The 136,160-nt window shown below is 30.9% G+C and overlaps 14 protein-coding genes across 18 annotated transcripts; 11 read left to right on the forward strand and 3 right to left on the reverse strand.

Moving 5' to 3' along the window:
- The first annotated feature begins 369 nt into the window (after positions 1–369).
- On the forward strand, positions 370–9,152 carry LOC129919609 (uncharacterized). The gene is made up of 5 exons (XM_056000553.1): positions 370–603; positions 7,595–7,797; positions 7,862–8,358; positions 8,423–8,789; positions 8,852–9,152. Exons 2-5 carry the CDS (start codon positions 7,605–7,607, stop codon positions 9,046–9,048), a joined length of 1,254 nt encoding a protein of 417 aa, XP_055856528.1. The 5' UTR covers positions 370–603; positions 7,595–7,604; the 3' UTR covers positions 9,049–9,152.
- A 5,386-nt stretch (positions 9,153–14,538) lies between these two features.
- Positions 14,539–23,254, forward strand: LOC129919605 (uncharacterized). 4 transcript variants are annotated; one of them, XM_056000547.1, is made up of 5 exons: positions 14,539–14,662; positions 21,710–21,954; positions 22,019–22,515; positions 22,586–22,952; positions 23,027–23,254. In XM_056000547.1, exons 2-5 carry the CDS (start codon positions 21,720–21,722, stop codon positions 23,221–23,223), a joined length of 1,296 nt encoding a protein of 431 aa, XP_055856522.1. In that variant the 5' UTR covers positions 14,539–14,662; positions 21,710–21,719; the 3' UTR covers positions 23,224–23,254. The 4 variants fall into 4 exon arrangements, with proteins under 4 accessions (XP_055856522.1, XP_055856523.1, XP_055856520.1 ...); XM_056000548.1 differs by lacking the exon at positions 14,539–14,662 and adding an exon at positions 15,409–15,609; XM_056000545.1 differs by lacking the exon at positions 14,539–14,662 and adding an exon at positions 15,410–15,589.
- A 5,568-nt stretch (positions 23,255–28,822) lies between these two features.
- Positions 28,823–30,387, forward strand: LOC129919610 (uncharacterized). Its single transcript, XM_056000554.1, has 4 exons — positions 28,823–29,024; positions 29,088–29,587; positions 29,649–30,018; positions 30,079–30,387. Exons 1-4 carry the CDS (start codon positions 28,850–28,852, stop codon positions 30,270–30,272), a joined length of 1,239 nt encoding a protein of 412 aa, XP_055856529.1. The 5' UTR covers positions 28,823–28,849; the 3' UTR covers positions 30,273–30,387.
- A 9,690-nt stretch (positions 30,388–40,077) lies between these two features.
- On the forward strand, positions 40,078–41,579 carry LOC129919607 (uncharacterized). Of its 2 annotated transcripts, none has more exons than XM_056000549.1 (4): positions 40,078–40,333; positions 40,387–40,880; positions 40,937–41,303; positions 41,360–41,579. In XM_056000549.1, exons 1-4 carry the CDS (start codon positions 40,093–40,095, stop codon positions 41,539–41,541), a joined length of 1,284 nt encoding a protein of 427 aa, XP_055856524.1. In that variant the 5' UTR covers positions 40,078–40,092; the 3' UTR covers positions 41,542–41,579. The 2 variants fall into 2 exon arrangements, with proteins under 2 accessions (XP_055856524.1, XP_055856526.1); XM_056000551.1 differs by having other exon boundaries at positions 40,390–40,880.
- A 7,582-nt stretch (positions 41,580–49,161) lies between these two features.
- LOC129919608 (uncharacterized) lies at positions 49,162–50,824 on the forward strand. Its single transcript, XM_056000552.1, has 4 exons — positions 49,162–49,503; positions 49,565–50,061; positions 50,121–50,484; positions 50,543–50,824. The coding sequence occupies exons 1-4, from the start codon at positions 49,290–49,292 to the stop codon at positions 50,719–50,721; spliced, it is 1,254 nt and encodes a 417-aa protein (XP_055856527.1). The 5' UTR covers positions 49,162–49,289; the 3' UTR covers positions 50,722–50,824.
- A 3,104-nt stretch (positions 50,825–53,928) lies between these two features.
- Positions 53,929–60,882, forward strand: LOC129918170 (uncharacterized). Its single transcript, XM_055998545.1, has 9 exons — positions 53,929–54,146; positions 54,203–54,705; positions 54,767–55,130; positions 55,188–55,378; positions 58,918–58,922; positions 59,340–59,560; positions 59,617–60,113; positions 60,188–60,551; positions 60,616–60,882. Exons 1-9 carry the CDS (start codon positions 53,930–53,932, stop codon positions 60,798–60,800), a joined length of 2,547 nt encoding a protein of 848 aa, XP_055854520.1. The 5' UTR covers position 53,929; the 3' UTR covers positions 60,801–60,882.
- A 5,313-nt stretch (positions 60,883–66,195) lies between these two features.
- LOC129919611 (uncharacterized) lies at positions 66,196–73,325 on the forward strand. Its single transcript, XM_056000555.1, has 4 exons — positions 66,196–66,642; positions 66,694–67,302; positions 67,369–67,585; positions 73,091–73,325. Exons 1-4 carry the CDS (start codon positions 66,415–66,417, stop codon positions 73,282–73,284), a joined length of 1,248 nt encoding a protein of 415 aa, XP_055856530.1. The 5' UTR covers positions 66,196–66,414; the 3' UTR covers positions 73,285–73,325.
- Positions 73,326–79,441: 6,116 nt separating this feature from the next.
- Positions 79,442–80,887, reverse strand: LOC129918566 (uncharacterized). Its single transcript, XM_055999177.1, has 2 exons — positions 79,780–80,887; positions 79,442–79,717 (listed from the first exon to the last, which is right to left on the reverse strand). The coding sequence occupies exons 1-2, from the start codon at positions 80,855–80,857 to the stop codon at positions 79,518–79,520; spliced, it is 1,278 nt and encodes a 425-aa protein (XP_055855152.1). The 5' UTR covers positions 80,858–80,887; the 3' UTR covers positions 79,442–79,517.
- Positions 80,888–88,447: 7,560 nt separating this feature from the next.
- Positions 88,448–89,989, forward strand: LOC129918494 (uncharacterized). Its single transcript, XM_055999081.1, has 2 exons — positions 88,448–89,555; positions 89,615–89,989. The coding sequence occupies exons 1-2, from the start codon at positions 88,481–88,483 to the stop codon at positions 89,809–89,811; spliced, it is 1,272 nt and encodes a 423-aa protein (XP_055855056.1). The 5' UTR covers positions 88,448–88,480; the 3' UTR covers positions 89,812–89,989.
- A 1,381-nt stretch (positions 89,990–91,370) lies between these two features.
- Positions 91,371–92,966, forward strand: LOC129918493 (uncharacterized). The gene is made up of 2 exons (XM_055999080.1): positions 91,371–92,530; positions 92,599–92,966. The coding sequence occupies exons 1-2, from the start codon at positions 91,453–91,455 to the stop codon at positions 92,793–92,795; spliced, it is 1,275 nt and encodes a 424-aa protein (XP_055855055.1). The 5' UTR covers positions 91,371–91,452; the 3' UTR covers positions 92,796–92,966.
- Positions 92,967–94,930: 1,964 nt separating this feature from the next.
- On the reverse strand, positions 94,931–96,365 carry LOC129918492 (uncharacterized). The gene is made up of 2 exons (XM_055999079.1): positions 95,217–96,365; positions 94,931–95,154 (listed from the first exon to the last, which is right to left on the reverse strand). The coding sequence occupies exons 1-2, from the start codon at positions 96,292–96,294 to the stop codon at positions 94,955–94,957; spliced, it is 1,278 nt and encodes a 425-aa protein (XP_055855054.1). The 5' UTR covers positions 96,295–96,365; the 3' UTR covers positions 94,931–94,954.
- Positions 96,366–104,092: 7,727 nt separating this feature from the next.
- On the forward strand, positions 104,093–105,630 carry LOC129918604 (uncharacterized). The gene is made up of 2 exons (XM_055999227.1): positions 104,093–105,246; positions 105,302–105,630. Exons 1-2 carry the CDS (start codon positions 104,169–104,171, stop codon positions 105,499–105,501), a joined length of 1,278 nt encoding a protein of 425 aa, XP_055855202.1. The 5' UTR covers positions 104,093–104,168; the 3' UTR covers positions 105,502–105,630.
- A 2,166-nt stretch (positions 105,631–107,796) lies between these two features.
- LOC129918171 (uncharacterized) lies at positions 107,797–108,892 on the reverse strand. Its single transcript, XM_055998546.1, has 2 exons — positions 108,055–108,892; positions 107,797–107,984 (listed from the first exon to the last, which is right to left on the reverse strand). Exons 1-2 carry the CDS (start codon positions 108,890–108,892, stop codon positions 107,797–107,799), a joined length of 1,026 nt encoding a protein of 341 aa, XP_055854521.1.
- Positions 108,893–113,533: 4,641 nt separating this feature from the next.
- Positions 113,534–120,548, forward strand: LOC129919095 (uncharacterized). The gene is made up of 5 exons (XM_055999928.1): positions 113,534–113,702; positions 113,767–113,908; positions 113,964–114,342; positions 114,397–114,588; positions 119,658–120,548. Exons 1-5 carry the CDS (start codon positions 113,637–113,639, stop codon positions 120,535–120,537), a joined length of 1,659 nt encoding a protein of 552 aa, XP_055855903.1. The 5' UTR covers positions 113,534–113,636; the 3' UTR covers positions 120,538–120,548.
- The last annotated feature ends 15,612 nt before the right edge of the window (positions 120,549–136,160 follow it).

Here is a 136,160-nt window from a genome sequence, read left to right on the forward strand (position 1 = left end):
AGTATTGATTTGAAGCTTTATTGATCGAGTCAATTGATGATAAATGTGATCACGGTTAGTAGAATTATGATGGATATAATTTTTTAAAATCATTGATCGGGGATTTCGTTTATAGATTTGCGGTATTTTGATGTTTATAATTTTTTTTTGAGTGATTTTTTTAAATAAAAATAAAGAATTAAAAATAATAAAAAAAAAACACGTATGGAAAAACATCTTACAAATTATTCAATGTTTTGTAAAGTTGTGTTACTTTTTATTTAAAATATTTTAATTCATTTTAATTCATATCGCGTTTAAATCGTTACATACAACAAATTCAAATTCAATGTCCATTTACTATAAATTTATCCTTCATTTTTTAATTCATTAACTGAAAAATAAATATACATAATCTAAATTTGTGGTCGGAAAGCTCAATATCTGCGGTTTTATTAACATAATTTTACCATGTAATCCGCGATCAAGTTTTAAATGAAAATAAAAACAAATAAGCAGTGGAATTAACCGTTTTGTATCGTTTAAACAAATTAAAAAAAAAAAAGTGATCTTAGATTGTAAAGAAATATTTCTTGAACATCTAAAGTTACGTTTATATAAACGGTATGTTTATCAGTGAGAATGTATCCCAAATAGGTCATTTAAATTCTTAAATTTAAATTGATATGATTAGTTCGTAAACAAAAATTATCAAAAAATTACAAAAACTGTACAGAATCATTCAAAACAAAATATTTTTAGGTAGTTTTAAACTCCAAACGATGAATGCCATAAAATTTCTTGTACAACAAAGAATTTTTCATTTTTTTTTTAAATAGTGGTATATTTAAATCTATAAATTTTTTATATGCCCATAAAAATGAAATGATACTCAGCACATACAAATTAAGTTTCAACAAAATCATTGGTTAGTTTTAAAAAAAAATTGAATATTAAAAAAAAAAAAAAAATTTATGAATGTTTTTTAAGTTTAACAACCAAAGAATTTTGTGCATGTCGGTTCGAAAAATAAAACAAATTTAGACAAAATTGTTAAGTAATCTTTGAAAATTTTGAAAAAAATTTAAAAAATTTATTCCTGGGCAAGAAAGTAATCCAATTTTTTTTTTTACAAAATCAATTTTTTGAAAGCAAGCCATTAAAAATTATTTTGAAACCTTATTTTTAAGTGTTGAGTACATATATTCTTTTTAATAATTGGAGTAATAAAAAAGGTTGAAATTAAACTACATATGCACATATTTGAATAGATTATTTTTGTATTTTTTAATCATTTTTGTTTTTGAATTCCTTACAAAATAACATTAAAAACATTTTTTTATGAATTTTTTTATAACAATCGGAAAAATTATTTCAAGAAATAGATAAATCGTTATTTCGTTTTCAAAAATCACTTTTTCGAAAACGTCATTAATTGTCAAAAATTGTTAATATATTAAGACATTGGGCAGGTTCAAAAACGTTAGGGACTAAATATTTAGGTAATTTCTCGGCCTCTGATTGGTCAACTGTCAAAAAAAATCCTTCCAATTTAGGTAATTTTATTGGAAAGCTGACTGAAAAAGTTAGGCAAGAAATTTTTCCCTAACAAATAAGGAAAGTTTTTTTTTGTCAACATGACAGCTGATTGTTTTTAATTAAAGAATTAGGGTAGCAGAATTTAATTTATTTGTGTAACGAGTAAAAAGTGCATTATCGGTTATAATTAATATTATTTATTTATTATTATTTGGTGTCTGCTGCATGCGATCTTTTAAATTCTCAAGTAAATTTCGAAATTTGACAATAATGGTGTATCCAAACAAATTCAGTCAATTTACTCAAATTTCCGTTCAGAAAATGACGTTACCTAAATATTTAGTAACTAATATTTCCGGAACGTGCCCATTGATATTTTAGAGCAAGTTTGAGCGAACCATTTTACTATTATTTTTTTTTTTTTTTCATCAAATAAATCAAATGTCATTTTACTAATACCCCAAAACACATAACCCAGACGTTAATAATTTCACGGTAATTTAATTTTTTTTCTTTAATAATACTTCAACAATTTTTAAAAGATTAAGGTTCAAAATCAATCCATTTGGTCGTTTAATTTTAAAACAGCTTTTTAATAGTACAGTGATGATTTTATTTAATGACAGAGAATGACTAAGCAAGACTTCACTGAATAGAAATTTTTAACGAGAGTTGAGTTTAAATTATCTGTTTCTATCTAATTGAAAATTCAGATCCGGATAATCAAAGTAATGATAGACTGCGAATATTGTAAAGGCAATAAGAATATTGTATTTATATTTTACCTGTTGTAGTAAAAATATTTCTAAAAGCAAATTTTTTGCCAAGTGTACTACTTTAACTGCATTAAATTAAATAAAAATTAGGTAGTTCAAATATTTTCTTTTTTTTTAATTTACTTTTTAAAGGAGTTTGAAAATTTTTTTTTAACTAAGTATACCAACCTATTCATAAAAAAATTGAACCAACCAGAAATTGAGAGTGAGAAAAGAGCCGTTTATAAACGGATGGATCTTTTTTTCCAAAAAATTATTTATAAAAAACTAGTTTTTTAAAAAAATAGCTCTAACGATTTTGAAAATTTTTTTTTTAAATCGCATCTAAATATACAGGGTGTCCCACAGTCACCGCCCCAAACGAAAACCATGGGTTCCTGAGGTCATTTTAAGTCGAAAAACTTAAGAGGTAATTTTCTCGTTTTCGTCCCGTTTTCGAGTTACCACGGTTTTTATGATTTTTGTTCTCTTTTCCCTTATGTGGCTTTATCTTTGCCAAACTACGTTTGATTTGAAAGTTTTTTTTTACAACCAATCAAGAATTTATTACAGTTTTAGTTTGTCTCAAAACTTTTTTTTCTGCGGACAACCGTTTTCCCACAATTTTGCATCGAACACAATTTTCTTCGTTTCTTAAGTTGTTTTTTACACTTTTATATCATTTAAGTCAAAAAAACACGTTAATGAGTATTGATTTTTTTTGCTTTTTATTAAAGCCCAGTTTGTTTTCATAAAAAAAATAAGTTTTATTTCATAAAGAAGGCTACTGAAAGTAATTAAAAAAAATAAACAAACTGAGTGAATTTAAAAAAAAAAATTATTTTTAAATAAAAATTAATTTAAAGGAACTAAAATATTTTTCTGAGCAATTGTGGTTAAGAAAAGAACAAATAGATAAAGCTCACAAAAAGTTTTAATTCATTTTAATTAATTTTGTATTTAAAAAATTTTTTTTTTTAATTCACTCAGTTTGTTTATTTTTTTTTAATTACTTTTAGTAGCCTTCTTTATGAAATAAAAAGTTTTTTATTTAAGAAAACAAACTGGGCTTTAATAAAAAGCACAAAAAATCAATACTCATTAACGTGTTTTTTTGACTTAAATGATATGAAAGTGTAAAAAACAACTAAAGAAACGAAGAAAATTGTGTTTGATGCAAAATTGTGGGAAATTGGTTGTGCGCAGAAAAAAAAGTTTTGAGACAAACTAAAACTGTAATAAATTCTTGATTGGTTGTAAAAAAAAATCTTTCAAATCAAACATAGTTTGGCAAACATAAGGCCAATTAAAGGACAAGAGATCAAAAATCATAAGAACCGTGGTAACTCGAAAACGGGACGAAAACGAGAAAATTACCTCATACGTTTTTCGACTTAAAATGACCTCAGGAATCCATGGTTTTCTTTTGGGGCGGTGACTGTGGGACACCCTGTATATCAATCAAAACTGCATACTTGTTTTGGAGGGCAATTTGATTTCAGATTTTATTTTATTTTTTTAAAAAACGAATTTCATTTTTTTTCCAAATTTCTATACAAAAGGTCTTGAAAATTTAAGCAACTTTAACTCTAAGAGCAAGTTCGTGCGACCCAGTGGTGCATTTTATTTTTTTGTTGTATTTTTTCAAAACTTTTTTAAAATAAAATGGAGCTGGGAACACACACAATAGGCAGTTCGCGCTCTTATCCACTGCGCAATCTTACCCCAAATGACTTCTAATTTCATTGTTTTTTTTTTTAAATTCTTCCTAAAGATTTAGGAACGTGCCCTGATGGAAAGTTATTTTAAAGCTGCTTATTCTTTTTAAATTTTTTTAATTTTGTTACCATTTTGAATAAATGGATATTACAAAATCACAACATTTTTTAAAAGCAGTAATTCGGAGTTTATTCGTTTTGTGAAATGCCAATTTGTAATTTTTACCGACTTCCAAAAAGGAGGAGGTATTCAATTCGCCTGTATTTTTCTTTTTTTTTTATGTTTGTTACCTCATAACTTTGGACTGAGTGAACCAATTTTGATAATTCTTTGTATTGGAAAGCTGGTGGCTGGAATGTGGTCCCATTTCAATTTCGTTCAGTTATATCCATAGGAACTATTAGATTATGTCATTTATGGCTAATCTTTTCAATATTGATCTCATTTTGTAAAACGTAATTGTTTTATCGAGATTTTTATTTCTGAATCATAAAAACGTGCAAACGATCAATAATTACAGTATGAATGAAGATATAATTTTTTTATTGGAAGTAAGTAGTTATCTCGGTATTTAAATATTAGTCTGAACCCTTGACTCGTATCACTCAATGATCTTTTATATACATATGTATTTTGTATATTTATACAGGGTGTCCCAAAAGTTAACGTCGAAACGAAAACGGTAGATAGGGTAGGTGGTGACAGTTATCAGAAAAATAATAAAAAAAAATCGCAGCCATATATTTTGTGAGTTATGGGCATTTGAAAAAAAGTCGAAAAAATGGTCACCCTGTGACGGTTTTTCATGTGCCGTGACTACAAATCTTAAGTTTTCTCATTTTTTTCTTTTGTTACGGAATTTTAACTCAGCTGCATTAGTTTTAAAGCAAAAATTACTTTTTTGCCCAACTAAGTACTAAGAAATTTTACATGGCTCTAATTCAATGAACCGTAGTGTAAAAAAATACACTACGATGTTTCGGCAAGTAACCTTAAAAGTTGGTGTGTTAAATTCTCTTTTCAAAAAGATATAACATTGTTGAGAATATTCCATAAATAACCGAGATAAAATTTTTTTTCTTAAGAAATCCGACTTTCTTATGAGGTAATTTTTCCATATTATTTAAGTTTTTGTATTCTGAAAGGTTCTGAAAGGGTACAAAACTTAAAAAATATGGACAAATATGAGTTAAAATTTTTGAATGCATTTGGTAGCAGGGTTATTCAAGGTTCCGTAACAAAAGAAAAAAATGAGAAAACTTAAGATTTGTAGTCACGGCACATGAAAAACCGTCACAGGGTGACCATTTTTTCGACTTTTTTTCAAATGTCCATAACTCACAAAATATATGGCTGCGATGTATTTTATTATTTTTCTGATAACTGTCACCACCTACCCTATCTACCGTTTTCGTTTCGACGCTAACTTTTGGGACACCCTGTATAGTTATATAGTGGTTTATTATTATCATTTATAAATAATAAACCACAAACAAAAATACATATAGGTAGTATTTTTGTTTATTGATTGAGTGAGTATTTTTTGCTCTGAATATAGATTATAATTTAATCTCAAGACTTCACAGATATCGAGAGATACAGCATCTGTGCGTCTGACGTTTAATTTAATTTTGAAGCTTTCTTGATTGAGTCCATTGATAAATAAGATCACGGTTAGTACCTAGAATAGTGGATTTAAATTAGATTCGACAAACGGAGGTTTTGTTTTGTTGGAGATATTGGACATTGTTTTGTTATTTTTGGTAATATTTTTTAAGGACGCCGCTACACGCTTATTAATTATTAAAATTCAAAGTCTACCTATTTAATGTAAATTTATTCCACACTTTATTATAATTAACCGACAAACTATTATTTAAAAATATAAGTTACCCAAATGTGGTCAGAGAGTTAAATAATATCTGTGGTTTTGTTAACATAATTCTGCCACCGAATTCACTATTATTGCTGTGTTCAATGAAAACAAATAGTAAAAGTTACGCGTTTTGTACCATTTAAACAAATTAATGAGAACTTAGATGGTTATAGAATATTGATTGAGCTTCTAGGGTTACCTTTAAAAAAAAAACAGATATCAATTAAAAATTGTTCTAAATAGCTCTTATTGTGATAAATACGAAAATTTCTTGTGTGTGAAATTTTTGAAAAAAATTGATACATTTTTACTAAAAATATTATCTAAACTTTGAATTTAAATGAATTTTTAAATTGAAAATTAGATGATAAGTGATAACAAATAAAATTAAAACAAACATCCCAGGGAGCAAAGGCCGGAGATATTTGAGAAGGGGAAGTGATATTTTGAAGGTTTTTAAATTTTTGAAACCCCTAGAGGTTTTTTGCTTAGGTAGTTTGAAACATTTAATTTTTTTTTATGTCATGAAAAAAATCAATTTTTCAGGGGCAGTTTTTTTTTTTGGTTCTCAATTTTGCGAAATAGTTTTTTTTTCGGAACCTGGTGGGTGGTCTAATTCTACCGAAAATTTGAAACTTGTTATGAGCTCGTTAAAACAAATGATTAAGTGGATTGGACTAAATTTCTACTTGAATCTATTTGTAGTTCAGTCAACAAAGTCAAAAATTCGCCTTCACCTAAAAAAAATTCATCAGTTTTGAAATTTAGCACACATACTTAGAGATGTCAGGAGATGACCGAATAAAAGTCCGCAGGAATTCAACGTAAGATCTAGCGGCATTTAAAAGAAACATGCAGTTTTTTTCTCAGTTTTTCACGTTTATCTTGAAAACCGTTTCCCGGATCCAAAAATTTTGTTTCACAAAAATGAAGCTTATTAAATTTTCAAAATTATAGCTATCATGCATTTTCTCGTATCCTTCACAGTTTATAAAATAAATCTAGTGCAAAAAAGGGAAACATGATTTTTGTTTTCATTTTTTCACGTTTATCTTGAAAGCTTTTTGTCGTAAAAAAAAAATAAGAAGATTGGTTTTATAATACAAATTCTATATACTACTGAAATCAGTGAAGCAGAAACAACACCAAAAAAAAAAACTTGTAGGTACATATACAAAATTTTAGTATTATAGAAACTAACTTGATATCTGAGAGCAGGGGTAAAATTACGGCACACGATTACGATCATACGTTAACGTTTTGACTATTGCTCTCTCTATTAAATCAGTAGAGACAAATAAGGACGCATAGCAACCATACGTTAACGAACGTATGCCGTAATTCGACCCCAGGTTTTTGCAACCCAGTTACATCTTATTTTTTTATCATTTTCTATAGTTCCAGGGTGTTATGATTATATATAAAAGTCATTTGTTACCTCAGGACTTACGAAAAACTATCCTTAGTAAGAAGGAGGATGATCTTCTTGCAATGTCAAAAAGACGTGATTAATAAAATTTTAATTTCAATTTTTCAAAATAAATTTTTGTCTACGGTCCTGACTCAAAAAAATAGTCAATGACTTGCAATTATTTTGTTTTTTTTTAACAAAGATACGGATAAGCAAATATGATTTTGTATATGATAGTCTTCATTTAGGACTTGATAAAATTCATTTGAGTTTATTTCTTACTGACATCAAGTTGGTTCTTATAGTTTCCAATAATTTTTCAACCATGGCACAAACAACAACAACAGAATCAACAAAAGTACTAACTTGGATAAATGCAGAGAATTTTCAAAGTGTTTTCGAGGAAAATGTTCCAGGATATAGAAAAACATTAAACTTTGAAGTTAAAGAAACTGGCGGTGGTGGAGAGAATTATGCATCGGTGATGATGAGAGTTAAAGCTAAATTGGAACTTCAAGGTTGTTTTAGATGATTTAAAAAATTTTGTTTTCACTTTTTAACATACAAAATTTGGTTTTACAGATGGCTCCACAAAAGACATTGCATTTATGATCAAAACAATTCCCGAAGGTGAACAAGGTGTTGCAGTTGTCCAAATGATGGGTTTATTTCCAAAAGAGACTTTAATGTATGGCAAGTATTTGCGGGAATTCGAAGAAACTTATCGATCTGTCGGCAAAGAAGTCACATTTGGTCCGAAATTTTACAAACTTAAGAACGATCCTGGTGCTGAGTATGTTCTTTTGGAAGACATTTCCCCAAAAGGATTTAAAAATGTGAAAAGACAAGATGGTCTCGATACGGACCATACCAAATCAGTTTTGAAAATTTTAGCGGAACTACATGCAGTTTCAGCTGTTCGATTTGAACAAAAAGGCAATTACGAAAATTCCCTCATGGTGAGTACTTTCAGGGAGGATTCTCGGGAAAGTCTTGAAACGATGTTGAAACCATTGATGAAGATTTTAGTAAACTGCTTTAGCAAACACGAAACGGGGATTAAATATTTGCCAAAACTGGTAATTATATATTTTTTTTTTTTTTTTTTTGAAAAATAAAAAATAACGAAAATCTGTTTTTTAGAAACCATTTTTTGACAAAATGGCAGAGAGATACATTGAGGACAGTAAACTTAATTTAGAAGATTTCAATGTTATTATTCATGGTGACTTATGGACGAATAACATTATGTTTCGACACAATGAAGAAGGCAAACGGGAAGAGACAATTCTAATTGATTATCAAATGAGTCGTTATTCAAGTCCTGTTTTAGATTTATTCTACTTTTTGTTGTCTTCACCGAGCTTAGACATTAAAGTGTCATGTTTTGATGAATTTATTCAATACTATCATGAAAATTTGGTAGAGAATCTTAAATTACTCAAGTATCCAAAGAAGATACCAACTTTGAAACAATTGAGAATGGATTTGATGAAATATAGTTTTTGGAGTAAGTTCATTAATTTTTTTGTCAAAATTGTATCTAAATAAATTATTTATTCTCTTCAAAAGGTATTGCAATAACAACTGGTGTTTTAACTGCTGTATTATTAGATCCAACTGAAAATGCTAGTATGAATAACTTTTTTGAGCAAAATGAAGAAGCTAAAGATTTTCAAACACAATTGTATGCCAATCCAAGATATATCAAGCATTTGGATGTTTTATTGCCATGGATGGACAAAATGGGATATTTAGATGATAATTAATAAGAGTGAACATGTGTACAAAAATTTGTATTTATTAAATTGAAGTTGGCAACATTGAAGTAGGCTTTTCTATAATACAATTTCATAATTAATTTAATCACGTTTACCTTTTGTTTCGTTTTTATGTATATTTCCATTTTGAAATAAATATTTTCTAAAGAGTACAAAAGTACGGCACAGTAGAAGAGTACAAATATTGTACTCTTCAAAATTCACTGTTATTGATGTGTTCTTGATGAATATATACGTACATACGAGTACGTACACAAAAGAGTGTAGAGCATCATGATTGTATTGAGTACCTTTGTATGTACATATAATCAGTACAGACGTTCGTCTAAGATTTTTCATATCAGAACATATTTGTCCATAGAATAAAGCACATATTATACCAAAATGCACTCAGTATAAGCTTTATGTACTCAGAATTGACTTTCATGTACCGATTTCAAGTTTTTATTTAATGAGTACCTACATGAATATGTACTTGTACTGAAATCAGTCCAGGATTGAAAATATCTAAGTGCTTTGAGCTATATTTGAATTCATTATTCTTTAGGCTAACCTGCTTTAGGAAAATTTTGTACAACAAATATATAATTTGAAACATTCTTTGCTCAAAATAGTTCCAACGAGGGGATATTGCAATCAGTACATATTATTTTCACTGCAAAACTCATTGCTTCTATGTTTTTAAATAATAAATGGGTTTTATGAAACACATTAAACCAAATTCAATCAGTACATATTTACTGACACTTTACAGTACACAGAAGTTTGTGGTTTATAGATAAAGTTTGTACTGAGTACAGAAAAAGTTTGTATTCAGAACCTAAAAATTGAGGTATCTAACCTGTATTGTGTACATAAAAATCTGCACTCAGTACATACAAAATTATACTCAGTCCATAAATGCTGTACTCAGTACATTAAAATCTTTATTGAGAACCTAAGAACCTGTATAAATAGGGTAAGGTACCCAGTGACCGACACCCTTAAGGGATAATTTGTGTTTGAAAATTCATAACTTTCCCTACACTGCTTCAATTTTAATTATTTAAATGGTTAATTAAACTATAAGAAATGGTTTTTCAGTATAATGAAAGCATAAATAATTTAGTAATTCCTTAAAAATATCAAAATTAAAAATGTGATACCTTACCGGTTTTTTAGTTACCGACACCATTATTTCAGTAGTGGACACCCGATTTTTTTTAGTAATGGACACCCATATCTAAGCTGCATTTACACTCTTGGTTTTATCGCCGGTGTGTAAGATGTCCGTTTTTGAATTAGAACCGAACAACAAGACGGTTTACTACTGACATTCTCTCGTTGTACGGTGTTAGTTCAAGAAGGAACATCGTACACCGGCGATAAAACTGAGAGTGTAAATGCAGCTAAGCATTGAACTGCATTTAATGCACTTTGCAGATCTTCGTCTTTGTTTTGCTTCTGTTTTGGCCTTTTTAAATAATAGCCTGAAATGTCGACGCCAACGAACACTCAAGTACTTGAAAATAACGGTTTAAACCTAGCTTACAGTTGAACGCATAACAAAACTTAATTTTCAATACCTGGAGTCGAATCACGGTAGGTAGGTAGGTACAGATAGCGTTCATACGTTAACAACCGTGTGCCGTGATTCGACCCCTGTTCTCTGTTCTACTTTAGGTGGGCTATTCTGGTTCTGTAAAAAGTTTGATGAAAATAGTTTTCATCGATTCTGATTCAGTGGAAACATGGAAATTAGAGTCAAAATTCACATGAAAATAATTTTCTCATCGAAATATTTTCTGTGAAAAGAACAATACGTACCTGCCATGATAACAAAAAAAAAAGGAGCTCGAGCCCACATAAAAAGATTAGCAGTCGAGCAATACAAACAACAGTTGTACATATATCAAGACACAAATTTTGATGGAAAAAGGAAATACATCCTTTTTTTTAACAAGAAAATTAAAAGTTGCCATAGAATACGTCAACGTTTTGACTATTGCCGTACCTATTTAATCAGTAGAAAAATGTAGGGACAGGTAGCTTAAAAGCAAAAATGGAATGATAAAATGAAAAGTCGAATGAAAACTCCGATGGTGAAAATTTTATTATTTAATTTTTCCACAGAACCAGAATAAGGACCCAGACAAAACGTTACATGCCTTAAAATTAAAACGAAAGATTTAGGAACACAAAGAAGGTTTGACCTCAAACTTGAAGGTGGAAGTTTTCTTTGTAAATTAAAAGCTAGTATGCGTGAACTTAATGGAAATAAAAATAGGCAAACAAGGGCTAAGTTTTTAGCGTGTGCATGAAAATGATTGTCAAACAATACTCACACCGTATGAATGGCATCGAATGAACCGTTTTCAGATGCCTTTCACACGTTTTTAAAGTAATTTTACATAATCGAAAGGAAACCCACTTTATAAACTTATTTAAAAGCGCTACGCGATGCTTTGAATCTTTGGTTTTTTTTTACACGGTGAACTATAAACTAGGCCTTAGGAGCCAACAAAAAGTGGTTTGAAAATAATTCCAGAAAAAGAACGGTGTCCATAACTAATATCATCAAACGTGTCTAATTGCGCCAGTTATGGACACCAGTGTCGGTCACTGAATTTCGTTGAACATTATATTCTAGTTATGAACACCCCACGTAAAATTAAATTATGTTATTATTTTTTTAATAACTTAAATTAAAATAGATCTACAAAGCAATTCTCTAACAAAATATTCAATTTTAATTTTTGTACAATATACAGATATATTGTTTAAACAATGATTTGTACCTAGTCTTTCTTAAGAATTTCTCAAGATTCATGCACTTCACAGAGGTTCGAAACTTGCCCCTTTTATTACAACAAAACCAATCACTACCAACTATGAAGTAAAGTGTTTTCTGATGGAATATACATGCCTGAACGCGTTAAAAATAGTTTTCGTACGCTACACCCTAACAAAACCTTAAGAAAACGAAAAAACTGTGCCAGGTGTCGGTAACTGGCAAGGGTGTCGGTCACTGGGTAGTTTACCCTACAAAAAAGTCTGTTATTTATAGTATATAAAAACCTGCACTCAGTGCACATAAAACTGTACTCAATGCATAAAAGTTTGTACTCAGTACATTATTATGATCTTAAAAATTTATAATAACACGGTGCGACACTGAAAATACACCCGAGAAATAACATAGTGTAGGCTGTTCGTATGGTCGAATAATGCATAAAAATATTTTTGTTATATTTTTGGAACCCTCCATTTTTTTTTTATTTACAAAAAACCATTTTTACAGACTTTACGATGTAATCTATCAATATTTCAGTCATTTTTCTAACAACTCTCAATATGTTATATGTTTTTGGAAAGAGGATTTCCAGACCTTTTGAATGATGTATATAAGTCTATTGTTTAAACAAATTAAGTGTAGGTTTTTATCCCACAAATCTTGAAAAAGTGATTTTGTTCCCAATTTTTTCAACTTTACCCAATTTTTTTTGCAAAATAAAACAAACAAAAAAATAAAGTAAGGTTATATTCTGAAAGAATATACATTTAGGCACAAATTGGCGTATTTTTTTTTTATTGAATTTGACCAAAACTGCGGAATCTATGCTATTTTTTCGTAAATAGAAAATTTGGTTTTTCATGATGTGAATTGCAAGGTGCACAATAGGGTGTTCATTATTTTAAAATAATAAGAATTTCTATGCTCCTAGGATCTTATATGGTTGGAAATAAACTAAAAAAAATATTTTCCAAGTTTCAAGTCTCTAACTTAATTCTAACCCGTACCGGTAAGCGGTTGAAGTTTCTTATGGGAATAACATGGGGTTTCTTGGACCTTGTTCGATCAATTATAAATTCCAGCCAAACCATTCGTTCAAAAAATTTAAAACTTTACAGACTCAAATCTAATAAGTGAAGCTATTATGTGAAAATTTTTCAGATTTTAAATTGTTATAATTTTAGAGATTTAGCTTGTTAAAAAAAGTCATTTTTTCAGACTTTTTCAAAAATCGCTTTTTACACGTTTAATGCCAAAAATTTAAAAAACATACATTTTTATTCACAAATAAGCATAGCATGTATACTTAAAATGCAAATTCAATTCATAGTTACATAAAAAATTAGTTTTGTATTCATTCTTCAAGTCACATCGATATTCAAAAAACGTGTTCCCGATTTAAGAAAAAGTACTGTAGTAAATAAATAAAAAAATAGTTAATTATATAACTTTGAATTGAATATAAATTTTAAATATACATACTACGCTTATTTGTGATTAAAAATGTATGTTTTTTAATTTTTTGACATTAAACGCGTAAAAAGCGATTTTGAAAAAGTCTGAAAAAAATGATTTTTTAACAAGCTAAATCTCTAAAATTATAACAATTTAAAATCTGAAAAATTTTCACATGATATCTACACTTATTTAATTTGAGTCTATAAAGTTTTAAATTTTTTGAACGAATGGTTTGGCTGGAATTTAAAATTGATCGAACAAGGTCCAAGAAACCCCATGTTATTCCCATAAGAAACTTCAACCGCTTACCGGTACGGGTTAGAATTAAGTTAGAGACTTGAAACTTGGAAAATATTTTTTTTAGTTTATTTCCAACCATATAAGATCCTAGGAGCATAGAAATTCTTATTATTTTAAAATAATGAACACCCTATTGTGCACCTTGCAATTCACATCATGAAAAACCAAATTTTCTATTTACGAAAAAATAGCATAGATTCCGCAGTTTTGGTCAAATTCAATAAAAAAAATACGCCAATTTGTGCCTAAATGTATATTCTTTCAGAATATAACCTTACTTTATTTTTTTGTTTGTTTTATTTTGCAAAAAAAATTGGGTAAAGTTGAAAAAATTGGGAAAAAAATCACTTTTTCAAGATTTGTGGGATAAAAACCTACACTTAATTTGTTTAAACAATAGACTTATATACATCATTCAAAAGGTCTGGAAATCCTCTTTCCAAAAACATATAACATATTGAGAGTTGTTAGAAAAATGACTGAAATATTGATAGATTACATCGTAAGGTCTGTAAAAATGGTTTTTTGTAAATAAAAAAAAAATGGAGGGTTCCAAAAATATAACAAAAATATTTTTATGCAATTTTCGACCATACGAACAGCCTACACTATGTTATTTCTCGGGTGTATTTTTTTTTTTTTATTTTGTAGCACAGTAATTTAAGTTTATTTTTTCCGTATACAAAACGTAGCCTTATAAGCACATTGCTGATAAATTAAACACTCCTAGACCTATTGATAAGATCTGAGCTGATGTCTTGTTGGTGTACTTGAATACAAAATCTACCGTACGTAAGTAAATAATTCAAATGTGAAATTCATATCGACTACTTGTTATTTGTAAACATTCCAAATATGGAAAAACTTAACAATTAATTTATTACTAAAAATGTTTCATACAAAATTATATATAAAAAAAAAACAGCAACTAGATAATTATCGCCTACAAGCTATTCCAAGAGAGATTAGATACTCATAATAATTAAATACTCCTTTAGTACCTCCTCTCATTTAAAATAATGATATGCCTGAGAAATAGTTAATACAGTAAAATCTCTCTAAAGGATCAATGTACGTTGAGTTGCTAATTAAAAAAATTATATTTTGGTCTAATATGGAGTTTTTGACCTTGTCGTTTCACTCAAATTGAATTTTTTTTAAGCCTGTATCGATTTGGGTTTCAAACAGGTTTGAAAAATTGGATTTTTCAAAAACGAATAGGTCAAAAACGCCATTTTCCATTAAATCATCATATTTTTTCGATATAATTATTCAGTGAAAACATGGAACAATTATAATTTTAACCGTCTAAAGGTTGATTTTCTAAACTTGTATAACTAGCCTGAAAAGCATTTGACATTTAGATAACGGTCATGGTTAAAAAATACATAAATGGAACAATATTTAATGTCAAGTAAATTTGTTAAAATATTAAAATTAAAGTCTAAAAATTTAAGAATGTATTTTGTAGGTTAATTGTGTTTTTAAAGTCAGTTTGTTCATCTGTGGCGTCATAACTTCTAAACTACTTGTCGTTATTTGAAAAATGAGGTATCGTCGGAAGCGCTTTTCCTTTCCGGTAGTTATAAATTATGTAATGTTATATAAAACTGATGATGTAGCCCTCTAGTGGTAAAAAAGAAGCTAATAATCATCAATCAAGAGCTTCTACTGTACTGGTAGGTACTACAAAACTATTTCAACTCATTCAATCTAATCATTTTTGTATGCGAAAAACGCGTCACAATATAGTTATACATTATTTAGTTTCGCTTTGTTTATCGTTAAAAAAAAAAAACATAAAACGTGCAACTATTCAATTGTAACAGTTAGAACGTTTCAATTTTGAGTCGGAAGTAGTCGTCTCGGTATTTAAACTTTATAGTCTAAGACCTTCGGAGAGTTCGCAACCTCCATTGATGATCTCTCAATAGTTCAAACATTTCAAGTTCTAAATAATAAACCGCAATACAAAATTTATAATTTATTAATTGATAGGTAACTGAGACATTTTATTTGTAAGCTATTGGCTAGCTTTCTAGATTATATTGTGTGTGTGTGTTTTGTTTCTTCCAACATTGTTTGTGTTTAGTATTATTTCGAAGCTTTCTTGATTGAGTCTAAAGTGGTCACGGTTAGTATAGTAAATAAAAAATCATATTATATGTAAATAAACCGAATTAGTGTGTCAAGTTTTCTGTTTTATGAATGAAAAAAAAAAACAACAAAAAATGTATTTTTGTACATATTATTATACATATCATTTTTTAAATGAATGACAAAATAAGCTTTTGTTATTTTTTTTAACTATACTAAACGCTTACACAAAACAAAATAACTATACGCCTCTAAGTCATGAGATGAAAAAATTCAAATTCAAATTGCATTCAATGTAATTTTATCTACATTTTGTAATTTGCAAACATTAATAAAAAAAAAAAAATGCAGTCACCAAGTTCACTACGAGTAGTTAAGAAATTATCTAATCAACAATAATAATTGTGTTCAATAAAAAAAAAAAAAAACAAACTAAACTTAACAAAGTTGGTATTGTTCTATTAAAATAATATTCATGTTAAGTTCTTTATACTATATGCGTAGTTTTGAAATTGAATCGTCAGTTGTAAGAACGGAATAAATCTATTTTTTCCGAAATTGACTTTTTGATGCAAATTTCATCTTTAGGCGTAGACACATCTTTCAAGTTGAAAAAAAAAAAAACAAATTATGTTGGGTGTCGAAGTTACAGGGGTTGAAAAATTTTATAACTTTGAAGAACAGAATAAATCCAGGATTTCAGACTATTGATAAGGTCTTAACCAGAGGCGGATTTACCAGAAGGCTGAGTAGGCTGGAGCCTAGGGCGGCAAATTTTAGGGGCGGCAAATTTGGGGACCGATCTGTTCACCTCATAGAAGTCAAAAAGATTTTTCCATGACGAATTTCTGATGTCTTGCAGATATAATTCTTTAAAAAAATTTTCCAATGACTTTTTTCTCCCGTTAGTCATTGCACATTCCATATTCTAGACTAAAACAGAATACTAAAATGACTTGCTCTGGGAGATACAATTTGTCTAAAATCAGAAATTTATTTGGCAGTCCTCTTCGCTCTTCGCACCTCTTTCCTATGACACGATAATTGTTTTACTTAAGACTTAATTAGATTAATTAAATAGAACAATTACACGCAAAAAACCATATTTTAACCTTCATGTTTTTTTTTAATAATCACGTTCCTTAGGAGTTTTCACGTGGAAATAAGAAGGACTAATGAAGCTATCATATGTACTCGTATATATTTGAAAAAGTTGATGTGATTTTACTTGGGAAACCCATGGTTGTACAAAAATACCAGCGATTTACCAAAGCTATCCGTGTTTTACTGGCGAAAATACAGCAAAGATTCGGGTGGAAACCGTGATTTTTAAAGAGGAATCTCGTGATTTTAATTGATTGATTGATACCGAAGATTTTGAAGATGATTTTAGCAAAAAAAAAAAAACACAATCGTACAGCATGTTATGTTTTCCAAAGTAATTCGGGATGTTTTCGTTTATCGGGGAAACCAGTGATTTTAATGACGAAACATTGTGATTTTACCCAAGATTTTCATAATGATAAGAACAAACCTGTGCACAGCTGTGGTTTAACCGAAGTGACTCTTGATTTTCGTGCAAACCATCATTTAATTGCGGAACTCAAACTCATTGAAATAAAATGCACGAAATAAACCACTTTTGTTATGGGGTTTTCGTTTGGTACAAAAATCAATTTATTTTTTTACTTAGATCTGTCAAAAAACTGATTTTTTCCACAGTACACATAAAAAGGTAATATATTCCCAACTGACATTGGTCGCCAAATTGTCAAAACATGACAATTTGGTGACCAATGTCAGACCGTAATTCTTAATTAATTGAAATAACCGACGAAAAACGCACAAAAACCGAAACACCACGCGCACCACTAATTTTTTAACAATTATTGATTATTTTCCAATTGGTTATTTTTCAATTTATAATTTTTTCAAATGACATTTTTTAATAAATTAAAACAAAACAAATTTCCTGTTTACTGCGATTGAAATATAAAAATTAAAGGCCGACCTGACAGATTGGTGCCTATTTTTGACAAACAAATTTTGACAACGTTCGGAAGATATTACCTTATTATGTGTACTGTGGATTTTTTCATTTTTTAATTTCGTTTGGCCGAAAAAATTGATTTATTTTTTGATCTTAGATCAATTTTACAGATCTGGATTTTTCGGTAGATTTACCCCTCTTTTACTAATACCACTCTGCACCATTGTTGACATCCATCAGTTTGACAAATTTTTTTTTTTTTTTTGTTGATAACACGGTGTTACAAAAATGAGGTTTTAAAATATACGCGGGCGGAGACCTATCAGGTTTTGTAGAGCTAGTCGCACTGAATACGAAACGGTATTTGAAAATCCCCTAACACCCCCAAAATCTGGAGTTACGGGCAAAAAACGGTTTTTTGGACCTTCACCCATTGAAAAAATTCTAGCTTCGACAATTTTTTACCCATTTTTGATTTTTTTACAGTTTCTGATAGAAGATAAATATACCTTTTTAACAATGTATAAAACATGTAACTCGGTTAAACCACTTAGAATTTATAAGATGTCAAAGTTCAAAAATTCAATTTTTTTTGTCATTTGCCGAACTTCGGCATCAATTTAAAGTATATGTTTTCAAAACAACATGCTATTTAAAAAATATATTCTAAAACTATATCTATTTCCCAATTGATCGAGGTATTTTTTATGAAAATCACTTCAAAATTGGCTTAGAAAAAAAAATTTTTCGATTTCAACCCAGATACAGAAATTCGAACTTTTAGGTATAGAACAAAAATGTTGTTTTGGCACGTAGTAGGATAAGTTGGGCGCCAGGATTTGGTGAAGGGTTTTTGTAGAGGAGCTCAATACAAACATTTTTTTCTTTGGGAGAAATTTTTTTTACTAAAATTCACAGTCTGGACAAAAGTAGTATAAAATGAGTTTTAAAAAATTTTTTTCCCCTATTTTTAACTTTGAAATCGATTATTTCAAAAACTATTGGTAATATTATATTGATTTAAAAATTAGAATCAAATGCACAATTTTGCCTTTTGGAAATGGTAGAAGATATACCCCCCTCCCAAAGAAAAAAATGTTTGTATTGAGCTCCTCTACAAAAACCCTTCACCAAATCCTGGCGCCCAACTTATCCTACTACGTGCCAAAACAACATTTTTGTTCTATACCTAAAAAATTGTCGAAGTTAGAATTTTTTCAATGGGTGAAGGTCCAAAAAACCGTTTTTTGCCCGTAACTCCAGATTTTGGGGGTGTTAGGGGATTTTCAAATACCGTTTCGTATTCAGTGCGACTAGCTCTACAAAACCTGATAGGTCTCCGCCCGCGTATATTTTGAGTGTTACACCGTGTAATAAATTTGTTTTGGTTTCAATACAGAATTAAAATTGTTTTGAATAGCAAATAAAAATCAATCTGAAAACGTATTCGTTTCAAAACGAAAAAAAAAAATCAATTTATAGATCAAAATATAAATTTACCAAACGAAAACCCCATTAGTTTACTTGAAGATTCTAAGAGCTGGCTCTATATAAGGGCCAAAATACTATTTAGTGCCTATAAAGTTATCCTTTTCGACAGTGAATTTTGAAAAAAAAAATTGACATTTTTATCAATATATTTTTATATATTATGACACAGAATGGTAATACTTGAATCCATTATAAAATAACATTTGCACCGATATGTTTGGAATGATATTTCTATATTTATGACACAGTTTAAACACAAAGTGGTCAAAACCAAACAACTGCGTTACATTACTGCAAATTTCAATTTTATCTGTAAAATCATATAATTAAGCTCTCTGATATTCCTATTTGAAACTTAGGAACAATGTAAGTCTCCTATGAAGTTAAATCACGAAAAATTAATTTCAATTAAATATTCTTAATAGTTTATTACCAAAAATCAGCTTTAAAACTTTAAATGCCACTGCGTTACCAAGATATGTAAACCACAATGTTGCCCTGATTTGTAAACAATTCGATCCAAATTTGGATTTCAAACTTGTAGTGAATAATGTTAATTTTATAACTTAATATAGTTTTTCTAGTTATTTGTACTTTTTCTTCAAGAAAAATGAAATTAAAAAAAAGGGACATTTTTTTAGGCACTAAGTATTAAAAAAAATTTTGATGTTGGGGAAGAGCCGACATTTAGGGTAAAGTTTTATAATATAAAAATTTTTTTTCTTGTTATTTGACTTTGTTGAGATTGCTTTGAGTATTACTTCTTCAAAGTTGAATCAAAATCGTTACAGCCGTTTTCGAGTAATTTGCTATACCTAACGTGAAAAATTTTAATGAGAGGTACACTTTCTAAGCGAGATATAAATTTAAAAAAATGAAGGGGCAAGGGCGGCAAAAACTGAAAAGCCTATACCATGAAAATTTGTAAATCCGCCTCTGGTCTTAACTATGACTTTCACGAGTTTTGATTTCAGAAAACGTTGAATGGAAGAAGATAATACCGTGGAGTGCTATTAAATGAGAGGGTGGTTTTGGTTTTTTCAATTATCTCGTAAACAAAGCATTTTTTTGATAAATTGATTTTAAAACTTGTTGTAAAGAATCAAATTTAATATCGAAAAAATGTTTTTTTTTAAATTGAAAAAAAAAAAAATTCCATACCAAAACAGCCCAAAAAAACATGAAAAAAAGTCAAGAAAAGCGATTTTTTTGAGTTTTTTTGCTTTTTTAACGGATTTTTTTTTTCGGGCTGAGAAATTCATACGCATTGCTTTAAATAAAAACAGAAGATTAAATTTCCGTCAAAATGATGGGCTCAAAAAGTTTTTCATTGAAAATGAACCAAAGAATGACCATTCGAACCTATCTTTATTTTCCCATTTTTTGTTTTACTCAAGTAAAAAATAGACCACAACAAAAATTTTTGTTTAACTATGTATAACACTTTTTTTTTTTTTTGGTTACTAAAACTCTATCAATAGTTAATCGACTGCTATCATTTGGCTTTTGAGTGAAATTTCAAACCGTAAGTTGTAAGAACGGAATAAGTCCAATGTTTTTAAACCGTTATACCTGTCTACCAAAAACCGATAGAAATACAATTTTTGTCTCATTCTACTCAAATCTACATAATCTTTATTTTATCTGAAGGTCAAACATTTGAAAACAGTTAAATACAGAAGATATTCAGTTTTTTGCATTTTTCCAATAATTTTGCAAAATGGACTTATTCCGTTCTCACAACTTACGATTCAATTATTGTTACCCTTGCAAAGTTAAATATCGTCGGCGTATAGCAAAATTGTTCTACATCCACTTTTTACCGAAAATGAGTTAATGATGCAGTTTTACTAATTTGAGGGTGCTCTTTCCGAATTTGAAAACCGTTTTTTCATTCCTAAGGTTATATAATTTAATGGGACATAGAACAATAAAAACAGGGAAGTACCCTTTGAAAATGAGCCCAAGTAGTGTAGATTGTACTTAGTCCCATCATATTTTGTTCTAAGTCCACTTTTTATTTAGATTTTTAGTTTTTAAAAATATTTAAAAATAGTATGCACTTACTAATAAGGTAAATTTGTATTTCAGTAATTTTTTATTTCAACATAATGTTTCTGTTAAGACCAGGAAAGTGGAAACTCCAATTTTTTAATTCCGACACTTTTTAAAGTTCAAACTATAGCTTTCGAAATCCAAAAAAATGCGAACTGAAGTTCCTAAAAAATGCAACTTTTTTGAAAATTTTTACCGAAACGTATCGAAGTTTGGTCTTATTTTAGAGGTATCTTGAATAACAAGAAAACTGATCGAGCTATACGAAATCAAGGCTTTCGTGTTTCATCTTAGTCTACATAGGTTACTTCAAATTTCTGCAAAAACAATTTTAGAATTTGTTGTTTTTTTTTGGATTTTGAAAGTTTTATGTTTTTAATGCAACTTTTTTGATCATTGCAAAAAAATAAATTCAGATATTTTTATGAAATTTGGTACAAAAAAAGACTATAGGTATTCTAATTATTTCTTGTTATTTAAAATAGATTTTCAACCATGGCACCAGAAAATACTGAAAAATCAAAGCTTTTAACAGAATCCACAGTTAATGGAGAAGACAAACTATCAAGCCTTCCAACTTGGATAAATGAAGAGAATTTCCAAAGTGTATTCGAGGAAAATATCCCAGGATATAGAAAAACATTAAGCTTTGAAGTTAAAGAAACTGGTGGTGGTGGAGAAAATTATGCATCGATGATGATGAGAGTCAAAGCTAAAGTGGAACTTAAAGGTTTTCTTTGGATTTTTAATAAGTTTAGTCCATTTTTATCAAAAAAAAAACTCTTCCTCTTCAGATGGCTCCACAAAAGACATTGCATTTATGATCAAAACAACTCCACAAGGCGAACAAGGTGCCGCAATGGTAACCATGATGGGGTTATTTCCAAAGGAAACAGCAATGTACGGCAAGTACTTACTTGAATTTGAAAAAATGTATCGATCTGTCGGCAAAGAAGTCACATTTGGTCCGAAATTTTACAAACTCAAAAATGATCCTGGTGTTGAGTATGTTCTTTTAGAAGATATCTCCCCGAGAGGATTTAAAAACGTGAATAGACAAAATGGTCTCGATATGGACCATACCAACTCAGTTTTGAAAATTTTAGCCCAGCTACATGCTGTTTCTGCTGTTCGATATGAACTAAAAGGTGATTATGAAGAATCCTTTATGAAAAGTCCTTTCAATGAAGATTCTCGTGAAAGTCTTGACGCCATGATGAAACCAATGATAAAGGTTATTAAGGAATGTTATGCTAAGCATGAAACTGGTATCAAATATTTACCAAAATTGGTAAGTTAGAAAATGTATCCTATTTTTAGTTTTCATAATGTTAATTAATATGTTCGTCCTTTCATTATAGGAACTTTTGTTTGATAAAATGATAGAAAAATTCATTGATGAAAATAAACTTAATTTAAATGAATTTAATGTTATTGTTCATGGTGATTTATGGTCGAATAACATCATGTTTCGACACAATGACGAAGGCAAACGAGAAGAGACAATTCTAATTGATTATCAAATGAGTCGATTTGCAACTCCTGTTGTCGATTTATTCTACTTTTTACTATCTTCACCGAGTTTAGATATCAAAGTTTCATGTTTTGATGAATTTATACAATTTTACTATGACAATTTAGTTGAAAATCTAAAATTACTAAACTATCCAAAGAAATTGCCAACATTGAAACAATTGAGAATGGATTTATTAAAATATAGTTCATTTGGTAAGTTATGAAAAATTTTTCTTCTAAAAGTGTTTTTTTTTTATAAAGAATTTGTTTGTGATTTTTTTTTTAAGGTGTATCAACTTTAACTGGTATTTTGGCTGCGATACTTTTAGACCCAACTGAGAATGCAAATATTGATAATTTCCTGGAAGAAAATACAGAAGCTACGGATTTTAAAACCAAGTTGTATGATAATCCAAGATACATTAAGCATTTAGAGGTTATATTGCCATGGATGGATAAAATGGGATATTTAGATGAATCTTAATTTATCAAAAGTGTTCTTTAGACTTTTTTTTATGTACAAATGTTCGTCTTTAAGATTTCCGTATATGTTGCGCATTACTATATTTTCTAACAAAATTAGATAGTTAAGAAAGATCGTTTATAAAAATTATTGTAAAAAAGTATTAAAATATATTTATAAAAAAAATCTTTATTTCTCTTACTATTTTATGCCTGACTCTCTCGTTACGGACGTAACCAATTTAAATGTACATTTTTGTTGAAAAACATCGTTTGATATCAAAATTAACTAAATTTTCAAAAAAAAAAATTATTTGTAGATTTCTTTTTTAATTTTATTTTAAAAAATCAATTTTTTGAAAACTTCGTTTTCATGTGTCGATTGTTATACCTACAAGAAATTTTATGGCATACTTCGTTTGATGTTCAAAACATCGTAAAAACAAGTTTTTTTAATTAAAAAATTAATTTATTTTTAGGTTTTGATAAGCTTATAATATTAATAAATTTAACATATTATTAATTTTTAAAAAGTTTCAGTATTTTAAGCAATTTAGCACTAAAGCAATTACATGCTAACAAGTTGTGCATTTTTTTTTTTAATTCAATTTATTAAAGTTTTTAAGCAATTTTTTATTTCAAACACTTTTTTAAATTCAATCTTAATTTTTGTATTAAATAAGTATTTTTCTATTTAGGTTTTCACTGAATACAGCCTGTTTCGATGATGTTAGTTGCTGAACGCACTCTTTTTTTATTTCGACGTCACGAACAACTGTCAAGCAGTTTTTATTTGGTATAGATACCATTGAGAATTCATCGGTTCATCTTGTTCTAGTTTATATTGCTGTTGCTTTGTTTATATTTTTCAAGAGTGCACTGCGTAGGTACATTTAGGTATATTATGAAAAGAATTTCCTTTGATATTTTTTGTAGTTGATTTAAATTAACTTGAGTGCAATTAGTTGTTTGTCGAAAAAATCATTGGATATTTCTAATTTATCAAATTGTATAATTAATTTTATTGTTGAGAAGAAAATTCGAATTGAAAATAACGGTTTATAATATATTTAAATACTTTCATTCGATTTTAATTTAAAAATATTAACCAAAAATTTCAATATTTTTTGTTTGTTTGGAAAAGAATTTTTAATATTGTGTTGTTTTTTTTAGGTGCAACATTTAATTGTAGATATTGAATTATTTTAAAAATTTCAAAACATAGGTGACGTATTCGCTTTTCAGTTATCAGTACTCAAAAGCATTGCATTGTGTTTTTTTTATTTTACTTTTGTATTGAGTATTATCAATTTTAAATCTCGATTTGTGATAAGGCTTTAAAGATAAAACCTATACTTGATTGTGTTTACAGTTAATATAAAATAGATATAGGCAATCAATATTGAAAAATTAAGTTCAGTTACTTTAAACTCATCAACCATTAATCATTGACTGCTTATAAATGTGAGTAGAATTATTCTTCGATACAAAAAAAAAAAATATTTGAGTTTTAGTTAGAATTTATCAAAAAATTGATGTGCTAAGTAAAAGACATTAAAACTAATATTCAAACATACACAAAACCTAGCTATAAGATTTTTCTTATTTTTGAATGAAAATATGTACCTACACATTTCGAATCATTTCTTAAAATAGTTTTTGTTTGTTTAAAATATATTCAATATCAGAGTAAAGTATACTGGGGGAATAATAACACTGGTCGGCAAAAAAACAAAAAAAAAGTCGGGAGCAAGAACTCTGTAAAGTGATTTCAATTAATTTGAGTGTGCTGAATTCAAAAATGTTAACAGATTTATTCCATCATATCTAGTTTTTGAGCTCTGCTCATCCCTATTTTCGCTATAAAGTCGCAAAAACTAATCTTGAATGAAATGTTTTTTGACGTTTGATCTGAAATATATTTATATTTTTCTGTAATATCTTGCTTTTTATTCAAATCAGGAGTCCAAAACTGGAATTTGCTTCAAATATGCTTCAAAAAACCATAAGTTACCTTAACCACCAAGATTTTGAGATATCATAAATTTCTATACCAAATATCTTTTAGAAAAAAAAATAGCTTTAAAAAAAAAAAATATTCAAGACGAAAAAATATGGCTTTTGAAGATTGCGTAAGTAGTTTTGCAAAAAAAAATAAAATGCACGACTGGGTCGCACGAACTTGCTCTTGGAGTTAAAGTTGCTTAAATTTTTAAGACTTTTTATATAGAAATTTGAAAAAAAAAAATAAAATTCGTTTAAAAAAAAAAATAAAATAAAATCTGAAATTAAATTGCCCTCCAAAACAAGTATGCAGTTTTGATTGATATATTGACGTGCATTTTTAGAAAAAAAAATTTTCAAAATCGTTAGAGCCGTTTTTTAAAAAAACAATTTTTTATAAATAATTTTTTGGAAAAAAAGTTTTAAAATAAAATTGTAATGCCATTTTTTAGAAATCACTAATCAACATCTAAAAACAAAATTTCAAAAAAAATCAATTTCCCGTTTTCGAAAATTTCAAAATTTTTTCAAAAATCCAAAAATTATTTTTTTGAAAATTTTATTTTTGTTTTATATTTAAATTATATAAATGCTTCTTCACAAAAAATTTCGTTGAAATCGAATTAGAAGTTTCGGAGATATTCGAATTTGAAAAAAACGGTTCTATGGCAGGTACCGTTAATAATGATTTTCAAAAAAAATTTTTTTCATTGAAATATAGACCTTAGCTTTAAACTAACATTTGAATTTTTTAAACAAAATCGTTGGAGCCGTTTTTGAGATATTTCTACCATCGTAATGTCATGGAAAAATGTTATCTCAACTTTTTTTTTTTTGTACGAATGCATAACTTGATATATAGTACCTATATCGCAAGTAAAAAATTAACGGTGATGAAATTCAATGCCAAAAGTACCAACAAAATGCGTTTTTTACCTGTTAATATTCAAATATTTCGAAAACGTAAGGTGCCAGTGAAATTTTGACTTCAGATTCAGATTGACACAAAAAACCTTTAGAAAAATATGGTTTGGTTTAAGCTCTATTTTCGTTGCCGACCAGTGTAATTATTGTGAATCATTTTTTATTTAAATTTATCTTTATTAGGTATACAATATATACATTATGTTCCAAGAGTGAAACTTTTGTTGTACAGAAAATAAAGATTCTATAGATTTGAAAATGCTGTTGAAGAGGTTTTTTTTTATATTGACAGAAAACAATAAGTTGATTAATATTAGTTCTTAAATTAAAGCGTCTAACACAAAAATCAAAAAATTGCACGAACAAAGTATGGATTTCTTTAAAGACAATGGCGCAAAATTTTAAACGATTAAGTAAATTGCTAAAGCCATTATAGTAAGTTACTTTAAGCCAAAAAGCATACGGATTTTTATGTTAGTAACTTATACTTAATGGTTTTAGTTATTTACTAAATCGTTTGAAATTTTGCTCTAATGAATTTTTTAGAAAAAAAAATAGCTGTTTAAAAAAAAAATTTTAATTATAATAAATCTTAAACATTAAAAAAAAAACAAAAACTGGTAAAGAAATAATTAATGACCGACACAAAAAAAACTTCTTTTTCAAAGCAATAAAACAACATCTGAAATCAAATTGCCCTCCAAAACAAATATGCAGTTTTATTTGATGTATTAAGATGCATTTTTTAGAAAAAAAAAATTTTCAAAATCGTTAGAGCCGTTTTTAAAAAACTAATTTTCTGTAAATATTTGCAAAACAAAGTTTTTCAATAAAATTGGTATGCCATTATGTAGAAATCAATAATCAACTTCTAAAACCAAAATTTCAAAAAATTCAATGTCCCGTTTTTGGAAATTTGATTTTTCAAAAAAAAAAATTCAATTTTTTAAATTATTGAAAATAAATTAGGTAGTAGTTTGGAAGGAAATCAGATTTGAAAAAAAAAAAAACAGTTCTATGGCAGGTAGGTACCGTAAATAATGATTTTCGAAAAAAAAAGTTTTCATCGTAAGAGAGATCTTGCACCGAAAAAAAAATTTGATAATAACAGCTATCAAATTAACATTTTTCAGTGACAAAAGTCGTCCAACAATTAAAATATCAATTTTGATATTTTATCATATCATTTTGACATTTTTTAATTTCAGGTGGGATAGTGAAAATTTCACTTTGACAATTAAAATATCAATGTTGACTAGATTTTACGTTTTAGTTTATTATAATGAATCCTATTTCTTTCCTTTTCATTTTTATTATTTTTATTATTTTAAGAATTTTCTTTCTTTTTTCAAAACATTACTGAAAGGGAATATTCTTTACAAAATAATGGTGATATTATTTTTTCTATTATAGGTGATATAATTGTTTTGTTATTTTCTCCCAAACTTTGTGAAGTAAAATCTTAGTGCCGATCAAATTTTCTCAGTAAATCATACATTTTAGTTCGAAAAAACACAAAGCGCCTTTAAATTAGTACACATTAAGAATTTTTTATTTAATATTTTTCAATAATTTGGAATGAGAAATTGATATGAAAAAATGATAATAAAATATCAAAAAAAATTTCCAAAATGTGACATTTAAATATCATCCTGATAATAAAAATGTTGTTTTAACATTTTAAATATCATAAAACACATTTTATAGAGCATTTTTGGCTGATATTTAAAAAATGTTAATTTGATAATTAAAAAATGTTAAATTGATATTGGCTTTTTTTTTTCGGTGTGCCAAAGAACTAATACCTGAATTGAAAAAAAAAACGTTGGAGCTGTTTTTGAGAAATTAAACTTTTCCGAAATTTTTATATGACTGGTAGGTACCGCTATTTTTGGTCTAAAAAAATAATTCCAAAAACCTCTCTGGAGTACCTATATCGCAAGTAAAAATTGCACAAAATATCGTCTCTACAGTGAATCTCCGTACGCGTATAAAGCACGCAGTATAAAGTTATACTTTATGCAATAAATGGTGCTTCTTTATGTTTTAAATTTGCGGTGGAAAAAACTGTCATACAATTTATTTGAAATTTTTATTTTTAATTAAAGTGGCCGTTGTTGTTATACCTTAACTCAACCAGTTTTGAATATTTTTACTTGAAATTTAAACATTATTCCAACAGAAATACATTTTTGTATGACCTTTTCCGCCATTTTATTGTAAACAACATTATCGTAAACTACAATTATTGAGTTTTAAGTTTAGTTTTTTTTTTTTTTATTTAAGATAAGTTTTTTGTTTTTAGCCTATAAAGATGCTTGTTTGAATAAAGTTTCTTTGGAAATTGTTGATACACTTGAAAAAAATATTGCATTCATTTAGTTCCCAGTATTGGGAATAATTCCAGATTTTTTTTAAGTGAAAGTTTTTGCATTGTACCATGTACAATAGTACCTTTGACAAGTTAAAATATCAGTAAGATAATTTTCGTTCTAATTGATTGATTAAAGATCAATCAATGCGAATCAAAGTTCGAATAAATTATGTATGATAACAAAAAATCGCAAATCATATTTATGAATGAAAACAAAAATTGATTAAAAAAATTATAATATCTTAAAATTTTTAATGAAAACAATAGATAAAATTTTATGAATGAAAAATTGATAAAAAAAAAATAAATAAAATTTTCAGATTAAAAACTAATAAAAAAATAAAAAATGATGACTGCTTCAATTCCCCCATGGATAAATGAAAATCACATTATTGATGTTTTGGAGGAAAATCTTCAAGGATTCAAAAGTATAAATAAATTCAAATCATGCATTGCGGGTGGTGCTGGCGAAAACTATCAATCTGTTATTGTAAGAGTTCAAATTAATGCAGAACTAAAAGGTACAGAGAACTTTCTTTCTAACCCCAAAAAAAAAACCAACACTAATGTCTTCAATTTTAAAGATGGCTCAACCAAAGATGTCAGCTTTATAATCAAAACTGTCCCCCAAATTGAACAAGCTGCAATGATGTTAGCCATGATGGGACATTTTCCAAAAGAAAATCTAATGTACTCTAAATATTTACCAACATTCGAAAAAATGTACACCGAAATTGGTCAAGAAATCACTTTCGGTCCGAAACACTACACTCTCAAGAAGAATCCTGAGTCAGATTATGTCCTTTTAGATGATCTTTGTCTTGAAGGTTACAAAAATCAAAATCGTATCGAAGGACTTGACAAAGAACACACTGAAGCAGCATTGAAGAAATTAGCTGAATTTCATGCTGCTTCTGCAGTTCATTGTCAAGTTAATGGAGGAGAGTTGGAAGGACCTTTGGTAAATGGTATGTTTAATGACCAAATGATTGGAATGTTTGTAGCCATGATGAAACCAACTTTGGAAATATTCTTAAAAAGTCTTGAAATCAATGAAATTGATTCAAAATATATCGAAAAGGCGGTAAGTATTGAGTATTTTAGCTGATGAATTTTTTTTTTTAATGATGCAGAAATTTCTCTAGCGAGCTATGATTGACGTTGTGATGGACAAGTTCATTGAGCTAAACAAACCCAATCTTAAGGACTTCAATGTTATCTGTCATGGCGATTTGTGGTCGAATAATATTATGTTCTTGCACGATGAAGTCAATGGGAAACTCAAAGAAACACGATTTGTTGATTTCCAATTGTCACGATATGCTTCGCCAGTTATTGATTTGTATTACTTTTTGCTAACATCTCCAAAACTTGAAATCAAGGTTGCCAACTTTGATGAATTTATTCAATTTTATCATGAAAATTTGATAAAGAATTTGAAGCTATTAAATTACTCAAAGAAGTTGCCAACTTTGAAGGACTTGCATTTGGATCTTTTGAAAAAGAATTTTTGGGGTAAGGACTTTTAAGAAAAGTTGGTTGAGAAGTTGTTTATTTTAAATGATTTTTTTAAAGGTTTTTCAACATTAACAAATACTTGTGCTGGTATTTTATTGGATCCATCTGATGCTTGTAATGTAGAAGACTTTCTTAAAGAAGGTGATGCTGCTGATCAAATTAAAATGAAACTCTACACAAATCCAAAATATGTTAAGCAATTGAAAGTTATTTTACCATGGATGGATAGTCGTGGTTTATTGGACTTGTAACTTGTCCGATTTTTTCTAAACATTTGTATGCATTTTATTATAAATATTAGTTTTTAGTTTAAAAGTTGTGAAATTATTGAAAAAGTGAAATAAAAAGCATTTTTTTTTCTTTTAAGTTCTTTGAGTGTCTAATAAAAGAAGGGATTCAGAAAATTGGCAAATAATAAATTTATTAAAATGTTACTGTCAGATTGAACATCTGTTTAACTTCCCAAAAAGAATTATTATATTAAATCAACTTAATATTACAATTCATCACAACCATGTCAAATTAAGTCGAAGAAATTGCGATTATTTTCTGCTAAAAATTGCAATTTATTCCAAAAAAATTGAACCAATATTAAATGTGATGTCACATTGTCAATGAATTGTAATAAGAGGGTGCATTTTATTAATAATAAGGATATTCTTAAATAAGGGTGTATTTACCGTAAATAATTAGTTGAAAGAATTTGCCATGGGAGTGATTTAACGATGATCGGATTGCATAGATTTATATTTGGTTACAGTTCATAATATCAAAACAAGCTAGAGAGGGGTAGGTATAGTTTTTGAAGAAGTTATTGATGTCATTTAAACTTGTTATGATGAAGATTGGATTATTTTGAGATTGTTGAAGAAGAAAGATAATTATGATAGAAGAATAATAAAATCAAAGATTACACTATGTGCCTAGCACGATTTGTAGAGCTTGTCTTAAACGTGTTAAAATTGAATACTTTGAAGTTCTATTAAATATAGTTTCTTAGTCCAAACACATTTATTATAAATCGCAAAACTAGAATCAAATTTTGCAAATTGCAAAACAAAAAACCGTTTTTTATCCACAAAAAAAAAAACATTATTCTAGTTATTAAATTCAAAATTATAAAAAATCGTTAAAATCGAAGTTTACACCCAGTTTTAAGAGCCCCCGCACACTACAAACTTTCTATCGGCCGATAGTTTTGTCGGGTTGGGCTCCTAGTGTGCGCACAGGCAGGTGACTAAATAGTCGGCTGAGTAAGAAATATTTTAGTTTGAAGGCAATTGTGTAGCAAAACCAACTTTTTTTCGATCAAAAAAACTTTTTGATCGGCCGATACTTAATCGTTGTAGTGTGCGCACTCCCATACATTTTAATTCTGATTAAGAGACCGACTGAACTGTCGGCCGATAGAATGTTTGTAGTGTGCGGGGGCTCTAAATGTTTGACCAAATTTTAAATACTATTTCCTGTTAAAAATAAACAATTACTCAAAACATCATTATCTTAGAAAATGGCTTACATTTTTATGACCAAGAAAAAATCTCACCTCGTCGTCTCGCAATATTATAAATCAGGAATAATGTTTAGGAGTTTTGTAATCAAAGTCGTTACAGCAGTTTTCGAGGAAATTGCAATGTGTGTAATATGTTTTATGATTAAAGTTGGTCAAAAGCAAAATTACCAAAAATGCAAATTGATAATATGTGAACTTTATCTTAAAAAAAGATTAAAATTTTTTTAATTTGATGCTGAAAGTTGACAATTTAAGTAACAGTAATCGGTTAAAAACATTATTGGGACCCATAAGAATACCGCAGACGAAAAATTGATTTACAACATTCACCAACCTTTTACTGTTTTTTATTTTGAAAAAGTTTTTTTTTTTTAATTTTAAATCCTAGATAATTGCGTTCTTCAAAACTTTTTTCTAAAATCAAAAAAGAAAAATTATAAGGTATACTGAACTTCATTTTAACGTCCCAGCTTATTGTTGCATCAAATGAAAACACCCTAGATTCAAGGCCTAGTACCTACATCGCATGTAAAAGTTTTACATTTTTGAACTTTATGTGTGCTGCTAACCTTAATTTGAAATAAAAAAATTATTATGACAAATAAAAGGATGTGTTTAACTAATCTATACCCCTTTAATTGAAGCGATGGTTTCCAATCAAAGTTCGAATAAATTATGATTATAAAAACTCATATTTATGAATGAAAACAAGTGATAAGATGTATTGATTAATAAAATTATAATATCTTAAAATTTGTAATTAAAGAAAACAGTAGATTATATTTTATTAATGATAAGATGATAAAAGTAAATATCTATCAGATTAAAATCCAATAAACAGTTTCAAAAAAAATAAAATTAAGTCTTCATTTCCTCCTTGGATACATGAGTTTTTGTAGGAAAAAAATTAAAACACCTGATTACTGATGTTTATTGAAAAATCGACCTCGAATTTCTTTTTATGTTTCCGTTATTAGGAGTGCTTTTGTACACTTGCGAGTTAATTTTTCTACGCCATTTAAAAAAAAAAGTTTTAACCAAAAAAATGCTGTGTTAAAATTTTTCAAAACTGCAATTTTTTATAAAATACCTTTACCTAGGTTAGGTTCAAAAAACTACTATTTTTGAACCATTTTTCTTTGACATACTTTACGAGTGCCAATTAGCAGTTTTGTATTTCTTTTATCTTAATCGATTGATATAGTTTATCCTAAATCCTGAAACTATTTTCTAATTTTGTATAAGTGGATCAAATGAAAATAGATTTACTTTTTGTTTGAATAAATTATTATTTTAGAAAATAAACCTTGCATTCAGTGGTTTAATGGTTTAAATTTATGATAAATCACCCGTTCGTTTAAAGATGTGTTAAAAAAAATAGTTCCAAAAGACCACTAGATTTTGAAACTTCATATTTTTTCCAATTTTAGTCGTATTCAATTTTCTGGACCATCATGTTAAAAGTAGAAGTATTTTCATTTCTCTTTTACATGGTCAATATCTACAATTGCTCAAATCATAATAATGAACTACATATTTAATTAAAACAACAAAAATGTCATTATTTTCTCCTTTTTTAGTTTTTCTTAAGTATTTTACAATATTTTAGTTTTTAAGTATATCGAAAGGAAATGTTTTTATCCACAAAAAATTAGGTACTTAATAAAAATTTTCAAATTCGGCTTCCTCATTTCAAGTTATGGAAAAAAAATCGAAAAGTTACAAAAACAATCGACAATTTTGGTCGTTACGAAAATGGTCATATTTTTATAACTTATCCATAGATTTTGAAAAAAAAAAAACATCTTTCTATCTTGGCCAGAAAGTGTACTACACATAATAAATTTATAACTGCGAGGATTCAAATGATTTTGAATTTTTCTTTTTCTTAAAAATTTGTTTTGTCAAAATATCCTTTTGTTTTCATGAAAAATTGCACTTAAGCACTTGAAGTGACACAGAAAAGTTGTTTTATTATTACTTGCTTATTTATTCAGCTTTCAGGTGCCGATCATGCAGAATGCAGATTAGTCATTTATTACTCAAAATAATTGCATGGAAAAACAACGACAAAAAACTTTGAAAAATAATATCTTGAAAACCTATCCATAGATTTTTTTTTTAGATAAGATTTTCGAGTTTTCTGGGTTCAAATCCATACGAAAAATATAAAGGCATTTCGCGTCCAAAGAATATAATTTTTTGTAAACTAGTGTAATCAATTTAAATCATTTCATTCAAAAAATAATTCTGACCTCATCTGATTAATTTGATGTTTTTGAGCATGAAGTAAGTACCTGTATCAGTCGTGTGACTTTTATGGCTATTATATTATACATTTAATAAGAAGATATTATTCAAATCAAAGTTCGAATAAATTATGATAACAAGAAGTTATGAATGAAAAAAACTGATAACAAAAATTATAATATCTTGAAATGGGGTTTTAATTTTCACAATGTTATAGTTTGGTCTGGGATAATGCTTTTTGTTTGGAAGTGATTATGTACGCTTAAAATCATGACCTTTAAAAAATTCTTGCTCATATTTTATCTAAAAACAATTTGTCGCAATCCTGCTTCGATTGTTCCAAATTCAGTTAAATCAAATCCAAATTACCCAATAAATCCAAATTTGTCTCTTTAAATACAAGTGTTCTAACAAATTAAATCAAAACCACCCAAAACATTTTTTTTATTATGAGAATAAATTCACCTGCGCTATCTTTCCCTATTTTACTATTTTAGATGATGACACCCTAACAAGCCGGTGCATTCAAAATAAACCATAAAATTTATTAATTAAGTCAAAAAAGCGAACAATATGTCTGCACTATAACAACCAAACCAACCCCTCTAACATTATACTCGCCTATAAGTAAGCTATTCCTTTACAATACTCTTATAGAAGGGTGTGAGTTCGCTCTGTTTTGTAGACAACAAAAAGGAACACAACTTTTATGAAAACACTTTCAAACTTATTAAAAACAGATAATATCCCTGACGAATTGCAACAGTTTTTACGCTTGAATTTTCTATTGTTGAAGAAAATTATTTTATTAATTTTTGACGTTTTTGACCATAGACAAATTATGACACCGATTAGCATAGTGTCTATTTCATCCCCTTTCTTTTGTATAATATCAAGTCAAGAGGACAAGTGTGCTGCTGTATAATCTTTACAGAGGGTGGAAAATGAAAAACAGAGAGTTAACAAGGGTTGACAAAGACTCAAATCTTCGCTGTCAATATGTTTCAACCTTGTTTTTGGGGAAGTGTAGTGATTTTTGTATTTTGATTTTGTTGGTGTAAGAACTAAGGAGTGTGGTTTAAGGTTTTGAACTGAAATGATACTTCCTGACTCACACGGGTGTTATTTAATTTCGTGTTGAGTTGCTGACTTTTCGATAAACGAAAACATATTTAATTTCCGTTTTGGATTTTAAATTTTTCAGAGAAAATTTCGAAAACCCCTTTCAAATCCAATATTTTTTTGACGAATGAAAAAAAAATCAAAATCATCAACGTTTACCTAAAATGCCACTACATAAAAAAAAACATCGAAAGCTCTGATTTAAAGATAGGTACTAGCACGATTCTGCTACAAATCGTCATGACTCACGGTTTTTTGTTTGTTTTTTGGTTAATGAAAACCCCCAATTTCTACCACTGTCAAAGGGCAGTAAACATACGCAAACTGTTATCAAAACTTTTGATATAAATGTGATGAATGTGTTCTCCCCCGACAAAGCTTACTTTATCAAAAAAAGCTTTTAATCATTTATTGATAAACTATTGCAGTAGAAATCCCTTAAATATGGAAAAATATATAAAACAAAGATTGGCAATGCAAAGTGTTGCAAAAATCACATGAATGAAGTTTCCTAGAAAATAGTAGGAGAAATTAGGGTAGCAAGGAGATGAGGAGCAAAAAAAATTTAATTTTTCTTTGGCGAAAAAGCTTTTTAAAGGCATATTTCTTAGATCTTAAACCTATTAGTGATACCTATTTGTTCAAGAAATAAATTTAATGGACATTTCCATCGTTACGGGTGTGACACTTGTGCTCATAATTTAACTAATAAGCGGAGCATTATTCAATATCAATAGAATTCCAACATCTTTTAATAGTGACATTTCAAAATTTTGTAATTATTGTTTAAGAAGTAAGTTTTATGGGCATTTCCATCGTTACGGGTGTGAGACATTTACTTATAATTTTACAAATTAGACAGACAATTTGAATAAAAGTGCAGCATTTTTAACTAGCAACTTTTCAAAATGTTGCTTTTAATGTTCTAACAATACATTTAATTCGTTACGGGTGTGACATTTTTACAAAATCAAGAGAATTCAATTTGAGAAATGAATAAAATGTACCTATGGTGTTATTTATAGCAACATGTGCAACGGGTGTGACCTTAAAAACCACCTAATTTTTGAAAAATCAAATTTCAGTACAAAATACGGTAAGTTAAAGATTGCTTATTTTGTTCTTAATAAATCGAAAAACTAAGAAAAAAATTCATTTAAACAAAAATATGGGGTGTGAAAAAATAAACGTTACTGGTGTGACACCTGAATTTTTTTATATTTCGTATAAATTAAAAAATTCCGGATGAGAGAATTTTCGATTTCTTAAAATGTTTTAGAAGTCCCCATTTAACTCGATTATCTCCTATTCTTCTACGGTCTAGAACCTATCAATCCTACCAAATATAGAGAACACAAAACAGACAGGTATATGTACTTTATGACCATTGCTTTTTTTGCAATGGTTTTGGCTTTAATTGAAAGAAAAAAAATATTATAACATATTCGTTTTTTATCTACAAGTTAATAGGGTAAGGGTACTCAGTTATAAGTACATATTCAGTAAGTTTCACATCGGCGCCTCGTATGGTTAATATAAATTGCATTGCAATTTGATTCTCAACAAGTAACAGAAGCAAAATTAAACAATTTAAAAGTGAGTGTTTAAATTTAATTTTAATTTGAATTATTTAACTGGTTAGGAAAGTTAATAAATTAGTCATCTATATTTGAATTAATTTTTTTAGACTTTTTACCAAAAATAAATAAAAAATTACTGTTTGTTTTTTTATTACCTGGATTAAAAGTTAGAAAAACACCTGGCGATTAACAATACTTTTGCAAAAAGTTTCACTTTCAAGTCTGCACAAACAAAAAAAGCTTAAACCTTAATCTAATCTTGTGGACGTAAATATGTTGTGAAAAAAATTAAAGCCTTTGGTCATGGGTTTTATGTGAACTAAAATATAATAAATGCAATTAAGAGCCATTTTTTAGCCATTAAAGTTCCGAGGTCATTGACCTCTTGGTTCGCCTCCACTATCACCAATCAATGTATTTGTTTAATATTGACAGAAATTCCAGAGTGTTAATATAAAATACTCGATTCAATCAAAAATCTAAGCAATTTCATGGTTAGCTTTTTTTGTGACAATGGGTGTGACACAAATTCTACGCTCTTCCGTGTAGTTCAAGTACATCCCGAAATTACTGACCCACTCTCGCATAAAATTCTTATACTAGATTAAGTCAGAAAGTTCCTAATAAATATTAAAAACTTTTTTTTGTGAGAACGGGTGTGACACAGATTCTACATTCTTGAAAGAAGTTAAGATATAGTCAACAATTTCTGACACATTTTCTTACGAAGTTAATTGTAAGGTAATCGATTCAGTAAGAAAATCCTTACGAAATTCTGAAGACCGCTTTTTATGACAACGGGTGTGACACAGATTCTACATCCTTCCGCGTAGTTCAAGATAAGGCAAGATAATCCTGACTTTATCACATTCCTAGTTCCTAGTTCTTAGTTCTTAGTTCTTAGTTCTTAGTTCTTAGTTCTTAGTTCTTAGTTCTTAGTTCTTAGTTCTTAGTTCTTAGTTCTTAGTTCTTAGTTCTTAGTTCTTAGTTCTTAGTTCTTAGTTCTTAGTTCTTAGTTCTTAGTTCTTAGTTCTTGGTTCTTAGTTCTTAGTTCTTAGTTCTTAGTTCTTAGTTCTTAGTTCTTAGTTCTTAGTTCTTAGTTCTTAGTTCTTAGTTCTTAGTTCTTAGTTCTTAGTTCTTAGTTCTTAGTTCTTAGTTCTTAGTTCTTAGTTCTTAGTTCTTAGTTCTTAGTTCTTAGTTCTTAGTTCTTAGTTCTTAGTTCTTAGTTCTTAGTTCTTAGTTCTTAGTTCTTAGTTCTTAGTTCTTAGTTCTTAGTTCTTAGTTCTTAGTTCTTAGTTCTTAGTTCTTAGTTCTTAGTTCTTAGTTCTTAGTTCTTAGTTCTTAGTTCTTAGTTCTTAGTTCTTAGTTCTTAGTTCTTAGTTCTTAGTTCTTAGTTCTTAGTTCTTAGTTCTTAGTTCTTAGTTCTTAGTTCTTAGTTCTTAGTTCTTAGTTCTTAGTTCTTAGTTCTTAGTTCTTAGTTCTTAGTTCTTAGTTCTTAGTTCTTAGTTCTTAGTTCTTAGTTCTTAGTTCTTAGTTCTTAGTTCTTAGTTCTTAGTTCTTAGTTCTTAGTTCTTAGTTCTTAGTTCTTAGTTCTTAGTTCTTAGTTCTTAGTTCTTAGTTCTTAGTTCTTAGTTCTTAGTTCTTAGTTCTTAGTTCTTAGTTCTTAGTTCTTAGTTCTTAGTTCTTAGTTCTTAGTTCTTAGTTCTTAGTTCTTAGTTCTTAGTTCTTAGTTCTTAGTTCTTAGTTCTTAGTTCTTAGTTCTTAGTTCTTAGTTCTTAGTTCTTAGTTCTTAGTTCTTAGTTCTTAGTTCTTAGTTCTTAGTTCTTAGTTCTTAGTTCTTAGTTCTTAGTTCTTAGTTCTTAGTTCTTAGTTCTTAGTTCTTAGTTCTTAGTTCTTAGTTCTTAGTTCTTAGTTCTTAGTTCTTAGTTCTTAGTTCTTAGTTCTTAGTTCTTAGTTCTTAGTTCTTAGTTCTTAGTTCTTAGTTCTTAGTTCTTAGTTCTTAGTTCTTAGTTCTTAGTTCTTAGTTCTTAGTTCTTAGTTCTTAGTTCTTAGTTCTTAGTTCTTAGTTCTTAGTTCTTAGTTCTTAGTTCTTAGTTCTTAGTTCTTAGTTCTTAGTTCTTAGTTCTTAGTTCTTAGTTCTTAGTTCTTAGTTCTTAGTTCTTAGTTCTTAGTTCTTAGTTCTTAGTTCTTAGTTCTTAGTTCTTAGTTCTTAGTTCTTAGTTCTTAGTTCTTAGTTCTTAGTTCTTAGTTCTTAGTTCTTAGTTCTTAGTTCTTAGTTCTTAGTTCTTAGTTCTTAGTTCTTAGTTCTTAGTTCTTAGTTCTTAGTTCTTAGTTCTTAGTTCTTAGTTCTTAGTTCTTAGTTCTTAGTTCTTAGTTCTTAGTTCTTAGTTCTTAGTTCTTAGTTCTTAGTTCTTAGTTCTTAGTTCTTAGTTCTTAGTTCTTAGTTCTTAGTTCTTAGTTCTTAGTTCTTAGTTCTTAGTTCTTAGTTCTTAGTTCTTAGTTCTTAGTTCTTAGTTCTTAGTTCTTAGTTCTTAGTTCTTAGTTCTTAGTTCTTAGTTCTTAGTTCTTAGTTCTTAGTTCTTAGTTCTTAGTTCTTAGTTCTTAGTTCTTAGTTCTTAGTTCTTAGTTCTTAGTTCTTAGTTCTTAGTTCTTAGTTCTTAGTTCTTAGTTCTTAGTTCTTAGTTCTTAGTTCTTAGTTCTTAGTTCTTAGTTCTTAGTTCTTAGTTCTTAGTTCTTAGTTCTTAGTTCTTAGTTCTTAGTTCTTAGTTCTTAGTTCTTAGTTCTTAGTTCTTAGTTCTTAGTTCTTAGTTCTTAGTTCTTAGTTCTTAGTTCTTAGTTCTTAGTTCTTAGTTCTTAGTTCTTAGTTCTTAGTTCTTAGTTCTTAGTTCTTAGTTCTTAGTTCTTAGTTCTTAGTTCTTAGTTCTTAGTTCTTAGTTCTTAGTTCTTAGTTCTTAGTTCTTAGTTCTTAGTTCTTAGTTCTTAGTTCTTAGTTCTTAGTTCTTAGTTCTTAGTTCTTAGTTCTTAGTTCTTAGTTCTTAGTTCTTAGTTCTTAGTTCTTAGTTCTTAGTTCTTAGTTCTTAGTTCTTAGTTCTTAGTTCTTAGTTCTTAGTTCTTAGTTCTTAGTTCTTAGTTCTTAGTTCTTAGTTCTTAGTTCTTAGTTCTTAGTTCTTAGTTCTTAGTTCTTAGTTCTTAGTTCTTAGTTCTTAGTTCTTAGTTCTTAGTTCTTAGTTCTTAGTTCTTAGTTCTTAGTTCTTAGTTCTTAGTTTTTAGTTCTTAGTTCTTAGTTCTTAGTTCTTAGTTCTTAGTTCTTAGTTCTTAGTTCTTAGTTCTTAGTTCTTAGTTCTTAGTTCTTAGTTCTTAGTTCTTAGTTCTTAGTTCTTAGTTCTTAGTTCTTAGTTCTTAGTTCTTAGTTCTTAGTTCATAGTTTTTAGTACTACGTACTTAGTTCTGAGTCCGTTAAAGCGTTGTCCTTAAAGATTTTATAGAAAACCACTTTCAAACCTTTAGCGCCATCTATATCTGAGGCAAAAGATGGTTCATGAAAATGATAAACAGTTGTTGGTTGGAAATTTATAGCAAACGTTCTTTTATTTTTCTTTCAGCAAAATGTCTGCAACATTTAACGGAACTAATGGCATACAAACCAACATCTCCCAATTGGAAACTTTACCCAATAAAATTTTTCTAGTTCCCAATTGGTTGGAGGAAAAGCTGTTTGCTAATATTGTCAAAAACGACTATGGAGAGGCTTCGAAAATTACTAACTTCACTGTCACGCCTGCAACAAAACCTGGAGAAAATTCTTCATCAGTAATGTTTCGAGTGACGATTGATGTGGATTTGATGGGTAATATTGACAAAGTTACACTTTAACGAAATTTTTGACATTTTTCTTAATAGAAGATGGCTGTACCAAGACTATATCATTTATCCTGAAAACAAATCACAATGACGATAGTATGTTATCTCTTCTTGAAAACTTGATGCTTTTTCCCAAAGAACAAGAAATGTACGGATCAATAATTCCAAAATTTGAATCTCTGTTCGAGGAGGCTGGAAAATGTGTCAGTTTTGCACCAAGAAGCTATAAGTTCTCCCAGAATCTTTCATTGGAATACGTTCTTCTGGAAGATATTAGCAGGAAGAATTTTCGAACTGCGAATCGACTTGTTGGTCTTGACATGACGCACATGAAGCATGCTCTTACAAAGTTAGCTGAATTTCATGCTGTTTCAGCATGTCTTCACGAACGAAATGGGTCCTATGGCGAACAGTTTATGTATTCCATTTTTACCGAGAAATATCGATCAATTTTGACAACTTTAAATAGTTCAGCAATGTTTTTGAATCATCTAAAAAAATGGAAGAACTGTTCTCAATATGCTGAGATGCTGGTAGGTCTTACAGAAATTTTTGACGAAATTTAACACAATTATAATTTTTGTTCAAGGCTGATAGTGACAACTGTCTTGTGGATCGTATCATTCAAGCTGCCAAATTCAACCCGAGTGAATTTAATGTTCTAAATCATGGTGATTTCTGGAGCAATAACATCATGTTTCAATATGATGCCTTTGGTAAAATCAAAGAAACTTGTTTTATTGATTTTCAACTTTGCAAATATGGTAGTCCAGCTTATGATCTTTATTATTTGATATTGACATCAGCTCAAATGAATATTAAGCTGTCACAATTTGATTATATGATAAAATATTATCATGATAATTTAATTGCCAATTTGATGAGATTGGAGTATCATAGGCCATTGCCGAAATTAAGGAATTTACATATGGCATTGCTGAAAAATGGACTTTCTGGTAAGAAAATAAAAGTTTTCGGATTTCGGAAGCCTGTCTAATATTTTTTTTTCTAGCTTATTTGATTGTTTCACAAATTTTACCAGCTGTTATGTTTGATTTGGGATCTATTTCAAATATTGACAGGGAGGATGAATTTAAGCTGAAATCTGCAATGTATAGTAACTTTACCTATGTGAAAGCGATGCAAGAAATAATGCCATGGTTGGATAATCGGGGACTTTTGGATTTATGTTGATGTTTTCAAATTTTATTTACTTACACAATAAATATTGATTGTTTTTAATTTATCAAAAAAAAAAACGAATTTCCTCCTAAATGACAAATATGGTACAATAGCATCTCCATTCAGAAATCCATTCCATAAGCATGACCTAGGATTGCAATGGAGCGATTTGTTTATTGGCAAATCAAATAAGTAAAAAATTAGAGTCATAACTTTCTGTAAGGTATTGCATAGGCTAATAAAAGATGTTTTGACTCTTCAAATCACTAAATTACTTCATTTTCGAGTTATTTTAAACTTTTAAGGCGAGTTTCAAAAACTGACTTAGGTCCAATTTATTCACACTCCATTAAATTTAAAGTCGCCATTAAAAAAGGGAAATTTTAAAATTTGTATGCGATTTGACAGTTTTATAATTTTTAATGGAGCCTTTAAAAATAATGGAGAGTGAATAAATTGGGCCTTAGACTTTCGGTTTAAATCTTCACCTTAATATTCAAAAAAGTATCCTCAACTGGTATTATAAAGAGTGTTCCAATGCCCGTTCTAAGGAACATTTTTATAAACCTATTTAGGTCTGACTTTAAGCTATTAAGATAAGTTAGGGAATTTTATAGCGTGTCTAAAGGTGTGCTAAGGTGTTTTTAGTGCCATTTTATAAACTTATGCTTTCAAAGCATTTTCACGCTTGTTAACTTGCGTTCTTTTTTTTTTATTTTAGTAATTTTTTTCCGAATAAGTTTGATAAAATTCTACCATTCAAACCTCAAATATCATCATTTCAGAGGTGAAGTCAAGTACAGAACGAAAAAACAAAAAGCAAAAGTTGAAAATCTTTTTCGAGCCGCAGTCAGTGGGGCTGCCTGTACTGTACCTGTGATGGAAAGATTTACCCTCAGCAAAGACGAGATGGATTGCTTAGTTATAGGCACCATTTTCTCAACTCACCCTACTAGACCTCCCAAACACTGGAAACACCATCATTCACGAAATACGAGTTGAAAACACTAGAACTTGGGACAGGACACAAAACTAGAGAAGTACTTACAGCATTAGCATAAACATGGAAAACTCAACAAACCAAACTACTGGCACTTATCAGCAAATGCAAAGAAACTCGACTTGCAGGAGTTTTTTTGGGAAAGCAGTATGATTTAAGAGTAGGCTAATTTACGATTAAAAAGTTTGCACCCAAAAAAATCACGCTTTTCCAAACTAAGGGCCATTTGCTTATACGATACTTAAATATTTAAGTTGAACATAAAGAGCTAAGTTCTACATAACGGTTTGCACGAACTTAAAACTACTTCCTAAATCACACTAAGTTGAACATAATTTAGGGGTAACAAATAGTAGAACATAAGCAGTTTATGTTCTTCTTAAGTTGCTTTTTTTGAGAAAAAAATAAATAATTCCGCTTGAGAAAAGATTAAGGTGTTAAAATAAGCAGCAAATCTCAAATCATTGACAATAACATGCATTCAAAAACATTAACCATCAGCAGATTACTAAAGTTACCGCACAATTTTTTTCGACACTGTACATTTTTTCTGTTGCATTTTTAATTTTATTTTGACCCACAAACACATTCACAATACAAACAATCCGTCACATTATTCAATTTTATTTTTTTTATAAATCCTCATTTTTTTGTCATTATCACTATTTTCACTTATTTAAGACGATATAAAACCATAAAATTTAAGATTTAGCAAGTTTTTGCATTTTATTAGTTGAAATTTCTCAAAACAAATTTTAAATAAATGACTTTTCTATTTATATGACAAACTAAGTAAAACATAAAAGCTATGTTCGACCTAGCTATGATTCAAATTTAGGATCCGTATGAGCAAATGGGCGGGATCGGGTCAAAATTCTGGCTTCAAAATTCTGCTTTTCAAAATTCTGCTTTTTCAGCGAAAATTCTGTTTTTCAAAATTCTGCTTTTTTTCTATTCTGTTTTTCAAAATTCTGCTTTTTAAAATTCTGCTTTTCAAAATTCTGCCAGCATTATATTTGAACAAAAAAATTCTGCTAATTCTGTTTTTTTTTTTTTATAGCATATGCGCTGGCTAAAGAAAAATACACCTCATTAATGTAATTCAACATTGGTACTTTCCTAAATTTGTTTATTTAAGTGTAGAAAATATTTTTTGAAATGCATATACTGACTTTCTTTCAAATAAAATATGTATACTAATTGGAACCGATGTTGTATATTCCTTTTCTTATTCAAATTTTTGAATATTCATCTTTATTTGATAAATTAATAAATTTTTAGTTATTTTCGGAAATGTTTAATTGACGAGCTCAACAAATGTAGTGAGTTTGAAATTTCTAGCATCTTTGGTGTGGAAGTTAGAGGGGGGTCGAAAATGGCCTGAGTTGTTTCCTGTAAATAAGGGTGTAGTGCCAAAGTTGCTAGAGAACTTGGCTGGGCACTACCGTGCCCCTTGATATTAAAAACCTTTTCTTAATATTTTCAAATTTATTTATTTATAAAACAAAAATTAATTCAAATCAAATCAAATAAGCAGATAATTTTTCAAAAAGATGATTTTACAGAATTCTGCAAAAAATTAAAAAAGGGTTTGGAAAATGTTAAAAAGCGCGCGCTTTTTAACATTTTCCAAACCCTTTTTTAATTTTTTGCAGAATTTTGAAAAGCTGAATTATGAAAAGCAGAATTTTGAAAAACAGAATTTTGAAAAACAGAATTTTGAAAAGCAGAATTTTGAAAGCAGAATTTTGTAAAGCAGAATTTTGAAAGCAGAATTTTGACAAAAGAATTTTGACCCCGGCAGAATTTTGACCCCAACCCCAAATGGGCTTAAAAAGAGAAAAGTTTTGGAGAAAAACTATCATTTTTTTAATAATCAACTATAGACTATCGCGTTTACGATTCCATCCCTGTTTAAGTTCAAGATTGAAACAATATCGACCATTTAGGTAAAGAGGTCTTCGACGAACTTGGGAACCAGAAGCAGCGGGAAGACCTCACGAAACAAATAGGTATTATATTAACAATCAGAATATGCTACACCAAAGACACAGGCTACAGAAGCGGCTACAACAAACGATTCATCGAATAGAGCAAGAGTATCAAGTATCATCTTTAAGAACGACGACATATCGTACTTGAAGAGACTTGACTATCAAGCCACAAAGCTGCTTTCTGAAAATTAAACTTTGGCAAATTAGAACTAAATTAGAATTAGAACAGCTTTACAAACCTCTGATAGGGAGAAGATGGTCACATTTAAAATTAATAGCATACTTATGAATCACTTCAAAATGATTCGCAGCTTACATACTTTATTCTGTTCCTTGCAATCAACTATGTATATTCTTGACGCACTACCTAACTAAAATGTAACTTCATTGGTAGGTGTATAAAAACAAATATAAAATAATCACTGCAGTACTTAACAATTATATATTTAAATAATGTCTGTTCCATGCTAGCAATTAAGTTACAATAAAAACTACATGAGTGTTCAAGATAAACTATAGATACCCCTACCTCATATTTTATAGATAAATATAGATTTTCAAAGCTACAAACTAATTAAAAATAATTAAAAATCTACAAACTATTGACGAGATGTTGTTTGTTAAATATTTAAAGCAAAATAGTTAAGCGCAGTGGGTCGAATCGCGCGTGTTTGTTTATAGAGAAAAATGTACTATAAATATTTAAAAGTTTGACTCTCTTGAAAGAATAATAAACGTTTACCTACGTCGTTATTGTTTGTGATACGAATAATAATAAATTGAAATTAAAATATTGAAAACTTCAATAAAACTTTTAAGATTTAAAACTAAAGAAGAACGAGATAGTTCACTATACGTCAGCCTATCTCAAAAATAAAATAAAATACCTTTTGATAAAATCACTCAACAAGTCAAAATATTAAAAAAAAAAAAAAGTGAGTTGTCTAAAGGTTTTTTTTTCAACGTTTCTTATGAAGTTCTCATCTTCATTATTTTTGGAATTATCTTCAGCCTCTCATAATTTTTGTCTCTATATCAAATTCCTAGCAAATACAAAAAAATAGTTGCATTTTACCCTTTGGTTTTTTTGATCAGGAAAGTACTTATAGTCTGAAATTCGCGTTAGTCAAATTATAGACCGAGAGCCAGCGACCTAAAGTTTGCAGGTAATTGCTTAGTATTCAGCCCTATGAAATATGTTTAAGGACATCCCCAGGCATGTTACTGCAAAAAAAAAAGTCTCGTCAGCCGTGGCAAAAACGGTCTGCCAAGCACTTGAATGTGAAAAAAATTATTTTTTTTCAAAATTTTTGCCACGGCTGACGAGACTTTTTTTTTCAGTAACATGCCTGGGGATGTCCTTAAACATATTTCATAGGGCTGAATACTAAGCAATTACCTGCAAACTTTAGGTCGCTGGCTCTTAGACTATTATAGGATGGCACAAAAACAATAAACAAATATGCAAAAAAATTGTTTCGAAAAAAAAATTTTTTTTGAACACTATTAAACTATAATTTAGTCGGCAATTAAAATCTAAAAGTTTCATACATTTTTAATTCTGCAATAATTTTAACTTTTGTGTAAAAGCCTCAACCCGTTTAAGTAAAATTTTGAAAATTAAAAAGCTTTTAGTCCGTAATATGAAAATTTCCAGATCACTTTTCTGAGTATAAAAAAAGTTACATTTTTTTACTCAATGTTAATCAAAGTGTATTTTTGGTCATCTGGCATCTGATACCTATCCTATCATCCAGTGGCGTATCCAAAAAAAATTTGGGGGGGGGCTGAAAAATGTTTCCAAAATTTTTTATATGGTGAATGTACGAACATTTGTTCTCTTTTTTTTATTCATCTTTGATCGAAAGAAAAGCGCTGTGCTGCGGTACTGAAAGTGGTATAGTAGAATTTTCCTGCTCTCGGCAACTCCTTACTACTATCTTCTTCTTTACATTAAAAGTAGTGTTTTTTTTTCAAAGTTCTTGCATCCCAAACATTTTACATAAACAGCTTGGTGTTGACTTACCTTAAAAACAAAAAAAAAAACACTTTATTTCGTTCGAACTTTGTTTACGGATTTATTCCTATCACGTCTAGTTTTTGAGTTATACTCATCACTTTTTTCGATATAAACGCCCATTTTCCGCAATTTGACCGAAAGTGAATTGAAATCACTTTTCAATTTCAAGTGAAATTGATCTTCGATCGGTTTTGAAAACTTCGAAAATGCTTCGAACTGTCAAAACTGAAGGATCATCAATTTTTGTTTCATTTCTAAAGTGAAATTACTGCTGCTATAAACATGGATAAAATTTTATTTGAAGAATTCTGAATTGGACTAATATCCGAAAACAATTATCCCAACCCTCAACGTCAGCTAAGGTTCTTACTCAAACAAACTCAAACAGCCATTTCAGAATTTGGAGGGGGCTCGATCATTTGAGCTGCCTCTAAGGCCCATTTGCTCATACGGATCATAAATTTGATTCATAGCTAGGTCGAACATAGTCCTTGTGTTTTACTTAGTTTATTCTGAGTTGTTAAAAAAAATTTATGTTTAACCTAGCAATGTTTAACTTTCATGCGAGAAATCGCTGAGAACTTCAAATTCGAATGTCAAATCGATACAAACGTCAGTTAATTTTATTTTTTTTTGAGCAATTAAGCTGAAATTTTTTAATAATTTTGTTATTTTGTGGTTTTTTATTGCAAAAATTAATTAAATATAGTGAAACTGATTAAAAATATGTGTTTGATTTGATAAAAAAAAAATTATTCATGTGATGGAAATTTTTTACAAATGTGTTTGTGTGTCACAATTAAGTGACGGAAAATTGACAAATATATGGAAAAAAATTGACAAATACTTCTGTAAACATTTATGCGACCAATTGTATCATGGTTAACGTATAAAAGTGAGTTGACCATTCTTTAATTAATTACTGATGTTAATTTTATAGACAACATCATTTTTAAGGGATTTTATGGCTTTTTGCTCAATAAAAATTTCTTATGTAGATCATAAAACCCTTATGTTCTACTATTTCTTGCCCCTAAGTTATGTTAAACTTAAAAGAATTTATGACACGAGTTAAAGTTCGTGCAAACGATTATGTAGAACTTTAGGGTTTATGTTTCACATAAAGATTTAAGTTCCGTTTCAGCAAATGGGCCTAAATCTCTAAGATTTACGAACAAGTTAATAATGTAGACTATGATGAAATCAGCTAAATAATAACATGATTTTGGACCCCTCAATACGCCACTGCTGTCATCTATCAGATCACTTATAACCTATCATCGGTCGACTATCATCTTTCACCAATACAAAAATTTCATATGTAGCCTGCCTGTTCATGCGAAATAGTTTACGTATTCCTAATTTTTTTTAGTAAGACACATTTTCAAAAACATCCTTTTATGAATTTAAAAACAAAATTAAGACTTTACCGAAGTTTCTCGCATTAGTACTAAACCAAAAATTAGCATTCACGTGGGTTTAACAAGGAAAGCGTTTTTTTTTTTCTAAACAAAGTGAAAAAATAATGAAAATTATTTTTATTTTTAGGGTATCCAAAAATCACTCCATACCATCTTGTTATGTAACAAATCAAATCGTTACTTCGCTTGGGGTTAAAACAATTTTAAAAGTTGCTTCTGTTATTTGAAAAAAAAATGTATATTACTTTGAAATTTAAATTTTTTATAAAATCTAAACTAATATTAAATTAAAACAGTTCTAATTAATATTTACATAAAAAAAAATTTAGCGCTCTAAACAACTTTTATAATAATAGTAAGTTCATGCAACACAATCATACGTTATTATTAGTATTATTATTTTTTTTTTAATTTTTAAAAATGGGTAGGTCAATCAATTCATAAAAGGATGTTTTTTAAAAAGGGGTCTTACTAAAAAAATTAAGAAATGACAACACTTTTTTACAGAATTGTTTTATTTAAATTATTTTCTTCTAAAAATGCAACTTCATACAATAAATTCATTGAATTTTTTTGGACATTAAGCTCTTTAAAAAAGACGATTTTTTTGCTACCTGCCAAAAGCTAAGTTTTAGCTCCAATACAAAATACTGTCCAAAATAAAGTTGATCTAAGATTTTTAAGATCATTTTGTATGGAAGTCAAAGTTTTACACGTTTCTAGCAAGTTCTTACGACTTAGAATTGTATTTTATATAAATTATAGAGTTTCTACTTATATTGCATTTAACAATAAACTCGTATCTTTAATATGCCTTCAAACTATACATTCTGCATAGTCATGGTACATGTGATTTTTTTTTTGCTGAGTAATGTAATTTCACATTGAGACCTAGAATTTTGTAATATCTTAATTTTACATTACAACTAATTACATCATTATTGGTGAAGAAAATCGTAATTAATAACTTATCAATATTTTTATTTAAGAACTTTGAACAACTTAGCAGAACCTATTTATTAGCAATAAATTCATTTACAATTTCCTATAAAATTCCCTCAAAGTTTCTATATCTGCAGTTTTCTATCATGTCTTTATAGTATTTAAAACCTGCAGAAAGGTAATGCAAAATTATAGATAAGCATAATTTCAACAACTAAAAACTAGCTAGTTCTGATATCTGCAAGTTATTTTTGATTTGTTTGATTTACCTGTCAGCAGTTGTTGAATATCAGTTGATAGTGCAAAACCTTTTTTAGAAGTTCCGATAGCCGTTAAACATTTCTTTATAATTTAAGGAACACTGACAAAAAGCATTTTCAAAGATGTCGTCTACAACAAACAAAAACAACAATGATAATCCCAATACAAAACTTGTAATTCCCGAATGGATTAAAGAAGACTACTTTCAAGGAATCCTTGAAAAAGATCATCCAGATTTCAAGAGAATTGTAAGATTTGCAGTTATAGCTGCTACTGGTCCTGGAGAAAATTACACATCAATCATGGTTCGTGTCAATATTGACATAGAACTTAAAAGTAAATAAAGGCAATTATTAAAGGTTTCAGAACTAATTTTTTAAAATCTTTTTCTAAACAGACTCAAGTATCATCAACACCTCCTACATTCTAAAAACAACTTTACCAAGCTCCAAAGCTTCCGAATTACTGGAACACATGAGTATCTTTCCAAAAGAAAAAGAAGTCTATCAAAATATTTTGTCACAATTTGAACAACTTTACAAAGAAGTTGGAAAAACTGTCAATTTTGGACCTCAGTGCAAACTTACTGAAGATTCACCTGAAAGAACAACAATTGTCATGGAAGATTTGCGACAGAAGAAATTCAAAAACGTTGATCGCTGTCTTGGTCTTGATATGCAACATATGGAAGAAGTTCTAAAGAAATTAGCTGAATTTCATGCTGCATCGGCAGTGCATTATGAACGTTTTGGACCGTTTTCGGAACATTTCACTCAATCGTTTTTCAAAGAAGAGAATATGGAATTTTTTGAAGAACATGGAGAAGTTAAACGTCAACAGTTTCTTGAAGCTTTAAAGAAATGGGGTGGTTGTGAAAAGTATTTGGATTTGTGGGTAGGTTAAAAAGTTTCAGAAACCAAGGTGTTTTCTTAAGAAAATTTATCTTTTTACAGCCAAGTTATCGAAAAGTCCTTAAATGGTTTATTGAACATGAACATCCTGCAGCTGATGAATTTGCAGTTTTAAATCATGGTGATTGTTGGTCCAACAATATAATGTTTCAATACAACGACCAAGGACAAATCCAACAAACTTATTTTGTGGATTTTCAAATGTGCAAATGGGGTACACCAGCTCAGGACCTTTATTACTTAATTACTTCGTCAGCAGCTCTTGATATTAAAGTAGCTGAATTTGATAAAATGATGAGAATATATCAGAAGAATTTGGCAGATAATTTGAAGTTGTTAAATTATCAAAAACCAATTCCAACATTGAAGGATATTCATATCATTATGATTAAATATTCATTGTGGGGTAAGAGATTAGCAAGTTTGTATTTTTGAACTTTTTCAAATTAAGTTTTGATTTGCAGGATATTTTACGGGAATTAATACCATGATTGTGGTATTGTTGGATCCAAATGAAAATGCCAATATTGAAACGTATATGAATGATGAGGATTTCCAAAAGCAAAGTCTGATGAATCCAAGATATGTGAAAGCTATGAAGCTATTATTGCCATGGTGGGAGAATCGTGGAGTATTTGAATAGTAAAATTTCAAAAAGGGATATTTTTAATTATTTTTTTATTTTTAGTTCAAAATTTTGTATATTTGTAGATATATTAAAAAAAATAAATATTTAACAAAGTATACATAGGCAGGCATATATTGAAGACTTTCAGCCTTATTTATTAGATTCCACTAAACAGCTCTAAACGGCTACATAGTTATACAATGAATAAAGTTTTATGTAGCCTTTATTCAACGTTACATAAATTTCTATTTATAAAATATTTTTTTAGCAATTATAGTTATGCTAGGTTTGTGTCCAAATAAGTACTAAAAATGAAAAATCTGTCGATAAAATAACTCCATCTGATTTGAAAATAAACAAAAACGTGAGCGAAAGTTCTTGATGTCATATAAAGAAGAAAATCTAAAAAAAAACACATTTCATTTGTTCTTCTTGCTTACAAATTGTTCACATGCTCCAAAAAAATTACATCAATTAAAAAGAAACATACATAAATCATTTTTTCTATGTAAAAAGAAAAAGATGAAAAGAAAACCCACATTTGTATATGTACATATGTAGGTACTGCGGCCAAAAGTTCTCACATCTTATATCAGGAAAAAATCTCGAAAAAACACAATTTCTTATATTTTGTTTCAGTTGATTACAAAATTATAAATATAATTCGAAAAATAAATTCTTCAATGACATAAAAAAAAAATATAAATGATTGCTGTGTTTTCTTTTTCTGAAAATTATTTGATGTTCAACTGACATTTAAGCAAAATATATTCTTATTCAAGCTCTAAACAACCTAAAAACGCGTTTAGCTTATACAAGCTCTATTAAACGTTGCATAAAGTTTATAAATGACAATTTTCTGTTTAAAGACATTATAAAGAGTACATAATGCTATGTACTGTCTATGATGAGTTTATAAATAGGGCTGTTTAAGTATATTTATCTATTACATGGTAAGTTTTAATTGTTTACTCTTATCATTTCGTCACTCTTCTGTGGAGTAGCTATTTATAAGTTTATTGTGATTTATTTGTTGTTAAACCGAGGTTCTATGTAGTTAAAGACCACGTTATAGGTTCAAAAAAAAAATTTAAAAAAAAACATTGAAAATTAATGTTCTTAAAAAAGGCGATAGATAATGAAAAAATTATATGTATACAGTTTATGGGTTTTTTATATCCGTCTAGTGCAGCAAAAAAAAAACTATCTTCATACCTTTCAAAGTTTTTTGGAATCCAAATGAATCAAACAATAATTGGCAAGTTTTCAAGGGGCATAATATTAGATTTGATTATCAGAAATTGATAAGAATATCTTATACAAGTTCGTTTTAGTTATTTTGATTCAAGTTCAATACCCTCAACTACATATGTGCGATTAATTGATTCCACCACGTTTTAGCAAAGTATTGATAGTCTGTAGGAAGATAAGTTGTTAAGAAATAAAAATCTTTCATTTTTCAGGTACCTAAATGAATTAAAAGGGTTTGAAATTTGAATTCTATGTTTTTTGCGATGTTTTTATGAACTATTATAAAACGCTCATTAAGTCTAAATTCGGGGCGGATATAGCGGATAAATGGGGCCTACAATTACAAAAACAACCTTTAGGAACATTGATTCTATGTTCTTTGCTATGTTCTATGAATTTAAATAAATAAGCTCATGGAAACTAATTGCGTAATTATAGTGGTATGCAGGCAAAGTGGTGGAATTGGGCCTACACTTCTAACATCAACTGTTTATGTTAAAAATTGTAGGTAGCTATTCTATTTTTTTTTTTTTTGAAATGTATATTTCTTCTATGTTTTTAATAATTACAAATTTTCTCATGGATGCTAAATACGTGGCCATATAGTGGTAGTTTTATGAGCTGGGTGAAAGGGGCCTTCAGTTCAAGCGTTAATGAAGAAAATTAAATTCTATGTTTTTGCGATGTTTTTATAAATTATTATAAATTAACTCATGGGAGCTAAGCGTGGGGCGGATAGATCATGTAGTGGTCTGTAGACAAAATGCAGCCTTTATAAAAATGAAATTCTATGTATTTTGCGATGTTTATATAAAAATTATAATAAAAACGGTGAGGGAAGCTAAGCACGTGACCAAATAAAAATTAAAATGCATTGTAGAAAAGTTGCTGAATGGGGCCTATATTATCAACATAAACCTAAACCTTTTATGTCGAACATAAATTCTATGTTTTTGCATGGAGGCTTAATATAAAATTGGTTGTGGTATGTTAACAAAGCGGCGCCGGAACGGGGTATACCCACAACAACCTAAAATTTAGAAAATTGAATTCTTTGTTTTTTTTTTCGGTGTTGTCTTTTTTCATAGCCCATGGAACAAATCTAACAAACTAATACAGTATTGGTGATTTAAATACGATTAATTTACACAAAGAATTAAATAAACTAGGTTAAGCCAAGACTTACGACCTATCAAAGTTCTTTATTAAATTCATTTGTTTATTTATATTTTTTTTAATTCTAATTGAATGACAATGCATTTAAACTTTTCAATTGCATTCACTATTCTCAAGAAAATCTTACGTACGATGCGAATAGTTACGTTATCATTAGATAAAAATGATACAAACATATTATGCAAGTAGTATGTAGAAGGTTGTCTCGTCCGGAATTCATGTTGTTAATGAATTATTTCATTTCAGTACTACCTGTGTTCAAGTTCATATTAAGTTTGTTTACAAGAGTATCTTGTTATACATAATTAACATTTAAAATAGAAAAAAAAAAAACAAATGAACTAGTATGTGACTATTATTGAAATTATAGAAGTTTTTAATTCAATTTGGATTTTTTTTTTAATTATTCGTGGTGTTATTGATGTAACTTTTTTTTATTAGTTCCCTTAGAATTTTGTGAAAAATTGTTTTAAACTGTTTTGAACACTGGTAAACACAATCTAGTATTTACTTGTTTTCGTCTTATCTTTAAACTATTTCTTTCATATTTTAAAAATTAATCTTTGAAAAATCTGGTGGAGTTCCTCAATGTTGCATTCTAACACCATAATTTGTTATTTCTTTATATTATTAAATTGAAGAAATAATTTTTTAAAATGTTTTTGCTAACAAACGTTTTACTTTGCTTTAAAAAAAAAGTGTTTTCGACAAAGTTAGTTTCAGAGCTCATAACTTTGGAACAGATACATGCCCTTCACGGAACTGCTAATAAATTTTGTTGCATTTCAGGAATAAAATGGATTCCATCAACACCAATGATACAATATCAAATCCCAATGATAACCTCAAGATACCCGATTGGATATACAACGAAAGTCTGTTTCTCGATATTTTGAAAGAAAATATTCCAGAATTTTCAAACATACTCAAATTCACTCCTCTAGCAGCTATTGGACCTGGAGAAAATTACACCTCAACAATGATTCGCATTCACATTCATGTTCAACTTAAGGGTAAAATCAGTTTCTTTTAACATAAAATCAATTTGTTAACTTTTATTTCTTTAAAGATGGCAAAATTATCAAAACCTCATACATCGCCAAGACAGCTATAGAAAGTGATCTAACTCAAGAAATGGTCAATGCTCTAAATGTGTTTCCAAAGGAAAGAGAAATGTATGAGAAAATTCTACCGAAATATGAGGAATTATTTGCCGAAGCCGGTATTGAAGCGGTTCGATTTGGTCCAAGTTGTAAATTTATCAAAGATCCTGGATCTGACAATATAGCAATGATCATGGAAGATTTGAAATTGAGAAATTTTTCAAATGTCGATCGTTTTGAAGGTTTAGATATGGATCATATGATTTGTGCGTTGAAAAAATTGGCTGAATTCCATGCTGCTTCAGCGGTTTATAATGAACGTTTCGGACCGTTTTCGGATATTTTACGAAATACTTTAAATACAGAAGATAAGAGGGATATGTTTAAGCAATTTGGAGCTGGATTAGACAAGGCATTTATTGAAATTATACCCGAATGGGGTGAATGTGAAAAATACATTCCAATTTGGGTAAGATTTTTTTTAAACAGATATCTTGTTAAATTGATAATAAAATGTATTTAATTTTCAGCCTGATGCTGATAAACTCTTTGATTGGTTTCTTAAAGCAACAGTTGCTGATCCAACTGAATTTAATGTTTTAAATCATGGAGATTGTTGGTCAAATAACATAATGTTTCAACATGATCAAAATGGTCAAGTAACAGAAACATATTTCATTGACTATCAAATCACACAATGGGGAACACCAGCTGAAGATATTTACTTTCTTATAACAGTTTCAGCACAATTTGATTTGAAAATCAAAGAATTTGATAGATTTTTGAAAATCTATCAGGAACATTTGGCAAAGACTTTAAAACTTTTAAACTATCAATCACCAATACCAAGTTTAAAGGATATTCATATGATAATGATTAAATATTCATTGTGGAGTAAGTTTCAGTTTTTTTTTTCAAAATTAATAACAATTTACAAAACGAGTCTTTTAGGTTTTTACAGTGCAACATCATTTTTGTCATTAATATTGTCAAAACCAGATGAAAATGCAAGTGTGGATAATTTGACAGTTGATACCGAAGAAGGAAAAGCATTTCGACGTCAAATTTTGACAAATCCAAAATATGTAAAAGCAATGAAAGAATTTTTACCGTGGTGGGAGAATCGGGGAGTTTTTGAAATTTAATTCTGTCGATTTGCAGTTTTTGTCAAAAATTTATCAACAAGAGAATAATTAAAAACAGTTGAAAACAGTTGATCAGTGATTGATAAGTCTATGTTCTACGGTCAAAGTTTTTTTTTTTTCAAATTAAATGACAGTACCTAACTCATTAACTTCTTTATAAGTGAATTGCCATTTGCCACATTTCTAAGATGGAATGAATTTAATTTCAATAAGATACTAATACTTAAATTGTCAAATTAGTCTTACCTAGTTTAAATAAAAAAAATACTTATAATAAATAACTTATATATCTACATTCAAACTATTTAACTATAAGGTTAAATATAGGAAATAAAAACGATTTATGTTTAAATAAACAAGAAATAATTGTTTTCATTTTTACATGTTTTCTTTAGAAATTAAAAGTTTTTATTTGGTGTTGACTTTTTAATAAATTTAAATATCTACCTATACTATTAGTTAAACAAAACATTATGCTCATGATATCATAATTTCTGTCTGTTTATCTATTTCCTTATTGACAAATGGGTGTTAATCAAAGAGGATTTTTTACTTAAATGCCGCTTTAGAATGTCTTTAATAAGAGCAATGATACACAAAATCAAAGACCTAATGATGATACATCAGACCAGTTCAGAACACTTTTTCTTTTTTTCAGAAAATCTACAAAAAATATTTACTTTGTTTTTTAAAAAATTAAAACAAACATTTTGACGAAAAAAACTGATTAAACGGCTATAATAACTGGTGTCCTTTTTGGGTTTTTATTTGTACAGTAGTTAAATAATATTTATTAAAAAAGAAAAAAAATTTACTCACTTTGATCTTTTTCCAACATTCAATATAAATTCCTTACCTGAAAGCACAAAAATATAATTTTAGTAAAAAAAAAAAAATAGGAGGAGTGTTATTTTCAGTAGAAATATTTAAATTGAGGAAAATTTATTCAGATTTGAAGACTATGTAGAGATTTTTTATTATTTTATTTATTTTTTATTTTTTAAATTATTTTTTTTTACATAGAATTCGTATTATAAGACCTTTCACCGTTTATAATAAGAGAACTTTAATCAAAACTGACTGTGATTATTTTAAGTGTCTTTATTGGAATGAGGTTCTAAATTATTTCTTAAGAAAAATTAATTAAATATTTAAAAAAAAAAAGTTGCATATACGCAGCAGTTTGCACGCACCCATTCTAATAAGTGTGCCCATACAGGGTGTCCCGGGATGAGATAAGAAGATTTTGAGGGATGATTCTTGGGTATATTCTAAGAAAAAAATTGTTCTACAGTAACTCTCTATCTGCAAAGTTGATACCCTTTAGCGATGATTTAAGAAAAGGTATACTTTGGTATGCCTTTACTCATGTTAATGTTAATAACTCCGTTAATACTTACGATAAAAACTAACTCGGGAAAAGTTTTCGAAAACAAATATAGAATACCAAAGATCTCGACTGATAAATTCTCGAAAAAAACAATTCTTGATTGTTCAAAATCTATACAGGGTGTCCCAAAAGTTAACGTCGAAACGTAAACGGTAGATAGGGTAGGTGGTGACAGTTATCAGAAAAATAATAAAAAAATCGCAGCCATATATTTTGGGAGTTATGGGCATTTGAAAAAAAGTCGAAAAAATGGTCACCCTGTGACGGTTTTTCATGTGCCGTGACTACAAATCTTAAGTTTTCTCATTTTTTTCTTTTGTTACGGAACCTTGAATAACCCTGCTATCAAATGCATTCAAAAATTTTAACTCAGCTACATCAGTTTTGAAGAAAATATTACTTTTTTACCCAACTTAGTACTAAAAATTTTTACATGACTCTAATTCAATGAGCCGTAGTGTAAAAAAAATGGACTACGACGTTTCGGCAAATTGCCTTGAAAGTTGGTGTGTTCAATTCTCTTTTCAAAATGGTATAACATTGTTCGGAACATTTCATAAATAACCGAGATAAAATTTTTTTTCTTAAGAAATCCGACTTTTTTTTAGGTAATTTTTCCATATTATTTAAGTTTTTTTATTCTGAAACGTTCTGAAAAGGTGCAAAACTTGAATAATATGAAAAAATTACCTCATAAAAAAGTCGGATTTCTTAAGAAAAAAAAAAATTATCTCGGTTATTTATGGACATGAGAAATGACAAGTTTTAAAAAAAGTTAATATATAGTATCAAACTATGAATACACTATTTTTAAAAAAGGAATTACTTCAAGAACATATCTCGGATCGATCTGTTAAAAAACTAAAAATATAAACTCATCTGGCTCGAATTTGGAAGACTTATTAGATAATTAGATAATATAGATGACAGAAAAATGTTTACTCTAGATTCGGAATAAGCAAAAGAAAATCCTTTGGAAAAGATTCTTAAAACCTAAATTTACACTGGAAGTTAAGAGAAGTTGAGTTGAGAGATGAAAACATAGTAAAGTCGAAAGCATCTATGTACGAGTATGTAAAAGTTTTTGTCTTAACTCTTTTTTTTTTATTTGTATTTATATTTTGATACCCTCTATCTTAAAATACATTAGTAAACTCATATTGTCTTGGTACCTCCAAAATCGCAAATTCATAAATCATTATCAGTTCACAGTCAAAAAAACCATAAAACCAAAATTAAACAAAACTTGAACTTGACACAAGCCAGACAAAATAAAATAATTAAATGCACGCCTGGATCGCACATATTTGCTTATCATGTTGGTCGCTATTAATTTTTGCACATAAACATAAATATTGTATACAAATATAGGTAAATAAAAGTTCAAAAACAAATTAATTAAATAAAAAAATCAATTGGTTTTTTTATTAGAATTTATATTTAAAAAAAAAAAATAATTCAAACCTTAAAAGAAGTTTTGGAAAAAATGCATTTTTATTAATAATTTTTGGAAAAAATAAAAGTTAGAATTTTCTTTTCCATTGATTTTTAACTTTATTTAAAATTAAAAAAAGAATCAACGAAAATATTGTTTTTTTTGTGAAAAAAAAACGAAACGGAGCCTTGAGCATCATTGATATTGGACATGTCTCAAAGCCGGCCCTGAATAAGTTTTTTTTCTTTTTGAATTTGCCGAAAAGTATTATTTTGTTATCATCATTTTTTTTAAAGTAAACTTAAACCAAATAAAAAATTAAGTTTTACAACCTTGACGACTTCATTTAAAAATCTGTTTAAAAAGTATCAATTTGTTTGCAAAATTATCATCTGTCTGTTATGAAATTTATGAATGGTGGTTATTTCTGAAGCTTAAATTTTACCTCATTTAGAGAGTATTCTTTCAAGTGAATAGATCGATACGTGTCGTTTGGGGGAAATTTTAATTGAATTTTTTTCAACAGTTTTTAAGGTGTGTTTTAACGAAGATTGTTAAAAATCTATTTTTAGAAATATCTGTCAGAATCAGTAAGTTTTAAGAAACTTTAAGATTAAGCAGAATTTTAGTGCGAATAGTATTTCAAGACCAACGAAACGTTATTCTCGTAATTGGGTCCAACATAAAACCTTAAAACTCATTTTTTTTAAGGACACGTAATTTTTTTCAATACGTCTTTGGTTACAAAACTCGTGAATCTTCTTGGATTTTCTAAATCAAACACTGTGCAGTATTTTAATCGAAAATTGAGATCTTAACTTTTTAAATGTGCTTTGTGCTACTTAAATTCAGTTGATTTTTTTGTCTATTTTTAATTTTGTTTTAGGTATTATTAACAATTTTGCTTCTATAAGGCCTAACAGGTAACAATGTGGTTTCTATAAAGCTTCTTATAAGCAGAATTGTTAATTGAGCTTATTACTAATATTTTTTTTTTTAGTTATTGAGTTAACTTTACTTATTCCTCATCAGACGTTTCCAAAGTTTTTGTTAGATAAAAAAAATAGTTTGATTTAGAAACACAATTGCCACCTACACTTTTCATTCAAATTGTGCATTTATTCATATTACAGAAAAATGGCGCCCGGTTGCAAAACAGAAACTGCCATTGTCAATCCAAACGCAAATCTAATCATCCCCAATTGGATCAATGAAGAACTATTTGAAAAGATCGTCAAGAAAGATTTTCCAAATTTTTCCAAAATTTTGAATTTCACTGCAACGGCAGCTCTTGGTGTTGGAGAAAATTATGCATCAAGGATCATACGAACACATATTGATATTCAATTGAAAGGTAGGTTAAATTCGTGCCAAAAGTTCAAAATCTCAATTTAAAAAAATATATAACAGATGGCAGCACTGTCCAAACATCGTATGTCATCAAAACCGGAGCCGAAAGTGAATCCACACGAACTTATGTCGATTCGATTTATGGATTCCCTAAAGATCGAGAGATTTTGGAAGATATTTATCCAAAATTCACACAACTCTATGCAAAAGTTGGTAAGAAAATACAATTTGGTCCAAATTGTAAATATGTTCTCGAGACTCCTGGCTATATGTCACTTGTTATGGATGATCTACGAAGATTGAACTTCACGAATGTAAATCGTTTGGAGGGTATGGATATGGAACATATGAAATGTGTGTTGGTAAAGTTAGGCGCCTTGCATGCAGCTTCAGCAGTTTATTATGAACGTTTTGGACCGTTTTCGGAAAATTTAAATCACAGTTTATTTATAGAAAAATATAGAGACACTTTTAAGAGTTTTGGATCTGGATCGGCGACAATGTTTCAGAATATTTTACCCAAATGGGGTGGTTGTGAGAAATATATTTCTATGTGGGTAAGTGATTTTAACAGAATTTAGATCTTTAGTACTAAAAAAGTACTAAAAAATATTTATCTTCTATTTCCTAGCCAAATCCAGATAAACTTTTCGATTGGTATAAAAAAGCAACAACTCCCGATCCTAATGAATTCAATGTTCTAAATCATGGAGATTGTTGGGTCAATAATATCATGTTTGAGCATAATAAAAATGGCAATGTAACTGATACATATTTTATTGACTATCAACTAACTTGCTATGGAAATCCAGCTCAAGATTTGTACTACTTTATCACAGCTTCAGCTAGTTACGATTTGCGTGTTAAAGAATTTGATTATTTTCTACGGGTCTATCATGAAAGTTTGGTTGAAAATCTTAAACTATTGAACTATCAAAATTTTATTCCAACTTTAAAGGACATTCATTATTACATGATCAAGTATTCTTTGTGGAGTAAGTACATATCTTTGTAAATAGTTTTATTTGGTCAAACTTTACTGTTTGTTTTTCTTTCAAGGTTTTTGGGTTGGAACATCAATTATGACTGTCGTTTTGGCTGATGGTAACGCTGGCAAAGGTGACATGGAAAGCTTAATGGTCGAAAGCGAAGAAAATAATCAACTTAAAATGAATCCACGTTATGTGAAATTTATGAAACAACTCTTGCCATGGTGGGAAAATAGAGGAATGTTTGAATTTTAAATACAATTTTTATAATTTGATTTATATCAATAAAATAAAGTGTATAACTGTATACGAATATTAAACTAATTTGTGCTGTATGGTGATAGTTTTCTTTGGGTAAGTTTAACAATTTAGAGCCATTTGCTTAATCGAACCTTAAGCATTTAAATTCAACATAAACCCTTTAATAAGCAGTGGAAAAAGTAGAGAATAAAAGTTTATGTTCAACATAAATAACACGGTGTTACAAAAATGAGGTTTTAAAATATACGCGGGCGGAGACCTATCAGGTTTTGTAGAGCTAGTCGCACTGAATACGAAACGGTATTTGAAAATCCCCTAACACCCCCAAAATCTGGAGTTACGGGCAAAAAACGGTTTTTTGGACCTTCACCCATTGAAAAAATTCTAGCTTCGACAATTTTTTACCCATTTTCGATTTTTTTACAGTTTCTGATAGAAGATAAATATACCTTTTCAACAATGTATAAAACATGTAACTCGGTTAAACCACTTAGAATTTATAAGCTGTCAAAGTTCAAAAATTCCATTTTTTTCGTCTTTTGCCCAAATTCGGCATCAATTTAAAGTATATGTTTTCAAAACAACATGCTATTTAAAAAATATATTCATAAACTATATCTATTTTCCAATCAATCGAGGTATTTTTTATGAAAATCACTCCAAAATTGACTTAGAAAAAAAAAATTTTCGATTTCAACCCAGATACAGAAATTCGAACTTTTAGGTATAGAACAAAAATGTTGTTTCGGCACGTAGTAGGATAACCTGGGCGCCAGGATTTGATAACGGGTTTTTGTAGAGGAGCTCAATACAAACATTTTTTTCTTTGGAAAAGGGGTCTATCTCCCCCCGTTTAGGTGGGAGGGGCAGTTTTCTAAAAAAAAATTATCAAAATAAAAAAAAATTATTAAAAAACAACGGCAACACTTACAGTAATAAATGATACCATTTCCGAAAGGGAAAATTGTACATTTGATTCTAATTTTTAAATCAATATAACATAACCAATAGTTTTTGAAATAATCGATTTCAAAAATAAAAATTGGCGAAAAAATTTTTTTTTAAACTCATTTTATACTATTTTTGTCTAGACTGTGAACTTAAGTAAACAAATTACTCACACAGAAAACTGCCTCAATTGATTCCTTATCGAACAGTGAAAACTATATGTTTCTATGTCTTCTAGTTTTTGAGAAAATTGAAAAATTATTTTATCAGATTTTTCTTTTTTCAAAATATTTTTTGTTTTTATTTGTTTTTATTTTTCAATTTTCTCAAAAACTAGAAGACATAGAAATATATAGTTTTCACTGTTCGATAAGGAATTAATTGAGGCAGTTTTCTGTTTAAGTAATTTATTTACTAAAATTCACAGTCTAGACAAAAATAGTATAAAATGAGTTTAAAAAAAAATTTTTTCGCCAATTTTTATTTTTGAAATCGATTATTTCAAAAACTATTGGTTATGTTATATTGATTTAAAAATTAGAATCAAATGTACAATTTTCCCTTTCGGAAATGGTATCATTTATTACTGTTAGTGTTGCCGTTGTTTTTTAATAATTTTTTTTTATTTTGATAATTTTTTTTTAGAAAAATGCCCCTCCCACCTAAACGGGGGGAGATAGACCCCCCTTCCAAAGAAAAAAAATGTTTGTATTGAGGTCCTCTACAAAAACTCTTCATCAAATCTTGGCGCCCAACTTATCCTACTACGTGCCGAAACAACATTTTTGTTCTATACCTAAAAGTTCGAATTTCTGTATCTGGGTTGAAATCGAAAAATTTTTTTTTCTAAGCCAATTTTGAAGTGATTTTCATAAAAAATACCTCGATCAATTGGGAAATAGATATAGTTTAAGAATATATTTTTTTAATAGCATGTTGTTTTGAAAACATATACTTTAAATTGATGTCGAAGTTGGGCAAAAGACAAAAAAAATTGAATTTTTGAACTTTGACATCTTATAAATTCTAAGTGGATTAACCGAGTTACATGTTTTATACATTGTTAAAAAGGTATATTTATCTTCTATCAGAAACTGTAAAAAAATCGAAAATGGGTAAAAAATTGTCGAAGCTAGAATTTTTTCAATGGGTGAAGGTCCAAAAAACCGTTTTTTGCCCGTAACTCCAGATTTTGGGGGTGTTAGGGGATTTTCAAATACCGTTTCGTATTCAGTGCGACTAGCTCTACAAAACCTGATAGGTCTCCGCCCGCGTATATTTTGAGTGTTACACCGTGTAATTTAAGTTACGTTTCAGCAAATGTTTCAACATGATGTTGAATTTCTATACGTATTTCTTCACTTTACTTTCTCTTAATTTACAGTTAACTTAATGCAAATACACCAAAAAGTGAAGAAAATTTCTTCGAATTTGATAATACAAACATCAGGGGATCGATGCATGTTCTGCATTCGATGAAGAATAATCCAGAAAGTTTCATTTCTTCATACAATTTATAACTTTGCCTTCTCTTAATTCCCATATACTTATATACGATTATTTCGAGTATTATGTACAAAAATTGTATTCCTTATCTGGCCAATATTATCGACTAACTTTTTTGAGTTGGTTGGAACTTGAATTATTTTATATACTTTTTCTTATGTTTTTAGTCCCTATTTACTTTACGACACCATTTTGCCTGACGTCTTAAACAAATTCTCCAATTAAATATTTCTCTTGTACCCAAAACACTTACGCAGAAAACTTTCACTTTTTAGTCTTTTGCCAAATTTTATGTAAAATTAACAAGCAGAAAAATTTGTTTTGGCAACCCTATATCATTGTTAATCTCCATAAAAAATCCTTTTACCCAATATATTCTTGCGAATTTTTTATAGGGAGCCGGACACAATCCCGAACTTATGAATTCAGAAAACGAAAATCCGGAACCCTTTTAATCCAAAAATCTCAAAAACCCAAAATCCCGAAAACGCAAGATCTCGAAAATTAGATTAGAAAAGAAAAAATAACTCTTCAACACTACTCTGATGAAAATTTTTTTTAGGGATTTCGGGATTTAAGTTTTTTGGGACTTTAAGATTTTGAGATCAGGGGTTTTCGACATTCTAGGTTTTTTGAAATTTTGGTTTTCGATTTTTTGAATTCTTTTTGTAATAATTTTTTAGCCTTTAGCCCGTAAATTCAGAATTCCCATAAACCAATACTCTCAAAACTTAAAATCCTCTGAAAACCCAAACCAAAAATCCCGAAAATTAAATAGAAAGAAAAAAAAAATTACATGCCGACTGAAATTTTTTATTCTATTTGATTTGTAAAGATTTTGATTTCGGTCTTTTCCGGATTTCTTGTTTTCAGGATCTCAGGATTTTAGATTTTCAGGATTTTAGGATTTCATAATTTGGATTTTTGGGATTTAGGGGTTTCAGCATTCTAGGATTTGGGTTTTTTGGTTTTCGTTTTAAGTGATTCTTTTCCCAACATTTTTTTTTCATTTAACATTCCTTTTTGTAGTAAGTAAAATAAACTCTATTGTTTTGTAGGCAATAGGTCTTTTGTTATTATTTCTATTCTTTTCTAAAAACCAACTTAAGAACAAAAGTAGACGTGACAAAATATGAATTGACTCTTTTAATTATTATTTTAAAAACTTGGTGCTCACTTAGAAAAATAAATTAAAAAATTGCTTAATTACACGGTGTAACACTCAAAATATACGCGGGCGGAGACCTATCAGGTTTTGTAGAACTAGTCGCACTGAATACGAAACGGTATTTGAAAATCCCCTAACACCCCCAAAATCTGGAGTTACGGGTTTAAAAAGGTTTTTTTGGACCTTTACCCATTGAAAAAATTCTAGCTTCGACAATTTTTTACCCATTTTTGATTTTTTTACAGTTTCTGATAGAAGATAAATATACCTTTTTAACAATGTATAAAACATGTAACTCGGTTAAACCACTTAGAATTTATAGGATGTCAAAGTTCAAACATTCAATTTTTTTTTGTCATTTGCCCAACTTCAGCATCAATTTAAAGTATATGTTTTCAAAACAACATGCCATTATAAAAATATATTCTAAAACTATATCTATTTCCCAATTGATCGAGGTATTTTTTATGAAAATCACTTCAAAATTGGCTCAATACAAACATTTTTTTTCTTTGGGAGGGGGGTCTATCTCCCCCCGTTTAGGTGGTAGGGGCATTTTTCTAAAAAAAAATTATCAAAATAAAAAAAAAATTATTAAAAAACAACGGCAACACTTATAGTAATAAATGATACCATTACCAAAAGGCAAAATTGTGCATTTGATTTTAATTTTTAAATCAATATAATATTCCCAATAGTTTTTGAAATAATCGATTTCAAAGTTAAAAATAGGGGAAACAAATTTTTTTTAAACTCATTTATTACTGTAAGTGTTGCCGTTGTTTTTTAATAATTTTTTTTTATTTTGATAATTTTTTTTTAGAAAAATGCTCCTCCCACCTAAACAGGGGGAGATAGACCCCCCTCCCAAAGAAAAAAACTGTTTGTATTGAGCTCCTCTACAAAAACCTTTCATCAAATCCTGGCGCCCAACTTATCCTACTACGTGCCGAAACAACATTTTTGTTCTATACCTAAAAGTTCCAATTTCTATATCTGGGTTGAAATCGAAAAATTTTTTGTTCTAAGCCAATTTTGAAGTGATTTTCATAAAAAATACCTCGATCAATTGGGAAATAGATATAGTTTAAGAATATATTTTTTAAATGGCATGTTGTTTTGAAAACATATACTTTAAATTGATGCCGAAGTTGGGTAAATGACAAAAAAAATTGAATTTTTGAACTTTGACATCCTATAAATTCTAAGTGGTTTAACCGAGTTACATGTTTTATACATTGTTAAAAAGGTATATTTATCTTCTATCAGAAACTGTAAAAAAATCGAAAATGTCGAGGCTAGAATTTTTTCAATGGGTGAAGGTCCAAAAAACCGTTTTTTACCCGTAACTCCAGATTTTGGGGGTGTTAGGGGATTTTCAAATACCGTTTCGTATTCAGTGCGACTAGCTCTACAAAACCTGATAGGTCTCCGCCCGCGTATATTTTAAAACCTCATTTTTGTAACACCGTGTTATTGCTCACTCAATATATTTCATTTTTATTTATTCAACTCCAACACACCCTATCACTTAAAATCTCATTCTGGCTAATCTGGGTCATAATAATATAAACAACACACACAAAATATTATTTTGTATTATCATTTCGAGCTTTCTCTCTCTCCCAAACAATCTTCGATTAATCAACAAAACAAAAAATTATTCACTCGGCTTATTGAATTATTGTAATCAGCTGATACACAATAAACATTTCAATTCTAATTGTCGTCAGCTTATCAAAAAAGCTAAAAGCATTCTCAAGAGAATTTGTTGAATATAATTAATTTGCCGCTACCACGTGAGTATTGTCGTCTGTCGTATCGTTCACTCTTCCAAGAGTAATAACAAAACTAAAAGCTTTTACCAGTCAGCTATCTGGGGAGCCTAACCATGTGACTCTAGAGGCATTTTTTCTTCAATTTCTAAGAAGAGTGTTTGCAATTTGTGTTTTGTGTCTTTAAAAGTCTAAAAATAATTCGACAAAAATGGGAACAGGATCAAATACCTATCAACCACCAGAATGGTTAACATCGGACTTTCTTCAAGACGTTCTCAAGGAATACTTCAAAGATGATACAATTCAAGTTCAAAACATGATTGTTCGAAGTGCTTGTGAGCCAGGAAAGGTTCAAGGTTTTGCCAGTGAAATTCATAGGGCGTCTTTTGACTTGGTTCGAAATTCTGAACCTGGAAAGTTTTCTGTGATCATTAAAGTGAGTGTGAATTTTAAGAAACAAAGAGTAGATAAAAATAATTTCTTTTAGGATCATCCAAAAGGGTATACTGGAATGATTGCCCAGAAGAGTAAACTCTTCCATCGTGAAATTCTCAGTTACAAGGAAATTCTTCCACGAATTGAAGAACTTCTAGCAACTATTGGTGATAATACAAAAATGTCACCAGCTTGTTACTATACCACCGAATCACCTGAACCATTTTTGATACTCGAAGATATGGAAGTTAGTGGATTTAAGTCTTTTGAAAAGCAACGACTTCTCAATTTGGATTATGTTCTACCGACAATGGAGAAAATTGCCAAAATACATGCTTGTTCGGCAGTATTAGCTGCAAAAGATCCCAAAATGATGAAATTCTTTAACGAACCACCAATTTCAAGAAATCCTGAACGGAAAGAATTTTTGGGATTTTTTCCAGTAAATATTCGTTGTGTTGCTGAAGAAGTTGCTCAATGGAAGGGTTTTGAAGAAATCACCGAGAAACTATTCAAATTGTCAGAGAATGTTTTGCAAGAAAGTTTGAAAATGTACGATACTCATGCTAAAGGGTTTCAAGTATTTAATATTTGTGATTTGTGGATAAATAATTTGATGTTTAATTTGGATGATAATTTTGAACCACAAGATGTTATTTTGGTAAGTTTTTTGCTTTAACAAATAAGTGGTGAAAAATTATTTCAAAAAATTTTTTTTTTCTTATAGTTAGACTATCAGCTGGCATATTTTGGATCACCAGCAACTGATATAAATTACTTTTTATTTGGATCGATGAATGAAAATGTTCGCAAAGTACATTTCAAGTTTATTGTTAGGGAATATCATAGACATTTGAAGGAGACTTTGGAAAAACTGAATTATGGTGGACAAATTCCAACACTCAAGGATATTCATGTGGAAATTATTCGAAATAGTTTAATTGGTAAGATAAAACATGCTAAAATTTTATTTTGTAAGTTTATAAATTAAATTAATTCTGGTAAAATTCAACTACACTTATGATTTTTTAACAAAAAATGTGCACTTATTTAAAGAAGGTGCTGGTAAATCGCAAAATTTTTATCAAACAAATAAAACCTAATTCTGCATTAAGTGCGTTATAAGTTTAGAAATAAGGCAAATTATCTCAGACCCAAAATTCGATTATGCTATTTCTTTTTTTTTAATGTTGGTATTCAAAAATTCTTTAACCCAGTTTTTCTGTAAATGTACAGAACAAAAGAGGATCATGACGAGGCCACCACCGTTTAAGATACAAAAAACACATTTGTCAAAAGTTTTACAAATTTTTTTTATAAAAATTTTACAATTTTTAAAACACAACCCAGTGGCACAACAAAAATGGAAAAGTAACATTTTTTTCTTGCAATTTATTTTTTTTTTGTAAAAATTAGTTGTAAAGTTAGAAAAAATAAAATACACGGCTGGGTAGCACGAACTTGCTCTTAGAGTTAAAGTTGCTTAAATTTTGAAGACTTTTTATATAGAAATTTGGAAAAAAAATAAATTTCGTTTAAAAAAAAATAAAATAAAATCTGAAATTAAACTGCCCTCCAAAACAAGTATGCAGTTTTAATTGATATATTAACATGCATTTTTCGAAAAAAAAAAAATTCAAAATCGTTAGAGCCGTTTTTTAAAAAACTAATTTTTTATAAATAATTTTTTAGGAAAAAAAGTTTTAAAATAAAATTGATATGCCATTTTGTAGAAATCACTAATCAACATCTAAAAACATACAATGTCCCCTTTTCGAAAATTTGATTTTTCAAAAAACAATTTTCAACATTTTTTTTAAAAATCCAAAAATTATTGTTTTGGAAATTTTTGGTTTACATTTAAATTATATAAATGCTTCTTCACAAAAAGTTTCGTTGAAATTGAATAAGTAGTTTCGGAGATAATCGGATTTGAAAAAAACGGTTCTATGGCAGTTACCGTTAATAATGATTTAAAAAAAAAAAAAAATTCATTGAAAGACAGACCTTAGCTTAAAACTAACATTTGAATTTTTTTAAACAAAATCGTTAGAGCCGTTTTCGAGATATTTCAATTTTACTAAAATCGGTATATGACAAGTATAGTTATTTTTGGTCCAAAAAAATTAATTCCAAAAACTCCTCTGCAGAGTCGCCAAATAACGCTACACACCAAGTTTGACATTAATCAGTCCATCCGTTTAGGCTGTAGCTCCTTGTACAGACAGATAGACAGACGGACTTCCGGGACCCACTTTTTTGGCATTCTCTACCATCTTAATGTCATGGAAAAATGTTATCTCAACTTTTTTTTTTTGTACGAATGCATAACTTGATAATATAGTACCTATATCGCAAGTAAAAATTAATTTAAACGTACAAAAAACTTCAAAAAGTTAAAATACTAATTTCAAAAATCATGCATGCATTAAAATTTTTTACTTGTATACACATTTTTTAATGCAATATTTAAGAAAACTATATAAACCACTAAAACTGCACCAAAAATTTTGTGATATTATGGTGTAATTTTTGAATACAAAAATTAAATGTAAAAACAAAAACTACAAAAAACAACTTATAACTTCAAAAATTCGAAATTTAATAAAAAAAACATTATAAAGTGGACGTGTCAGTGGGCGAAAACTTAATGTGAGCATCACTAACGAGATCTTGTAGAATTTTAGAAAATTTCATAAAAATTAGTTGAATTTTTCTGATGTTATTGAATTTTGACCCTTATCCATAGACACGAAACTACTCTGGATCTGGATGTGGAAGCTGATAACAGCGTCTTTCATTTGAATAGAAATCTAGTTGAAATGTAATTTTTAATTTTTTTGAAAACCATTTTAAAACACATTTTTCAAAAACCTAGTTGCACATCCACCGAATCCAAAAAAAAGTTGCAAAAACCTGCACTATATCTACTGATTTTTTGATGTTGTTAGTAGATACCAGTGATGTAAAACCGAGTTTTTAAAGTCCCGTGCTTGATTTTTGAACACCTACCGACAAACCGCGAAATTTTCAAACTTTGTTTCAATTATTAACGGCAAATAACGGTTCATAAAATTGCACACTATGATAGTTAATATATAAGTGTATTTTTTAAAAGAATGCAGAAAAGCAAACATTGCTAAATTTAACACCAAAAATCGTACTTATCAGCATCTGGAAAAATAAACGTGTTTCGGTTACAGACAGCGACTATGTCCTTTTCAGCGAAGTTAAGAATAATCCACTTTAAGCAGCAGCGCGCGGTTGGCATTACATAGCTGTGTAGAATAAATTCCGTGAACAAGGGTTTAAAGTTTTTTTGAAAGACTTAGAATTTGCTAAAGAGGGTGACATAAAGACCTAAAGACGGCAAAGATAACTCAAGCCCTTAACAACAATAAGCATAACAAAAATAACAAGATTCAAAAAGATCCAAATTTGTGTTTAAAAACTAAAACAATTTTTAAATAATGAATTGGAAAATAATAGGGGTTTCCACATTTGTCTATTAGAAACAATTACAACATTTAAATTTAACTTACCTTTTTTAATCCGTCATATCACTTTTTTTGTTGTTTTATATTGTGGTCAATTTGTTTCTGTTGACAAAAAGATTTCCTTCCCCATTCAAGTGAAAATAATCACTAAATTAGAAAGCACTTATTAATATTATGGGGTCGCGGAGTCGTTATTTTTTAATTTTGAATCTAGTTTGAATGGAAAAATCGATATTTTCGAAATATGGCGTTTTTTTTATAATTTTGGTATTGCCTGTATTGAAAAAAAAAAAACTCGCGGTATTGATTTTAGTCAACAAAAGAAAATGAGTATTAATTACTTATTTTTTTTTTAACTATGTAGATTTACATATAAAGCAAACAAAGGCAGAAATTATTTTTAAAAATATTATTTAATTTTGAAAGCTTAAAAAAACAATTGTTCCTTAGAAATCAAATAAATATAAATTTGAAGGGTACTTTTCATAAAGTAGAAATTATGCATGAAATTGCTTAAAATTATGAAAAACTGATGGGTTATATAAAAAAAATATCATTTTTGTCATTTTATGTTGTTTTTTTTTTTTTTTTTTAAATGACGATATTTTTAAATCAATCAAACGAAAGAAGACTAAAAACAACATTTTTTGTAGGGTATTGTTAGAAAAAAAGAGGTTGTCTGTAAAGCCGGTTTACGGACGATGATTTTACGTGATAACGTCGTCAGAAAATAGGTTGTGTGCTTTTGTTTAAAATGAGTCAATTGAAGCGTTTACTTTTTTCAAACAATCATAATTTACAAGAAAAAGCTAAAAAAAAATACCTTTTTTATTTTCTCATTATATTATTTTTTTTTATTTTAAAAGCTTACAAAAAAAATTATGCATTTTAAAAGCCAAGTTTATAGAATAAAACCATTTTTAAATTTTTACAATGCGCAAAAAGTATAAAAATAATTTATTGAAAACAATCATTTTCATCAAAAAAAAAGCACAGAAAACATGAATTTTTATCTTCTCACGTCATTAATTCCATTTTTTTCCCTAACAACCTATTAAAAATTTTATACCATCTGAAAGCTTATTGTCTTAGCTATAAATATATATAGATCAGGTCTATGAGACATCTACAAAAAGAGCTGAGATTACGGTACTGGTGGCTGTTCGGGGTGCAACAGATCCACTGGTGTTTTGAGGTTTTTCGCAAGTTTTTTGATTTTACATTGTGTAGCTTGTAGTTAGTCTACCGTTATGTGTGATATACCAAATGAAAGGTAATAGTATCAGGATGCTCACAAAACTTTAATAAAATTTCTATCAGCTCTTGGTCAAAAGTTATAACCTGTGGAATTCTAAAATTTTGTTTTAACTTTATCTCAAAATTGTGTATACGCAAATGATTGAAACTTCGCACACATATAGTCATAGTCATGGTCTATCATTACTCCATATACTTTATTCATGTATCTATTAAAAAAAAAAAGATAAAAATAAGAAACGTTGAAAATCGGTTAAAAACGGTCAAAAAACGTGTTTTTTAAAAACGTATTTCTTCCGTTATTCAGTCAAAACTCACTAAACGATTCCAAGTGTATTCCATGTATGCATAAGGCCAAACCCTAGATGTTCTATAAGTTTGAGATTTTTTGAACGCTGCAAAAAAAAGCTAAAAATCATAAATTACCCAAAAATACCCCTAAAAAACAAGGTGTTTTTCAAAAATTCATATTTCGAAACGCAGAGCGTTGGAAAAAAATCCGTATCAAACGCCTAATTTTTTTTTTCCTCATCTTTCACCTGGCATCTTTAGAATTGTCAAAAAAAAATTCCTTTACCCAAAATCATCATTTTGTCATAGCCCCAACACGTGTACAACGTTCAAACAAAACGTTATAGCTTAGTTTCAAAATTTTTTAGAATTTTTCCTTAAATGTAGTTATTCTTAAATTAATCTCATCTATCTATAGCAATTCTTTACAACTTTGCGTTTAGATTTTAGCTCAAATTTCATCTTTCCGTTTTACCCCTGTTTACCCTATTAAATGATTATCTTTCAAATAAGCTATAGAAGATTTTTGTATCTCTAATAGTTTATTTTTAATTTTGAATTGAAATTTTTTGCCGAAAGTGTGAGAGTGTAACGTTAGAAAATGGCGTCACTTTTTTGTGGTGGCTGCCATGGTTCATCGATTTATGAGACGTTATCACGTCAAAAATAGTTTTGTGCATATAAGAATTCCAAGAATACTCTGTATAAGGTTCTAAAGTTTTAAAACGTATATGTATGTATTTTTAACTGGATTTTTTCCATATATCTAGCTTTCTTAATATTTTTTTTTCCTATGCTAGACTAGTTGTCACGATGATGCCTAGAATCAATATTGCACTTTTAAAGATAGTGAACAATCTTGTATTAAGATTTTGTTAAAGATATACTACAATATACATTTTTGTTTGTAGACGTAACAGATTTCGTTACGTACTTATGAGTTTATTAGATATTTGACGTACCTACACAGAAGCTTTGGTAAACTAATAAATCTTATTTGAAGGAATCTTTAGTATTATCAAAAATGCACTCAATCTTTCTACCTCGACAAAGGTTTTTTTTTTCTTAGTCACTTTCAAATCACGTGTTACTTTTTATGAAAGATATTTATTTTAAAATTAATTTTTTCTAAAAATGGCAAGGGATTATTTTTATTTTATCACACAAGTTTATTTAACAAAACCTATATATTGCAATAGATTAATATTAATATAATATATGTACATACAATTTAAATATTTAATCACAGAATTTTCCTTTGTTATATTTTTAAACAAATATGCATTTTATAAATCTTGTTTATTTTTAAATATTTATCTATATTTGAATTAACATTTTTATTATTTTATGATTCAAAGATTTTTTTTTTCTAATAATAATATCTTTTTTTTTCTCAACTTATAGGTGTTATAGCTTCAACTTGTCTTACACCTTTGATCTTAATGGAATCAGAAAGTTGTGGAAATCTGGAAAACCTAACAAGCCGTACTGATGATGGGGACAAAATGCGTCGTGAAAATGTTCAAAATATAAAATATCGAGCATATTTGCAGAAAACATTGAAAGAATTCGAATTGAGTGGATTTTTGGATGTTTAAAAAAAAAAATTTGTAACTCAGAAAGAAAATCAATAAACATTCTCGAAAATACATAAATGACTTTTCAGAAAAAATATAATATCAAGAATTTTTGTGAAAAAAATTTTAGGATCTGGAATGTTAAATGTAATGAAATAATGCAGGACGTACGGTTTTCATGGAATCAAGATTTGTATTGATGTGAAACCTCATTTCTACTCTGTTTCTTTTCATTACAATACGAGTTTTATGACAATAATCCATCAGGAAATACACTAGGGCCACATCTTTTCAGAAAAAAGCGTGTCTTTTATCTTTTGGAGAATATTTATTAATATTTTTCTGCTACAAATACTTTTCTTCAAAAATAAATCTTTCGAAAAGAACTTCAACGATTAGTAGAGTAACTAAAGCAAATTATTAGGGAACCCGGCCGAACAGCTCTGATTTTGACGATTTTTTACTTGCTCTATAGGGCAAGTAGTGGTTTCGTGTTTAAAAAAAAATTTTGAGGTTTTAATCAAAACCAACATTACGATAATGGAGAATTCCAAAAAAGTGGGTCTCGCAATTCCGTCCGTGCGTCTGTGCGTCTGTACGTCCATCTGTACACATTTCCACAGCCTAAACGGGTAGACGGATTTTCTTCAAATTTGGTACAGATGATTTTTATGGAATTCTGAAAGTTAGTTTTTTTATATCTCGCTTAGAAAGTGTTCCTCCCATACAAATTTTAAAATTCAAACCAAATAACTCAAAAACGGCTCTAACGATTTTGATTAAACTTTGCAGACGTAATATTTGAAGCAATTGCAATAAAACTGCATCGTTAGTTTTTCTCAAAAAAGTCAAAAAAGTATACCTCCCATACAAATTTTTCAAAATTTTGCCCTAAATGTCGGCTCTTCCCCAACATCAACAAAATTTCTTTAAATTTATATAGAGGTTAACTAACATAAAAGTGTTTTAAACTGCAAGAGCAAGTACGTGCGACCCCAGTCGTGCATTTTATTTTTTCAAAAATCTGAGTTCAATTACCATTCTTTCAAAAGCCGTTCATTCAATTAACTTAATTTTTAATTTTACATACAGGGTGTCCCAAAAGTAATGGATCAAACGAAATATGCTGATAGGCCAACTTTAGGGCTCTCAGAATTTGGTAACTTGTTCATCCCAAATCCTTACGGTTTTCGATTTAATGCAGTTTTTGTGAAATTTCGAAAAATCCCGACTTTGCAACAGTATTTTGCTTCCTCCGCTCATAATTGATTTTTGTTTTTTACAATTCTTTCACTAAAACATTGCCTAATAATAAGAAAAAATTAATTAATCAAAATATTTTTCATTTCATACGCCATTTTGCTGCAAATTAATTAACAGTTCCATGTTTTATAAAAACTCAATTTCTTTCTTTTATTTCAGAGCAACACCCTGAAAAAAGTTTGTATGGTGTGGAACTGGTTTATTATTTTGAAAATTTGTCGTGTTATTGCAGTTTACAAAAATGTATAAAAATTTCCAAAGTTGAAATTAGAACAAAAGATATCACAATTTGAATGCAAAAAAACAGACGTTTTTAGAGCAAAATAACAAACAAAAATCGAGGCTTTTGTTCAAAAAGAAATAAACAAACAACAGTCGAGAAAACGTTTTTATTTTTCTTTGTTATTTTTCTCTGAAAAGCCCTGTTTTGTTGCTTTTAAATTGTAATATCTTCAGTTCTAACTTCAACTTTGGAAACATTTATACATTTTTGAAAACTGCAAAAACACGACAAATTTTCAAAATAATAAACCAATTCCACACCATACAAACTTTTTTCAGGGTGTTGCTCTGAAATAAAAGAAAGAAATTGAGTTTTTATAAAACATGGAACTGTTAATTAATTTGCAGCAAAATGGCGTATGAAATGAAAAATATTTTGATTAATTAATTTTTTCTTATTATTAGGCAATGTTTTAGTTATAGAATTGTAAAAAACAAAAATCAATTATGAGCGGAGTAAGCAAAATACTGTTGCAAAGTCTAGATTTTTCGAAATTTCACAAAAACTGCATTAAATCGAAAACCGTAAGGATTTGGGATGAACAAGTTACCAAATTCTGAGAGCCCTAAAGTTAACCTATCAGCATATTTCGTTTGATCCATTACTTTTGGGACACCCTGTATATGACTAAGCTTCTAGCTTTTAAAAAGTGTATATTTGAATATTGTAGGTGTTGCCGTTGTGTTCAAATATTTTTTTTTGTGTTTGAAGTCAATTAATAAGAAAATTGCATCTATCGCTTGAACTATGGAAGATTGTCCCTCACTCCCATATATTTTTTTTTCCTTTAATTACCTAGACAATCTTTTGGCATCAATTAATTTATGAAATTTAAGAAAAATTTTTGAAAAAAATTTGTTTTTGTTCACAAAAATCTTCAATTAAATTTAAAAAATCAAAACGGCAACACCGGCAATTTTTAATCTATAGACTTTAAAGTATTTTTAATTACCGACGTTTGAAAAAAAAGATCATCAAAATCTAAGCTGTTCGGCCGCCCGGGTTCCCTAATATTACCAATTTTTGATCTTTACTTACTCCACTAGATACTAAACACATTTTTAAAGATTTAGTAAAAAATTCCAATTGCATTTTCAGAATCTGCATTCTATTTTCATTAGTAAGGAACAATTGTATAAAGCGGTTTAAACGTCCTCCGAAACTCATTTACTATATAATATCTTATTTTTCAGAAACAAGTTTGAAGATTGAAGAAAAAAATGACGTTTTGTACCAAGGTTCTATAGGGCTTCTATTAAGCTTTCCTCAAAATCAAATTTTCTAATAGAAGTTTTTTTTAAATTAAGAGGCTCTATAAGCATAGGCGGATTTAGGGGGGGGGCACGGGGGCACGTGCCCCCCCCAGAACTTAAAGTTCATACTTAAAGGAAATCAAACTATAAGAGTTTTAAAAATATATGAATAATAACAGAAAGAACTTGAGTAAAATTCTTGTCTATTTCTGGCTGAAAATGCGAATTTTGTTGATTGTTTCATCCCTTTCCCATGAAAAGCTCCACCTCACAAATAAATAAACGATTTTTCGATTTAAAAAAAAGTGAATTTTCAAAGTGATTTTGGTGAAAAATTTTGATATGGACATCGAATGACATTGAATGATATAAAAAAAATAATTGTACCTATATGCAACTCTATTTTTTCATACAGAGGGGTTAAAAAATTTGCACTTTTTTCGTTGTTTTTTTTCAACATTAGTGTTTTTAAAATAGCGGAACACGTCACAAAATTGCATAAACTATACATTATAGAACTGCAATATATGTAGAACAAACTTGCATTTCAGAAGTTTGCCCAAGTTTGCACCCCGAAAATAAAAACTCCTCAAAAGCGACCCTTACTTATAGATTTTTATAAATATTATTTTATTGAGAAAATTTCTCCAGGGATACCTCTAAAAATATGTAAAAAAAATAGTGTTCCAAATTTCAAAAAAATCGGTGCAGTAGTTTTGAAGTTATGAGGAGCACCGGCGTTGAAAACATTAGTTGTGGGGATAACGATTTAAAGTTTTGAACTCTGGACTAAAAGACTAAAACGTTCCTAAGGGTAGTATTAAAATACTTATAACTTGGTCAATTTGGCTCCAAGAGACCTACGATTTGAACACAATATTCTTGAGGTATAAAACAATTTAACCCCTTGTAGCCCCATGTGACATTTCTGTAACAAACCGAAAAAGATTGCATAAAAGCTCTACAAACTATTTTTTTTCTTTTGAAGCTTCTAATATTATAATCTTTAAGTATTGCTTTATCGAAATAGTACTTCAAATTTCTAATAAATAGCACCAATAGTTTTTAATTGACAGTTAATGTTGAAAGTTGGGCTTTTTTTTGAAAATAAGCAAATTTGTATAAAAACTACGAAATTCAGAAAAAAAATAGTTTTTGTTAGTAAACCCCACGGGGTTTTATTTTTGGATTTTAGGAAAGTGCCTAAAAATTAATATTAGAAAGTTTTTTGCTTGAGTTTTTGAATTTTTATATAAAAATAAATTATTTAAACTTTTTTTTACTCCCAAAATATCGAAATAACTAAGTAAATAATGACTTTATTGAATTTTTAAAAAAATACGTGTTTTATTAAAGATAAAGGCCAATCGATTGACTTATTAATTTTTAAATTTACGACCTTGGGTTACAAAAGGTTAATGCAAATAAAAAAAAAAAACTGGGTTTCCCGGCAAAAAAGTAGGATTCAGTTTTTTTGTTATTCTTAGGAACTTTAATATTTATTAGAATGAAGTCTTTAGTATTTGACTAAAAACTACTAGGTCATTAACTAATGGTATAATTATGTCCATAATATTGCAAAATTTTATACAAAATCAATTAAAAAAGTAAACATTTTTTTTTTCAAAATTTCATCTTTAAAACTTAATTTCTCAAAATCTATTTGGTGAAACATTTTAAGTCAAAAAATTAAACAAAGAATAGATTACTAACTTTAATATAGCACAGAATTGTACGTGCATTTTCTGATTTTTTATATTTTTTTTCTTCCGGCTAATCCAGGAGTAAGAGGGTTAGCACTTAAGTGGCTTTTACTAAGAAAATGAAAATTTTTCCTTCCGAATAACTTTTTGGTCATTTGGTACCTATTTGATGTGGGAAATGTGCCTAAATATTTTTGGCCAGGTTTTAGACCACTGTGGGTCGTTAAAATTTTCTGCTTGTTAGTCAGTCGTATGTAGGGTTGCCAACTTTTTTAAGATGAAATAGAGTATATTTGATTTCAGAGACGAAAAAAAAGAGTAAATTTGAAAAAATAAGAGTACCATTCATTTCAAGTCTTGAAAATATATTTTTTGGTACTTCTTGCAGTATAAACAATATTTTTGTTATTTTTAAAATATGTGTATAACTCTAAACGGTCAAATTCAAAATTCATATAAATTAAGAGCTCATTTTTGATCAATTTCAATGCAGCCCTATTCCTCTCTTCTCACCACTTCATATTCATGACCCAAAATACTCTCTCAGTGAATGCTGAAGTTGTAAGAACAGATAGTATATAGCTCACAATTTTTGCAGTTAGCAAAATTCATCGAAATAAAAAGAAATAAGAAGCTTAACTCAAACAAAAATACCTTGATTTTTAACGAGAAAAAATCTAATGTTTTGAGGTCTTAAACAAAACAAAGTAAAATAGGGAACATAATTTGAATTAAAAATAAATTAAACTAATATTTCTGAAAAAGTAAAAAATTTTTTTTAAACATTTTTCTTTAATTAATATTTAAAACCGTTTTTTGTTAAAAAAAAAATAAAGGTATTAATATTCTATAAATTTGTTTATTTCGATGAATTACCTATATTGAAAACATTAAAAGTTACACCAGTTCAAACATTGGAAAATCAAGAAAAATAGCATCAGTTGCGTTTCATATTTTTCTATTAAAAAAAAAAAAACAAAGTTTAATTTTTTTAAAAAAGCTTACTCCTTATTTTGATTCAATTTCATTCCAAAACAGAATTAAAAAAATTAATAAATTTTAAGTCTGACTAAGAAACAAACAAAACAAGTAGGTCATACTAAAACAACGACCAAAATTATAGTGGTTTGTACTCTCTAAATCACAATTGTTCATATTTAGTAATTTTAAGGTCGAATATTTTAGGCCTAGTTTTCTTTTTCATTCAATTATCTTTAGAAATATGAAAGTTATCCAGCAATTTGTAAACGTTAAGATGTTTATGTGGTGGTACACTTAGCCTTAAGTAAAAAAAAGTGTATTTTGACGTACTCTATCAAAGTTATAGATTATAGAGTACAAACACGTGAAAAAGAGTACAATACTCTTTTTTAAAGTACGGTTGGCAACCCTAGTCGTATGGTACTTCACTTTATTTCTAACTGTTATTGCTGTTTTTTTTTTGCCAATCCGTCCCTTGTGCCCCCCCCCAGAAAAAAATCCTGGATCCGCCCCTGTCTATAAGAACGCAATTGCAATAACTAAAACTTGTTAACTACTTCAAATTATAAAAGCTGTAATGTAAGTAGGCCCAGCTATTGTTTAAAAAAAAAAAAGACAACTGCTATGTAAGTCGGACTCTTTATTTATAAAATACATCAATAACAACTTTTAATATAATATTTTTTAAGAAATGTATCTTCAAAAATATTTAAAACAATGTTTTGAACGATCGTGAGAGATCACTTTTACTACAGTTTCTGCATCCCCTTATCAATCTCTGTGATCCAATAGACCCTTACGATCAAACATCGGTAAAAGCCTTTTAAGATTCTTTTGAACTTTTTCGTTTTGGAAAACAATACTCTTAAAATTTTGCGCCCGCTCATCTTCGCCCATCAAAGCGTGAAAATCAGCATCATCCGTTTGTTCAGTCAAATGGATTGCTTGAATCAAACAGCCTGATACGAAAGCTGAAATGCAAAACAATTTTATTCAAATACAAATTTTTCTCAACACTTATAAAATATTCTACCGAAAAAACTTTTCTCTATCATATGCAAGAGGAATTGATGCAAGCTAGGGATTTTTGCTTTGAATCGTAGAGCCTTTAAAGTTCCTGCAAAGACGTTATAGTAATATTGGAAAAGTTCGTCCTGTTGATGCAATCGGATCTCCTCTCTCAGTGATGTATTGAAGAAATAATGCAAATCAATAGCAGGTGATCCCCAACAACTGTATTGGAAATCTAACAGAATCACATCAATCGGATGCTCATTTGGTCCTTCGTTAAACATGGCATTGTTAATCCAGAAGTCTCCATGAGTCAGTACATTCAAATGGCCATCAATAGGATCGAAGACTTGATTCCCATATTCCATCAGTTTAGGTTTTAGGGCCAGCATTTTTTCACCGTATTCCTTGAAATCATCCCACTGACTTACCAACTTCCCACAAGCCTCTAAAAGCCCCACAAACAAAGGACTATAATTGTTCGTATGTCTATTAAACAATCCCCGATCAAAATCTTTGGAAATTCCTGGTTCACGTTCATTCAAGACCGCTGAAGTAGCATGCATTTTAGCCAGCTTTTTCAGGCAGAGTTTTGCGTGCTCCATATCCAAGCCTTTGGTTCTATCACACATTGCAAAGTTAAGTTTAGAAAGGTCTTCAAATACAATTGCACAACGATCGAATTCAACGGCAATAGTTTCTGGAAACATCTTATCGGTATCACCGATTTCTTTCAGCAAAGCGTTCAACTTGGGAATGATCTTCTGGTAGATTTTCATTTCTTTGTAGAAGACATCGTAAGGTTTCATCAATTCAGTAGAAAAATCATCTCCTTCAAAGGAACTCTTGACGATGTATGATCCATTTCTTGATTCATGATCACCTTCCATAATATATTCAACCGAAACTCGAGTCATAACACTGGCATAGTTCTCACCTTTTGGAATTGCTGGAGTCAGATTCATTGATATCACCTCTAGACTTGGATCCTTGAAGTAGATTCTCAGTTTTTTCTGAAAAAAATCCTTGGTTAGCCATTCTGGATCCTGCTGGCAATCGTCTAGGTTTGGGATGTTATTTGAATTCCGACACTCTGGCATGGCTTTCTTATAGAAACTTAGTCAAGAACAAAAAAAAATCTTAAATGAGATGCCTTGAAAAATTCTAGAAGCATTTATACCCTAGCTCCTTTGTTGGAAACGTTAATGTGATTTATGATTTAGAAGATGATAAAAATGCATACAAATGATCTACATTCACATTCATCTGAGCGTATATTAAGCGGGCGTATGTATGATAAATTGCAGACGAACAATTTTCTATTTGAACAAAGGCTATTTTTAGAGATCAAAATTTTTTATCAGAATTTCTAAAAGATGTTGCAAAAAATAAACATAATTTGAAATTTAAATAAAAATAGTCTATCGAGTTAACGCACCAGAAGATGCTGATAAGAATTTCATAGAATTACTTAAGATTCTATTATTTATTGCATTTTTGCACGAGTTTTTACATTCTATTTGAAATATAAAATACCTACCATCTGAAGAATGTTTGAAAAAATTTCTGATAAAATGATTATTATTTTTGGACGATTTTTTTTAGATCGCAATATCAGTCATCAAACCAAAAACCATATTTTCGACTTTAACTACATGGAGAAAAAAGACCACATAAAAACAACGGAATTCTACACGGTTTTTTTTCCCAAGATGACTTCCGTCTTAAATTAATAAATTAATTAAATTTCTTGAATATGCTTACTTAAAAGAAATCCACTTAATTTAAGAGGAAAATCATATTATTTTTATGTGGAAGCATTTTAACGAAAAAAAAACTGCTTTACCCTCCAGGATATCTCACTTTTGAAAATAATTATGATAAACTGCAACTGAAACTGAAGTCTGACGATAATTTTTAAATTATTATTTTTAGTCGGTTTTTAAGATGAAAATTCATATCAAAATGAAAGGAAATTCACCTTAAACTGAACAGAATTTTAAGCGGAAATAGTATCAAGGGGCACGGTAGTGCCCAGCCAAGTTCTCTAGCAACTTTGGCACTACACCCTTATTTACAGGAAACAACTCAGGCCATTTTCGACCCCCCTCTAACTTCCACACCAAAGATGCTAGAAATTTCAAACTCGCTACATTTATTGAGCTTGTCAAAACCAAACTCCTCACAAAATTTAAGCCTTTTACGATGAGTAGTTTCTGAGATATAGGGCTTCAAAAATCGCAAAAACCGTAACTGACTGACTGACTCACTCACTCACTCACTCACTCACTCACTGACAGATCATCAAAATTATGGAGAACTTCCCGTTAACGTAGAAACTTGAAATTTTACACGGTGATAGGGCTTGTGGTGTATACAAAGGGAAAAATCGAAAATTTGAGATTTTCAATTCAGGGGGCGTGGCATCCGCCCATTTCCGCTGAATTTTCATCAAATATTATAGAGCACTTCTGATTATAGTAGAATCTTGAAATTTGGTTGAATGGTAGAGCTGGTAGTTTGTACAAAGGAAAAAATTTAAAATTTGAGAATTTCAGCCAGGGGGCGTGGCATCCGCCCATTTCCGCTGAATTATCATCAAATATTATAGAGCACTTCTGATTATCGTAGAATCTTGAAATTTGATAGAATGGTAGAGCTGGTAGTTTGTACAAAGGAAAAAATTTAAAATTTGAGAATTTCAGCCAGGGGGCGTGGCATCCGCCCATTTCCGCTGAATTTTCATTAAATATAATAAAGCACTTCTGATTGTCGTAGAATCTTGAAATTTGGTAGAATGGTAGAGCTGGTAGTTTGTACAAAGGAAAAAATTTAAAATTTGAGAATTTCAGCCAGGGGGCGTGGCAACCGCCCATTTCCGCTGAATTTTCATTAAATATAATAGAGCATTTCTGATTATCGTAGAATCTTGAAATTTGGTAGAATGGTAGAGCTGGTAGTTTGTACAAAGGAAAAAATTTAAAATTTGAGAATTTCAGCCAGGGGGCGTGGCAACCGCCCATTTTCACTGAATTTTCATCAAATATAGAGATTTTCAATTCTACAGCCATACCTTGCAAAAAGTAGTGAAATCACAACAAAAACATTAGGGTAAATTAGGGCATTATGGCATACCTAAGCACAAACTCAAATAACTTTACTACGGACTACAATTTTTACTTCAATCATTTTTTTTAATTGAATTTCATAAAAACGTAACATAAATAAATTATTTAAGAATAAAAATTCAAGCTTTTTAAGAAAAAATAAATTAAATTAAAAATAGTCAAAAAAAAACCATATTGCCCTATGTACGGGCAATATGGCGAACCCCATTTACTTCAGAACCCTTTACTTTTTTTACGTATATTGAGCATTTCTGAAATATAATTGTAAATAAGTTTCATAAAATTAACGTTAAATTGAGGTTATTTTCAAATTTAAAAAAATGCAGAGTTACTTTTGAAATTAGTTTTACATAAGGGCATTATGGCGCAGTCGGGTATAATATAGCGCCATAATGCCCTTATTACATCTGCGCCATATTGCAAAATATACACGTATTCACAAAACTCCAAAAACTAAACACAATTCTTACTTCAGTTAAAATATAACAAGTGATATAACCAAACCAAAACTGTACTCTGCGTTTCACTCTTTACAACAAACACGTGCACTGTATACTTACCGAGATACACACAAACAAAAACAAAGCGATATTATATTGGAACCCAGAACCGGTATATTTTTTTTGTTTTCTTTTTCGTTTGGCACAAAAATAATAGCACTGACCTGCGATCGTCACAAGGCTAGTGATTAACTAAGGCCAAAGTTTCTGCATTGGTTTTATTTAAATGCGAGTATTGGAAGTATGGTAGTTGAGAGGTGCGCCATAATGCCCGGTGCGCCATAATGCCCGAAGTTACCCTACTGTTAAAAAAGGAGCCAAGTTCTCCTATGTTGAAATTATGCTGGCACAAAAAGTACTGAGATGTAAAAGTGTACCAAGTTCTAAAGTTTGGGTTCAAATTCGTATCAATAAAATTTTGATTGTTTACTTGGCAATTTTTGAAATAACTTTAAAAATCGATAATTAAAAGAAAAATTGTCAAGAGAACAATCAAAATTTTATTGATACGAATTTGAACCCAAACTTTAGAACTTGGTACACTTTTACATCTCAGTACTTTTTGTGCCAGCATAATTTCAACATAGGAGAACTTGGCTCCTTTTTTAACAGTAATGTTTTTGTTGTGATTTATCTTTATTTTAGCAAACAAAATTATACCTACATATATTTTATAAGGTTTTTATGACCTGTAGTCCAAAATGCGTTTCGCCCAGGTACAACAGTTGGGCTCATCAGTTAGATGCTGTTGTACCCTTTCTAAGACGCAAAATTTTTGGTCGATGATTAGGTACCGACACTTATTAAAATTACAGCATAAACATACTGTGAATTCTAATATTTCTAGGGGAATTTAAATAAATTCGTGCACCTAAAAAATATATTGCTGATGGTCTGGCTTGCCCGTGGTCTGGCTGAAGTTATAATAAGAAAGAAAACTTAAATAATGAAAATAAATTCATTGTTTATGTTTTGTGGACTTGATGAATAATATTCAATTTAATAAAGTTTTTATGACCTGTAGTCCGACCTGGGCGAAACGCATTTTGGACTACAGGTCATAAAAACTTTATTAAATTGAATATTATTCATCAAGTCCACAAAACATAAACAATGAATTTATTTTCATTATTTAAGTTTTCTTTCTTATTACATGTAATTTCATTACAAAATGGCTGAATTCAGCCGGATTATTTATACCAATACAAGCTAATAGATCAGGAGCATCAATTTGGGAATTAATAAGCTGATGAAGAAAGATTAAATCATTATTTACACGTCTCTGTGCTAAAGTTTGCATCTGAAGAAGTTGAATGCGTTGTTCATATGGTGGCAAGTTGAAAGGATCGGTCCAAGGAAGACCTTTTAGAGCGAAGCGTATACAAAATTGTGTTGAATAGATTCGATTCGGTTTTTGTGAATTTCATAAAAAGGACTCCATACTTGAGAAGCGTATGTACTCAAGATGGGGTCGAACGTAGCAGTTGGAGCAAATGGATAAATCTGAAGTGATCTGAATCTAATGTAGTATTTTTTGAAAATTCAGCTATACACAAGAGCACAGATCACTTGCATTTTAAGGATACAATTATTGATTCGTAAATCAATAAAATTAACCATTTTAAATAAAAATATCCCTAAAACTAAATTAGGCAAAAAGTGGCAACTGATTTTTTTTGAGTAATAGTCCGGTCAAATTAGACTAAAATAAGGGGGTGAGGTTACATTATTTCCCAGCAAGCTGAAAATTGGTAGGATTGTTGAAAACACCATCATAAATTAAATCTTAAAATTCCTCATCGATCCAAGACCTGGAAAAAAATTTACTTGGGGTCAAAGGTCACAAAAACTGGTTTTTCACGATTTTTAGCAAAACGGTAAGTCTTATCAAAAAATTTTCAGTGCAAGAATTGCAGACCTGATTATTATATATCAAAAGTATAATGACACTTTTTTTCCTAAGACCCACCGTTTTTTAGGTATAACGATTCAAAAAGTTGAAGTTGAGTTGTAATCGTCATAATCAGGCCTATTCTGAAAAAAAAAACTCCCAACTGAAAAGTTCTTGAAGTTTCATTATTTTTTTAGCTTGAATTTTGTTCTTCAATGGTTAAAAATATGGAGAAAGCAAAACAAAATGGAAATTTTCACCATTTTTCCGATTGGGGCCCTTCTCCCAAAACCATTTACCTGAGAATTTTTGTTTAGAATAGTCTGAATATATACAGGGTGTCCGATAGAGAATAGACAACCCTGAAACGGCTGATAGCTACACTTATGACTGTTCTAAAAACAGATAGACAAATGTTCATAAAATATTGGTTTTTTTTTCGTTCAGTGTATTTTAAATTTTATCATCTTATGTTTTCGTTCACTACAACCACGAATGAATGAATTTTATTTATTTTTTTTTTTTATAATTTTCTACAATAATTGGATGAGTACATAAACACTTTAAAAATTTTATACCCATTGCACATTTTCCTTTAAAAAAATTTGAAATCTGTTTTTCAATGCAAAATATAAAAAAAGAATTTTATGAAATTTTATTTTACACCTGTGGTATAAAATAAATCTATAGAAACCTAGGTGGCCAACTTTCTTTAAAACATTCTCGTCCAGCATTCTTTGCTGAAATGATAAGATATTTAATTTAATATTCAATAAATGTTTGGTATTTTGTTATAAAAACAGTCTTGGTTAACTACTCCAATGAAAAATTTAATTTTTGAACTACCTTTATATACATATTTTTACACCAAAAATCTTAAAATTTTCATAAAAAAAAATTGTTGTCTTTGATTTTAAAAATAAGGAAACTTTGACTACCTATCATGCCAGCCGAGTCCTTCGATAGATTTAAATTTTTTTTTTCGATTTTGAAACTCCCAATATTCCCTAATAGTCCAAGCGGCGACCGTCGAGTTACTTAGCTCATAAGGTTAGAGGTTAAAATTGGTGTCAAATGAAAGATAAGTTGATACTGAAAATAAAAAAATAGGGTTGCCACTTCTAAAATGGGAACATCCATGTGGCAACCCTATTTAAAACGAAAAATTGTCACATAACTAATATCATTGTTATTTGGCCAGATACAAATTTTTTTTTAAATGATAAACGAAAGTCAAAATATTAAAAAAAAAATAATAAAATAATATAAAGAACGTAACCCTACAAATGTGGCAACCAGATTCAAATGAATACAATACTGACAAAAATCTTCTTTGAACAAAACAGTATAACTTTTTATGCACTAGAAAGCTAAGCTATACGTCATATTTTAGATAATACTCCCTTCTATCTAAAAAAACGTAGGGTGCCACCTCGCAAATGCAGACAAGTACTCGGCAACCCTATCCAAATGCTAAAAAACGCAAAAATCAATTGTTTTTTGGCCAAAGTGTATAATATTTGATAGAGTTAAAGACTATCAAATACATCCTGTTTAGCTTAGACTCTCTTCTATCTAAAAAATGTCGGGTGCCACCTCGCAAATGCAGACAAGTACTCGGCAACCTTATCCAAATGCCAAAAAACAAGTGATTTTTGCGTTTTTTAGCATTTTAGTAGGGTTGCTGAGTACTTGTCTGCATTTGCGAGGTGGCACCCGACATTTTTTAGATAGAAGAGGGTCTAAGCTAAGCAGGATGTATTTTATATTATATTAATAATATAATAATATAATATTATACACTTTGGCCAAAAAAACAATTAATTTTCGCGTTTTTTAGAATTTTAGTAGGGTTTCCGAGTACTTGTCTGCATTTGCGAGGTGGCACCCGACATTTTTTAGATAGAAGAGAGTCTAAGCCAAACATGATAGCCTTTAACTCTATCAAATATTATACACTTTGGCCAAAAAACAAGTGGTTTTTGCGTTTTTTAACATTTTAGTAGGGTTGCCGAGTACTTGTCTGCATTTGCGAGGTGGCACCCGACATTTTTTAGATAGGAGGGAGTATTATCTAAAATATGGCGTATAGCTTAGCTTTCTAGTGCATAAAAAGTTATACTGTTTTGTTCAAAGAAGATGTTTTGTCAGTGTTGTATTCATTTGAATGGGGTTGCCACATTTGTAGGGTTACGTTCTTTATATTATTTTATTATTTTTTTTTTTTAATTTTGACTTTCGTTTGGCATTTAAAAAAAACTTTTATCTGGCCAAATAACAAAGATATGAATGTATTAGTTATGTGACAATTTTTCCTTTCAAATAGGGTTGCCACATGGAAGTTCCCATTTTAGAAGTGGCAACCCTATTTTTGTATTTTCAGTATCAACTTTTCTTTTTAACCTCTAACCTTATGAGCTAAGTAACTCGACGGTCGCCTCTCCGACTATAACATAGTAAATAAATTATGTTTGGGTTTTGGGCACTCCATCTGCATAGAATTCGGCTTAGAACGCACAAGGACATCCTGTGTCCAGAGATCTTCTTTAAAAGGAACCGACGACGACGGACGACTTCATGATTAAAAAAAAAACACTTTTTTCGACTTCTTCGTCATCGAAATGGTTTTTGACTTGCTCCAAGTAAAATTGGTTTTTCACAATTGAGCAAAGTTACGATACGTAATGTGCTATTTCAATAAAGAATTATATAATTGAAAGCCCTCGTGCAAAAATGCAATAAACATCTATCTAATAAAAATTTAAGTAATTCCTCGCCATTCATAGCCAACAGATCTAAATTGTTATGAATTAGTGATAGTGACGTTAATTCGAGTGACTTTTTATCTTGATTGCAATAATTATTTATAAGTTTTGTTTGTTTAGAGATTTCGACAAAAAAAAAGGCTTGATCTATGAAAATATTTGTCATTCAAATAAAAGATCATTCCTCTACATATATACCTACAATTGATCATAACAATAATTATAACAGATGCCCTGTAGAACGTGAACGTATACCCTATATATTTACAGACAAATTTTAATTGTCCCAATTGTAAATCAAATTTTTTATAATTCAAGTTAAACAAAGCAGAGTATAATATAAAAGCTTCTGGAATTCATGAAAGTATCTCATTTTAGATCTTTTCGTTCTTGACTAAGTACTTATTTGTACCTGTTATCATTGAAAAAAAAGAAAGCCATGCCAGAGTGTCGTAATAAAAAAAACATCCAAACCATAGATGAATGTCAAGATCCAGCATGGTTAACCAAGGATTTTCTTCAGGAAAAACTGAGAATCTATTTCAAAGATCCAAATTTAGAGATCATATCGATGGACCTGACTCCAGCGATTCCAAAAGGTGAGAACTTTGGAGGTATCCTGACTCGAGTTTCGGTTGAATATATGATGCGTGGTGATCATGAACCAAGAACTGGATCATACGTCGTCAAGTGCTCTTTCGAAGGAGATGAATTTGCTGCTGAAAAAATGGAACCCTACGATATTTACAACAGGGAAATGGAAATCTACCAGAATATCATACCCAAGTTGAATGCTTTGCTAAAAGAAATCGGTGATACGGATAAAATGTTTCCAGAAACTATTGCCGTTGAATTTGATCGTTGCGCAATTGTATTTGAAGACCTTACAGCACTTCAGTACTCAATGTGTGATAGGACAAAGGGGTTAGACATGGAACACGCAAAATTCTGTCTCAGGAAACTGGCCAAAATGCATGCTACTTCTGCGGTCTTGAATGAACGTCAACCAGGAATTTTCAAATCCTACGATCGTGGCATGTTCAATAGACACACAAACAGTTATAGTCCGTTATATGTAGGACTTTTGGATGCTTGTGGCAAGATGGTAAGCCAGTGGGATGATTTCAAGGAATATGGTGAAAAATTATTGGCTTTAAAGCCTAAACTGATGGAATATGGTAAACAAGTCTTCGATGTTAACGATGATCATGTAAATGTGTTAGCTCATGGAGATTTTTGGATAAACAATGCCATGTTTAAAGAAGGGCCAAATGAGCATCCAGATGATATTATTCTCATTGATTTCCAGTACAGTTGTTGGGGTTCACCTGCTATTGATTTGCATTACTTTTTCCACTCATCCCTGAGAGAAGAAATTCGAATGCATCAGCAGGACGAACTTTTCCAGTATTACTATGATATCTTTGCAGGAACATTGAAGGCTCTTCGGTTCAAAGCTAAAATTCCCAGCTTGCATCAGTTCCTATTGCATATGACAGAGAAGAGTTTTTATGGTAAGAATCTTTGTTAACTCGTTTATAAACTAGGGTTTGAATTATGTTTTATGTTTTAGCTTTCACAACAGGATGTCTGGTTCAAGTAGTCCACCAAACCGATCATGTTGATGCTGATTTTCACGCTTTAATGGGCGAAGATGAGCGGGCGATGAAGTTTAAAAAAGAAATCTTCGAAAACGAAAGAACACAAAAGAATCTTAAAAGGCTTTTACCGATGTTTGATCGTAAGGGTCTTTTGGATCATAGGGATTAAGTGTTATTCCGGAATTGGGGAACAAAAGTATTATTAATTAGCTCAATTGATCTCTCGAATGTGTGTGATCTTAATGCAACGCAATGTTGAGAATATATAGTTTTAGGGGTTTTTGAAGATATTTTTTTAAGAAATATAATAAGTTGTTAAGGGTGGTTTTTTTTTTTTTGATAAATAAATAGAAATACTATATAAAAATATTATTTTTTCTTAAATTTTGTAACAGCAAAAACCAACCTTTTATACAAAAGAACTACTTCGGACATTCGTAATTCAAATCAGAAATTCCTAGGAAAGCTTTATACTCAAGTTTATGTCTTTTATAAATGTTCCAAGACTACCAAGGGGCCAGTTTTGGTGTGCCTTTACAGGCATTAATAAAAGTAAGCTTATCCAACTAAAAGTTTTGTGCCTTTATAAAGTTTTACAGAAGCAACGATAGCATCTGTAAAGCTGTATGGAAGCAAAATTGCTTATTGGGTCAAAAAACTGTATCGATTTGTATTCGATGCATGATTGATACATTAAAGCAGAACAAGTTCAAAAGAGCAACACTTCTTTTCTTCTGGGAATAAGCAAAATGAGCTTATTGGTCCAGTTTGACTCAAGAAATGTCAATTCGAGAATTCGGAAATATAAACGATTGGTGGGGATGAAAGAAAGGCTCATAGTTTTCTGACCTTCATTGTTTTCCAAAGAAAAATGAAACGATCTAAAAGGGGTGTAATAAAAAAAAAAAAAACAAACAAAAAATTGTGCTACGATCACCCCATACAAAATCAAGGCCTTCCTCATGCATTTTTTTGCCGCGTCTGAATGGCTGAGCAGATAATGATACTCTTGGAGACTTTGTCAATTCCTAGCAACCCTTAAAAAATGTGGTTGAGGCTGGATTTGAACTCAGACCTCTTGCGTAAAAGTCCATCGCAATAACTACTGCGCCAAGTGCTTTTACTAAGGGATATTTGAGGACCTTTGAAATTCAGCAAAACGATCAATTTCATATTCCACCTAATAAGTTTGTCTTTATACATAAACTTCATATCTTAAATTCTTTCTTCAGTTTTTTTTTTTCAAGGTTCAAATCTAAATTTAAAGTTTGACACTTAAGACCCCCAAAAGGAAACCAAGATACAGTTCGTAACTATGTCCCCGCAAATTTAACTGTGTTTAAAATTGAAATTAAAAACTCGTGCAAAAATGCTATAAATAACAAAAGCTTAAGCAAGTCTTTCCCATTCATAACCAACAGCTCTAATTTATTACTACCCTGCCAGGCAGTGACAGAGTGACGTTAACTCTCTAGTGACTATTTGTCTAGATTCCAATTATATTTTTTGCAACACATCTTTGAAATTTATATTAAAAGATTTGATCTCTAAAAATAGTTGTCGTTTAAATAGAAGATCGTCTCAATACAATTGATCATACAAACGTTTCATAAATGCTCCAAAAGAACGTGAGGTTATTCCATTTGTGAATAATTTTAATTGTTATAAATTACGTTTAGGTACTATTCAAGTGCAACAAAGATGTTAGACTATAAAAGCTTCTATAATTCTCCAAGGCATCTCATTTTAGATTTTTTCATTCTCGTGAAAGTTTCTATTTGTCCGTGTTGTTGCTGAAAAAAAGATAGCCATGCCAGAGTGTAGAAATTCAGATAACATTCCGACCAAAGATGAAAGTCAACAAAATCCAGTATGGCTAACCAAAGATTTTCTTCAAGAAAAACTGAGAATCTATTTCAAGGATCCCAGTCTGGAGGTAATATCAATGAACTTGACTCCAGCGATTCCAAAAGGTGAAAACTATGCCAGTGTAATGACTCGAGTTTCGGTTGAATATATTCCGAAAAGTAGTCGTGAGCCAAGAACTGGATCATACATTGTCAAAAGTTCCTTCGAAGGAGATGACATAGCTTGTGAATTGATGAAACCCTACGATATCTACAACAGGGAAATGATAATCTATCAGGAGATCATCCCCAAGTTGAACGCATTGCTAAACGAAATCGGTGATACGGACAAGATGTTTCCAGAAACTATTGCCGTGGAATTTGACCGTTCGGTAATTATCTTTGAAGACCTCTCAAAAATCCAATACGCTATGTGTGATAGGACCAAGGGTTTGGATATGGAGCACGCTAAACTGTGTCTAAGGAAGCTAGCCAAGATGCATGCTACTTCTGCGGTTTTGAATGAACGTGAGCCAGGAATTTTTGAAGGTTACGATCGTGGCTTGTTCAATAGGCACACAAACAATTATAGTCCGTTCTTTGAGGGGCTAGTGGAGGCTTGCGGCAAGATGGTAAGCCAGTGGGATGATTTCAAGGAATATGGAGAAAAAATGCTGGCCCTAAAACCTAAGGTGATGGAATATGGGAATCAGGTCTTTGATCCTATCGAGGGTCACCTGAATGTTTTAGCGCATGGAGATTTCTGGGTTAACAATGCCATGTTCAATGAAGGACCAAATGAGCATCCGAATGATGTGATTCTGATTGATTTCCAGTATAGTGTTTGGGGTTCACCTGCTATTGATTTGCATTGGTTCTTCAACACATCACTAAGGGAAGAAATTCGTTTACATCAGCAGGATGAACTTTTTCAATACTACTATAACATTTTTGCAGAAACATTGAATGCTCTTGGATTCAAAGCAAAGATTCCCAGCTTACATCAGTTCCTATTGCATATGACAGAGAAGAGTTTTTATGGTATGTATTTCGTGTTTATTTTGGTTTATAAGCTGGGGTTTTAATTCTAATGTTTGTGTTTGTTTCAGCTTTAATATCAAGTTTGGTTCAGGCAGTCCAAGTAAACGACCAAACGGAAGATGCTGATTTTCATGCTCTGATGGGTGAAGATGAACGGGCACTGAATTTTAAGAGAATTATTTTCCAAAATGAAAAAGTACAAAAGAATCTTAAGAGGCTTTTACCAATGTTTGATCGTAAGGGTCTATTGGATGATAGAGATTGAAGAAGATGTAGAAATTAGGGAATGAAAGTATTATTATAGCTCAAGTGATCTCTCAAACGTGTGAGTTTATTGCAAGGTTGAGATAAATAAATTTAAGATTTTTTTTTAAGGATTTTTGAATAGTTGTTATTGGTGTTTTATTTTTAAATAAATATAATTATAAAATTAGAAGATTGTTGTTGGCAAAATTACTGTTTTTACAGCAACAATTTTGCTCAAGACTTTTTCTGTGTCTCCGATAACAAAGATAAATTCGTGCATTGGTTTGATAGATGTACCACTTCGTGGTTCAATGGATTAGTGCTATGTACTATAACGCCATAGGTCTAGGTTCTCGTTAACATCGGAAATATTCGCCGGTTTGAAACAATAAATTTAAAGACTAAGCAACATCAAGAGACCTACTCAAGTCATTGTTAATAGTCTAGTCTCGAAGTCTAAGTTGCTTAAGGCTGAGTGGACCACGTAAAAATCGGGTTTTCGTTTACAAATCGGTGAATAACTTTTACATTTTTAAAGATAATTGAATGAAATAAATTTTAATTTTTAGATAATAAACAAGGCTAAATATCTTCATCCCCACAATTTCCAAATTTGTGCACTTGTAATTAAGAGAGAACAAAACATGATAAAATTTTCGTTCTTTTAGAACGACCTGAAAGACATTGGCTTGTTTCTTAGTTAGACTAATAGTTTTAAAAAATAAACGTTTTATTTGCCAAAAAAAAAAATGTTAAAAAAATTTGTTTTTAAACTACTAAAATAAATAATATCATCACTGAATACTATAACAAAGAAAAAAAAAGTCGATCAGATTCCTTCGCCTACGAATACTTGCAAAAGTTATATAGAATACCAAGTGATGTAGGTACATAGATGCGCAGAAAGATAGAAAAATTCAACACTGAATATCATACCATTTTTTTCTTCATAAATATACCTACCATGACTCTTGCACATAGAGTAAAACCAACGGAAAACGAAAACACAAGTGAATTCGGTTGCGCAAAGCAAAACCGCAATATACACTTGCAAGGCTTGCAACCCTTTTTTTTGCTATTTCCTTGATGCTGATTTGTTTTTTCTACCTAAATAGACTTTAATTTTATGACTTTGGTTCTCTAGAAAGGGAAAGAGAATGCAAATAAAGATACCGAGGGAGAACTGAGTTGAGATGACGTTGAACGTGAGAGATGTATGGCGAAGAAAGGTCACTAATACACACAAACTCATTTACATGAAGTCTGAGTTCGTCATTCGGGGACACCCACTCTTAAGCTGCTTTTGATGGAACACGGGTCAGCGAATCGTTCGGAAAAAATGGTCAAAGTTTACATCCTTGATCGACTCCGGCTTATATTAACTTAATAGTAGTCTTGCAGTTTTCTACCTGAACGAAGACTTTTTTTGGAAGATAGTCAAAGAATTCGGGATTCAACCGCGAAGTAAGAAGAAAGGTAGGTTCAAAAACTTCTGGTAGAAACAAACACAACAACATCAACATTCAGTTGGCCTCAGAAATGGAACAATACAATACTGGTAGGCTTGCCACTGATTTCTTAGGTCAATCCGGCGAACCCCATAGGCGGATGACTAGTGGAAGCAAATACGTAAGAGATTAAATCCCTTCGACATTAGATTATAACAACACCGAATTAAAGGACTAAGAGTAGAATGGACAAAAACTATATGGACTGAAAGAAATGAGGCACATTTTGAAGAATTCACATAAAATTCCAGATTGACGCCTAAAAGCCTGGAGTTGGAAATGAAATTCATTAGCCAAAGAACAATCCACAGAAAGCTCGGGGAAGCGAATTTACCTTATAACACCGAATTGAAAAAAAAAATTAACTTTCAAAGGAACATGTCGATGTGCTTCTTTACTCCAAGAAAAAAAAAATCACAAACGATCATGAGAAGATTCAAGACGATCTTCTCAGTATTGAAAACAACTTTTAAGGAGGAATACAACTTTTTTCTAGAATACTCATCGTTTTCGCATTTTATTTAATTCTAACTCTTAAAATAAAACATCACACATAACTTTTTAATAAACTAATTTTGAAAAAAAAAAAAACAAAATTCTTAAATAAATATCTCAGCGGTTTACGTAACTTTAAAGACATCACTTTTTTATTTCAGTGATTCCTCAATCCTTAATCCCTATGGTCCAGTAAACCTTTACGATCAAATTTCGGTAGTAGCCTCTTGAGATTCTTTTGGACTTTTTCATTTTTGAAAATTGTATTTTTAAAATTCAAAGCTCGTTCATCCTCGCCCATCAATGAATGAAAATCAGCATCTTCAGTTTGTTCGTTGATCATAACGGCTTGCACTAAACATCCTGATGTGACAGCTAAATTATAAGAATATTTATAAAAGCTTAGAGTTCTGAAAGTTTACAAATAAAACTCTTACCATAGAACTCCTTTTCAGACATATGGAGCAAAAACTGATGTAAGCTTGGAATTTTAGCTTGAAACTTGAGAGCTTTCAAAATACCAGTGAAGATATTATAGTAATATTGGAAGAGTTCATCTTGCTGATGTAATCGCATATCCTCCATTAATGATGTATTAAAAAAATAATGTAAATCAATTGCAGGTGAACCCCAGCAACTGTACTGGAAATCTATCAGAATTACATCATTCGGTCGCTGGTTTGGTCCTTCGTTGAACATAACATTGTTTACCCAGAAATCACCATGAGCCAAGACATTTACATGCCCATCAACAGGATCAAAGACTTGTTTTCCATATTCCATCAGTTTAGGTTTGAGAGCAAGTAATTTTTCACCATATTTTTTAAAACCCTCTAACTTACTGACCATTCTTCCACAAGCATCAAGAATTCCTACAAAAAACGGGCTAAAATTATCTGTATGCCGGTTAAATAACCCACGATCGTAAGTCTTAAAAGTTCCCGGTTCACGTTCATTCAAAACTGCTGAAGTAGCATGCATTTTGGCCAGTTTTCTCAGGCACATCTTTGCGTGATCCATATCCAAGCCTTTAAGCCTGTCACACATGATATAGCCGCGTTGTGTGAGATCCTCAAAAATCATTGCCGAACGATCGTATTCAACGGATATGGTTTCTGGAAACATCTTATCTTTATCACCGATTTCTTCCAGCAAAGCATTCAGCTTGGGAATAATCTTCTCGTAGATTTCCATTTCCCTGTTGTAGATATCATATGGACTGATTTTCTCTGTTGCGAATTCATCTCCCTCGAAGGAACTCTTGACAACGTACGAGCCTGATCTTGGTGAACGATCACCTCCAATTATATATTGAAGCGAGACTCGATTCATGATACTTGCATAGTTCTCTCCTTTTCCTGTCGCCGGAGCTACACTCATTGACAAAATTTGTAAACTTGGGTCCTTGTAGTAGATTCTTAGCTTTTTCGTGAGGAAATCCTGGGTTAGCCATTCTGGAGCCTGTTGAGACTCATCTATGGTTTCAATTTTTGTTAAATTCCGACACTCTGGCATGATTTGTACGAGGAAACACAAAAACTTGGACTAAAACTTACATGGACTTATCTAAATTGAGATACCTTACGAATTTTCAGAAGCTTTTATACACCAACTGCAGTTGCCTCCAGTCGGCTACAAACGTGATTTATGATCTAAAATAATTAATTTTTTACTCGAGATGCAGTTACCTACATTGCATCTCTCCTGCATCTTTCTTCATAGCTTCTTTACATTTATTAGGGGTGTGTGTAATCAATTGACTGAGTGTAGCCATAGCTAAATGAGCGAGTGTCTGAACTACTTTTACGAGCTTGAATCTTGCATAAGGAGGAAGAATATTTCAAAAATGACGCAGTTATCAGAAGTTTTTATAGAAAAGAATCTTTTCAAGACGTGTTACAAAGATAAATATTTGTAATTGGAATCTATGTATAGACAAATATTTGCTCGAGTTTATATTGTTGTGTCGTGTCGCCTGCTTTTTATAATTTAAAACCTGCTGGCTTGACAAATGTCTAAAAATTATAAGCTTTTTTTATTATTTATTGCACGTTTGCACGAGATTTTATTGCAATAGGGTAACTTCGGGCATTATGGCGCACCGGGCATTATGGCGCACCTCTCAACTACCATACTTCCAATACTCGCATTTAAATAAAACCAATGCAGAAACTTTGGCCTTCGTCGAACACTAGCCTTGTGACGATCGCAGGTCAGTGCTATTATTTTTGTGCCAAACAAAAAAGAAAACAAAAAAAATATACCGGTTCTGGGTTCCAATATAATATCGCTTTGTTTTTGTTTTTGTGTATCTCGGTAAGTATACAGTGCACGTGTTTGTTGTAAAGAGTGAAACGCAGAGTACAGTTTTGGTTTGGTTATATCACTTGTTATATTTTAACTGAAGTAAGAATTGTGTTTAGTTTTTGGAGTTTTGTGGATATGTGTATATTTTGCAATATGGCGCAGATGTAATAAGGGCATTATGGCGCTATATTATACCCGACTGCGCCATAATGCCCTTATGTAAAACTAATTTCAAAAGTAACTCTGCATTTTTTTAAATTTGAAAATAACCTCAATTTAACGTTAATTTTATGAAAGTTATTTACAATTATATTTCAGAAATGCTGAAAATACGTAAAAAAAGTAAAGGGTTCCGAAGTAAATGGGGTTCGCCATATTGCCCGTACATAGGGCAATATGGTTTTTTTTGGACTATTTTTAATTTAATTTATTTTTTGTTAAAAAGCTTGAATTTTTATTCTTAAATAATTTATTTATGTTACGTTTTTATGAAATTTAATTTAAAAAAATGATTGAAGTAAAAATTGTAGTCCGTAGTAAAGTTATTTGAGTTTGTGCTTAGGTATGCCATAATGCCCTAATTTACCCTATACAAAACTTGTGTAACTATTTATTGTGCAAACTCAAGACTGTATGTTGCCTTTTTTATTACACGTCTTATGGAAGGCTTTATTTATTTTAATAAGAAGCTTATGGCTTATTTACAGGACATAAAAATTTGACACGGAACGCGATTATGAATGAAATTATAACAATTTTAACTCATTATTATGAGCTAGGACAAGCTTTTCTTTTAACTGTTTCATTTTACAATTCAGCTTCGATAAGCTTCGAAAAGATTTCCGTGCATGGCCAAAGAAGAATTTATTTAAAGTAAGTTCGAAAGAAAGTACGAAACTTTAGTTTTATATGACCTTTTTTTATATAATTCTAAAGTTAACTATTTAAGGCTTTATTTAACAAAACTTAAGTAATGTTGATATTTATATTATTCTGGATTTGTTTCAAGGGTTCCTGGTATTCAGATTTTAGGTATTCTGGTTTTTGGTTTTTCTAATTTTAAGGTTATGGTTGCTGGTATCAAGGGGCACGGTAGTGCCCAGCCAAGTACAGGAAACAACTCAGGCCAGTTTTGACCCCCCTCTAACTTCCACACCAAAAATGCTTCCACACCAAACTCACTACATTTGTTGAGCTGGTCAAAACCAAACACCTCGAAAAAATTTCAGCCTCCTACGATGAGTAGTTTCTGAGATATAGGGTTTCAAAAACCGCAAAAACCGTAACTGACTCACTGACTCACTGATTCACTGACTCACTGACAGATCATCAAAATTATGGAGAACTTCCTGATATCGTAGAAACTTAAAATTTTACACGGTGATAGCACGTGTAGTGCACACAAAGGAAAAAAATTTGAGATTTTCAATTCAGGGGGCGTGGCAGCCGCCCATTTCCGTTGAATTTTCATCAAATATTATAGAGCACTTCTGATTATCGTAGAATCTTGAAATTTGGTAGAACGGTAGAGCTGGTAGTTTATACAAAGGAAAAAATTTAAAGTTTGAGAATTTAAGCCAGGGGGAGTGGCAACCGCCCATTTTCACTGAATTTTCATCAAATATAGAGATTTTCAATTCTACAGCCATAAATTGCAAAAAGTAGTGAAATCACAACAAAAACATTACTGTTAAAAAAGGAGCCAAGTTCTCCTATGTTGAAATTATGCTGGCACAAAAAGTACTTAGATGTAAAAGTGTACCAAGTTCTAAAGTTTGGGTTCAAATTCGTATCAATAAAATTTTGATTGTTTGCTGGGCAATTTTTGAAATAATTTTAAAAATCGGTAATTAAAAGAAAAAATGTCAAGAGAACAATCAAAATTTTATTGATACGAATTTGAACCCAAACTTTAGAACTTGGTACACTTTTACATCTAAGTACTTTTTGTGCCAGCATAATTTCAACATAGGAGAACTTGGCTTCTTTTTTAACAGTAATGTTTTTGTTGTGTTCCTATCACGTCAAGAGTTTTTGGGCTATACTCATCAATATTTTCATTATATACGGCACGTGAAATGAAATATCAATATTCTTCATTTCGATCGGTTTCGAAAACTTCGAAATTGCTTCTAACTGTCAAAACTGAAGGATGTTCCATTTTTATTTTGTTTCTAAAGTGAAATTACTGCAATTGCAGATTCATTGAAAAAGGCCTCCAAATTCACGAACAGAAACATAGTGAATTGAATTCGATTAGAAAGTCTAAATGAGTGAAAAAATGCAGAACACCTATTTCACTCTCGGCAAGTGAAATGCAGAACGTGAAAGTCTCTAAAACTAATTTTGAATGAAATTCTTTCTGATGTTTACTCCGAAATATATATGTTTTTTCGTAATATGTTGCTCTTTAATCCAAATCGGAAGCGCAAACTGCAATTTTCTTAAAGAAACCTGTTGACCACTTAGATTTTGAGATATCAAAAATTTCTATTTCCAATATCTTTGAAAAAAATATTATTAAAAAAAAAAGTAAATTAATGATCAAATACGGCGTTTTGAGATTGCATAAGAAGTTTTGCAAAAATTTAACGGTGATGTAATTGGACGTCAAAATACTATAAAAAATTATCTAAAGAATTCGGAATTGGACTTAAATCCGAAAAAAAAAATTATCACAACCCTCATCGTCAGCTAAGGCTTTTACTCAAACAAACCCAAACAGCCGTTTCAGAATTTGGAGGGGGCTCGAGCATCTGTGTTGCCTCTAAATCTCTAAGATTTACGAATAAGTTTCAGTTAATCATGTACATTATGGTGAAATCAGCTAAATAAAAACATGATCTTCAAGGCTTGGGGGGGGGGGGCTTGAGCCCCCTGAGCCCCCCCCCCTCAAAACGCCACTGTGTGATATATATTACACGAAAAGTAAAATTATTAGCATGCGTATTAAAGTTAAATCAAATTTTCTATATCTATAAAAACAAAAAAGTTATAATCAATTGATTTTTCCAGTCGCTTTTTCGTTTCATCGTGTTTCAAATCACTACGATACTAAAGAAGTTTTCACTTCAAAAAGTGTTGCGAATTAATTTTACTTTCTCCATTTGTCTTTTCTCTTTTCGGATAAGGATCTCTAGCTTGCAGCCAAAAAAATAAAAATCTGACAAAAAAGAGATTTTCTACTTTTCAATTTTCTCGAAAACTAGAAGACATAGAAACATATGGTTTTCAGTGTTTGGTAAGGAATCAATGAAGGCAGTTTTCTTTATCATTCAATTTTGTATTCAAATCCCCAGTCTTGACAAAAATAGTATTGGACGTGTTTTTTTTATTTTTTTTTTTTTTCAAAATTTTGACATTGAAATCGATTATTTCAAAAACAATTAACTTAGGGCCAATTTTTCAATACTCAGATAAACCTCAGTTAGAGCTTATTCCTAGGAATAAAAGTTTTTTTATATTGGCATTTGGCAGTTTTTATTTTTCTGATAGTCTAACTGACGATTGAAAAATCAGGGCTTAAAGAACTTAATTTAAAAGCTAGAATTAAGCGTAATGATCTGGCTTTTAAAAAAGGTATCATTTATAACTAGTGTTACCATTGATTTTTAATATTTTTTTTTTTGTTATTTTAAGTAATTTTTAAGAAAATCATTTTTGCGACCAAATGAAGTTTTCAATTGCCAGTAAAAAACGCAGTGGCACCTGGTGGCAATTTCATAAGGAAAATGTTTTTAATAGTCTCTAACTGTAGGCAAGTGTAGCTAAAATTATATATACAAAAATATGAAAAAATCAAGCCATTTTTTTCTCTTTTCTTTAAATAATTATATAAAATAATTAACATCTTTAAAATTAATAATTTATTCGATTTACAATAGACAAATTATGGCATCTTTACGGAAAAATAAAAGTTTATGAGTCAGCTCAAGCAAAAAAAAATTACACAACTTTAATTTCAGGGTATTTTTACTTCGTTTTTTATACTTTCAACAACTTGTCCATTTACAAAGCTCTAATAAGTAAACTACAAGTCCGATTTTAGTAATTCTTTCTGATTTTGATTCAGATTTTATTCTAGAATTTAGAAATAGTATTGAAAATGTTCTCCGAGGTACTTAAAATTTTTTACTTTTTTCCGCAAAATCCCCAGTGTGCGCCGGTAATCAAACAGTTTTCACTGGCGTCCAACAACTTTCGTTGGCATCAAACGGCTTTGCAGGTAATCAAACAGTTTTCACTGGCATCAAACAGCTTTTGCTGGCTTCAAACGGCTTAAACCCATAATAAAACAGTTTTAACTGGCGGTCAAGTTTCTTCTGGTCTACAATGCTTCTTCTCTTCAACGACTGCGATGTTAACTCCTTGAGTTCACGGCAAAGACAAGAGCTATTAGAAATAAAAAACAAAATAATAAAAATAAAATATCGGGGTTAAGCTATGATTACACGGTCAACGAAATCGGTCAACGCGTTGACTCTCTGACGTAAAAATGACGTCACAATCTGTCCCAATAGTGTCACGTCGTCGTGTGATCGTCAACGAAAACTCCTGTCATTGCGTTGACGGGTACGATGACTCTCGCGTTGACACACATTTTTGGGTCATCGCATTGACTATTTTCGATGACCGTGTAATCTCTTTGTCAATGCTATTGGGACGCGTTGACAGGATTTTAGGACTGGGTGTCATCGCAATGACCCTGTCCGAGCGTTGACGGGGCAGAATTTAATACCGTGTCATCGTATCAGAATGACATTGTTTTTTTTTGTATAGAAATGTGATGAAAGTTGGATTGGGAACATTTTTTGTAGGGCGATTTTTTGAATGATGTACCGTTTAAGAGGGAGGGGGTTCTCATGTCATCATTTCATCATTTCACCTTTTTGTTTTTTTTTTTTACAAAAAAAACTTTTCGGTTTGGCCATGGCATCCATGTTGGATGCAAAAATTTTTTTTTTACATAAAACCAAAAACCATTTGTATATTCTAGGCTACATTTTAAGACCATAACCATTAACATTGGGTGACGCGTTCCTATGCTACATATAAGCGTTTGAAGGTGGCCATATTGATTTTTTTTCGATTTTTTTAAAATCAAATGTCGAAACTTTTTTTTTTTCTAATTTTTAGACAAAACTTTAGTAATTTTACATTTATATTTGTTCAACAATGTTATTAGAACTCATTTAAGACTTTTATCTTAAAAATGCATTGGGTATATCTCGAAATATTTCAATTTCAATGCCACCATGTCAAACAAATTTTTCTTTAATTTTTCTATGAGAGCTTTTTTCAAATCTCATTTTCTTCGCTTTTTTTGTTTACAAAATATTTTTAGAAAATTTAAATTTTTGCTTTGTGTCAAACCGTGTGATCAACAAAGTTTTGTGAGCCAACGCGTTGACACTGCTAAGTAAACGTCACGTTGACACACCTGCGGGTCAACGTAATTTAGGACAACATTGACGCAATAGTGTCAATCGTGTGATAGTCAATGGGCACGTTCAGGAAATATTAGGGACTAGATATTTAGGCAACGTCATTTTCTGAACGGAAATTTTAGTAAATTGACTAAATTAGTTTGGATGTGATTCTATTGTCAAATTTTGAAATTTATTTAAGAATTTTAACGGTCGCATGGGTAAGACACCAAATTTCACTTAACTGTAATGAATAAATAAAATTAATTATAACCGATAATGCACTTTTTAGTTGTTTTTCACACAAATAAATTTAATTTTGCAAAATTAATTCTTTATTTTAAAACAATCTGTCATGTTGACAAAAAATAAACTTTCCTAAATTTTTAGGGAAAATTTCCAGTCAGCTTTCCAATAAAATTACCTAAATTGGAAGGATTTTTTTGACAGCTGACCAATCAGAGACCGAGAAATTACCTAAATATTTAGTCCCTAACGTTTCTAAACCTGCCCAATGTTTTATGCATTGACACTGTGAACGTTGACGGTACACAGAGAAAAATATGACCCGCTAAAAACTAACAGATTGCCATATTGTTTTACCGTCCATACATTTCATGAGGAAATCTTATTAAAATCAACGATTAATGAGGTTTTTTTAAGGAGATTTCTTATTATTTTTATAGAGAAAATCTTATTAAAATTTGACTGAAAAGTTGATTTTTTTTTGCAACTTAGCACTAGAACAAAAATCGCGATCAATATTTTCATGGCAGCTTGGTTCAGGTGGTAAGGTGGGCGACAAATGATTTGAAGTCTCCAGTTCGATTCCCAGCCTGGTCGTCGTTTTTTTTATTTTTTTGCAGATTTTAAAACAATAAGGAAAATCCGATTGTTTTAATAAGGTTTCCTTCTTGGATGAAAACCATAGAGAAATCTTATTGTTTTTGTTCTATTTTATGTGGTCTATTTTTCTCTGTGTAAGATGACAGAGAGAATATGGATTTTTTCTTGACGTCAGAGAGTCAACGCGTTGACCGATTTCGTTGACCGTGCAATCATAGCTTTAGTATTTTAATAACGGCTTTTGTCTTTTGGGACAACTGTGCGGTGATGATCGGAGAACCTGGCGCTTGAAAAAAAAAATTAGAAACAACCAAAATATATTCAGCAAACAAAAGAGTTCTTAGTTCGTCGGATAGGTTAGTTTGTCTTTTATCAAAAACTTCTTATCTGACCCAAACAAAAAAAGTTTTAAAAACTTGTGCAAAACTGCAATAAATAAAAAAAAAGCCTAAGTGATTCTTTGCTTTTTAAAGAAATCAACTCTAGTGACTATTTGTTATTTGATTTCAGTTAGTGTTTATTTTTGAAACTATCTGATAAGCAAAATGATGATCTCTTAAAATAATCTTTGTTTAAATAGAAGATCATCTTACTGCAATTTTTCAAACTTAATAAACGCTTAGGACAATCTGTACAAAGACCATTTGCAAAACAATTTAAATCATAAATCACTTTCAAGATCGCACAATATAGAGAGTAGCTAAAGTATAAAATCTTTAGAAATTCATCAAGTCACCCCATTATAGTTATTTTTTTCAATCTTGACTCTGAGTTTCTATTTGTGTCTGCTGCTGAATTATAAAGAAAACCATGCCAGAGTGTAAGAATGAAGTTTATATCCCATTCATAGACGATTGTCAACAGGATCCAGAATGGCTAACCAAGGATTTTCTTCAGGAAAAACTGAGAATCTATTTCAAGGATGCAAGTCTAAAGGTTCTATCAATGAGACTGACTCCAGCGATTCCAAAAGGTGAAAATTATGCCAGTGTCATGACTCGAGTTTCGGTTGAATATATTATGGGAAGTGATCGTAAGCCAAGAACTGGATCGTATATCGTCAAAAGTTCCTTTGAAGCAGATGACTTTTCTGCTGAATTGATGAAACCTTACGACATTTACAACAGAGAAATGGAAATTTACCAAAATATCATCCCTAAGCTGAACGATTTGCTAAAAGAAATCGGTGATATGGATAAGATGTTTCCAGAAACTATTGCCGTGGAGTTCAGCCGTTCCACAATTATCTTTGAAGATCTCTCAGAACTTCAGTATGCTATGTGTGATAGAACCAAGGGCTTGGATATTGAGCATGTCAAACTCTGTCTAACAAAACTAGCCAAGATGCATGCTACTTCTGCGGTCTTGAATGAACGTGAACCAGGAATTTTTAAACATTACGATCGTGGCATGTTGAATAGACACACAAACAATTATAGTCCGTACTTTGTGGGGCTTTTAGAAGCTTGTGGGAAGTTGGTAAGTCAGTGGGATGATTTCAAGGAATATGGTGAAAAAATTCTGGCCCTCAAACCTAAGCTGATGGAATATGGGAATCAAGTCTTCGACCCAATTGATGGTCATGTGAATGTTTTAGCGCATGGAGATTTCTGGGTTAACAATGCCATGTTCAATGAAGGACCAAATGAGCATCCAAATGATGTGATTCTGATTGATTTCCAGTACAGTTGTTGGGGTTCACCTGCTATTGATTTGCATTACTTCTTCAACACATCACTGAGAGAGGAAATCCGATTGCATCAACAGGACGAACTCTTCCAATACTACTATAACATTTTTGCAGGAACATTGAAGGCTCTGCGGTTCAAGGCAAAGATTCCCAGCTTGCATCAATTCCTCTTGCATATGGCAGAGAAGAGTTTTTATGGTAAAAATCTGTGATTATTTAATTGAAATTGTGGGTTATGTTGGTTATGTTTCAGCTTTCGTATCAGGATGTTTGGTTCAAGCAGTGCAAATAAACGATCAAACGGACGATGCTGATTTTCAAGCTTTGATGGGCGAAGATGAGCGGGCGCTGAATTTTAAAAGAACTGTTTTCCAAAACGAAAAAGTACAAAAGAATCTTAAAAGGCTTTTACCGATGTTTGATCGTAAGGGTCTATTGGATGACAGAGATTGAAGATGTTAAAATTAAGGAACAAAAGTATTATTATAGATCAAGAGATCTCTTTAACATGTGAGCTTATTGCAGCGTTAAAAATATAGATATAAGGGTTTTTTTTAGAAGTAATTTTTTAACAATATTTAAAAAGTTGTAAGTTTTTTTTTTATAAATAAATTGAAATACAATATTAGAAGATAAATTGTTTTTAGTTTGTGTTATAACTTATAAGTTTCTGTGTTTTCAGCAACAACTTCGCTAACAATTTATTGACTTTCTTAAATGAGGAAAAGACTAAAAACTGTTGTTTTTTTTATACTAAAAACACCTTTTTAAACAGCTTCAATCACTAAATTAAGTGTGCCATATTTCTATAACAAAGAATTTTTAGAATTTTTTTTTTTTCAAAAATTGAAGCAACTTAAAAAAAAAACACAAAAAGTTTCATCGAAATCGTTAAAAGTAAAAGTCATTACGAGAAAGTCAGAAATTAAAAAAAAATGGCAGGTACCTACCATTAATAACGGTCCAAGAAATATTTTTCATATTCAAAAAATTGCACCTTATTTGTTAAGGCCTACAGGGGTTATACGAGTATAAATCAAAATCGTTTTGAGAAAATCAAGTTTTTTTCATTTTGGTCATATGACCGTTGATTTTGGTCCGGAAAAAATTAATTTCGATTCTGCCTCTAGAAAACCTCCCTCATCAGTGGTTTGGACTTTACCTAAGTACTTTGAGACATTGACAGACAGAATTTCGGGACACACTTTTTTTTCGCATTACCCTTGAAGGTCTTATCAAATCCTAAGGTGAAACCTTAAAAAATCCTTTTTCTTGCAAAAAAAAAATTTTTAAAATCTATTTTTTTTATTCCATCACCTTTAAATCCATTTTTTTATACGACAACTTATGATAAGTTTTATATCATCTGAAAGCTTATTGTTTCAGCTCAAAATATGTATGTATTTATATCGACCATGTCTATACAACATCTAAAAAATGAGCTAGAATTTTTTGAACCCAATCAGTTTTCATCAAAGAATCAACAAAATCAATCTTTTTTCACCATTAAATCCATTTTTTTTAAAGACAACCTATAGTAAATTTTACATCATCAGAAAGTTTATTATTTCACCTATCATATTTCTACGATGCCTACAAAAAAAGTAAGAATTTTTTTAAAGCCAACCATGTCGAAATTTCAAACTGAGATTAGGTTACTTCCTAACACTGGTGGCTGGTCATCGGCAACAGATCTCCACAGGTGTTTTGAGGTATTTTTGAAGTTTTTCAATTTAAGATTGTGTATCTTGTAGAGCACGTACCGTTTTGTGTGATGTATCAAATGAATGGTAAAATTATCAGCGTACGTATTAAAGTTAAACCAAATTTGTATGTGCTTTAGATCAAAAGTTTGTTGCATATGTGTTTTGTATTACTCACGTTAAATTTCAGATTTTTAGGTGAAGTGTAAGTGGGCGCTCAACAGGCTCGAAGTTTTTGCTAAGATGCTGTTCTAACTAGGTGCTCATGTCTAGTAATTAACTTTTTTTTAATTTATCAAGTGAAATAAAGTTTTTCATTATATGTTTTTTTCTTTCATAAAAAAACACTAGATAAGTGATGTTTTCACAGATTTTGTTTGTTCATTTAAATTTGTCCGTAAGCATTTTTTGTTTAAAGTTAAAACAAAACAGAATTAATCAATGAAATATGAATGACTAAAAACCAAAGAAACATGAAAATCATTAAATTAGTTGTCGGAAGCATGCGTGCTTATCATATTTAATCCAAATTCCAACTCCAAGCCAAGTCCTATTACGATATAATCAGATATTAAGGGCAACAAAGTCTAATATTTCAAAGCTAATGAGCGCCCTCTTCCTTTTACTTTTGAGAGCTAAAACTTTCAGCATATGTTGGTATAGATGTCTGCAGCAAAATAATGGGTGGGGAAGTAATGAATTATATGTTTTATTTGTTTGCCTCATAACGTGGACCACACTAATCTACATCAGTAAAAGTTTCATTCGTCTATCTATTAAAACAAAAAAGTCAAAAGCAATTGATTTTTCCTGTCGCTTTTTCGTTTCATCGTGTCACTACGATACTAAAGAAGTTTTCACTTCAAAAACTTTTATTCCTAGGAATAATCTCTAACTGAGGTTTATCTGACTATTGAAAAATTGGCCCTTAAAAATAACATACCGATAACAACTTAAAAAAAAACCTTTACATTTATTTTTCTCAATGTTGCAATAAACTTTGGCGTTAGAGAGATCACTTGAGTTATAATAATACTTTTGTTCCTCAATCTCTGTCATCCAATAGACCCTTACGATCAAACATTGGTAAAAGCCTTTTAAGATTCTTTTGTACTTCTTCGTTTTGGAAAATAATTCTCTTTAAATTCAGCGCCCGCTCATCTTCGCTCATCAAAGTTTGAAAATTAGCATCGTCCGTTTGATCGTTTATCTGAACAGCTTGAAGCAAACATCCTGACACGAAAGCTGAAACATAACTAAAATTGTAATCCAAGTTCTCAAGTTAATAAGCACATATTACTACCATAAAAACTTTTCTCTGCCATATGCAGCAGGAATTGTTGCAAGCTGAGAATCTTAGCCTTGAATCGTAGAGCCTTCAATGTTCTTGTAAAGACGTTATAGTAATATTGGAAAAGTTCATCCTGCTGATGCAATCGGATTTCCTCTCTCAGTGATGTGTTGAAGAAGTAATGCAAATCAATAGCAGGTGAACCCCAACAACTGTATTGGAAATCTAACAGAATCACGTCATTTGGATGGTCATTAAGTCCTTCATTGAACATGACATTGTTAACCCAGAAATCTCCATGCGCTAAAACATTCACATGTCCATCAATAGGGTCGAAGACTTGATTCCCATATTCCATCAGCTTAGGTTTTAGGGCCAGAATTTTTTCACCATATTCCTTGAAATCATCCCACTGACTTACCAACTTCCCACAAGCTTCTAAAAGCCCCACAAAGTACGGACTATAATTGTTTGTGTGTCTATTGAACAAGCCACGATCGTAACCTTTAAAAATTCCTGGCTCACGTTCATTCAAGACCGCAGAAGTTGCATGCATCTTGGCTAGCTTTCTCAAACAGAGTTTTACATGTTCAATATCCAAGCCCTTGGTTCTATCACACATAGCATACCGAAGTTCTGAGAGGTCTTCAAAGATAATTGCTAAACGATTACAATCCACAGCAATAGTTTCTGGAAACATCTTATCCGTATCACCGATTTCTTTTAGCAAATCGTTCAACTTGGGGATGATCTTCTGGTAAATTTCCATTTCCTTGTTGTAGATATCGTAGGGTTTCATCAATTCAGCAGAAAAGACATCACTTTCGAAGGAACTTTTGACGATATACATACGATCCAGTTCGGGGTTCACGATCACCTCTCATAATATATTCAACCGAAGTTCGAGTCAGGATACCTCCAAAGTTCTCCCCTTTTGAAATCGCTGGAGACATATTCATCGATATCACCTGCAGACCTGGATCCTTGAAATAGATCCTCAGTTTTTCCTGAAGAAATTCCTTAGTTAGCCATTCTGGATCCTGTGGACATTTATCGTCTATGCGTGGGATGTTTATTGCATTCTTACATTCTGTCATAGTTTTCTTTATTAATCAGCCCCGGCAACAACAAATAGAAACTTAGTCAAGATCGAAAATACTAACATTAATGAGAATACTTCATGAATTTCTAAAGCTTTTATACTTTAGCCACTGTATATGTTGGAAACTTAAAAGTGATTCATTGCTTTGCAAATGGTCATTATTTACATTCTCCTAAGGGTTTATTTAGCTTGAAAAATTGCAGTAAGACATCAAATTTTGTTTATCAAAGTTGTAAAAATAACCAATAATAATTGAAATCTAAACAAACAAATAGTCACTTGAGTTAATTTCTTAGAAAGGCAAAGAATTAGTTAAGCTTTTTGAGTTTTTAAAACTTTCTTTGAAATTAAAATTTGAAGAATGTTTTTCTAAGAATAAATAACAAGGTCAATGTAGGTAAGAAGTTTATGATAAAAGCATACTCATCCGCTGGACTAAGAACTATCGTTTGCTGAATAGGTACAATATTTTGGTGTATCTTTTTTTTTTTAAGTGACCAACGAAAGAATAATAGACACTGATAGCTTGAAAACAAACACTCTAAAATTAAAAAAAAAAAAAAATGAAAAGTTTTTAAAAAATCAGCACAAAAATTTTTTTTAGGAGAAAGTCAGAAAAAAAAACCAGAGGTCGAACAACGGCATACGTTCGTTAAAGTTTTGACTATTGCTCTCTCTATTTAATCAGAAGAAAATGATAGAGACATAAAGCGTCAGTACGTTAACGAACGTATGCCGTAGTTCGTCCCCAGTTTTATGAAAGGTAGGCACGTTTATAATGGTCCAAAAATTATTGTTCATAGTTCAATGATTTGATCTATATCACCAGTACTCATCGTCGGCTGGCTTTTTAAAGGCCAGTTATACAAATTTTAGTCATGGTTTGACAAATTTTATTTTCTGAAATCGGCGATAAAACATTTGAAACAGCCCAATAAATACGGGCCCTACTTATAACTAATAGCCAACAATTTTCAACTTTTTAAAATTTTCCAGAAAGATTTATATGAAATTTTATGGATTTGGTTTGAGTAAGCTCAAAAATCATAAAATTTTTCACATTTGGAGGAATGTTCATACTTAGTTTAAGTTTACCTTATTTTGAGCATTTATTAAAATTTCCCAGGATATTTTATATTAAACTTAATGAATTTGGGGTCAGTTAGCCTAAAAATCACATTCATTTTTCTCTAGCTTAATTTTTTGAAAAATTTTAGTTTTCAACATTTTGGGGCTAATTGCGTACTAATTTTTAAGTTATGCTTATTTTAACTGTTTGTTAACATTTTGCAGAAAATTTACTATGGAACTTAATGCATTTGACATTTGAGTATTTTAAGTTCACTTAGCCTAAAAATCACACTAGTTCCTTTCTAAGAGCTCTAATTTTTTTTTTATATTATCATATTTCACATTTTGGTTGTAATTTCATACAATTCTTTTTTTAAGTTTTTATCCCTACTAACAATTTTGCTTCTATAATGCTTTACAGAAGCAACAATTGCATCTGTAAAGCTTTATAGATTATACCAAAATTATTTGTCGGGATTACCACAAGCGTTTTAAAATGTTTGCTTTATAAATGTATTTCGTATGTTATGAATTTCGGTTCAGTAAATAAAATCATAATACAAAAAAAACATTTAAATACAAAGTTATATTTAACAAAAAAATTTGTATGCCTTTTCATGTATGAATAATTTAAAAACTGGAGATGCTAGCAGAAGTGTTGTTTTCGGAATCAGTACCCTCCATATTTAGTAAGAAATCATTAATAACGTTTTGGAAAACTTTTGTGTGTTAGGCATTGAATTAACTAAATTCTAAATAATTTCATCATACCAATAACCAATTATTTAATAGTCAGTTTACAGTTTAGTTTCCCAACTATAAAACTTAAGGCTTGGCCACACTGGAGGGTATGCGGTAGCGGTACGGGTAGCGGTGAGGGTACTTGTATGAAAAAAATTCCAAACTGACACATCAACGTTCAGGTGTGGAATTTTTTTAGTACAAATATCGTTACCGCTATACCGCATACCCTCCGGTGTGGCCAAGCCTTTAACCGAGCGTAATGGTCAAAACAGACGTGCAGTTTTTTCCCTGCAGCAAAGTAAAATAACACGAGCTCTTATGGGAGAAAAATCTGCATATGCAGCGCAGAGCTGTATCATGTCTCTATTTCTAAATTCCATGCCAAGTTTCAACAAAAACACAAAATACTTGTTATTTGGCATTACTGATATTGGCAGTTGACACAAGGTGTGTTTTTTATTACCACCGGTCTTAAGGCTTGGCCACACCGGAGGGTATGCGGTAGAGGTACGGGTAGCGGTAACGATATTTGTATGAAAAAAATTCCACATCTGAACGTTGATATGTCAGTTTGGGATTTTTTTCATACAAGTACCCTCACCGCTACCCGTACCGCTACCGCATACCCTCCGGTGTGGCCAAGCCTTTAACTGGACAAAAAAAACGCCTCGGGGCTTAACCTGAAATCTTGGCAGCACTGTATATTGAATGTTCCGAAAACAGCAGACACAACAAAAATTTAGAGTTGTCATATTTTTCGCTTTCGTCATTTTCTTGTATTTTTCATGTATGTTTTACAAAGAGATACAAAAATGTATGCTAGCAAAACTATTTTAATACATTTTGTCCTTCCAAACGTGAGTTTTCACGTTTTTAAACAAATTCTTAACAATTTATGAAAAAATTAGTTTGGCAGCACAGATTTAAAACTCTTCAAAAAGTTAAGCCCAGAGAAATCTCCGGGCTAAACAACTAAGCCCAAGGGGCTAAGGTGTTGTTGTATTTAACATGTAAATTGCTTAGCCCAGACTGCGTTTTTTTGTCCAGTTAAGACCGGTTGTAATAAAAAACACCCCTCTAATCTACACTGTGATAGTTCAAAAAACCGGCAGAGGGCTCTCATGTCTACTAAAGATAATTCGAGTATGCTGAACACGATGGCGTACCTACTTTGTTTTTCTGGATTAGGTCAAATAAGAAGGATTTTTGCGTTTGAAATTTTGTTTGCACATGCCAAAAATTAGGGTAAAAAACACCATATATTTTCCAATTTTTGATTTTTTATCGATGTAAAATGATGGAAAATCTATTTTTTTTGGAAGTATTATAAAATCTCCGAACCTCTGTTTTTTAAATATTACCGTTAGAAAATGTCAAAAAACGTCATTTTGGCTGCTTTCGAGGTTATGTTTTTATGTGGGGTAGTACATTATGAATAAATTTGTAACGGTGGCTATAAGAACTGATTTTATTCTTTCAAAAAATGTTTAAATCTTTCCGATATCTCTTTTACTGCCCGAGATATTTAAAATTTAAATAGCGGTCATTGAATCAGAAACAACACTGGCCAACCAAATTAAACTTTTTTTGCCACAAGAACCAAAATATACTTTTCTGAAGGTTTTTGGGTTGCTAATATCGAATCCGCAATCAGAAAAATTTTATTAGCCTTAGTTCTTGAAATATTACCGTTATAAAATGCAAAATAAAGGTTTTTTTTATAACGGTAATATTTCAAGAACGGAGGCCAATAGAGTTTTTCTGATTGCGGATTCGAGTTCAGTAACCCAAAAACCTTCAGAAAAGTATATTTTGGTTCTTTTGGCAAAAAATCTGTGACCAGTGACTTAAACTTTAGATTAAGTTTAGTTTCCCTTTGACTTATTAAATGAAACTTAAGATATCTCGAGCAATAAAAGAGATATCGGGAAAATTAAAACAGTTTTTGAAAGAAGAATATATGTTCTTAGAATAACCGTTACAAATTTGTTTATAATGAATTACCTCACATAAAAACAGAACCTCAAAACAGCCAAAATTACGTTTTTTTACATTTTCTAACTATAATATTTCAAAAAAGAAGGCCAATCAAATTTTTCTGACTTCAGTTAAATTTTGTTGACCAGTGATATTAATGTGAGCTTTAAATTTGATTTTTGGTAGGGCCCAATGCTTGTACCAAAGTTGAATCAAAGCTAATACAACGAAATCGGCATGTTGAATTCCTAAACCAAGGCTGAACCACGTTTGTTCAACTGGCCTTAAAAAATTAAGCCGTAAAGTTTTTGCGATAGAAATTGTATTATTTATAACCTCTGTTTATAAAAATATCTTATATAAAAAAAAATATCATTATAAAAGCATAAAAAAACATGCATAAACGTACTAAAAGTATAGCTTCAAAAAATTCAATTATAATTTGAATTCACTGAATTTTGCCATCCTCATTTATTGTCTGGATTCACTCATTTTTCTTTCATCTCAACAAAATATAGATGTCGCCACAATCAACAAGAAGAACCACCGCCATCATATTTTTTTTTTCTCTGTTATCTGTCAAAACAAAACACGACAAATGACATTTCTTTCTTTTACTACGACTTTTCCATCTTCACATGTGTTTTCCAAAATAAAAAATCCAAATATTTTAATAATTTTACAATAAAATTGTATCAAAATGGGAAAATTAAATGTTACAATACTTCGTTATCTCTCGAGAGAAGATTTTCGTGTATTAACTGCTGTAATTAATTCAGAATTGCCCAATAATTTGATTGTTTTCATTAAAATTTTTTCTCATTCTATAGATCGAAATGGGAATGAAAAACCATGAATTAGTTCCTGGAGCACTTGCTGCTTCTATTGCGAATTTAAAAGCTGGTGGAGTGCACAAGTTATTGAGGGAATTGGCCAAACACAAGTTGGTTTCATATGAACGAGGAAAGAAATGTAAGTTTTTAAATGAAAATACCCAAAATGATTCTATTGACAACCTTTTTACAAGATGACGGTTTCCGTCTTACCAACACTGGCTATGATTACTTGGCTCTCAAATCCCTTACCCTCCGTGGTTCATTATCTTCTTTTGGCAACCAAATCGGTATTGGCAAAGAATCCAATATCTACGTTGTCGCTGACGAAGAGGGAAACCCAATTTGCTTGAAACTCCATCGTCTGGGAAGAACTTGCTTCCGGAATATCAAAGAAAAGAGAGATTATCATGGTCGTAGACACAATGTTTCATGGTTGTATCTCTCAAGAATCTCGGCAACAAGAGAATTTGCTTACATGAGCGCCTTGTATGACCGAGGATTCCCAGTTCCAAAGCCAATTGATTTCAACAGACATTGCGTTCTCATGGAATTGGTCAATGGATATCCAATGTAAGTTGTCATTAACAGAAACTAAAGATTTCTTGATAATTTCTCCAATTTAAGGACACAAGTACATGAGCTGACTGACCCCGAAAGTGTCTACGACGAACTGATGAATCTAATTGTGCGTCTGGGTAACTCTGGAGTTATTCATGGGGATTTTAATGAATTCAATTTGCTAATCAGTGACGATGGTAAACCAATCCTAATTGATTTCCCACAAATGATGTCGACTTCTCATCCAAATGCTGAATTGTAAGTAAAATCCTGAAATTGTTAATTTACTTGTAGGTAGCTTGTAAGTTATCTACCTAGGTACACTGGTCGGCAAAAAAAAAAAAAAAATCTGGACCAAGAACTCTGTTAGGTGATTTTTAATTGACTTTAGTGTGCTGAATTCAAAACTGTTAACATTAATGATATCATTTTGATAACGAATTTAAACAAATTCCCTTACGGCCAATTTCTTCACAAAAGTCCTAAGTCAGCTTAGTACCCGGTCTAGCTAGACCAGGTCCTAGCACTAGTACTCGGTCCTAAGGAAAAGTTAGGACCCGAGCATTTCTTCACATATATAGGACCTGATCTAAATTTACAACGCAGTCCTAAGATTTAATACGTATAAAACTGGTCTAACTGTCAGACAATATTTTGATGTTTAAAATAATTAATTTTGATATTTGAAATAATATATTTTCACATTTGAGGGAATTTAACAAAATAAAGAAAGACAAAATGTAGAAAATATTAAACGGTCTATCAAAAAATCTAAAAACAAATGTGGTAAACGTAACAAAGGCCAACAAGCAAAACAAATTCGATTCATTTATCAAGAAATTTCACAGTCAAGAATTAATTCCTGAGTGCTTAATTGTGTGATCTGGGTAATGTAAACAATTTTGAAATACAGGTCACCAACAACGAGGAAGGTTTCATACAAGTACTCGAGATTTAAACGGAACGCAGACCCATATTAAGTTAACGAAAATTTCGGATAGAAGTTTGTATCTACATAATGATTATAATGTACCTACATAAAAAATTTATTTCAATAGAAAGAATAATTTAAAAAACGCAGTCCTTATAGTGTCTTTTTTTTACTAAAATGCAACTCGCAATATTTTATCATGACTTATAGGCAAGTCCGAGGTATTAGCAAGAGTGTTAATGATTTCCAGGTCGAGAAATTTAAAGATCATCTTTCCTGACTTGGCTTTCCTGACTGGCCTGACTAGCCTGACTTGGCTGTCACTTTTAGGAAGATCAAACTTTTTTTTGATACTTCTTCATCAAGAAGTGCTCTCTTGCCCATTTTTCCCGTTCCGGCATTGCATTCGTCATTTCAAGTGTTTTGGGTAAATTTTTAAAAATCGTTCCAATCATTTTAATGATTGAAACGATTTTGAAAAATGCATAATTAACAAATTAACAAAAAACATTTTTCAAGCGAAACAATACCCAAAAAATTAATAAATCTGGCAGATTTCTCTTAAAAAGAATCAAATTCATTGCTTTTTTTCAAGTACTAACTTCTAGACTACCGATTTTGAGGTCCTAACAAATTACGAGTCCTAACTAATACTCGGTACCAATTTGACAGTACTAGAGCTTAGTACTTTTGTGAAGAAATAACTTGGTACCGATTTGAGTACTAACAATTGGTATAATAACCAGGTACTAGTCGATTTTGAGGATCTAGCTAGGACCAGGTCCTAACTAGTACTCGGTCCTAAACTGACAGTTTTAGGACTTAGTACTTGGGTGAAGAAATGAGTTGATACCGATTTGAGTACTAACTTTAGGACTAGGACCGGTATTAGCGTTAGGACTCTGTGAAGAAATTGGCCGTTAGAATATTATAATTCACAGTATATTCATGCTGTGAGTTTTATATAGTGTCGGTAAACATCGACCAAAATAAGGCGTCTTAGTAAGGGTACGACAGATCTAACTGATGAGCCCACTGTCGTACCTGGGCGAAACGCTTTATAAATTTTTGGAGTTGAGGTCACTTGAACTTATATTGAAATGGATATCATTTTGATCTATGCTCATCACTATTTTCGTTATAATGGCTCACATGCAAAAAGAATGAGCTTTTCAGTACATTTTCTAGAGATCTATCTCAAGAAAATAAGTTATATCTCAAGAAAATGTACTGTAAAGTGAGATAAGAGCTTAAGCTCATTCTTATTGCATACGACCCAATGTCGCAAAAACTAATTTTCAATTAAGTTTTTTGATATTTAGTCAAAAATATATATTTTTCCTTAAGACACTGCCGCTCATCTGAATAGGTTCACATTTTAGTTCATCTTACTTTTATCCTGTCTTGGTATTTAATGCAATGGCTCATCTTTTTTTTCTCCTAAATTTAGCGTATAAAGATGTTCTCTCGTTACATATGTGCCCTTAATTATGAAAGTGGACTAAGTCACTCCTAAAAATGGCCTCAAATCTAGCCTTAAAATAATTATTATTTAAGGGGTAAAGTTTATTTGAAAGCGAAATTGCAGTAAATAAACTTCTTTATTGCTCCTCTAGTGATTTCATAAAAGAAATATAATTGAAGCGTTTGGATGAAGAAGGGGGTAAGTGACATTTTTTCGATTTTCGGTTTTTTTTTTGAAAAATAAGGATGCCTTGCGAAAACTTAAATTTCCGTCTAATCTACGTCACGCTACGATTCGTATTTTCTTATTCAGCGCTTTCATTTTTAGTATAAAAGGGTTACTAACAACTAAAAATCGTATTATATGAGTGGAAGAATGGGGTAAAGCACTTAACACCTTTTTGGGTGGAATAAAAAAGAAAACCAAGACTTTTTCGTCCGAGAAAAAAAAAAGATACAAAATTTAAAGGAACAAATGATGTTCAGACCAAGGGAACACTACTGGTTTTATGAAAAAGCTTTATCGGAACCATGCGAACAGAAAACAACTATTCAAAATAAAAAGAAAAAAAAAAATTAATTTTGTTACTACTTAACCCCTTTGTATTCTTAAAAATTCAAAATACTAATAAGCTTTTTGTGGAAGAAAGAGTTAACTGCTCTTTTTCTGAAAATTTTTGTTTTTTTAAATATACCAAGCTACTGTATTGAAATAAAAGTAACATTGTTAAAGCTATTAATTTTCTTGTTTTATTAGTTTATTCAATTTTATTTTGATTGGAATACGAAAAAAGTTCTCAACAACAAACTTTAAGTCCTTTTATCTCGAATTGCTGCAAATTGTTTTTCTTTAAACAATGAAAAAAGTGACCTAGTCCACTTTCATAATCATGGGCACATATGTAAAGAGAAAACATCTTTATGTGCTAAATTTAGGAAAAAAAAAATTGTCTTAGGGCCTACCGTTCTTCTCACACGGTAGCTAGACCAAATCTATTCATAAAAATTCTGGTTCATTTGAATAGGTTCAAAATCAAAAATGTTAACAAATTATGAGTTGCATGGGTCAGTTGGACTCAAAATTGTGTCTGTCTGTAAGCACAAAAACGGTCCGCGAAAAATCTTTAGACGCGGAAAAAATGGGGAAAATTAAAGAAGTCTTTGAATTAGGCCGAAACCAACGATGCATTGTTCAGCAGTTTTGCTGAAAATCCGATTTGAAAAAAGCGGTCATATGGCAGGTACCGTTAATGATTTTCAAAAATTTTTTTTTCTTCAAAAGATAGACCTTGTTTAAAAACTAACATTTGAATTTTTTCAACAAAATCGTTGGAGCCGTTTTCGTGAAATTAAACTTTTCCGAAATTTTTGTATGGCAGGTACCGTTATTTTTGGACCAAAAAAATTAATTCCAAAAACCCCTCTGGAGAGCCTCCAAAAATGCTACATATGAAGTTGGAAGTCAATTGGTCCATCCGTTCAGGCTGTAGTTCCTTATACAGACAGACAGACTGACAGACAGACGGACTTCTGGGACCCACTTTTTTGGCATTCTCTACCATCGTAATGTCATGGAAAAATGTTATCTCAACTTTTTTTTTTGTACGAATGCATAACTTGATATATAGTACCTATATCGCAAGTAAATAAGATGTGCCATTGCATTAAATACCAAGATAGGCTAAGAGTAAGATGAACTAAAATGTGAACCTATTCAATTGAGCGGCAGTGTATGTTGTGTAAGATGACCAGAGGATTAAGTAAAAGGTAGACTTCTTTACTCGACTTAAGCTTTATTACCAGTGAACTTAACATAATTTTACATATTCTCTTTCTTATCGATATCGAGTCATAATCTCGTTGTACATAAAAACTGTGTCATCTTTCGATTGATGACGTATGATTTTATAATGTGTTATAATGTTCATTTATGATTCAAAATGAATAAGTTAATATGCAAATGCAAGTGCACAGACCTAGGAGATTTATGAATGCGTACATTTTACAATAAGATAATTGTAGCACATTATGATCCTACAGTTGTTTTTTTTTAAGTCCAAATCAGAAGACGCAAACTCGAATTTGGTTCTAAAAACCATTCTTTACTTTGAAAAAAAAAACCAGATTTTGAGAAATGCATCATAAATTTCTTTTTTCAATACATCAAATAAATACCTAGGTACTTTTAGGACGTTTTATTATGACATTTTGAGATTGCAAAAGTAGTTTTGAAAAAATAAAAACGATCATGTAATTTGAGGTCAAATGTAAAAAAAAAAATATATAAACGGAATCAGCACACAACAATCCGTTAGAAAAATAGCTCTATTTTCGTTGCCGACCAGTGATATCAGCCGATTTCTGCTTTATAAAGAATTCGAATAGACTAATAACAGCAAGTATAGTAGACTTCTAACTACAAATATACATATTTACAAGTGTGGCGAATATTTCTGTTTCATAAAAGAGTTTGCCCAAAAAACTGTTAGGCTTGCGAATTTTTTACAAAATCACAAAGACTAATAGTGGAGTAACTAAAGCAAATTATTAGGAAACCCGGCCGAACATCTCTGATTTTGATGATCTTTTTTTTCAAACGTCGGTAATTAAAAATACTTTAAAGTTCTATAGGTTAAAAATTGCCGATGTTGCCGTATTGTTTTTTAAAATTAATTTTTTTTTTAACAAAACACCATTTTGTTTGCTTAAATTTCATAAAATAAATTATACCAAAAGATTCTCTAGGTAATTTAAGGAAAAAATATATATGGAAGTAAAAGACAATCTTCCATCGTTTAAGCGATAAATGCAATTTTCTGACTTCAAACACAAAAAACAATATTTTGAACACAACGGCAACACCTACAATATTAAAAAAAACACATTTTAACTCTCATTTCTGATTATTTTTTGATGATTCTTGTCCTTTCAGCTATTTTGATCGTGATGTTAATGGAGTTCGTGAGATGTTCCGTCGTAAATTTGGCTACGAAAGTGAGGATTATCCCAAATTCTCGGACATAGTTCGGGAGGATGATTTGGATGCCGATGTACGGTGCACTGGTTATGGCTTCACCAAGGAAATGGAAAAAGATCTCCTCCAGGAGTATGGAATGATTGAGAAAGATGATGAATCAGACGAAGACGACAAGAATGCTAACGAACAAGAAGAAAATGATGCCAAAGACAAAGAACGTGAGCTTAATGAATATCGTCAACAGTTGGAGCAGGAAGTTAGTTTCTCTGAAAACAAAGCCAAAAAAGCTGACGATAATATTCGACGTTATATCGAATCCTGTACTCAGTATTTTGGTAATACTACTCTGGATGAAGTATCACCTCCTCTGGAAGCAGAAGATGATGATTTTGCTGATGCTGAAGGAGAACCACAACTTGTTCCAATTTCAACACCAATTCCAAACAAAACGAAAGAAACTATCTCCAATCCTCTTCCTCCTACAAAGTCTGACAATCATAACGATGCAGCATCCGATGCTGGAACAATGAGTTCTAATGACCTTGAAACCGATAATGTACCAGAATTGACAGATGTTGATCCAAATTCAAGAATGTATCGTTTGAAAATGGTTGAGAAACTTTTATCAGACGCCAGGAGTCAGAGATCATATTCAACAACAGCGAGTACGATTGCTCCAAGTGTAGTTACAGATCGCATTAAGAGGACAATGGATGTTAAAGAGAAGAGAGAAATGCGAAAAAAATGTGTGGCTAAGGGAGAATCAAATGCAACACAAAGAGGACGAAAGGAGAATAAGGATGTTGTAAAGGAGTATGCTGGATGGGATTTTTAATTAAGTTTTGAAGATTATTAAAAAAAAGAAAAATGTTTGTTTTGGAAAACAAGATTACGATTTTGCTTTTTAAGAAGAAGAAGAAAAAATTAAGATTTTTCGGTAAGTCATTTAATCTCGTTTTGTCTCAAATTTGTCGAACTACATATTCATCTCAGTCGGTGCAGCGGCTAGTTTAAGTTACAAGCCAAATAGCACGGTGTTGCATTTAATTCTGACAGTAGCAAGGTACAACTGGACCTGGATGATAATTGTCTTTACCAGAAACACTATTATTGTATAAAAGTAAACTTTGGAACTCTATTGTTGTTTAGTGACCAAAAAAAGAGCGATTGAAATTGAAAACGCTTCATCTGAGCGATGGTATTCTTATTTGAGTTTTTGAGTAGCTAGTTGAATCTAGTATACACATAGCCCTTCATTTATTCTGCGCTGTTATGATTTCTTAAGTTCTTCAAGGTAATTGCTTTCAATATTGACTTTCTGCCCTAGATGTCGGTATTAGGTGTTTTTTTAGCTAACGAACGGTTAAATATGCTTGGTTCTACTTTCATCTACGTTAAATCTGCGACCTTTAAGGTCTTTTATGCCCTCATTTTTTTGCTGGAAGTTTGGAGTATTCGAAGAGATAATAGTTCTTTGACTACAACCTGATGTTGTCCCAGATATCTACTTCATTAGTTTATTAGTGCTTCGCAGTTACCTAGTATATGGTTTAGTGTTTCTTCATGTTCGTTGAAGCACTGCCTGCCAAGCTTGTGGAAATATTTCCTAAGTTTTCTAATACCATTTTCGAGTTAATGGCATAGGCATGCAAAAGAGGTCGGGCGAAAATTCGTCTTTTGTAATCCTTTGCCGGATGATTTTTCGTGTGGATTAATACTTTTCGTATATACTGTATTTTAAAAAGTAACCTTGTGCTTGGTATAATGTTCTTTAAAATATGGAAATTCATATACCATCAAAAGATTCATATACATTCAAAATAATTCATCATGCAAGTTTTGTTTTTTATGTTCAACATTTTTCGAAAAAAATCGCGATTTGAAATTCAACTTAAAATTGCATTTTCGACTAAAATTAGATTTTTTTTTTGTAATTTTTTGGGTAAGAATTCCGATAGGTCGGGTTATTGGAACCTTTTTTTTTAATATTTCCAGTAATGGAAACAATTTTTTGTTTAATATTTTTCATTTAATACTACATATTTTGATATTTGATTCATCTTTGGGTCCCAAGAGGATAAGTATAAAATTAAAACATAAACACTCCATACATTGACTTTTCTCCTTAATGGAGATGATATGGACAGAAAATAGTTCACTATTGAGAGAAGTTATGCGATTAAAATTTCAGAATGCATTTTATAATTTTTTTCTTGAGTTTTTTCTCAAAATAAACGGATCGAGATAAAAAAAAAAAGTCGTACAAGCACCGTTATCTTGGTTAGTAGTTACTAAAAATCCCCGTGATAAATAACAAAAAATATTAACCTGAAAAAACTGTGTGCTAAAATTCGCAATAAAAAAAAATGTACCAAAAATTAGTTAGACAAATCACTCTGTAAAAAATTACATAATGTCCCAGTGAATACGTAAGAAGTTCGGAACAGAATTCCTATTAACTATCTTCAATTCCGACACTTTTGAGGTGAATACATAATTATCTATTCATGCTTAAACAATTTGTTTAGGCAGTGAAATATGTCTTGTGCATAAAATACGACAGAAGATAAGAGCATGAAAAAAGTATGAGAGGCTCGAAAGACTATTTTCAAAAAAAAAAATGCACTTAAAATACAAAAGCTTGTTACGGACACCTTAAAACATCATTGCGATTGGCCTTTAAATGTCGTGTATATCAAAGGATACAACAACTAAGGAAGCTGCGACGATAGAAACATAGTCCTTGTGTCCGTGTGCGACATTAGCACGACAATTTATGGTAAAAGTCATTGAGGAACTTAAACTCTTATAGGAGGGCAGCGATGGCACCCAAAACTATGCTCACCGTCCGCTCCTTATAATTATAGGTATGTGGTTCAAGCGTTTTTGGCGATCTAGAGCTCGTGCTCGTACGATGTGCCCACTGACGACGATGGCGATGGTAGAAATCAATTCATTTTTTTTTATGGGATAAATTTTATATTTTGATATGTATGTTTGTCACAAATTTGTTTTAAAGGTTGAGTCGAGGTACCGATAATGGAACTCCTTGAATAATCCTCAAATTCCTATGGTGGGGGAAACAATGTCCTGAGAGCTCCGTTTCCAGACTGTGTTCGCTGTTCCTACCAAAAAAAATAAAGAAAAATTGTTGAATAATTAGTGGGAATGGGTTAAATTCATTAGTACTCACCTGTTTGTTATGTTTTTTCGTTATAATCGGCGCAAAATGTAAATTTTTTTAAAGAAATTGGATCGACGCCATCCACGCGGAGCAAGAAACCAAAATAAAATGCAAAATAAAAATGAATGCGTTCTAAAGCGAAGCCGAATATGTCTACGATCTAATGAGAACGTAGATTATCTACCGTACCGACTACCGAGGTGGATTTATGAATTAGGTTTGTGGATTAGATAATTTGGGCTTAGAACCCGTTTCAAATATTTTTTTTTTAGTTGCAGGAATAGATGATAGAGGGCGAAATAGATTCTCGTCTGAGAAAAAGAAAGACAATATGACGTCATTCGATTAAATGCTGCATTAAATCGGATGATGTCAATTGCACATAGAAGACATAGTGGGGGTTTATGTATGATAATGAAACAGCTAATAGCGCATGATGGTCATGGGTTGAGTATACCATTGAATGATGGTCATTTCTGTGTCAACCTCCAGATAGTGTAGAGTACCTAGTGAGTTTTCCTTAAGAAGTTCGAACGTGGTAAGTTTCACTTACGAGATAAGGAAAAAGTGCAGTGCGGCAATTTTTTAAACATTTTTTTTTCGAAATAGTAGTTCCGCCGGAAATAATATAAGCCACATACTCTAAGGAGCAATTAAAAAAACGTTGAATACAGGAAGTTGAATAAATAAATAATAAATTTTCAAAAAAAGAGGGTAAGTGATAATTTCTTAAGTTATTAAAGACATGACCTGACCCCAAATCCATTTAATAGGGAATTGGCGGTCACAGACAAGGTCGTGGCCGCCGAGGTTTAATCCTTTTTGAAGGATTTTTTTTTTTAAATCTTTATGAGATCCAGTTTTATGGTGTATTGGAAGGGCACACCACCCTAACGACCTCCAAATACCCTACAGAGAAAATTGAAGTTCAAGCTGCGCACTGGATCGAGAATTAAATTCGGTTTGGCAAATATATATAGATATAAATTACCTAGCCAAATTACAGCCAAATAGAGCGGGAGTAGCTCCGTAAGAGTGATAGAACCTCGCTTTTGGCAAACACATAAAAAAAAAGTAAATTTTAACAAAATCTAAAACGTATGTACGAATTTTTTTTGGCGTGATATTGTGTTTTTTTTATTTTTCTTAATTTATATATATATACTTATACCTATTTAAAATTTATTCTTTTGTTCAATGATTTTTTTTGTTGTTGAAAATTAGTGGCAACTAGGTTTTGAGTGATCTTAAAAGGTAAAAGTTTTGAAGTGGTGAATAGGCAATAAAACCACGGATCGCCTTTTCCTCCTTCGTGGGCGAAACCGGTACTTTTGGAGTACATACAATCCGCTATAGACTACTATAAAGAGCTCTATATAGGTAGGGGAATTAGCGAGAACGCGGGCGTTTATAAGGCCGAGAAAAGTAAGGTCATATTTTTTCATTAAAAAAGGGGCTAAAGGTTTGCCATAAGGTTTAATGCCATATGCCAAATTTGTTAAGTTATAATTATTTTTTTTTGTTCACATTTTTTAGTCTGCCAATAATTTTTTTTTGCTCATTGAATTGTTCCGTTATAAGTTTAACGTAAATTTCTTTTTTTTCTGTTATTTATTTTTTTTTGTACCTTGTGGTATCGAATTCAAGATATTTATTTTTTTTTCAAATCCAATGCGACCCAAAAAATTGTAGTTGATGATTTTTCTATTATGAAATTTCGAAAAATTATTCTTAATAATAAATGATTGTGAATCACGCCAATGCGAATTTTTTTTATTCAAACTTAAAAAAGTTTGAGATGGCCTGTTAAGGATTTTTCAGGGGGTGGAAAGGGGCGGATAAGTGTTCTTCAACTAGGATGAAGTGAAGGCGTGAAGAAGATGCCTATTGAGGGGAGTCCCAACGGACGTTATATGGGCTCCAGGCTGGGAGGGGGCAATGCTGCAAAACATCAGCAGCACAACGGTAAACTGGTCATGGTTGGAATGGTAAGAGAAGTATAAGTGTTTTTTTTTGTTTCTCCTTGTTCAAGTGAATGGCACGATTTATGTTTTTTTGTTGTGGTTTTTCTCGTATCCCAGGACAAGATCCCCCCCATATCCGGCGAGCTAAGCCGTGCGTCGCCAGCGTGCCAGTCCTGAGTGTCGAATCACCTATTTCCTTTTTTTATCCTATTCTACCCTACACTCCTACCTAATGAAAAATTTTGTCATGGTCGCACCGGCCATCCTACCTACCCTATTCCCTGCTCACTTCCGATCCCTGATCCTTAAATCCTTTTGTGAATCTTAACCCGCAACAAAAATGGCGCCCAACGTTAAGTGCAAGTTTTTCGTTCCTGTTTGGAACTTTTTATCTCCGTAGACTCATACAACGTAACGTATGTCATGATGGGAATAGCTCTTAAGAATGTCCAATCATTTGCGACGCTGCGTTGGATGAGACTACTGAGATCAGAATGTTCTAAATTATATGTTGTCTACTATTGACTGCGTTGGGAGAATCCGAATTTCGGCATGTCTTTAAATAGAAGGTTTTGACGTACTATTTAAATCGCGGCAGATTTTTGGGTTTTAACAGCGTAGTCAACGTCGTGTTCTCACCTGTTGAGGCTAGTGAAGCGGTGGTGAAATGTATGTCTTGCTCAGGATAGCTCTTAAGCATGCCCGACCAATTGCGACTTTTCATCTCCAATCCACTAACAACAGCAGAGGTGAACATTGTAATGTATTTATGTCGTCGAAAAAAATTTCTTCTGCTTTCCAACCGAATGGGACAGTCTACGAGGTAGATAGATAGATACGCCTTTACTTCCGTTCCGTAAATAGGCAAACAAAATTTTTTTGAAGACAACCGCCTCCTACACCCCCGCATGATATGATACAAAACCCCAAATACAAAATCAATATAGGAAAAAATAGATCAATACAAGATCATTTAAAATAGTTAAAAATTGAATTTGATTAAATCGTTTTTTTTGTTTAAAATCAGATTGGTTATCCTTCGAAAAGAATAGTTATAGTTGACTTCGTGAATCACTAGATTTTGGGTTTAGAAATCCAGTAAGATTGACTTAGTGAAATTAATTGATAAATATTAAAACATATTTTTTTTCTTCAATTTACTATAAGGTAAAAGTATCTATTTTAGATAATAGATAGTTTTTATAAAATAGTAATAAGATATAGGATAAGAAGGTGAAGGTAATAATCAGTTAAGTTTTTGTTATTTTAGTTTCAACGTTTTTTGTTTTTTTTGGTGTTGGGTTTTCCATATATAAAAAGAATAAAAGAAAAAACATTAGTTTAGTTTTTTTTTCATTCATAAGTAATATTAATTACTTATATAATATTAATTACATTACTTAATTATATAGTAGGTTTTGTTTCAAGATATTATTTTTGTTTTCGTTTCAAATCAATCATATTCTTGAAACAGCTTTTATTTTTTTTGGTTCTGGGGAAATTTTCTTTTGAATAAAGATTGAAAAGTTCCATTTTTTTTTGTTAATTTATTTATTTATTTCATTTATATATTTCATTTGTTTATTTACGTTTTTCGTTATTTTTTTTTTGATTTTTTTTTCTGTTGCTGTTAGCAAAGGAAAATTTATATATTAAGTTCAAACCTAAGCCTGAATTAATTTTTGAGAAATTGTTTTTTTTGTTTCAATTTTTTTTTGATAAAGTCAAGCATTTCAACTAAGGTTACATTGCTCTGCGTGGTTGGTTTCAAATTTTGTTTTTTTTTATAACGAGTTTTTTTTTGCGTTGCCAATAATTGGGTATGAGACCCGAGAAAAAATTAAATACTTCAATTAAAAACATAAATACAACTAGGGATAGAGTAGTCACGCGATCTTTAGCGAAAAGAATATTAAACAATACCAGTAACATGGCACCCGTGAGACATTCTCCGAAAAGCACTCCAGCGCCTCCAACAGCTGGAGCAAATTTGTTTAACTTCCCTCCTCCACCCTTGCCTAGACCTCCTAGTGAGGCCAGGAATACCGAATCTCTTTCAGCACCATCGTATAGCAGCTTGACTGGGTTAGCTTCATCGGTGGCTGGACAACCCGACGGGTCAGATACCTTGGTGCCAAGAACTGACGATCCCCAATCAAATCGTCCGTCTATTTCAAACGACTGGAGGCTAAGTTTAGGGAATAATAGTGTTCCAAATTTAGGAGCTGTAGGGAATCGCGAATCCGTAGGTAATCGAGAGCTCGGAACTATGGATTGGGTCATGGAGTCAAGGCGAACCCGAAGCCTGATAGACAATTTGTGCGCTAGAAACACAGAGCCCCCAAGCGATCCAAACCTGGGAAACCTTGTTGGTTTCGAAAGTGCAGGGTTGCAACCTGTTACTGAACCGGTTCCAATTAATACACCGTTCCAAACGTCCGCTAGGTCCCAAGCGAACGAGCCAAGACCAGCACCCCCTTTAGGTGAAAATTTTATGTTAGGAACTGGTGCTGTACGCAAACCAGTACCACGAACTGTAGATATGCGAACCAACTCGTGGGATCCACCTAACAGAACCCTAAATGATCCTAGAAATGAACAACATGAACAGAGACCTGTTTTTAATAAAGAATACAATACAAATAGAGTCCACCGTGAAGATGAGTTGGTAACGGAAAATCTAAATATACCAGCTGAATTAAGAACCGTTATAAATCTTGCAGTAGTTAAAGCCTATGATTCATATACAAGTTCTATGATAAGTGAAATTTCAGAGTCATTGAAAGTAGAGGTTAAGAAACATTTCGTTGAGTTTCTCGCCGATATTAATCATGCGGTTCGAGAAACACCTCCCACCGAAAAACAAATGCCAAAGCTTAGCTCTAATAAAGCTAAGCCAAAGCCAATCAAAAATAACCAACTAACTACAAACGTACCAACTAGGCAAGAACCATTGGTAAATCAAAGCCATAATTTTGGAAATGATTTCTATCAGCCGATGAACGGCAATACACAAGCGTATAGCGCACCTCAACAGTCGTTTGCTAACTTATACCAGCAAACCGAAAATCCTCCCGAAGAGTTGTATAGACAGCCTAATCATCCTCCTTATAGGGTACCTATCAAGGTGGATAAATGGGTAATAAAGTTTGATGGCAAACCCGATTCACTCACGGTGGAGGATTTCATATTTCGAGTAGAGACTAAGCAACGTCAGTACAACTGCTCATGGGCTGAAATTATTCGAGACTTTCCTCTTCTTCTCGTACCCAAGAGTAGTGCCGAGGATTGGTACTGGCGCTTTCAAAAAGCTAATTTCCACTTGGATTGGCCCATGTTGCGTGAAGCATTATTGCGTCAGTTCCGAAACCCAAAAACCGATATGGATGTCATGAAGGACATAATGGACAGGAGGCAAGGTACTTGGGAAAACAGCGAAGATTACTTCAATGCTATTGATAAGCTCAAATCCCAACTCAGAGTACCAATTTCGGAGCTTGATTTAGTACGAGTACTAAAAAGAAATTTAAACGATCGAATAAGTGGTCTTGTGTACCCACAAGCCATTTACTCGATCGATCATTTGAGGTTCGTTTGTAAAGATGCTGAAGGAGTTGTCAATTTTAGAGGACGAGATGCTCAAAAACATAATCGACCACCAGGCCGATATAATGCAAACGAAATATCCTATATTGAGGACAATTTAGATGGTCCGCCAGAGGTCTTGGCGGCATATCAATATACCGGGTTCAAACCTAAAAATAATAGTAATTTCGGCGAGGCGAGAGCGCCTCAAAAGGATTACAAGTCTTCAACTAAAAATATAGTATGTTATGGTTGCGGTCAAGAAGGAGTTATCGCACCGAAATGCCCTAACTGTCATCCGGAAAACCGTCCGAGGAACACGACATCAGTGGGGGTGTCGTGTTCAACACAGACAACCCAAGAGGACCTGGAGAAGAACTAGGTGAAAATATTAATAAAATTTTAAAAAGAAGTGAAAATGAAAAAGTAATAAAAGATGTTAAAAACGATGAAAAGCTCACGCGTTTGAAGCCTTTTCACATTAGGGTTAAAGAATACAATTTAGCTAGAGATAGGATTTTTAATAATAACCAGGATGAAAATGTTTCAAAAAGAATTTTAAGAACGCGCGAACGTTTCAAACTAAGAAAAGAAATTAAAAATAAGATTTTGTCTACGGTAGTAGATACAACCACTGATCTCAGACCTTACGCTAAAATATCTATAATGGGAAAAGAAATTTTAGGGTTACTGGATAGTGGGGCCAGTGTTAGTATTCTAGGTAAAAATTGCATGTTATTTGTTGAGCTTTTAAATTTGAAAATAACCCCTTACAAATCAGAGGTTAAAACAGCTGACGGTAAAGGTCAGACAATAGTAGGAAAAATCAAAACTGAAGTAATCTACAAAAACAATACCCAAGAGATTACGTTTTATTTAGTCCCCAATTTAGACCAGGAGTTGTATTTAGGTGTCGATTTTTGGAGAGCGTTTCAGATAGCCCCAACCGTAGTAAGTTCCATTTCCATTCCTGAGGAACCCGGCGAAGTAAAGAACGCGCATCAGCTAAATCCGGAGCAAGAAGAAAAGTTAAAATCAGTGAAAGATAAATTTTTGGATTATGACCGCCATGGTCTAGGTAAAACCTCACTGATGGAGCATGTGATCGATACCGGGGATGCGGTTCCGGTCAAGCAGCGTCACTACCCTGTTTCTCCTGCGGTACAAACCGTTTTGTATCAAGAGATAGACAGAATGTTGGAGCTCGGCGTGATTGAGGAAAGTGAGAGCCCTTGGTGCTCACCCGTTGTACTCATAAAGAAAACAGCGGAGGACGGGAGCATAAAACACCGTTTTTGCCTCGATTCGCGTAAAGTAAATGCGTTAACCAAAAAAGATGCTAATCCACTTCCTCACATCGAAGGGCTTCTCAGTCGTCTATCTGATACCTACTATATCAGTAGTGTAGATTTGAAAGAAGCATTCTGGCAAATACCGCTTGAGAAGGAGAGTAGGGAGAAAACTGCGTTTGCGGTACCGGGGAGATCCTTGTACCAGTTTACGGTCATGCCCTTTGGACTGTGTAATGCTGCCCAAAGGTTATGCCGTTTAATGGACAAGGTGATTCCTGCACGACTCCGGGAACGCGTCTTTGTGTATTTAGATGACTTGCTCATAGTTAGTCCCGATTTTGATACCCATATAGCACTTTTAGGTGAAGTAGCTGAATGTCTGAGAAAGGCGAATCTCACCATCAACTTAAAGAAGTCGAAATTTTGTTTTAAGGAATTAAAATATTTAGGCTTCATAGTCGGTGGTGGGATGGTGAAGACTGATCCGGCTAAAGTAGAAGCCGTAGTAGATTTTCCACTACCCAAAAATTCACGGCAAGTTCGCCGTCTATTAGGTCTTGCCGGATGGTATAGACGATTCATTAAGAATTTTTCAACCCTAACCGCTCCTCTAACCGATACTCTTAAAGGGAAAAATGCAAAGTTTCGAATGACTGAAGAAGCAATAGTAGCTTTCGAAGAATTAAAAAAATCATTAGCCAGTTCACCAGTACTTGTGCGACCCGACTTTTCAAAAAAGTTTTATATTCAGTGTGATGCATCTGATTCAGGGATAGGTGCGGTGTTGTTTCAAAGAACGGATGTTGGTGACGAACACCCGATTTCCTATTTCTCCCAAAAACTCAATTCGTGTCAACGAAATTACAGCGTGACCGAGAAAGAGTGCATGGCGGCGGTGATGGCAGTTAAAAGATTCCGGCCCTATGTCGAGGGTATGGACTTTGCTATTATCACCGACCATGCCAGTTTGAAATGGCTTATGTCGATGAAAGACCTTAGTGGCAGACTAGCGAGGTGGTCGCTAGAATTGCAATCTTATACCTTCGACATAGAGCACCGAAAGGGATCTTTAAATGTAGTGCCTGACACTCTTTCTCGGGTACATCTGGATAGTTTAGAGATAAAAGACGTAGCACCCATGATTGATTTGGAATCCGAAGAATTCCAATCAGATGAGTATAAACAATTAATTCAAATAATTACCGACCGCCAAGATCAATTACCTGATCTGAAAATAGAAGACGGTTATGTATATAAACGGTTCCTACCGATCAGTTACGAGGGAGATTATTTTGAACATAGCTGGAGACTATGGATCCCAGCCGAAATGACCGAAGAGTTAATTTCCAAGGCCCATGATCCTCCGCAATCCGCTCATGGTGGCGTTGCAAAAACCCTTCACCGGCTTACGCAGTATTTTTACTGGCCAAACATGACGGTCCAAGTGAGAAATTTTGTGTCAAATTGTTCCGTGTGTAAGCAAAGTAAAGCCAACAACCAAATACTTCGTCCCCCTATTACTACGAGTTTTGTTCCCGATAGGCCTTTTGAAAAATTGTATATTGATTTTTTAGGACCGTACCCGAGATCAAGACTTGGTAATGCATATATATTTGTAGTCCTTGATCATTTCTCAAAATTTGTTTTTCTTAAACCTTTAAGATCGGCAAATACAAATAATGTAATTAAATTCATGCGTGATGAAATATTTAACGCGTTTGGCGTTCCACAGGTCATTCACTCTGACAACGGCAAGCAATTTGTGTCGAAAGATTTTCAAAATCTTTTAGAGAAATATGGCATACGGCATTTGAGAACCGCAAACTATTCACCGCAATCAAATGCATCCGAGAGAGTGAATAGAACTTTATTAGCTGCCATTCGCTCCTATTTGAAACAGGATCAGCGAGATTGGGATGTGCACATAAGTGACATCGCAGGAGCTCTGCGAAGTTCCATACATTCATCTATCGGCGTATCTCCATACTTCGCGCTTTTTGGGATAAACATGATGACGCATGGGAGTTGCTATGAACTCGCCAAAAAGTTGAATATGATAGAAGATAATGAGTTGTTTATCTTGGCAAGAAAATTACGGTTGCAATGCGTGAGAGACCAAATTAAAGAAAGTCTAATCAAAGCTAATGAAAAGAGTGCGAAAACATACAATCTTCGATCCCGCAATGTACGCTTTATACCCGGCCAAGAAGTATACAAACGTAACTTCATCCTCAGCGATTCATCTAAAAACTTAAATTCCAAACTCTGTCCGAAATTTATAAAATGTAGAATAATAAGACCGATAGGTAACTCAATGTACGAAATTGAAAACTTGTCCGGAAAGAAATTAGGTGTATTCCACGCAAAAGACCTAAAACAGTAGAAAAAAAAAAGTAAAACCCTGTGATAAAAAGATCCAATCTTAACCCTGTGCAATATCCATGTCAATGTCCGTCCATCAAAGCTTAAAGTATAGTGCAATACAAAGCGATAGTTTAACCCCACATATCTATTTATATACCCAAACATGTTTACCCGAATGAATATTAACGCCAAATACCTGATAGTTTTAGAAACCAAAAGAACCTCTGTGATATTTAAAAACAAAGAATTTGTAGATCTGTGATATTTTAGTTTAATTATTTATACCTAGTATGCTTCCAATCTGTGATATTTTGCGTAGAGAAACTAATTTTTTTTATTTATTTATTTATTTATTCATATTTATTTTAAAACCCATACTGATATTAACGACCTGTGATAGTAGATTAGAAAAAAAAAAATACTTTATTTATATAGCTTTGCTAATATTCAATTAGCATTGCTAATAATCAAAACAAATTTAAAAGTTCTCGTCCTTGAAAATCTATTTCTATAGATAAATCAAAAACCAAAAAGAAATTCACAAGAATGAAAATGTCCCAAAGTACAGGGTATAGTAGAGATAGAATATCAAACGCAAAATAATTTCACTATAGACAAATCTACCAAGGTCAATGACTTTTTATCTATAACTTCACGTTGAATACATACTAGAATAATAAAAGTATCTTGAAATAACAACTCACCAAAAGATACAAATTGTAACTTAAGTTTGTTGCCCGGCTCATTTGGGGTGGGTTAACTTCCCCACGTTCTTCATTAAAAATCAAGTTACCGGTGCTCCTGCCAACGTCCTCGTTGCTGTGGAACAGACTTCCGAGTCAGTTGGTTTGTTACGGACACCTTAAAACATCATTGCGATTGGCCTTTAAATGTCGTGTATATCAAAGGATACAACAACTAAGGAAGCTGCGACGATAGAAACATAGTCCTTGTGTCCGTGTGCGACATTAGCACGACAATTTATGGTAAAAGTCATTGAGGAACTTAAACTCTTATAGGAGGGCAGCGATGGCACCCAAAACTATGCTCACCGTCCGCTCCTTATAATTATAGGTATGTGGTTCAAGCGTTTTTGGCGATCTAGAGCTCGTGCTCGTACGATGTGCCCACTGACGACGATGGCGATGGTAGAAATCAATTCATTTTTTTTTATGGGATAAATTTTATATTTTGATATGTATGTTTGTCACAAATTTGTTTTAAAGGTTGAGTCGAGGTACCGATAATGGAACTCCTTGAATAATCCTCAAATTCCTATGGTGGGGGAAACAATGTCCTGAGAGCTCCGTTTCCAGACTGTGTTCGCTGTTCCTACAAAAAAAAAATAAAGAAAAATTGTTGAATAATTAGTGGGAATGGGTTAAATTCATTAGTACTCACCTGTTTGTTATGTTTTTTCGTTATAATCGGCGCAAAATGTAAATTTTTTTAAAGAAATTGGATCGACGCCATCCACGCGGAGCAAGAAACCAAAATAAAATGCAAAATAAAAATGAATGCGTTCTAAAGCGAAGCCGAATATGTCTACGATCTAATGAGAACGTAGATTATCTACCGTACCGACTACCGAGGTGGATTTATGAATTAGGTTTGTGGATTAGATAATTTGGGCTTAGAACCCGTTTCAAATATTTTTTTTTTAGTTGCAGGAATAGATGATAGAGGGCGAAATAGATTCTCGTCTGAGAAAAAGAAAGACAATATGACGTCATTCGATTAAATGCTGCATTAAATCGGATGATGTCAATTGCACATAGAAGACATAGTGGGGGTTTATGTATGATAATGAAACAGCTAATAGCGCATGATGGTCATGGGTTGAGTATACCATTGAATGATGGTCATTTCTGTGTCAACCTCCAGATAGTGTAGAGTACCTAGTGAGTTTTCCTTAAGAAGTTCGAACGTGGTAAGTTTCACTTACGAGATAAGGAAAAAGTGCAGTGCGGCAATTTTTTAAACATTTTTTTTTCGAAATAGTAGTTCCGCCGGAAATAATATAAGCCACATACTCTAAGGAGCAATTAAAAAAACGTTGAATACAGGAAGTTGAATAAATAAATAATAAATTTTCAAAAAAAGAGGGTAAGTGATAATTTCTTAAGTTATTAAAGACATGACCTGACCCCAAATCCATTTAATAGGGAATTGGCGGTCACAGACAAGGTCGTGGCCGCCGAGGTTTAATCCTTTTTGAAGGATTTTTTTTTTTAAATCTTTATGAGATCCAGTTTTATGGTGTATTGGAAGGGCACACCACCCTAACGACCTCCAAATACCCTACAGAGAAAATTGAAGTTCAAGCTGCGCACTGGATCGAGAATTAAATTCGGTTTGGCAAATATATATAGATATAAATTACCTAGCCAAATTACAGCCAAATAGAGCGGGAGTAGCTCCGTAAGAGTGATAGAACCTCGCTTTTGGCAAACACATAAAAAAAAAGTAAATTTTAACAAAATCTAAAACGTATGTACGAATTTTTTTTGGCGTGATATTGTGTTTTTTTTATTTTTCTTAATTTATATATATATACTTATACCTATTTAAAATTTATTCTTTTGTTCAATGATTTTTTTTGTTGTTGAAAATTAGTGGCAACTAGGTTTTGAGTGATCTTAAAAGGTAAAAGTTTTGAAGTGGTGAATAGGCAATAAAACCACGGATCGCCTTTTCCTCCTTCGTGGGCGAAACCGGTACTTTTGGAGTACATACAATCCGCTATAGACTACTATAAAGAGCTCTATATAGGTAGGGGAATTAGCGAGAACGCGGGCGTTTATAAGGCCGAGAAAAGTAAGGTCATATTTTTTCATTAAAAAAGGGGCTAAAGGTTTGCCATAAGGTTTAATGCCATATGCCAAATTTGTTAAGTTATAATTATTTTTTTTTGTTCACATTTTTTAGTCTGCCAATAATTTTTTTTTGCTCATTGAATTGTTCCGTTATAAGTTTAACGTAAATTTCTTTTTTTTCTGTTATTTATTTTTTTTTGTACCTTGTGGTATCGAATTCAAGATATTTATTTTTTTTTCAAATCCAATGCGACCCAAAAAATTGTAGTTGATGATTTTTCTATTATGAAATTTCGAAAAATTATTCTTAATAATAAATGATTGTGAATCACGCCAATGCGAATTTTTTTTATTCAAACTTAAAAAAGTTTGAGATGGCCTGTTAAGGATTTTTCAGGGGGTGGAAAGGGGCGGATAAGTGTTCTTCAACTAGGATGAAGTGAAGGCGTGAAGAAGATGCCTATTGAGGGGAGTCCCAACGGACGTTATATGGGCTCCAGGCTGGGAGGGGGCAATGCTGCAAAACATCAGCAGCACAACGGTAAACTGGTCATGGTTGGAATGGTAAGAGAAGTATAAGTGTTTTTTTTTGTTTCTCCTTGTTCAAGTGAATGGCACGATTTATGTTTTTTTGTTGTGGTTTTTCTCGTATCCCAGGACAAGATCCCCCCCATATCCGGCGAGCTAAGCCGTGCGTCGCCAGCGTGCCAGTCCTGAGTGTCGAATCACCTATTTCCTTTTTTTATCCTATTCTACCCTACACTCCTACCTAATGAAAAATTTTGTCATGGTCGCACCGGCCATCCTACCTACCCTATTCCCTGCTCACTTCCGATCCCTGATCCTTAAATCCTTTTGTGAATCTTAACCCGCAACAAGCTCGAAACCGATTCGAAATTACAGTGATTTTTTGTCAAAAAAAAGGAGAATATAGTGACGAAAATCACAGTAACAATAGAAAAGTTCATGGCTCTGTCCCTGAATATTAAATTAACTTCGAGCGAGTGTTTAAAAGTTAATAGCATAGCATACATATAATAAGTAAGTACCCGATTATAGAGTTATAGATATTTTACGATTGAAAATATTGCATGGTAGGCGAGTAAATACACGTTTGTTTACATTTCACTTGTAATTTAAACAAGTGAAATAGGTACAATTTATAAGCCACAATAAATTCTATTTTCCTCGTGTAGCTAGGTATGATGCTAAAGAAGCTCAGTACTTAAAAGTATACATATATATATTTAATA

Source organism: Episyrphus balteatus, chromosome 4 (genome assembly GCF_945859705.1).
Source record: "Episyrphus balteatus chromosome 4, idEpiBalt1.1, whole genome shotgun sequence".
Classification (NCBI taxonomy): Eukaryota; Metazoa; Arthropoda; class Insecta; order Diptera; family Syrphidae; genus Episyrphus; species Episyrphus balteatus.

What these genes read in the sequence shown, in the direction of transcription:
- LOC129919610 (XM_056000554.1), top strand. Translation starts at nt 28,850, where the DNA reads ATGATGACTGCTTCAATTCCCCCATGGATAAATGAAAATCACATTATT. An exon ending in CAAAATATATCGAAAAGGCG is followed by an intron (nt 29,588 to 29,648) that starts GTAAGTATTGAG and finishes AAATTTCTCTAG; the next exon opens with CGAGCTATGATTGACGTTGT. An exon ending in TTTGAAAAAGAATTTTTGGG is followed by an intron (nt 30,019 to 30,078) that starts GTAAGGACTTTT and finishes ATTTTTTTAAAG; the next exon opens with GTTTTTCAACATTAACAAAT.
- LOC129919611 (XM_056000555.1), top strand. Translation starts at nt 66,415, where the DNA reads ATGGGAACAGGATCAAATACCTATCAACCACCAGAATGGTTAACATCG. An exon ending in AACCACAAGATGTTATTTTG is followed by an intron (nt 67,303 to 67,368) that starts GTAAGTTTTTTG and finishes TTTTTCTTATAG; the next exon opens with TTAGACTATCAGCTGGCATA. An exon ending in TATTCGAAATAGTTTAATTG is followed by an intron (nt 67,586 to 73,090) that starts GTAAGATAAAAC and finishes CTCAACTTATAG; the next exon opens with GTGTTATAGCTTCAACTTGT.
- LOC129919609 (XM_056000553.1), top strand. Translation starts at nt 7,605, where the DNA reads ATGGCACAAACAACAACAACAGAATCAACAAAAGTACTAACTTGGATA. An exon ending in TTAAATATTTGCCAAAACTG is followed by an intron (nt 8,359 to 8,422) that starts GTAATTATATAT and finishes TCTGTTTTTTAG; the next exon opens with AAACCATTTTTTGACAAAAT. An exon ending in GATGAAATATAGTTTTTGGA is followed by an intron (nt 8,790 to 8,851) that starts GTAAGTTCATTA and finishes TCTCTTCAAAAG; the next exon opens with GTATTGCAATAACAACTGGT.
- LOC129918171 (XM_055998546.1), bottom strand. Translation starts at nt 108,892, where the DNA reads ATGTATATCGTCAAAAGTTCCTTCGAAAGTGATGTCTTTTCTGCTGAA. An exon ending in GGCAGAGAAAAGTTTTTATG is followed by an intron (nt 107,985 to 108,054) that starts GTAGTAATATGT and finishes CTTTCGTGTCAG; the next exon opens with GATGTTTGCTTCAAGCTGTT.
- LOC129919608 (XM_056000552.1), top strand. Translation starts at nt 49,290, where the DNA reads ATGTCGTCTACAACAAACAAAAACAACAATGATAATCCCAATACAAAA. An exon ending in AAAAGTATTTGGATTTGTGG is followed by an intron (nt 50,062 to 50,120) that starts GTAGGTTAAAAA and finishes ATCTTTTTACAG; the next exon opens with CCAAGTTATCGAAAAGTCCT. An exon ending in GATTAAATATTCATTGTGGG is followed by an intron (nt 50,485 to 50,542) that starts GTAAGAGATTAG and finishes TTTGATTTGCAG; the next exon opens with GATATTTTACGGGAATTAAT.
- LOC129918494 (XM_055999081.1), top strand. Translation starts at nt 88,481, where the DNA reads ATGCCAGAGTGTCGTAATAAAAAAAACATCCAAACCATAGATGAATGT. An exon ending in GACAGAGAAGAGTTTTTATG is followed by an intron (nt 89,556 to 89,614) that starts GTAAGAATCTTT and finishes TTTATGTTTTAG; the next exon opens with CTTTCACAACAGGATGTCTG.
- LOC129918566 (XM_055999177.1), bottom strand. Translation starts at nt 80,857, where the DNA reads ATGCCAGAGTGTCGGAATTCAAATAACATCCCAAACCTAGACGATTGC. An exon ending in GATAGAGAAAAGTTTTTTCG is followed by an intron (nt 79,718 to 79,779) that starts GTAGAATATTTT and finishes TTTGCATTTCAG; the next exon opens with CTTTCGTATCAGGCTGTTTG.
- LOC129918604 (XM_055999227.1), top strand. Translation starts at nt 104,169, where the DNA reads ATGCCAGAGTGTAAGAATGAAGTTTATATCCCATTCATAGACGATTGT. An exon ending in GGCAGAGAAGAGTTTTTATG is followed by an intron (nt 105,247 to 105,301) that starts GTAAAAATCTGT and finishes GTTATGTTTCAG; the next exon opens with CTTTCGTATCAGGATGTTTG.
- LOC129918492 (XM_055999079.1), bottom strand. Translation starts at nt 96,294, where the DNA reads ATGCCAGAGTGTCGGAATTTAACAAAAATTGAAACCATAGATGAGTCT. An exon ending in GTCTGAAAAGGAGTTCTATG is followed by an intron (nt 95,155 to 95,216) that starts GTAAGAGTTTTA and finishes CTTATAATTTAG; the next exon opens with CTGTCACATCAGGATGTTTA.
- LOC129918170 (XM_055998545.1), top strand. Translation starts at nt 53,930, where the DNA reads ATGGATTCCATCAACACCAATGATACAATATCAAATCCCAATGATAAC. An exon ending in AAAAATACATTCCAATTTGG is followed by an intron (nt 54,706 to 54,766) that starts GTAAGATTTTTT and finishes TTTAATTTTCAG; the next exon opens with CCTGATGCTGATAAACTCTT. An exon ending in TATTGATATTCAATTGAAAG is followed by an intron (nt 59,561 to 59,616) that starts GTAGGTTAAATT and finishes AATATATAACAG; the next exon opens with ATGGCAGCACTGTCCAAACA.
- LOC129919605 (XM_056000547.1), top strand. Translation starts at nt 21,720, where the DNA reads ATGGCACCAGAAAATACTGAAAAATCAAAGCTTTTAACAGAATCCACA. An exon ending in AGCTAAAGTGGAACTTAAAG is followed by an intron (nt 21,955 to 22,018) that starts GTTTTCTTTGGA and finishes CTTCCTCTTCAG; the next exon opens with ATGGCTCCACAAAAGACATT. An exon ending in TCAAATATTTACCAAAATTG is followed by an intron (nt 22,516 to 22,585) that starts GTAAGTTAGAAA and finishes CTTTCATTATAG; the next exon opens with GAACTTTTGTTTGATAAAAT.
- LOC129918493 (XM_055999080.1), top strand. Translation starts at nt 91,453, where the DNA reads ATGCCAGAGTGTAGAAATTCAGATAACATTCCGACCAAAGATGAAAGT. An exon ending in GACAGAGAAGAGTTTTTATG is followed by an intron (nt 92,531 to 92,598) that starts GTATGTATTTCG and finishes TGTTTGTTTCAG; the next exon opens with CTTTAATATCAAGTTTGGTT.
- LOC129919607 (XM_056000549.1), top strand. Translation starts at nt 40,093, where the DNA reads ATGTCTGCAACATTTAACGGAACTAATGGCATACAAACCAACATCTCC. An exon ending in GATTGATGTGGATTTGATGG is followed by an intron (nt 40,334 to 40,386) that starts GTAATATTGACA and finishes TTTTCTTAATAG; the next exon opens with AAGATGGCTGTACCAAGACT. An exon ending in GCTGAAAAATGGACTTTCTG is followed by an intron (nt 41,304 to 41,359) that starts GTAAGAAAATAA and finishes TTTTTTTTCTAG; the next exon opens with CTTATTTGATTGTTTCACAA.
- LOC129919095 (XM_055999928.1), top strand. Translation starts at nt 113,637, where the DNA reads ATGGGAAAATTAAATGTTACAATACTTCGTTATCTCTCGAGAGAAGAT. An exon ending in ATTTTCGTGTATTAACTGCT is followed by an intron (nt 113,703 to 113,766) that starts GTAATTAATTCA and finishes CTCATTCTATAG; the next exon opens with ATCGAAATGGGAATGAAAAA. An exon ending in TCTCATCCAAATGCTGAATT is followed by an intron (nt 114,589 to 119,657) that starts GTAAGTAAAATC and finishes TTGTCCTTTCAG; the next exon opens with CTATTTTGATCGTGATGTTA.